The sequence below is a fragment of the Lolium perenne genome, chromosome 7, assembly GCF_019359855.2.
Source record: "Lolium perenne isolate Kyuss_39 chromosome 7, Kyuss_2.0, whole genome shotgun sequence".
Taxonomy (NCBI): Eukaryota; Viridiplantae; Streptophyta; class Magnoliopsida; order Poales; family Poaceae; genus Lolium; species Lolium perenne.
This window is the reverse complement of record NC_067250.2, coordinates 150,847,720-150,991,898: the sequence shown is the minus strand read 5'-3', so window position 1 is coordinate 150,991,898 and position 144,179 is coordinate 150,847,720. Positions and strand designations below refer to the sequence as shown.

The 144,179-nt window shown below is 44.4% G+C and overlaps 1 protein-coding gene and 1 pseudogene across 5 annotated transcripts; one reads left to right on the top strand and one right to left on the bottom strand.

Annotated features, from left to right (window-relative positions):
* The first annotated feature begins 16,224 nt into the window (after positions 1-16,224).
* LOC127300898 (uncharacterized) lies at positions 16,225-20,200 on the top strand. 5 transcript variants are annotated; one of them, XR_007851636.2, is made up of 3 exons: positions 16,232-17,138; positions 18,181-18,304; positions 19,349-19,856. XR_007851636.2 is itself a non-coding variant. In XM_051331094.2 (3 exons), exons 1-3 carry the CDS (start codon positions 16,875-16,877, stop codon positions 19,870-19,872), a joined length of 435 nt encoding a protein of 144 aa, XP_051187054.1. In that variant the 5' UTR covers positions 16,238-16,874; the 3' UTR covers positions 19,873-20,200. The 5 variants fall into 5 exon arrangements, 2 of the variants coding, with proteins under 2 accessions (XP_051187054.1, XP_051187055.1); XR_011748944.1 differs by having other exon boundaries at positions 16,235-17,138; positions 19,344-19,856; XM_051331094.2 differs by lacking the exon at positions 18,181-18,304 and adding an exon at positions 19,867-20,200 and having other exon boundaries at positions 16,238-17,138; positions 19,349-19,513.
* A 50,146-nt stretch (positions 20,201-70,346) lies between these two features.
* LOC139833735 (uncharacterized) lies at positions 70,347-113,740 on the bottom strand (annotated as a pseudogene).
* Between the last annotated feature and the right edge of the window lie 30,439 nt (positions 113,741-144,179).

The following is a 144,179-nucleotide window of genomic DNA, read 5'->3' as shown; positions in this document are numbered from 1 at the left end:
TAAGTGGATCACCCAAGGTTTATCGAACTCAGGGAGGAAGAGGTCAAAGATATCCCTCTCAAGCAACCCTGCAATCACGATACAAGAAGTCTCTTGTGTCCCCAACACACCTAATACACTTGTCAGATGTATAGGTGCACTAGTTCGGTGAAGAGATAGTGAAATACAAGTGGTATGAATGAATATGAGCAGTAGTAACGGCGCCAGAAAATAGCTTGTCGGCGTGCAGTTGATGGTGGTAATATTGCAGGAAGTAAAGATGAAGTAGAACAGTAAATAAGTGATGATTGCAGTATTTGGAAACAAGGCCTAGGGATCATACTTTCACTAGTGGACACTCTCAACATTGATCACATAATAAAACCACTCTACACTCTCTTGTTGGATGATGAACACCATTAATTGTGTAGGGCTACAAGAGCACCTCAATGCCGGAGTTAACAAGCTCCACAACATTCGATGTTCATATTTAAATAACCTTAGAGTGCATGATAGACCAACGCAATTATACCAAGTACTAACATAGCATGCACACTGTCACCAACAGACTATGAAAGGAGGAATAGATCACATCAACACTATCATAGTAATAGTTAACTTCATAATCTACAAGAGATCACAATCATAAACTACGCCAAGTACTACATGATGCACACACTGTCACCATTACATCATGGAGGAGGAATAGAGTACTTTAATAACATCACTAGAGTAGCACATAGATTAATAGTGATACAAAACTCATATGAATCTCAATCATGTAAGGCAGCTCATGAGATCATTGTATTGAAGTACATAGGAGAGAGATTAACCACATAGCTACCGGTACAGCCCTTAGCCTCGATGGAGAACTACTCCCTCCTCATGGGAGACAGCAGCGGTGATGAAGATGGCGGTGGTGTCGATGGAGATGCCTTCCGGGGGCACTTCCCCATCCCGGCGGCGTGCCGGAACAGAGACTTTTGTCCCCCAGATCTTGGCTTCGCGATGGCGGCGGCTCTGGAAGGTTTCTCGTACCGTGGCTTATTCCTCCGAAGTTTTTAGGTCAGGAGGCTTAAATAGGCAGAGAGGCGGAGTCGGAGGGCTGACGAGGCGGCCAGATAACAGGGGGCGGCCCCCCTAGGCCGCGCCGCCCACACGTGTGGGGCCCACAGGGCTCCCCTCTGATGCCTCTCCGGTGTTCTGGAAGCTTCGTGGAATTATAAGATGCTGGGCGTTGATTTCGTCCAATTCCGTGAATATTTCCTTACTAGGATTTCTGAAACCAAAGACAGCAGAAAACAGGAACTGGCACTTCGGCATCTCGTCAATAGGTTAGTTCCGAAAATGCATAAAAACGATATAAAGTGTGAACAAAACATGTAGGTATTGTCATAAAACAAGCATGGAACATAAGAAATTATCGATACGTTGGAGACGTATCAAAAAGCTAAAACAGAAGCTAAGATCTCATGAAAGTTTGCAGCCAAGTCTTGAAAGGGTTATCCCATTTTTTCTTCATTCTGAAAGAAAGTAAGTTGATCTCTTGTTTGAACACTAACTTCCAGGCTTGAAAAGTTGGTGTTTGTCCTTCAAAGATTTTCCTGTTTCTGATTATCCAAATGGACCATGAAGCAATCATAATAATCTCCACTGCAAACGGTAGATTTAGCTTTTCCTTGACATCATATAAAGCTTCCATGATTGATTGCTGGTTTGATATTTGGGGACAGAGAAAAGACCAGCATTGCTGTGCAAATGGGCAGCTCCAGAAAAGATGAGCTAATGTTTCTTCTTGGTTACATTGTAATGTTGCACAATTATAGGCTTGTAATTGACACTTTTTCCTTCGAAGAAGATTCCTTGTGTTTAGCCTATCATGTAAAAGCAGCCAGAAAAAGAATTTGTGTTTTGGCTGACAGGAGGATTCCCATAACCAAGTGAAAAGCTTAGGAGCGTGTTGAGTTCCAATCAAAACTTTGTAGGCTTTCCCAGTAGAAAATTTGTTTGAACCCCAAATGTAACTCCATGAGTCAGGTTGAAATATATTGAACTGTGTAGAATCACATAGAACTTCTAACTGCTCAAACTCAGCAAATGCTTGTTGAGAAAGAGGGAAATGAAACATGTCTTGAAGGAATTCCATTTGCAACACTTTGCTTACAGAGATATCAGTTTTCTTAGCAAATGAAAGAAGATGAGGAAATTTCTGGTGAAGGCAATAATCTCCCCACAAATCTTTCCAGAATAATGCAGTTTTCCCATTGCCCAAATTACATCTTGCCATGGCTTTATAAGTATCAATGAGCTTCAAATGTGATTTCCACCAGAAAGATCCTTCAATTTTAATCCCTGGTGGTCTGTCTTCATCATAGTAAGTGTCTCTTATGAGGTTTACCCAAGGAATGTCAAGATTATTGAAAATTTTATCCAAATTCTTGAGTAGCAAAGTTTTATTTTGAATCTCCAAGTTAAGGATTCCCAAACCACCTTGCTCTTTTGGTCTGCATATTTTTTCCAAGAGACAAGTGCATTTCCTTTTGCCTGCACATCAGTATTTTTCTTCATCCAAAGACAATGCCTCATATATTTAATAACCTGATCCTTGATTGTAACTGGTACATCCAGGCAGCACATGAAGAAGATTGGGAGGGAAGCAAGAACTGATTTCACCATTTGTAATTTTCCCCCATAATTTAGGAAGTCTGCAATTCCACCAAGCCTTGTTTGTACTCTTTGAACCATGGGAAGGAAAAATTCCAGGGAAGGTTTTGTGATGCCAAGAGGAAGCCCCAAGTATGTGAAAGGGAGTGATCCAACTTTGCAATTTAAAGTGGCAGCAAAGTGTGCCAACCTATCTGTACTCATATTGATTGGCATCATATTTGATTTCTGATAGTTTACTTTGAGACCAGTGGAAGCAGCAAAGGAGTGAAGGAGAGCTTTAAGGCAAAGTAATTGATTTGCATCTGCTTTCATAACAAGGAGGGTATCATCTGCATATTGTATCACTGGAAAATCTGGGCATGATGCACAAGGAATGGGCTTTGAAAGGAGGTTCATATCCATAGCTTTGTTCAAAACAGTTTGTAAGAAGTCTGCTGCTAACACAAAGATCAGAGGTGATAAAGGATCTCCTTGTCTCACTCCTCTTTTACAGTAAAATTTCTTTCCAGGAACACCATTCAACATGACTGCAGATGTCCCAGGACTGAGAATCATAGATATCCATTGTAACCATTTCTCACCAAAGCCTTTTGCTTTAAGGATGTGGAGAATTGTGGAGTGTTCTGCATATTGTAGTTCATCACAAAGTTCTTGTAACTAGGTGCCAGTGATTGAAGGACACGATTAATTCCCAGTCTGTTAGGAATCACTATTCCCAAGTCACTGACTTTCTTCGCATGCCCAGTCATGATGAGCATGTGCTCACTAACGGAGCTGCCCTCTTCCATCATGCAACTGAAGAAGTGTTTCGATGCTTCATAGCATTCCACGGCCGCATGAGTTTCAAAGATAGCTTTCAGCTCATTGACCAACTCATGAGGATCGTGGTGCTCAAAACGGTTTTGAAGATCGGCTTCCAGACTGCATAGGATGGCACACTGAACTTGAGAGTACCGAGTTTTCCGAGTCTCGTAAACATTCTTTACTTCATCGGTTTCAGTTTCTGCAGGAGGGTCACCTAGCGGTGCTTCGAGCACATATTGCAGGTTTCCACCAGCGAGGAAAATCCTCACATGACGGAACCAGTCGGTGAAGTTGCTACCATTGTTCTTAAGCTTTTCTTTCAATAGGAACTAGTTAAAATTGATTGATGGGGACGCCATAATCTACAACATATATTTGCAATAGTTTAGACTAAGTTTATGACAAATTGAGTTCAAATTTTAATTCAACAAAATTAAAAATCTAGGTGAACTCCCACTCAAAACAATATCCCTCGAATTGTCTTAGTGATCACACGAACCAAATCCACCACACCAAGTCCGATCATCACGAGACAAGATGTAACTTCAATGGCGGACACTCAAAGTGTGGATCATATCAATCATATGATTCATGCTCTACCTTTCGGTATCCCGTGTTCCGAGACCATGTCTGTACATGCTAGGCTCGTCAAGGCAACCTTAGTATCCGCGTGTGCAAACTGGCTTGCACCCGTTGTATGCACATGTTGAATCTATCACACCCGATCATCACGTGATGCTTCGAAATGACAAGTCTTGGCAACGGTGCTACTAAGGATGAACACTTTATTATCTTTATATTTTAGTGAGAGGGATCATCTTATAATGCTACCGTCGCGATCTAAGCAAAATAAGATGCATAAAAGGATTAACATCACATGCAATTCATATGTGATATGATATGGCCCCTTTGTCTTTGCGCCTTTGATCTTCATCTCCAAAGCACGGACATGATCTCCATCATCAACGGGCATGATCTCCATCATCGTCGGTGTAGCGTCAAGGTCAATGGTGCCGTCTTCATGATTGTTCTCCCATGTAGTAACTATTACAACTTCTTTGAAATACTACTCAACATGAAATTTAAAGACAACCATAAGGCTCCTGCCGGTTGCCACAATACAATAATGATCATCTCATACATATTCATCATCACATTATGGCCATATCACATCACCAAACCCTGCAAAAACAAGTTAGACGTCTCTAATTTGGTTTGCATATTTTACGTAGTTTAGGGTTTTCGAGTAAGATCTAATCTACCTACGAACATGAACCACAACGGTGATACTAGTGTTGTCAATAGAAGAGTAAATTGAATCTTCACTATAGTAGGAGAGACAGACACCCGCAAAGCCCCTTATGCAATACAAGTTGCATGTCGAGCGTGGAGCAAATCTCATGAACGCAGTCATGTAAAGTTAGCCCGAGCCGCTTCATCCCACTATGCCACAAAGATGCAAAGTACTCAAACTAAAGACAACAAAGCATAAACGCCCACAAAACAATTGTGTTCTACTCGTGCAACCAATCTATGCATAGACACGGCTCTGATACACTTGTAGGGATTCGTAGCATAGAAAACAAAAAAAATTCCTATCGCGAGAACACAATCCAAGCCAAGATGCAATCTAGAAGATGGTAGCAACGAGGGGATGAACGAGACTAACCCTTGAAGATTTCCAAAGCCCACGAGATTAGATCTCGTTGTTGCAGAAGATGATCACTTGCCGCTTTCAAAAGCGCGTAGAAGATCTTGACGGTGCCACAATCGGGCAGCACTTCCGTACTCGGTCACACGTTCGGTGTTGATGAAGACGACGTCCTTCTCCCCATTCCAGCGGGCAGCGGAAGTAGTAGATCCTCCTTGGAATCCCGGCAGCACGACGGCGTGGTGGCGGTGTCGATGGAGATCTCTGGCGGAGCTTCGCTAAGCGTATGCGGGAGAGGTGGTGGAGGAGGGGTGGCTAGGGTTTGGGAGAGGGGGCGCCGACCACTATAGGGGTGCGGCCAACTAGGGCTTGGTGTGGCCGGCCCCCTCCCCTTGTCCCTCTTTTTATAGGTGGAACCCCCAAGAGTTGGTCTACAAGTCTTCGAATAAGACCCCAAACCAAAACCTTCCATGTGTAGGGAAACCTACCCAAGGTGGGATTCCCACTCAAGGTGGGATTCCCACCTTTCCTTGGAGGGGGTGGCCGGCCACCTTGGTGGAGTCCACCTGGGACTCCACCCCCTTAGGGTTGGCCGGCCAAGCTTGGTGGAGTCCCTCCGGGACTCCGCCTTCCATAGTGATTTCTTCCGAACTTTTCTAGAACCTTCTAGAACCTTCCATAAATGCACCGGATCATTTTCAAACTTATAAAATGACTTCCTATGTATGAATCTTATTCTCCGGACCATTCCGGAACTCCTCGTGATGTCCTGGATCCTATCCGAGGCTCCGAAGAAAACTTCAAACTCCCTTCTATATTCCATATCTACTTAAACGACATCAAACCTTAAGTGTGTCACCCTACGGTTCGCGAACTATGCGGACATGGTTGAGACCTCTCTCCGACCAATAACCAATAGCGGGATCTGGAGATCCATAATGGCTCCCACATATTCAACGATGACTTAGTGATCGAATGAACCATTTACATACGATACCGATTCCCTTTGTCACGCGATATTTTACTTGTCCGAGGTTTGATCATCGGTATCTCTATACCTTGTTCAACCTCGTCTCCTGACAAGTACTCTTTACTCATACCATGGTATGTGGTCTCTTATGAACCATTCATATGCTTGCAAGCTAATTAGACGACATTCCACCGAGAGGGCCCAGAGTATATCTATCCATCATCGGGATGGACAAATCCCACTGTTGATCCATATGCCTCAACTCATACTTTCCGGATACTTAATCCCACCTTTATAACCACCCATTTACGCAGTGGCGTTTGATGTAATCAAAGTACCCTTCCGGTATAAGTGATTTACATGATCTCATGGTCGAAAGGACTAGGTAACTATGTATCGAAAGCTTATAGCAAATAACTTAATGACGTGATCTTATGCTACGCTTAATTGGGTGTGTCCATTACATCATTCATATAATGACATAACCTTGTTATTAATAACATCCAATGTTCATGATCATGAAACTATGATCATCTATTAATCAACAAGCTATTTATACAAGAGGCTTACTAGGGACTCCTTGTTGTTTACATAACACACATGTATCAATGTTTCGGTTAATACAATTATAGCAGGGTATATAAACATTTATCATAAACACAAAGATATATAATAACTACTTTATTATTGCCTCTTGGGCATATCTCCAACAAGTTGGGCCCTCACAAACTCATGGATTCGAGGAGCATCCCGAAACTTGTTCACCAGATCAGGAAGATTCTTCGGTGGGGAGTTGCGAGGAAACATGGTGTTGTAAACCAGGGCCAGCGTCTTGGTGTAGAAATCAAGAAAATCACGGACCTGACTGGCGTGGTCTTGGAATCTGACGATTTGTCGGGTACGATCAGGCGTAGCCCAAAAATTTAATCCATGTTCCGGAGCAAGTTTGATGAGGACATTTTACCTAGCATCGACCCGTTGATCTTTAGCGGCAGCATCCAGAAAAGAACCTATTCAGCGGAAGTTTCAGTGAGAAATGGGAAGTAAGGAAAATAAGATAGACAAGGTCAAAGTCACAAAGCACACCTGCCATATCTAGGCTAGCATCAATCATCAATTGAAGCATGTAATCTTCCCGCGAAGTAGCTTTTGCAGCTTCAGTAACCGCGGCTTCCTTTAATGCTAGGGCTTCCTAAGCCTATTGAAGAGCAAATTTTTCCTTCTCGGAAGATTTTCGAGATTGCTCCATTATCACGAGAGCCTGTTTTTTCATCGACTAAAGCTGCTGTCGAAGTTCGTTCAAATCTTCAATCTGATTAGCGTTCGAGGAACCTTCAATAAACTTGTCAACGAAGTTTTCCTCAAATAGGAAGTGGCCGGTAAAGCATCCGAAGAACGAGGCACCACGGCATAGTTGTCAAAAACCAACTGGAGAGAAAATTTCGACATCAATCACTTTTGGCAAAATAGCTTTCCATTAATTCATTGAGATATTTACATGTGCATTACATGAACTGGTCCCTAGTGAACCAATGGCAAGCTGCCGCAAGACGGTACTAAGGCGGCAGCATCAAAAGAAGCACAAAATGAAAAATAAAGACAAGATGGTCTACTTGACCTCCGGCTTCGAAGAACTGGGGGAAGGAGCTGGCTTGTATCCGAGGAAGGAGATGATTTTCTTAGAGTGGGGTTTAGCAGCCCTAATCAAGGATTGCCACCTCTCTGTCTTCATCTTCTTCACTTCACCAACTTTCGTCAAGTCGACGCTTTGTTGGCTTTCGGCGACCAAAGCTATGGTGCCTTCAACGCCAATCTTCAGGTTTTCTTGCCGAAGGTTTAGCCCAAGGTCTTCTTCGGGAAGGAAGTGCTTGATAAGAGCAGCGAAGGTATTGGGTTGTTCCTTCTTCGGGAAGAAAAATGGGAAAAGATGCGAAAATGCCGTCTTAGCATCAGAGATGTCGCGGCGCACTTCATACCCATGAATTTCAAGGAGAGAAAGAGCGTCGAGAAGATGGTCATCTTCGGGTTTATCCAGTTCAAAATCCTGGCTCATTTTCCCTGCTGAAACAAATTTCAGATTACCAACAGGAATACGGAATAAAAGTGTCGGAAGCAACTCGAACAAAACAATTAGCGGACTTACTAACAAAGCGCCGGTTTTGTGACTCCAAACGGGCGATGATATCTTGCTCACGAGCAGTTTGCTGGGTTGGTTGTGTTGTCGCTTAAGGCAGTCTCAGCGTCATGGAGCCTTTTTCGAAGACTCTCGACAGAGGCAGCGTCAAGTTCAGCCTTTTCGCGAGCTTTTTCGCTTTGCTCCAGCTTGAGGGCAAGGTCATCGGCATGTTTATTGGCTTTGGCGAGAGCCTCTAGCAAGGAAAAGAATGACAATGTTACAACAAAACAGCAAAGGGACAATTTACTCGATAGGAGGGGACAAGAGGAATACCTTTCAAATTGTCGACAGAGTCGCGGTACCCAATGAATTGAGTACCAAGGCGGATGAATTGACCCATCAGGGGCTGATCAAAAAAGGAAGTTCCGTGAAAAGATTCAGATGGAAAAACCATTCAGAAGAAAACACAAAATAGTTCTAAAGATACTTACGTCATCTAAAGGAACAGTGGCCGAACTACCGGTCAAGAGAGTCGTTTCTTTGCCAAGTTCAACCCTCGCCCTCTTCGGTGAAGGGGCGCGGGGGCTAGTGGCTGGAGTCGACATCTCCAGATTTTGCTGAGGAGGAGAGGTTTCCTCCACCGCACAACGAGTTCCCGAAAGAACCAATGTTTGCGACGTGCTCGTGGGAGCAGTCACATTAACAATTGGCTCTTCTTCATCGCCACTGCGTACCAAGAATAAGTATGAGAATACTCAAAAAAGCAATATACTGAATAAAAAAGACGACAGAGACTTACGAGCTAACGAGGGCGTCGTTGTAAGGGTTGAAGGCTTCCTCTTCTTCGGGGGAAGTTTCTTCGACAGGAGATTCGCCGGCTTTGGAGGTGCCGGAGTCTGCAACTTCACCCATTTTTCTTTTATTCTGCGGGGAAGCAGCAGAAGGAAGAGAGTGTACAGACTCGGAAGCTTCGGAATTAGCATCTCTTTCAGAGGAAGCTGCGGATCTGTGAGAACCCGCAATTTCGCTCTCAGGGCGAGAAGTACCCTGGGTGTCGTCGGTAACGACGGTCCGTTCCTCGACTTCCCCACCTTCAGGAACGGGAGGTAGAGAGGATATAACTTGATGCTTCTGCACAAGGAAAAGATATGTCGACGACAAGTTATACCAATGAATTTAGCAACACAGTAGCCGACAAAAGTTAAAATTGGGAGAACAAAGATAGCTTACCTTGGGGAGGGCGTTGGTGCCGCTATACGGCTCCACGCGACACGAGGATGGAATGGTGTCCTTCTTGCTCAGCGACAAAATTTTCTGAACAAGCTTCTCCAGGTCTTTTACCGACAGATCCTTGGAGAAGCGGTCCACGTCCTTGTCGCCAGCATACATCCAGAGAGGGTTCTTGCGAGCCCGCAGAGGCTGCACCCTAACCCTGAGGAAATACGCAGTAATCTGAATACCCGACAGCTCTTTGCCGCGGGTATTCTGGAGTTCGTGGATGCGTTTCATCCGCGCCCCTATCGCCGTTTTCTCTTCATCGGTAGCTTCAGCATCCCACGATCGATGCCGGAAGATCTTCTCGCTACCATCAAAAGGAGCGACATTGTACTCTTGCGATTCAATGTGCTCTTCGCGGATATAAAGCCATCTTTTGCACCACCCTTGAATAGAGTCAGGGAATTTGACATCGAAATATTCGACATCTGGGCAGACGCAGATAACAACACCACCTACATTATAGGCGGTGGTGTGGGAGTTGTTGCAGCGGACAAGGAATATGCGTTTCCACAGGCCCCAATTGGGATGGGTCCCGAGAAAGCATTCGCAGAGGGTGATGAAGATAGAGATGTGGAGGATGGAATTGGGGGTGAGATGATGCAGCTGCAGCCCGTAGACAAAGACTAATCCACGAAGAAATTCGTGGATCGGAGTAGCTAAACCACGAATGAGGTGGTCAACGAAGGTTACCCGGTATCCAATGCGTGGCGTGGGGAAGCTCTCCTCGCCGGGGAAGATCGGCGTCTTCTCCTGCTTCATGAATCCGAGCTTCTTGAGCAGGTTCACATCCTGGTTGGAGATCCTGTATCTCTCCCACTCGGACAACTGAAGATCTTCTGTCGCCATGGGGGAGGTGTGCTTGGTGAGCCTCGACCGTGGCGGCATTCAGTGGGACTGATTGCAATGAGGAAGCAGGCACAGGTGCGGGAGCGTTTTGTGGCAATGGGGGATTTTGGAGAGAGACAGAGCAAAGGTGCATCGCAGCAAAGGGGAGAACAGAGGAAGAAGAAGGTCCTTTATAGAAAACCTGCGAATCGACGCGCCGTTGGATGCAACAGTAATAGGCTTGATGCTTTACACGTGGTTTAGGGGGTAAAAACGTATTTTTACTATGATGGAACTGGACAGGCGCTACAGCGCGTGTGCCAGGAAAATCGGAGGACGTGTGTCCCCCATTTGCGTAATGTGTCAAAACGCTGCACATTTTGGGTCCACAGGTCAGTGAAAGGACAGAACTCGCGTTTTCCCGATACAGGGGTCATGGCTATCGTCAGCACTGATGTCACTTTAACAAACGAAAATCTCAGCTGCGGTGTTATGAAGATTGGTGACAATGAAGAAGTAATGGTAATTTCGAGAGCTTTTGATCAAATACAAGTTTTTGTTCAAAAGCTCGGGGGCTACTTTTTAAAGAGTTTTATCAAGAGTATCGACATGGAAATTTCGGGCAGCACAATAAATAAAAAATGAGAGCCTATGATCAAGTACAAGAATTTGTTCATATGCTCGGGGGCTACTCCCATCGGGAGCGCTGGTCGCGCACCCTAAACCCTCGGGGGCTACTCCCATCGGGAACGCTGTTCGCGTGCCCGATGAAATTATAAAAAGCGTGATGAGCATATTTCGAGTCATACAAATAACTCTTCATATACTCCCATCGGGAGGACAAGATAAAAATATACAAGTCATCCGATGACTCGAATAAATGTGCTATTCCAACAGCCGAAAAAGCACTCAACAATATATTCTCAGAGTGCCTCAGTCGCAAATTAATCTCTGAATGCCGTAATACTTTGCGAAGGTAAGTCCCCGGGATCCGTCCTGTGCTGCATGGCACCGCCTCTGACGGCGCTTTGCTACTTTTTCCGTGTCAGCAGATGCGAAGAAAAATCCTAACGGACGCGTTAGGTACCTGATAAAACATGACTGGAATTCGACATCTGGTAAGACCTTAAGCGGCGCATGTCGAATTGCATCAGTATCCTGGGATCATGTCCAGGAACGTGATCTTGAAGTAGGTTTTGGTGGATTGCCACAAGAGCAGTTAACTAGTACCTGATCCGTCAGATGAACTAGCCCCAATTACCGTTATCCCTGTACAATATATGATTGATTTATTAAAAAATATGTTAACTCGAAGAAGTTGTATTGTAATTGTAAAGTTGGAGATTCTCCCTGATTCTCTGATTCAAGCAAAATCTCGGGGGCTACTGACATAGGCATCCCCAATGGGCCTGCCGAAGAAGGTACCCGGGGTTTACTGAAGGCCCACGAGTCGACGATTATGGAGTTCGGAAGCCCAATTAGTTATCGAGAAGGAAAGATAGATTTGTATTAGGAAATAGAGAGATTTGTAATTTTACGGGTTGAACTCAAAGAGTCTCCCGGAATTTGTAAACTTGTGTATCACGAAACCCTCGGCTCCGCCTCCTATATAAGGGGGAGTCGAGGGATGAAGAAGGGATCGATTTCATTGTCAACACAACCCTAGTTTTCTAGTAGTCGAGTACTTTTCCGGCTGAAACCCTCGAGATCTACTTGCCCTCTACTTCCAACTAAACCCTAGTCTACAATCTGTAGGCATTGACAAGTTAATCCCTTGTCACCATATGCAAGCCCAAGGAGTTTGGCGGTCTAGGAGTAAAGGACATGAGATTGCAGGGCCTAGCGCTGCGGGTGCGATGGCTTTGGTTGAGGCGCACGGACATGACGAGGCCGTGGCAAGGCTTGCCGAGGCTCAAGGACCCAGAGGCAAAGGGAGTTTTCCAGAGCCTGGCACTCTTTACAGTGGGTGATGGACGGTCGACTTTCTTCTGGAAGGATAGATGGATCAATGGATATACGGTGGAGGAGGTGGCACCGGGGGTAGTTGCGAGGGTCCCAACAAGGAGGAAAACTGAGCGCCTAGTGGGAGAGGCACTGCCTGAGGACGGATGGATAGATGACATAGCTGGAGAGATGACAAAGGAGATATGGATAGAATGCTTGATGTTTTGGGAGGTTGTCATTGCCTATTCGACGGTACCTCAGAGGAGGAATCCTCACGAGGGGGAGAAGAAGTAGGGGCCATCGGGCGGAGAGTCCTCGGGACGTTGGTACACGATTTACCCAGCTTCGAAACACATGCACGATGATAGGGCCTACTGCTGCTTGTCTGGAATTATCTGGGCGCTTTCTCATTGTTACAATGAGTTGTGGTTGTGCCTCCAGGGCTCCCAGGATCCGGCTTATAAAGACGCCCGGATCTAGGGTTACATGGAGAGTCCTAGCCGGAATACAAGATGCCTAACTACGGAATATTACATTGCCGTGCACGTCAAGGATCCACCTTTCCTTATGCGCCGTATTGGATCCGGATACTTCATGGGCCTTCACAGATCCAACTATCTTCATAGGGCGGTTAAGATCCGGCTCCTGTTACCTGGGTTGGACTTCATCCATCTTGATCTACTGCAACTGGGCCGCCCGATGGGCCATATGCCACCATCACCGTCTATGGGCCACCCGGGCTTGCCGAATCTAGGCCACGCTATTGATACACCCATAAAGTATACCCACAACAGTAGCCCCCAAAGTTCTCCGAGATTCATCATTCCTCCGACTTCATTCAACCGGATCCGAAGAGAATCTTGAAGAGCTTCCTAAACTTCCTTGTTTCCGACTTCATTCAACCGGAAATTATTTATTCTTTCGAAATGGTAACTTAGCAGATTTTTCGCGCTCCTTCCTCTTTTCCCGCGCTAAATTTTTGGAGATGCGAATCTTCAGCCGGAAATTTCGGTGATGCGCAGTTAGGTTACCATTGCATCGATTTCACCGCTTTCACCTAAGACACGTGGCGGTCATCCAACGGTGCGACCATTCCGTTCCCACCGTTGGATCCGGCTCACGAATCTCCGCGCAGAGTCTATAAATACCCCTCACGTTCGGTAAGTTTCATTCTTTTACTGCATTCACCACTTCATCTCCAACCTCGCGCCAACGCCGCCCGATGGATCTCATCTCCGGCGAACTTTCTCCCCGGGAAACTTCATCCGCCACTGCTCCAAGGCCGTTCTCGACCCGAGCTACGCACGGTTGATCGGGAAACTTCGTCCGCCGCTGATTCATGGTCAGCCCGAGCTCTGCGCGCCAAGTCCGACGACCTCGCTGGCGCCACGGGGAACCGCCAGCGGTCCGACGCATTTTGGACATCCCAATGTTTTGTGTTCATGCTTTTTCTTTTCCTTTTGTTGAAGAACTCTCCAACTTCTAAGTTGTACTTATTAACGAATCTTTGAAAGAGCAAGTTCAAACGCGAAAACAAGTTGTACTGATTATAAACTAATTCTCGAATCGAACAAATTCAAACATATTTAACGTACAAACTAGAGAACAAATTTGAAAACAAAGAAATTATAAACTAATATTTTGCCTTTTTGTTAGAAGGCCCTGCCTCATCGTCCTCACGGACGTGCCTCTTGCTTGTCACCTCCTCCTCGAAAGAGGAACTGCCGGACGACGCGTTCGTGGAGCTTGATGAGGTCCAGTCGGACGACTGGTCACTGGCGTCTTCATCGTCGTTGGTGAACGGACGACGACGCTCAGCCTGCGCCCTCACCCGGGCCCTTGCGTCCTTCCTTGCCGCCGCCTCCAGCGCCTCCAGCCGTGCGAACTTGGCGTCGGAGTCCTCCTCCTCCTTCTGGCCGTCGCTGCCAAAGGCCCCTCCGTCCTCGTCGACCTCCCTCGGCAGGGAGCCAGGGTCGTTGGGCGTCGGAGGCGTTTCCCACCAATGCCACCATCCCAGCGGCTTGCCCTCGCTCTGCGAGTCCGATGGCAAGGACAAGTTGCTCATCGTGGCTGGCTAGCCGGTGTTGGAGAAGAAGAAGAAAAAGATTGGCAGGAGGTTTGACGTGAATTACAACAGGTGCAAGGGGTTATATTCAGCGGGGATTATGGCGGCGCGTATAACGAAGAGGCCTGAGCTTGCTCTTCCGCGGCGGTTCGGTGCTCCATTCCGGCGGTTGGAGGGTTGATCGGCGCTCTGGCGGTTGACATCGGCGCGCTTGTTGTGCTCTAATTCGAGGCCGATCGAGCCAGGGTCGCTGCCTGGCGCATATTTGCGCCGCGTTTGCGTCGTTGCGGACGTCCCGGATACGATGTGTCGCCCCGCTGGAGCAGGGTGCAGGCGCATTTCTGGTCCGCTTGCTTCGCCTAGTTGGAGATGCCAGGGTTGGGGGCGCTCCTGGTTGCTTTGCATGTCCCTTTCGAGGGCCCCGCCGATAGGGAAAAATGTGGTTTTGTGCGCGCTGTCGCCGCCATCTGCCCATCTGGGACTGTTTCGACGGCTTCGGTCTTTCTTCCCTGCTGCAAATCCTAAGGGCATCTCCAGCTGGGCGACGCAAATGGATGCCCGGCCCGAAAATGCGTCTAGTACCACCTCCAGCGGGGCGACACATAGTGACCGGGCCGTCCGCGGCGACGCAAACGTGGCCCAAATATGCGCCAGGTTTGCGTCTCCGCGGATGCTGCGCGGACGCTGCGGTGTCCGCCCGGCCCTCGCATGGGCCCGCCTGGCAGGAGAACAGCCGCTTCGTCTTCCGCGGTATTACGTAGGGGCGGCACGCTGCAGCCTTTTTAGGGCCGCTTTAATGGCGCGCCTCGGCTTCCACGAGCGTGCGCAGCTAGTCGGCGTCGTAGTGGCAGGACATTGAAGGCGATATGGATTCCGAGCCTCTTAAAGGGACGCTGCTGGCGCCCATTTCCCCGACCACACCATTGCCAGAGCCAATACAATCCACCCCACCGACGCCATGGGGAAGAAATGCTGGCCCTTCCGCAAGACCAAGAACGACCACGAGGCTAGCAGCTCGCGGTCCGGCAAGAAGCCACGGATCGGGCGGTACGTCCGCATCGACTTCGCGCGCCGCCTTTCGGAGGAAAACCGGCCGGTGCCATGGCCGGACGCAAACCTGTCTGGAGGAGGCTGGTACCTCAACTCCAGGCGCGTGCCGGTACCCCCAGTGCCGCGCGAGGGCCGAGAGCGCCGGGACGAGGTGCGCCGCCGCCGAGCCATCTTGCCGCTAGATCTCCTTGGAGATCCGGCGTACGCGCTGAACTCCTACAACTGGATCTTCTTCGGAACGTGGGAGTTCGACGAGCGTCGCCGTGCTGGCTACCTCGGGGATGTTGAGTACTTCGAACCCGAGATCGCCTCTGAAGAAGAGGAGAACGACCAGGAGGACACGGACGATGACGCGGACGAGGACGAGGACGAGCAGGTGGAGCGCGCAGAGTACGACCACGACGACGGCGGGCCGGAGTGGAATCCGGAGACCCAGCCGCCGGACATTACCGAGGAGGATGCCATTGCCATGGCACTGGCCAACTGCGAGCGTGACGAGCTCAACGAGCTCGCTTTGTGGGACGGGCTCGCAATCCAGCTCCGCGAGTCCGCGCTGCTGCAGGGTAGGCCGGCGACTCCTCCGGCCACGCCGACGCGTTCCAGTGAACGCGCTCCGGCTGCTGCTCCGGACTGGGATTCCTGGCCATTTTCACCACACAAACGATGGCCTGGCCGTAGTTGCCGCAACCTGCCCTACCTCCTCCACCGCCGGCGTACCAGCTTCCATGACCTCGTCAACGACGACGACCAGTAGGTAGTACCTAGGTTTTTATGGACTTTTTATATTTTTTATTTATGTAAACTATGATTTTATGAATGGAAAAAAAAATTATACGTCGTTCCGATGGAACCACCCGCCGCAAACAGACGATGATTTCCACTATTTTGACCCACTCCCGAAATGCGTCGCGGCCGTTGGAGATGCCCTAACCAGCTCACCTCAGCACCACCGCCACCCGTCGCCGCCGATCTCCTCCGTACCGTGGCGGCGCTGAAGGCCATCTGGGTGCGCCAGGCCGAGGAAGCAAAGCTCAAGTCCGAGGCCGACACCACCGCCGCCAAGGCCACCTTCCGCGTCCTCTCCGTGTCCGCCCACACCGACCAGCCGCCCAAGGACCCCGAGCCCTCCTCCCCTGCCCAGCCCGCCTCCTTCCCCGCCCTTTGCGCTGCCTCCTCCAACTCCGACTCAGACATACGACGACGACCGTCCCCGCACCCCGCACCCCGCTGGGTCCCTTCGACCCTGTCAAGTCCTCGGCCGCCAGCTCGGGAATCGCCGGTGGCTCCGCGGCGAGCCGGCCACCTTCACCGTCGTCGGTAAAGACCTCGATGGGCGCCGGGTCACCTACGGTGGCGCGCGCGTGTCCGCCTCTACCCCGCGTATAACGGGGTAACTCCGACCTCGAGGGCGTCGTCAGGGTCCGAGGGACAACGCCGACAGCACCTACTCCGTGAGCTACGTGGTCCCCAGGCGCGGCAACTACATAGTCTACGTCGACCTCGACGGTGCGCCCCTGCGCCCATCATGGGCAGCCCCTTCCCAGTCTTCTTTAGCGCTGCCTCCACCACCACGACCTCCTCCGCCTCTGCGTACCCCAACATGGTCACCGAGACCATGCCCAGCATGCCCAATTACACAGATTTCTTAACCTCGGGCGCCTTCCCCAGCCTGCTCGGCCTCGTCCCCAGCTCCTCCACTGGCGCGTCCGGTGAGGTCATCCTGCTTGGCGTCGGCCCCTTGCTTGGGGAGATTTGTCGGGAGCACATCAGCGGCAAATGCAGGCTCCAGGTAATTCATGCCACATTTTAATGAATTCACAGCATTCACCTAATATGCCCTTGCTGTATTGAACTGGGACCAAGAATTGGCTGATGGTCATGTGTTTATCCCCACTGTGCCAAATCAATAATCTAGACATGTTTGGTTGCAAGACTTTCAATGTTGTTCCTATAATAATTTAAGGTGCTTAATTTACATTCAATTCCTCATCCTGCCAGTCATGTTTGGTTACAAGATTTTAACACCCTTTTGTAATAAAACTTAAAGTGAAGAGTGGTTGTAATCAATTTCATGTTTTAGGAACAGAAGGTGAAGAGATTTCATCTACTGGTCTCAGCATCGAACCAATCTCAGTCCTTAAATCATTTTCTAATTTTGATGAAGGCAAACTTGTTGAACTTGTTGAGATGTGTATGCCCATGACTTCTCCATATATGAGATTTCTTTTGTTGTTAGAAACCAACTTGAGATAGTCGTTGATGATGTGAGACATAATTTAGACTGTGAGTTATCATGACCTTCGTAATCTTGTGAAGAGTGTTCAGACTGATACACTCATAATTTTTCTTTGGTGTATCACCTCATTGAGTTGGCAGAGATGTCACCAGTTGCAGATCACTTGAGAGCGTTAGCAATGGATCTGAAAATCTATGTTCACCTTTGCTATAGTACCAAAATTTCTGCTACAGTATTATTCTTTTTCTTTCCGTTAGTTCTCTTAGGTCAAGATTTGTTTTGGTATTGCTAGATTCACATAAGTTTAGTTCTTTCAGTTAGTAATTACATTATACAATTGTACCTTTAACAATTATTATGGGGTATTATGTACTTCAGAGCCCTAATTTAGATTGCTGGTATAGAATCTTACATTTAGTCTACTAAATTTAAACATTGTTAAACAATTGTCATCTGATTTTTTTTCCTTAAGAAGGTTGCTTGATGGATGCGGGATTTGTAACAATAGCTTCAACATAGTAAATATAACATTAGCAGTTTGTTTCATACCAAACTTGATCAAGCCAAAGTTCATTCACGTAACTGTTCATTGTAGGTCTGCATCCTCCTTTCCTGATTTTGCTACTCAAAATGAGGAAATCAAAGAAATTGCAAAGCACTATAATGCAGATGTTGGCTTCAGGATATTCCATGAACGTGTTTTACTCCCTGACACTCACGTGAGACAAAGTTATTTACTCTCCGCATTGGTGTGTTCCAAATACAAAACAGTTAAGCTAGACATTGACCTCACCATCTTCACCAGACAACCAAAATAAAAATGATATCCAATCAGACAGTGAAGATTATATGGCTGATTTTTTGCTTTGTGCATGCTAGGTGGTGAACTATTATTTGTGCCTGAAGAGAGTGTATTTTTCTTGTTAACAGATACTCATTTGTATTTCTCATAATAAATAGATCTTTCAAATTTCCTATCAGTAAAGAAATGAATATGGCTGTCATATGTCCATTTGAGCACTTGCCACCAAGTGTCAGTACGTTGCTAAAGGCAATTCGGTACTGTCTAAGAAAATAATATTCAGTGTTGACTAGTTTAGCCGAATAGGGCAGTAGGTTCCGAAGTTCGGTGAACATCAGAGTCCTATACATGTTGGTTTTAATGAAACTAACTATGAGAGATTGCCCTCTATAATTGGTTGCCTTGATTTGTCCAAGCAATAATAGTAGTACTAATGATAACAAATCCATGTACATGTCAAATCATGGGCCATGTGCATGAAGCTAAGTAACCATAGGTAGAACACCAGGTTACAGAAATCAAAGTCAACTAATAGAAACAACTGGGGCAACAATATATGATAAATTGCTGCGTCTGTGCTGCCACTCATTCTAGAAGTACTGTGTGTTATGTTCACACACAACAAGACCCTATAGCGCTTTAAAAAAAAAACACAAGATCCTATAGCTAGGAAGTGCTATTAAAAAATGCAGAGAATGGTTTAGCCTTCTGGAGTCGGTTCATGTGTTTGTACTATCTTCGCTCACACCAAAGCAAATGATTACATAGGTATTTGGTCAAATTGTCCACCAACAATCAGCAGTATATGTATGCATATCTGAATCATTAAGGACAATATGGTCTGTAAGACTTGTCATCATAATTTTCTTGCAGATTAATTTACCATCTACTTTTCTCTGTTTTATTGAGAAGTCTATAATTTTTTTATTGAAATATGCTTCCTTTATATTATCAAGCATAGCCTGCACGAGGTGGTGTAGGCTGCCGCCGCAATCGCGTTACACAGCCCCGTGGTCTCCGGCACCTGTGGTCAACCTCCTCAAGAAGAGACCATGCTCCCAGTGGTGGCTGCGATTTCAATTCCCCAATTATGTACGTCGCTACTGGTTCAGGAGGTGCTATTCAGGTACGGGTAAACAAATTAGGATTCTGCTTTTTCATGTATCTTGGATCCAGCTGAGGACACAGAAGATGATTTTCCCATTTAATGTTTGTCTTTGTTACCTTAATAAGTTACAATTGACCCAGGTCCTGTAATGGCAGCTAACAAAAAAATTAGATTTAGACCGTAGCATATGCAGCAAGGTGTGCATGTTTTGACCCTTGTTCTGTTTACAATCAACGTTTGTAGATTTGACCAATATGATTATATGAACTATGGTGGTCAGGTGGTGTCTAGCGATTTTTTTATTTTATTTTTGGACAAGTGGCAAGTAATGTTTTATCAAATATGTACACTAATATGATGATCATCAGTAGAGGTGACCATAATCGTAAGAGGCAGCGACGCAAAAGTGACTTCACAGTCGAGAGGTAGGAAGAGCAGGAAAAGGGTGGCAGGAGCATGTTCGTGTGTGGATTAACTTCCCCTCATCAAACTATTTCTTCCTCCCCAAATTTCTTATTGAAGTTAAATGTGTTGTTGGGAGCATAGTTCATGTTGTGGCAACAATAGATAATATAATAGCTGGTCATATTGTGTTATTGAAGCAACCAAAGTTCTCTGTGGTGATTATAAGGACTATAGGTACTTGAGTTGTTCTATCTTATTGTCGATAAATTATTTCTGGGTGTGGTAAAGCTTAAGCAATCATGATTTGTCTCGCAGTGGATGTAATGACGGTAGTGCTATTTTGTACTGGGATGTTACATTTCATGTCATTTTTTCAGAACCCTAGGTCAACATAGATATAAGAAAGCAGAACATTATTAATCACATTTCCAGTTTACGTGCACATATGAATAAGAGAATCAAACTTAGTTATTTTCTCTAGAGCATACAATATTTTGCATGCTCTAGAGAACTGAGGAAATCATCTACAGTACTACACTACATTCTCGCAAACGGTTAAATAAAATGCGTGTACTATGCATAGCAACGAGCATCCTCTAGAATCAAATATGTTGTCGCATACTAAATTTCGATATTCTTGAGCGAAAATTTCCCTGTACTGCATCCAAGGCCAAAACGGAGCAAGCCAGAAATGAAACAATGTACTTACAGGCAAAAGAACAATCATGCCACAAAAATTAAACGATGGTATCAGTGGACAGGGCGGCAGGATGCGCTCGGTCCATCTAGTTTTAGAGATCTCTAATAGATCTCAAATTGTTCGATAGGTAAGTGTCAAGCTTGGGCCTATCAATCTGGTATTAGAGCCTCGCAAATTTTAGCGGACTTGGGGCATTTTGGATCCGGAGCTGAGCGTGGTTGGGTTCTTTTGTAAAACCCATCGCTTTTGCTCTTGATTCCGATGACGGTGTCCAGCTAATCGGAGGCGGCTTGGCGGTGGAGCCGGGGAGGCACCATTCGGCTGCAGATAAAGGTTTAGGAGTGTCTCATGAAGAGAATTTCTTCAATTTTAAATCTCACCTTGCATCTAGATATGTGCAACAACCAGAGGCGAGGAGGCGTGGGCCTAGTGGCGTTGGTAATAGGATCATGAGGGCATATCTAGCGGGGCGATGCAAACGGTTGCTCTGCATCCATTTTGACCGCGCAATCGAACAATTCGTATGGAACCAGGTTCAGCGGCCCGACGCAGAGTGAGGGGGACCGTCCGCGAAGACGCAAACGCGGCGTATATTTGCGTCTTGGATGAGTCTCGGCGGATGTTGCGCGGTTGCGGTACGTGACCGCTCGCTTCTCCCACGGGCTCGCGTGACAGTGACCTAGAGGCCTATTTTGAGCGCAGCGTTTCCGCGGCCGTCGCTTCGGCTGTCATCGTTTCCGCGTCTGCGCAGCAACCTTCGCTGCACGCGCACTGGTGGGCGGCGGCTTGACTTCTGCGTCACCGTCAATGGCATCGTACCCCGCGCGCACCCTACCTTTAAAAGGCGACCAGCGTCGCCCCTGCCATTGCCCACACCACCGACACCTCCGCTCCCACCCGCACCACCGCGCGCCGCCGTATCCCCATGGTGAAGAAGAAACACGACTCCGAGGTGTCCGACAGCAGCATCAAGAAGGACACGCGGCCGAACAGGGTGCCGCTGCCCGTCGAGGCCATGCGTCGTCATGTGGAGCTTCGGGAGCCAACTCCCCTCATGCTCTTCTTGTTCGATAATCCATCTATCTGATAAATTGTCAAAATATTTAAGATGAGGAAGCACAGTGCAAGCGAAACGATCTTGCCTAACCATATACTTATACTTATAAAAGTCCTTATACCACACTTTAACAAGAATATCCTTTCTAACCAACATTATAGAATCTAACAAGTTGGACTCTAAAATTTTAGTTCCAATGTTATTAAATCCCCATTCTTCTTTAATATGCTCATAGACCATAGTGGCAACAACACCAGCATAGAGTGGCTTAGATTCATTGTGAATAACATCATAAGACAAAGTTCTAGCAAGAATTACACCCAAGTTAAATTTATGATATATTCCTTCCTAGCACATCTGAACAAATAGACAACATGACATGTGCAAGCAGTTGCATTCTTCCTAGCTAGGAATCCCCTAACTAGGAAAAAAGCAAAGTACCTCAACCCTGGATGTTGAATATGAGAGAGTTTACTTCCACGGATATCATTAGGAAAATCCACACTAACGCTTCTCCAAAATGTCCGGAGTTTTTCATCAGAATCACTAGGGATTTCTTCCCAACTCCCAACATTTGGGACATTAATATCTTTGCAAAATTCATCAAGGGACATAACAAACGTATTTTGCTTCATGAAAAATTTAACATCAAATTTGCCAGGGATGATTTTACCTCTCTTACCTACCCTTTTGGTGTGCAAACTTGAATGAAGCGAGAAACTCGTGAGTTATCTCTACATACGTCTTGTAGGGACGACATGCAAATCCATCCAGCCTTGTATGCTCTAGGAAGAAGGAAAATCTTCCCCTATATGCATCTCCTTGAGCATCCTTGGATCTTGCCACCTAGTGGCATGCACATCCAGAGCTTCCGCTCAATAGATCAAATCATCTTCAAGTTGATGCTCATCATCCATATTGAGGGCCACTCTAACATTCCTTCTTGATCTTAGGCTACTAAATATCCCTTTACCCTTCTCCATGAGAGTATTAACCTAAAACACTTTAATCAATAACCACTAAAAAATTAGATGTAGCAAGTTATATATGCTCAAGAATACTCATAGAGGCTCTACCAAGCAAAACTACCCATTATTTCACCCTAAAACTTGCAAATCTAGGGATTTCTCAAGCATAATATGTGACACCAAAAATAGCATCCTCCCCAAAATATAAAGCATCATATCAAAAACAAATTGGATGGGTGGAGGAGTCACATACCGAAGAGTAATTCCTCCAAAGGAATTTGCAAATGGCTACCCAAATTGATAGATCGAAGATGGAGCAGCAATGGGGCGGATAATTTTTTTCCGAAAAAATACCTGGTCAGGTTTTGAGTCGAGGTGAAGGACATGAACCTTTGCCCCTCACCTAACTCCCTATGTGGGGCCAAAGAGGATAGGTGGTGTGCCTAAAGAAGGTGGGCACGCCACCCCTGCTCTTTTCTCCATTGTTTGTTGTTTTGCCTCGTCCTTTTGCCAGGTGAATCATCTGTGCAGAAAAATAACCTGTGTATTTTTTGGTGATCTTTGAAGAACATTTAATGTGTAATTTTTTAAAAAACTAAAAAACCTGTGTCTTCTGGCTCCGTGTGTCTTCGGGTGAAATATGGATTTTGCGATATTTTCCGGGAACTTTACTGAAAGTTCGATTTCTCCAAAAAAACGAGACGCAAGAGCAATTCTGCTGAAAACATCGTTAGTTCGCGTTAGTTGTATTCCACACAAGATAGAGTGCAAACAACAACAAAAGAGTTCGGGAAAGTAAATACGTTTTGGACGTATCACTTCTTTCATGTCTTCATTAGATAATTTATGCATACCTCTTCCATACGTAATATCTTCTTCAATATGCCAATCATCGTAGTTCTGCCTGATGGTATCTAGTAATTTCTTAGCTTCTTCCACAGTCCCGTCCCTGAAAATATTATCTACAATGTTGTCTAAATAAGATCTAGATCCTTTAGTTAGCCCATTATAAAATATATCAAGTAATTGGTTATCCTTTAAACCGAGGGTTGGACACTTCCTCTCGAGGGCACTAAATCTCCCCAAGCTTGAGGAATGCCTTCTTCTTTACCTTGAGCTAAGTGAATAATTTCTTCAACCATAGCATGTATTTTAATAGCAGGGAAATATTTATTACAAAAAAATAGATGCATGCTTCCTTATTAATAATAGACTTAGGTGCTAAAGAATTATACCAAGCTTTTGCTTCTCCTTCCAAAGAGAAAGGAAATAATTTCAAGAAGTAATAGCACTTTTGGATCTTAGTACTACCAAACACATTTGCTAGCTCAGAGAGATTTATTAAGTGTTCCCAAGGAAGTTCATCTTCTCTACCATTAAATTTAATAGCTTCAGTTCTCTCTATTTTCTCAGGCTCAACATTAAATTCATAGTTTTTACCTTTAATGTATATCACAGGTGCTTCAGTTTTTCTAGCATCAGGAAATAAATCATCTAAGCAAGAACTTAAACTAGCTTCAAATTTATCCAAAGCATCTAGCTCAGCATTTATAAAAGCTTCAGCAAAGATGCCATCTTCTTTATCATTTGATATTTTAGGAATCGAAGATTTATCATTTTCATTACAAAGTTTATCATCTTGAAATTCAGATTCCATATGTTCATCAGACATAGACTTAGATAAATCAGGCGTACCCTCTTTATCCTTGTCAACATCCAACAAATCTTTTTTATTACTAGTTTACATAATTGAAAGGACGAGATGTCGCCTAGAGGGGGGTGAATAGGCATTTAAAAACTCTTACGGATTTGGCTTGTAAGTATGCGGAATTAAACTATGTTTATTCTACAAGCACAAATCCTATATATGCTAGGCTCACCTAAGTGCAACAAGAACTAGAGCTAAGCAAGATAGGCACAAGATATATGTAGCACAAGTGATAGCAAGATATATGTGTACTTCAAGCACGATGGCTATCACAAGGAAAGTAATCTCGGGTATAGAAATAACCGAGGCATGAGGAGACGAAGATGTATTCCCTTGTTCCCTTCCTTTGCAAGAAGGTACGTCACGTTTGGAGGGGTGGAGGTCCCACGAAGGATTCCCCAACGCCACGAAGGCTCACCCTATTCTCCGAGCAAAATCCACGAAGGATGATGGCCCTTTCCTTATGGTTAGTTTTTCCTCCACTCCGGAGATGGCAAGATCCACAGCCACTTCACAAGCTCCACGAAGGAGAAGCCTGGACCTCTTAAGAATCTTCCTTGAAGAGATCACCGGAGCACCAACCGCCAAGCCAGCTAGGAGGTCTCCCTCCAAGAGGAACAAGCTCACGGTCTCTCACTCGAACTAATCGTGGTGGAGAACTCAACACTATGCAATGATGCAAAGCAAGAACACTAGAGGTGTTCAAATCCTTCACACTCAAATCCCACCAGAGCAACAGATGCTAGGATGAGATTAGAAAGGAAGAACAAAGAGGAAGTCAACAAATGACTCCAAGATCTAGATCCAAAGGGTTCCCCTCACTTAGAGGAGAAATGGATTGGTGGGGATTGTAGATCTAGATCTCCTCTCTTAGATCCCTCGAGAATGAGCAAGAATCATGAGGGGATCAAGAGATAGGGAAAGTTCTTCAAAGACAACAATGGAGGGGAGAGAGTGGAAGAACTTATCCAGCCCAAGGTGGAAGAAGGCCTATTTATAGTCTAGGTAGAAATATAACCGTTGGGTGAGATTCAGCTCAGCACAGTCGAGGAGGCCGGTCAACCGGGCCTGGGGTCGGGCCGTCCGGTCTAGGTGCCGGTCAGACCGGGCTAGGGACCGGGCCTTCCGGTCCAAACCGGAGCTGGGACCGGGCCTTGACCGGGGCATGCTTTGTCGTGCAGTAATAGCCTCCTGATGTCACCAGCGCAGGAGCCGGTTGGCGCCGAGCCATCCGGTCCACAGCCCGGTCGGACCGGGTGCATGACCGGACTAGGCCGGTCTAGACCGGGCCTGTGACTGGGCCATGACCGGGACCCTTCTGTGTCTTAGAGAACATGGCCCCGGCTGGCACCAGTCCAGGGGCCGGTTGGAACCGGGCCATCCGGTGGGACGGCCGGTCACGCCGGGCGAGAAACCGGGCTAGCAGGAAAACATGGTATGCAAAAACCGTGATAACTTTTGTGTCCGGACTCCGATTGACATGAAACCAATTTTGTTGGAAAGATAACAACGAATAGAACCCCAACAAAACTCGAAAACGCAATAGAAGAAACGGTGAAGACGTCCAAACTCTAAAACGCAATAGAAGATGCATGCGGATTCCGTTTTCGATGAACTTAGGCTTGTTGTAAAGCTAGCAGCAAGCTCAAGAACCTCTCACAGAGAAACACTAAGAAGCAATAGGGATATGCAAAGTATGCAAAGGATTGAGCTCCCTAAGAAGATGTGATCAAGTTACCCAACTGAAAGCCCCTCTTGATAGTGCGGATATCTATCCTATAATCTGGTCTCCCATCAACCACCTTGAGACCGGTAAAAGGAAAACCTATCAAGGCCATACCTTTGCCTTACGCATCCCGCTTGATCTTGATGATAACTCTTCAAGCTCCACTCAAGCCGGAATGCCTCACTTGATCATTGTTGCTTTGTGAAGACTCACAAATGCTCCCCCATACACTATGATGGGGAAGCTCCATTGATGCACATCTTCACATGTACATTATCACCAAATGGACGGCAAGCCTCAAGCATATGATCCTCTCGAGATGCTCAACTTGAACTTGCCCAACTCAACCTTGATGACGATCACCACTTGCTGTCATCCTCTCATGGGCTATATGAGATCTCACTTTTGATGCATGCCCATGGAAAGATACCTAACCCACATAGAAAACACAAGAGCACATATATGATGGGTTAGTTCATGAAGCATAATGACAATGCTTACCATACCACGTGACTTCACGTGCCACATTCGCCATGCTTCATGTGTTGACCAAACTTGAATCTATTCTTCACTCTTTGTATTGGTCAACCTTGTATCTTCTCATGCTCTATCATACTATCTTGAGGTGTATAAAGAATTCTTCATTTGTTTGCATGCTCTAAATCTTAGTCAACCATAGCTCAACTTATGAGACTATCATGACACCGACTTAGAGCCATAACTTGAATTCTTCACTTTTAATCAAGCTCTCAAGATATTGATCATTCATTGCTTATCACATAAGTTAGAGCATGACTAATATTGAGTTCCACATAAGAACTCTATCTTCATTTCTTCTTCTTGATCATATCACATATATATCTTCAAATCGATGATCTTGATGCCAATACACAAGGTATATCTTTATCTTCATGGCATCCATACTTGAATCCAACACATGGAATACAAGTACTACCTATGGAATATTCCTTCATATAGACTCAATGAAAACATTAGTCCATAGGGGTTGTCATTAATTACCAAAACCACATATAGGGGCAATATACCCTTACAATAATAGATAATGGTGAACTAGTTTGAACAATAGCTTTATTTTTAGTAGCATGAGTAGTAGCAGCTTGAGGTGAAAAATGTGGTCTAGAACTCAAATCCGTACCTTTCCTTGTAGTGGAGGGCCTAAGATCCTTCTTAGCAGGTTCCTTATTCTTTCCCATCATGAGAAACAAATAAGTGCATCAAGTAAATGATAACAAGTTGTCTTACCAATAAAGCTACGGTCCTCGGCAAAGGCGCCAGAAAATGTCTTGATACCCACAAGTATAGGGGATCGCTGAAATCTTCGATGGGAAGTATTACCCATATTTATAGTTCAACTCAAGGGCAACACAAGAATACCAATAAGACTTTAGAAATTGAGATCTCACTCTCAACTACACTTGTGTTTCAATAGACTCACAAAGCAAGTGGTGATTTATAGCAGTTGATTCAAGAAGTAAAAGCAAACAATAAATAAAAAGAGCAGATTTCCAGTTTTCACCAGAAGTAGTAGTATGGAACTTGCAGTGGCTAAAAGCGTAGGCATCGGGCAGCAATGGAGTAATATATTGATGATTTAAAGTTCAGAGATGGTAAACCTAGAGGGGGGTGAATAGGTTTCTACAGATTTTAATTCTTTCTTTGCAATATTAGGCTTTGCGGAATATAAAGATGAGCCTAATGCAAACTAGGTGCAACAACCTATATGAGGATACAAGTAACTCAAGCACGAAGGCTCTCACAGGCAGTTATATCACAAGTAAGGAGTTTGGTTAGAGATAACCGATAGCACACGGAGACGAGGATGTATTCCCGTGTTTCCTTCCTTTGCAAGAAGGTATGTCACGGTTGGAGGGGTGGAGGTCCCATGAAGGATTCCCCACGCCACGAAGGCTCACCCTATTCTCCGGAGCCTATCCCATGAAGGAATAGCTCACTCACTTGCGGTAGACTTTGAGGTAGCCTCCAAACCTTCACAATCTTGTCAGGAGCAAATCCACAGCCCGGATGCTTCTGGACCACTCTTGCCCACCTAGGGTTTCCAAGGAACCCTAGAGAGCAAGCTTCTTGATGAATACAAGGGGGAATGAGATTTGGCTTGATAGAACAGTAGATCGGGTCCTCCTCTAACGTTTCCCCGGAGGGATTTGAGTTTGGGTGGAGGAGGAGGGAGATCTGAGGCTTTTGGTGTTTCTTACAATGGAGTATGAGAGAGAGAGCTCAAGAACAGCTTGTAGTGTAGTGCACACCCCTTCAGAGGTAGAAGACGGGGTATTTATAGTGTCACTTGAATTTTGGCCGTTGCTCACTTGCCACATCAGCATTTGCCCGAGAAACCCGGTCAGCCGGGTGAGGGACCGGACCGGCAGGCGCACAGCCCGGTCTAACCGGGCCATAGACCGGACCGGTCGGTCAAACCGGGTCGTGGACTGGACGGGCTATCAAGGCTTACTGGAATCGCCCCGGCTGGCACCGACCTGGGGTCTGGTTGGAAACCCGGGCGCCCGGTCTACCACCCGGTCGATCGGGCCACAGACCGGCTCGGCCGGTTCGAAACCGGGCAGGCAACCGGGCCAGCTTCTGAAGCCACTGGACATCATCTGGTTGGAACCGGTCCAGGGGCCGATCGGCACCGGGGTGGCCGGTGCCAGGGCCGGTCTGACCGGGCCACAGACCGACCAAGGCTGAAAGCACCCTTGTTGATTTTTCATCGAAGTGGGGGGTCTCCCATTGCCTTCTTGTTCCATTGATACACCATTATACCTTTTTGGCTAATACCTGGAGATTATCTTGTAGATATGTATTAGACCAAATACTCTAGCACGGTGTCATAGTTACCAAAATAATGGATAAGGGTAAAATACCCTTACAATCTCCCCCTTTTTGGTATACGATGACAAACCGAGCTAGAGTCACATATAGATATTATGATAAGCCTAAAACCTTGATTCCATATAAGATATTGAGACGGCTCCCCCATAATGTGTGCACTTGAATAATTTGCGTTTGAATGCAAAGTGCACCATTTGTGAAATATGAGAAGCACCCCCAATATCTTTAGGAAACAAGCATGGTATGGACATGTGCATATCAAGATATATAAGCATAACACATAAACATCCCAATCATAGAGATTAAGCATAAAAGTACATGACCATGAATGAATTAGTTAAAGTAGCAAATGGTTCTTAGAATGAAAGGCAAATAGCAAATAAATGAGCACAAACCAAATAAGAAGCAAATGAAATGTCAAGCATGACTTGTGCAACCAAGGGACCCCGTGATCCTAGACTCTACTCTCTTCTCCCCCTTTGGCATCGGAACACCAAAAAGGCGAAGAAAAAAGTAGGAATTCTAGCGCTCCCGTCAATAGAACTCGGTCCCGGCGGGTGGAGAACCATCATCACTAGCATAATCATCATCATCTTCATCGTCCTCATCATCATCCTCGTTGCCATCATCTTCATCATCATCATCATATCTAGTGTCAGGATCCTGAGCAAACCAAGGAGGAAGACCACCAAGAGAGTACATGGAGGGATCAAAGTTCTGGAGCATCTCATCGGTAATGGGAGGCATCTCCCAATTAGGTGCATCAGTGCATGCACCGGCTCCATATCGGGGCCAAGAGGAGGAACATGAGCGTTTCTGGCAGCCATGAAGTCATTTTGACGCCTTCTGGTTTCCTGGTTCAAGGCAAGGCTTTGATGTGCACCATTATTGGTATTTTTGCACATCTGCCATAAGCTGGTGAAGAACCGTGAGGCACCACGCTTGGGGCGCCTAGAGTATATGGAGCTAGCAAGGTCATGCTTTTCCTTGGACCGGCGCTCAGAAGGCATCAAAGCAGGGATTTCCGGTTTATCTCCTTGGGAAGGCATCTTGAAGGCTTCCATCTTGACCCGCTGATCTTGCCTATTGTGAGGAGATGGCACAACCTTATGGCTTGATAAGAGCTGATGTGCAATGTGAGAGGAAAAACGAGAGGGAGAGAGAACGGAAGAGAGATTTACCCGAAGACATGGTCCCCTTTGCACAAGGAAACAAAGAGAACACTTGGGTAGGGCTTGAGGGCCAAATCCCCAAGATCTCCAAATATGGCTTGATAAGAGCCAAATCCCTTGGTGGAGATGCTTGAGTGATCCCGATCTATGCTTGGGTGAAGTTTGAGGGGAATCTAGTGGTAGGATGGCCTTAGGATGAGGTAGGAGTGGTGGAGGCGGCGGCCATGGAGTTTTTGGAGGTGGGGATGAATGAGGAAGAAGACCCCCAAGGGGTAACCTCCTCCTCACTTAAGCAGCCGCACGACCGGTTTGCCGCCCGGTCGACCGGGCCAGGCGCCGGGTGTCCCGGCGCAGAGGCCGGTCCAACCGGGCCAGAGACCGGCCAGCACGTTTTGACGTGTTTTTCCTCATTTTGCCCCTATTCTTTGTGCAATTGTGTGTGAATGCTCAAATGATGACATGTACATATAGATAGATAGATGTATGATGAGATGAGCATAGACATGGGGTAGGAAACACAAGGTTTTCTAGGCATAACCATTGGAGTGAAAATCCAAACCAAGATGCAAATAGCAACAATGGGCATGATTCGAAATATATATCAAGAATCATGAATCATTTTTAAGTGATTTTTTTGCAATAAGATCATTTAGCCTTATATAGTCAATTCAATTTGAAATTGAGGCTTAATGAGGGGCGGGGAATTACTCCCCCTATGTTAAAGTGCAAATGTCATGAGACCTCGAAGAGACTTGCTTGGGTCCATATAATGACATTGGGTCTATTTGTGTTGCACACATAGGTATGCATCATACCAAGATATGGTAAGATGACTATCCCCATATGTGTTGTGCCTCTAAGCTAGATAGCAAGATAAATGCAAGAATATAGTGCAATAAGTTATTCAGTCTAAGTTTTTAGGATCAAGAATACCAAGTTCTCCTCTCAAGTTAACAAACCGGGCTTCATCCAAAGGCTTAGTGAAAATATCCGCCAATTGGTATGTTGTCCCCACATGAGTGAGATCAATGTCCCTATTGGCAACATGGTCACATAGGAAGTGATGGCGAATGCCAATGTGTTTGGTGCGACAATGTTGAACCGGGTTATTGGCGATCTTTATTGCACTTTCATTGTCACATAGAAGAGGCACCGTACTAATAGACACACCATAGTCTTTCAAGGTTTGCTTAATCCATAACAATTGAGTGCAACAAGATGCCGCGGATATATATTCGGCTTCGGCGGTGGATAAAGCGGTGGAGTTTTGTTTCTTGGATGACCAACTCACCAATGACCGGACAATAAATTGTCAAGCCCCGGAGGTAGACTTCCGGTCAACCTTATCACCGGCCCAATCGGAATCCGAATAGCCAATGAGTTCAAAGGTTGACCCCTTTGGATACCATAGCCCGAGAATAGGAGTGAGAACAAGGTATCTTAGAATCCGTTTGACCGCCATTAAATGGCTCTCCTTAGGAGCAGATTGAAAACGAGCACACATCCCTACACTTAGCATGATATCCGGCCTAGAGGCACAAAGGTAGAGCAAGGATCCTATCATGGAGCGGTATACCTTTGTATCAACATCCTTCTCACCATCACATGAGCCAAGTTGCCCCTTTACGGGCATGGGTGTCTTCATTGGGCTTGCATTGGTCATGTTGAACTTATTGAGCATGTCCTTCACATACTTTTCTTGAGAGATGAAGGTGCCTTTTGCAAGTTGCCTCACTTGGAAGCCTAGAAAGAACTTCAACTCTCCCATCATGGACATCTCAAATTTCCTAGTCATCAATAGCTCAAAAGCTTTGTTATGATTGGGGTTAGTTCCACGAAATATAATATCATCAACATATATTTGACATATAAATAAGCCACCCCCTTTAACCCGTTTGGTGAAAAGGGTGGAATCGACCGTACCCATGCAAAACCCATCATGTAGTAAGAAATCCCTAAGGAACTCATACCAAGCACGTGAAGCTTGCTTGAGACCGTAGAGTGCCTTATGGAGCAAATACACGTGGTTGGGTCGGCGTGGGTCTTCGAAACCGGGGGTTGAGCCACATATGCAGTTTCTTTTAGGGGACCATTCAAAAAAGCACTTTTCACATCCATTTGATATAGCTTGAAATTGTGGAAAGATGCAAATGCAAGCAAAAGGAGAATAGCTTCAAGACGGGCTACCGGTGCAAAGGTATCCTCAAAATCCATACCTTCTATTTGGGCAAACCCTTGCGCCACTAACCTTGCTTTGTTTCATATGACAATGACATTCTCATCTTGCTTGTTCTTGAATACCCATTTGGTCCCAATAACATTGATGTGATGATCCTTGGGTCTCTCAACTAGAGACCATATTTCATTACGAGTGAAACACTCCAATTCTTCTTGCATGGCAATTACCCAATCCGGATCAACCAAGACTTCATGTACCTTGAGTGGTTCAAAAGTAGACACAAAAGCATGGTGTTGACAATAAGTGATAAGTAATGCATGATGTCTACGAGTTACCACTCCTTTTGAGATGCTACCAAGGACTTGATCTACTTTCATGTCACTTGCCCTTGTAGCGGCCTTGATCTTCCGAATGGTTCCTTCATGATCAATGAACTCATCTCTTGCTAGTACTTGATCATGAGGGGTCACTTGACCTTGATCATGAGTTGAGGATGTCTCTTGATCATCATCATGATCTTGCTCAGTGGAATGAGGACTTTCTTCTTCTTCTTCGGAATGTGGCTCATCTTGAGTGGAGGATGGTTCTTGAGTTGCACTTGATGGTTCGGCTTGAGTTGAGCTAGGCTCCACTTGAGCCGTGCTTGATACTTCTACTTCATCACTTCGATCATCAGTATGAACTTCTGTGGGCCGGATGTGTCCAATGCCCATAAGCTTGATGGCATTAGAAGGATCATCATCACCTGCAACACATGGAACGACTTGCTACACTTGGGAGCCATTATCCTCCAAGAACACTGATACGTCCAAAACGTATCTACTTTCCCGAACACTTTTGCTATTGTTTTGCCTCTAATTTGTGTATTTTGGATACAACTAACACGGACTAACGCTGTTTTCAGCAGAATTGCTCTGGTGTCTTGTTTTTGTGCAGAAATTCAACTTTCGGGAAAATCCTCGAAATTTATACCAAAGGGCCTATTTTACCAGAAGAATCACGGAGCCAGAAGGGCAGGCCTGGGGGAGGCCCAGGGCCCCCAGACGCTAGGCCGGCGCGGCCTGGAGGGGGGCGCGCCGCCCTAGCGTGTGGCCCCCTCGGCTGCCCTCTGACGCTCTCCTCTGGACTACTTAAAGGTTTCGATCTAAAAACGCGAGGCAGGAAGTCGAAGTCGCCAGAAACCCTCCAGAACGCCGCCACATCGCGAAACTCCGTCTCGGGACCAGAAACTCCGTTCTGGCACTCCGCCGGGACGGGGAATTGGAGGAGATCATCGCCATCATCACCACCTACGCCTCTCCATCGACTAGCAATGTTTCCCCCATCCATGTGTGAGTAATTCCCCCGCTGTAGGCTGAAGGGGATGGTAGGGATTGGATGAGATTGGTCATGTAATAGCATAAGATTGTTAGGGCATAGTGCCTAGTGTCCGTAATTGGTACTTTGATGATATTGTTGCAACTTGTTATGCTTAATGCTTGTCACTAGGGCCCGAGTGCCATGATCTCAGATCTGAACATGTTATTGTTTCATGATGATATGCATTGTTTTATGATCTTACCTGCAAGTTGTATACACATGTCGATGTCCGGAACCCGAGGCCCCAAAGTGACAGAAATTGGGACAACCGGAGGGGAAGGCGGTGATGTGAGGATCACATGTGTTCACAGAATGTTAATGCTTTGCTCCGGTACTTTATTAAAAGGAGTACCTTAATATCCAGTAGATTCCCTAGAGGCCCGGCTGCCACCGGCTGGTAGGACAAAAGATGTTGTGCAAGTTTCTCATTGCGAGCACGTACGACTATATACGGAACACATGCCTATGGATTGCTTAGTACTTGGACACCGTTTTATTATTATCTGCAAATACCCTGCTTTGATTGTTACATGAGTTTCTCTCATCCATGCAACGCCCATCATCCATCCCTGTGCCTACAGTATTTTAATCCTGTTGTTTACTATAATCACTACTGCTGTCTCTGTCACACTACTGCTGTTATTTCACTATCGCCATCGCTATAAAACTGTTACATTATCGATAAACTCTTGCGAGCAAGTCTGTTTCCAGGTGCAGCTGAATTGACAACTCCGCTGTTAAGGCTTTCAAGTATTCTTTGTCTCCCCTTGTTTCGAATCAATAAATTGGGTTTTACTTCCCGCGAAGACCGTTGCGATCCCCTATACTTGTGGGTCATCAAGACTATTTTCTGGCGCCGTTGCCGGGGAGCATAGCTTTATTTGGAAGTTCACTTGGATTGATATTGTTCGCTGCAAATTCTCCATCATGGGTAAATCTCGCGATTCTAAAGTCGCCATATTACCATCCACTACAAGAAAAGGTACAACTCTGAGTACCTCTGCTGCTCTTGATTCACCATCTGTGATAAGTCAACTTGTTTCACCACCGCAAGCTTCACTTGCTGGTACTTCTGCTGAATCTGAAAATTCTCATAATATTGATGATGTTTCTGATGTGCTTGATGATAGTGGTTCATTGGGATCTTTTCTAGATGCTACAATTGCTAGGTCTAGACAAATTGAAAATGCTGAAACTCCTAATGAAAATGCTGCTACACCTATTAATTCACCTGAGTCTGTTGATTATTCTAGCAATGATCCTGATGAGGATTATGTGGAGCTTAATGATGATTTTATTGACAAATGCAATGCTATTACTGATGCAAGAAAAATTAAAAAGTTTCTCGCACAACATACTGTTAGATATAAGCTGTCTCCTGATCCTAAATTTGCCACATCTCCTATAAGCATTAAGGATAAAGATTATGATTTTTCTCTTGATCTATCTCATATATCTATTGTTGAGAAAACACCCTTTTGTGGTACTGAAAAAGAAAGTGCTGTAGAACATATGAATGAACTTTCTTCTATGAGTAGCTTGTTTTCTGATGATGTCAAGATGCATACTTATTTTGTTGCTAAATTTTTTCCTTTCTCATTAAAGGACGATGCTAAAACTTGGTATAATAGTTTGCCTCCTGGTTCTATTAATAGTCCAGGTGATTTGCTTGATGTTTTCTTTCGGAAATACTTTCCTGCTAGTGCTCAACATGCTGCTTTACAGAAAATCTATAGCTTTGACCAGGAAGATGGAGAGAAATTGCCTGAAGCTTGGGCAAGATTTTGCTCTCTTATCAGAGCTCGGCCTGGACATGATTTGGAAAAGCATGATTTACTTGATATATTCTATAGTGGACTAACCGTTGAGTCTGGAGCATATTTGGATAGTTGTGCTGGTTGTGTTTTCAGGAAAAGAACTCCAGACGAAGCTGAAGAATTATTGGCTAAAATAGGCCGGAATCATGATGATTGGACTATACCTGAACCAACTCCGACGCCAATATTGAAGAAGAGGGGTTTAATTAAATTAAATGATGAAGATATGAGGGAAGCCAAGAAGTCTCTTAAGGAGAAAGGTATTAAATCCGAAGATGTGAAGAATTTACCCCCCATAGAAGATATATGTGAGATAATTCCCCCTTCATCCATGATCGAGGTAAACTCTCTTCAACGCTTTACTAGGGAAGATATTCCGTATTCGAAACCTCCTGCTCAATGCTTAGATGAGTTTGATAATTATATTGTTAAGCAAGAAAATTTTAATATGAGAGTAGAGAATCATCTAATGGAAAATTCTCAAGCTATTAGCAATTTGCATGATATTGTGGAGAGAACCTCCAATGATGTTAAGATGCTTGTTAAACATTTTCAAATGGTTCAAACTCAAATTGATTAACTCACTAAAGTGCAAAATGACTTGTTAAAAATAATTCTAAAGAGAAACATGCTTATGAAGTAACAACTAGAGGCGGTGTTTCTACTCAGGATCCTCTATATCCTGAAGGGCATCCCAAAAGAGTTGAACAAGATTCTCAACGAATTGAACCTAGTGCTCCTTCTAAGAAAAAGAAGAAGAAACATAAAAATGTTGTAGAATCCTCTAAACCTGTTAATGATCCTAATAGTATTTCTATTTCTGATGCTGAAACTGAAAGTGGTAATGAACATGATAATGATAATGATAAGAATGACGCTTCTGATAAAGAAGAGGTTGAAGATGAACCTGAAAAACATGCTAAAAATAAAAAGTATACTAGAGAAGATTTTATTGCTAAGAAACATGGTAATGAAAGAGAACCTTGGGTACAAAAGCAAATGCCTTTTCCTGCTAAGAAACTGAAATTAAAGGAAGAAGAACAGTATAATAAATTTTGCGATTGGATGAAACCTTTATTCTTGTAAATCCCTTTGACTGATGTTATTAAATTGCCTCCTTATTCAAAGTATATGAAAGATATTGTTACTAACAAAAGGAAAATTCCTAATGAGGAGATTTCCACTATGCTTGCTAATTACTCTTTCAATGGCAAAGTTCCAAAGAAGTTGGGCGACCCAGGTATACCTACTATTCCTTGTTCTATTAAGAATAACTATGTTAGAACTGCTCTATGTGATTTGGGAGCGGGTGTGAGTGTTATGCCTTTTTCTCTTTACAAGAGACTTTATTTAGATAAGTTGATACCTACTGATATATCTTTGCAAATGGCTGATAAATCTACTGTTATTCCTGTTGGTATATGTGAGGATGTTCCTGTTCAAGTTACTAATAACTGCTTGATATTAACTGATTTTGTTGTGTTGGAAATGCCTGAAGATGATAATATGTCTTCTTGGGAGACCTTTTCTTCACACCGCAGGGGCTGTTATTGATTGCAATAAAGGAAATGTTACTTTCAATGTTGATTACAAGGAGCATACCGTTTATTTTCCCAAGAGGATCGATAAAGTATGTGGAGTTAATACAATTTCTAATGTGAGAACTATCAAAATTGGAGCTATTGATTGTCCTATATATGAGCCTAAAGAAGGATATCAAAATCTTATGATTGGATCCATATCAATACAATTTAAGGTAACATGATTCATTTGAGGTTTATTTCTTCTTATGCCATGTAAAATTTATTTGGTGGCAAGACTTGATCAACCTTGTTAACAAATACTTTTTATATGCATAGAGGAGGTAAACAACATTTCTTTCTTCCTCCACTTGTTCTACTTGTTGTAGCACTTTTTTTTTGCAAAGTTCTTTTGTCAATTAGAGATTTCAAAATCTTTTCCTGCCCAGTAATAATAAATTTAATACCCAGAAATGTGCATTTTTCAAAGTTTTCAAAAATTCACAAAAATTATACCGTTGGTCCTATTTTTCGAAGACGCACCTGGGAGCACCTGGGGATGACTAGTGGGGCACCCCAGGGTGGCACCCCACAGGCCAGCGCGGCCAGCAAGGGGGCGCGCCACCCTATTGTGTGGGGCCCTCCTTGCCTCACTTATTCATCTCTTCCTCCCACTCTCTTCTCTCTCCCGAAAAAACCAGCACCAGCTTTCTCTCACTCGCGTTTCTGCTCAAGAGCTCAAGATTTCTCGATCTCTTTGCTCAGCCCAGATTTCTGTCTGAAATTTGGCACATTTGCTCTCCGGTATGTGACTCCTCCGATTATCCAAGTAGAATTTTGTTTGGTTGAGTATATCTTGAATATTTTGCTGCTGTAGGTAACATGTTTAGTGAGCTTGCATGCTTGTTCTAAGTTGTAGAAACTAGTTTTGATGCATGATTAGTACTCTAGAATGTTCCTATGGTAGTTTCCCTCAATTATATGTCACCAAATCGAATTTTATAATGTTTGTTGAAAAAATTCAGAAAAGGAAGATGTATAATTACAACTTTGGAGAAGTGTTTGAGAGAGAGACGACAAGCATGGGAAGGCCCTCTAGGACCGCCACCCGATTCAGGTGATCCTATAATGAGGACGTCATCGCGCCAAGCTTCGAACCCGAAGAGGACAATGGAGTCCCTAATGCTTCATCTTTCCCATGTTATGACTTTTTGAGTAATGCAGGGTTGCTGAATGATTTCTTGACCCTCGTTGATAAGGCGGGCTTAACCGCTTATATGGGAGATGAAAGGGAGCAATACCTCATGCTCACTAAAATCTTTGTTGAGAGCTTCAAGTTCAACAACAAGCACTATCATCCGACAGTTGCATTCAAGATCTATGGTAATCCTGTTACTATGAAATTGGAAGAATTTTGTGTTGCATTGGATATTGCCCCTGCAGGTACAGCGAAGAGGATTGAGGACAACCCCAGGGCTTTGCTTGAGCTCTATCGAGAGATCACCAATGATGATTGCCGCACCATTCAGCGTGGCAAGATAAGAAACATCCAACTCCCCGCCATTAAGTATTTTGCTTATTACCTTGCTACTAGCATTCTTGGTAGGGAGAACACTAGCAATATTTCTAGCTAACATCTTGCTTTCTTAATTGCTGCACTCACTGGAGAGACACCTTATCATCTTGGTTCTCTTATTGCTCGCCGCTTGTCTAACAGGGGGGCTATTTTTGGAGGAATTATTGCATCACGCATTTTAGCACATCTAGAACTTCCTCTTGATCCTACTGATGTGCAATTAACTCCTATAAGGCTTGATATTGCTGCTATGAAGAGCCATCAATTTGTTACAGCTGACTCTAGTTCAGATAATATGGTCTATAGAATGTTGTTTGCTGACGGGGATGAGAGGGAAATCCCTTTGCCACAGCCAGATTTGTTCAGTGTTGACAGGAAACCATGGTCGCGCTCTAAGGAGGAGGTGGATGAGAAAATGAAGTTACAGGGCTTCCACCAGCAGCATGACTCCGAGGACGCCGAGCCATCCTACGACTACACCGTCACGTATCCGGGTGCTTCTTCCAGCACATACCCGGAATATGATCCATCTTCGTCGTACTACGGAGGTGCTACTTCATGGGCACCATGGGGTTGAACTCCACTTAGGCCAAAAGCCTAAGCTTGGGGGGAGGTATACCGGCATCACTCATTGTTTGCATATTATGATTGCTGGATACTTGTACATACTTGTTTAGCATCTTTAAGTGGTTTTCTAATAAGAGGGAGATGATATTTGGGGAAGTGCTGCCTAAAAACAGATTCTGGACTGTTACCAAAAAAATTCTCAAAAACAGCCAGAACGTTATTTTGAGAAGCCAATTTTTGTGAATATTTCCCAGGTTTTTATCTAACTTTCATTAGTTGAACACTTTTTGAGCTGAGCAGCGGAAGAATTTCTTAAAAATCAATTACTGTACTGCTGTCAAGTTTGACGAATTCCTGCTGCTTTGTGTTTATGTGACTTTTCTAGTTTTCATTTTCTTGTTTTTGTTTTGTTTCTGTCCTAAAACACAAAAAGACCAAAAATATTTCTGTTGTTTCTCTTCACCATTTGTTTATTTTGTTTTCTTGCATTCATTTTGTTTTATTTGCTATCATTGGTTTGCTATAAGAAAATCCAAAAAGATTTTGCTTTGTTTGCTTGTTTCCTTTTGTTCTTGTTTCCAATTCGAAAACACCAAAAATATTTTCTGTTCTTCTTTGGTTTTGTAAAGTTCATTTTGAGTTCAATGGTCTTCGGTGGCTGGAGCGTGGTTTTCATTTCATATTATTCAAGCTACACAAGTGAAAGGCAATAATGACGATCTACGACAATTCGACTGTGGTGAGAGGCTGGTATGAACTCTATTTGTTTTCATTTTTGTACATATACTTTTCCATGTGAGCATGCTTAGTTGGTTCATGTGAGGTATATGTCATTTAAGAAAGTCTAGTAGTTCATGATCTCTCATGTTTAGCTCCAATTTATTAATATGAGTAGCATGTCATGGATGTTTGCTTGCATTGTTTTATTCATAAATAGGTATGACATTGTGGTATCCTCCTCTGAATAATTCATTTGAATCGACTTGGCACATGCTCATGCATGCATATGACTGAACAAAAGTCAATTAAGACTCGATGATTTACTTTGCTTCAGAGTTCTTGTATCACTTTTATGCCTCCGTTAATTTATTTTGCCGCAAGCATGATTATGACAGTGACTGCTCTCTTGATTTGTCGCTCCCCAGTCTATTGCTAGCCTTCACTTGTACTGAGCGGGAACGCTGCTCATGCTTCCAAATCCCTGAAAACCAAGTTGTTCCAAAGTGTCCACCATAAATACCTATGCATGGCATTTCAAACCATTCCAAGTAAATTCTCATGCGCTACCTTTAAACCTTCAAAATGCTTCTCAATTTGTGTTAATGTTTAATAGCTCATGAGGAAGTATGTGGTGTTTATCTTTCAACCTTGTCATTTACTTTTGACGGACTTTCATAATAAGAGCTGGCAACGGGGTGCCCAGCCCAACTAATAACTTCATTAATAATTCTCTTCACATGTTTTGCTCTGATTCATCAGTAAGCAACTTAATTTTGCAAATAGACACTCCTCCATGGTATGAGATTGATGGAAGGCACCCGAGGATTCGGTTAGCCATGGCTTGTGTAAGCAAAGGTTGGGGGGAGTGTCACCCATAATAAAACTAAAGTACGTGTGTAAACAAAAGAGAAGAGGGATGATCTACCTTGTTGGTAGAAATAACGTCCTTCATGGGAGCCGCTCTTGGAAGTCTGGTTGGCGAGGTAGTTGGTGTACTGATGACCCACAAGTATAGGGGGTGTATCGTAGTATTTTCGATAAGTAAGAATGTCGATCCCAACGAGGAGCAGAAGGTGTTGACAAGCAGTTTCGATGAAGGATTCACTGTAAATGCTCACAGACAAGTATTCAGGGGGTTTTGATGTAGCAGATGAATAAAGTACGAGTAAGTAAAGTGCGAGAGTAACAATTGCAGCGAGTGGCCCAATCCTTTTTAGCACAAAGGACAAGCCGGTTTGTTTACTTATAATGACCAAACGTTCTCGAGGACACACGGGATTTTAGTCTAGTGCTTTCGCTACATACGGCTAATTAATCTTCATTGTTTTGATAAGTGTTGTGTGGGTGAACCTATGCTAACGTACCGCCCTTCCTAGGACTAATACATACTTGTGATTATACCCCTTGCAAGCATCCGCAACTACAAGAAAGTAATTAAGATAAATCTAACCACAGCCTTAAACTCTGAGATCCTGCTATCCCTCCTGCATCGATATACCAATGGGGGTTCAGGTTTCTGTCACTCCGGCAACCCCGCAATTGGCAAACGAGTACAAGATGCATTCCCCTAGTCCCATAAAGGTGAAGTGTCGTGTAGTCGACGTTCACACGACACCATTAGAAGAATAACACCACAACTTAAATATCATAACATTGAATATTACTCAACCATACTTCACTACTAGCATTTAGACTTCACCCATGTCCTCAAGAACTAAACGAACTACTCACAAGACATCTTATGGAACATGATCAGAGGTGATATGATGATGAATAACAATCTGAACATAAACCTTGGTCCAACGGTTTCACTCAATAGCATCAATAACAAGTAGAAATCAACACCGGGAGAGTTCCCCTATCAAACAATCAAGATCAAACCCAAATTGTTACAGCGGTGACGATGTGCAGCGGTGGAGACGGCGGTGATGATGATGGAGATGATGATGATGGTGATGGAGATGATGTCCAGCTCGATGGCGGTGACGATGGCGTCGATTTCCCCCTCCGGGAGGGAATTTCCCCGGCGGATCTCAGCATGCTGGAGAGCTCTTTTCTCTCTGGTGTTCTCCGGCCCGCAGAGGAGGCTGTGACTCTTCGCGACTTACCCCCTGGAGCTTAGGTTTTCGGGACGAAGAAATACGTGAAGGAGAGGAGGCCAGAGGGGGCTGTGGGCCCCTCCCCACAAGGCGGCGCGGCCAGGGCAGGGCCCGCGCCGGCCTGTGAGGGGGGGCTATGGTGGCCCTCCTCGGCTCCCCCTTCTGGCTCTCGTCATCTTCTGGAAAAATAGGATTTTTCATATAACTTTCGTCAATTGTTGATCTTCCGAAATATTGCATTCTGACGGCGCTTTTTCCAGCAGAATCCTGACTCCGGTGCGCGATCCTCCAATAGTCATGAAACATGCAAAATAGATGAAATAACATAAGTATCATCTCCAAATATGAAATATATCAATGAATAACAGCAAATTATGATATAAAATAGTGATGCAAATTGGACGTATCAACCCCCCCAAGCTTAGACTTTGCTTGTCCCCAAGCGAAACTGAACTCGGTAAACAGGACCACATGTTTATGGAGTGAAGAGTCGATAAATAAAATACGGACAAGAAGCATCATATTCATTCACACAAGACATTCTAGTAAACAACTTCCTCATATAATTCAACTTGAAACAAGTATAAGGTAATCACAAATAAAGGTGCATAAGAAATCATAGTTGGTGATGGCAAACTTCGTTCTTGGTCAAAGAACAGTTAACAGGTTATACTTATCTATCGAGCAGCGCTCTTATGTTAAAGTTTATATGGCACAACTTGCATACTCAATCATAATAATCTCCTCATAATCATTGATAACTTTCAAAGCTATATTCATTCAGATAAAACTTATACTAAACAGGGAAGAGTAAAAGACATGATGAGGTAAATCACAATATAATGGTTTGATCACAACAACTCAAATGCTTGCTTAAGATGGAGGGAAATAGGTTTACTGACTCAACATAAAGTAAAAGATAGGCCCTTCGCAGAGGGAAGCAGGGATTAAATCATGTGCTAGAGCTTTTTCAGTTTTGAAATCATATAAAGAGAATAAAAGTAACATTTTTAGAGGTGTTTGTTGTTGTCAACGACTGGTAGCGGGCACTCTAACCCCCTTGCCAGACAAACTCTCGAAGAGCGGCTCCCATTAAGTTTTATTTTGGGTTGGCACTCCTTCCAACCTTGCTTTCACAAACCATGGCTAACCGAATCCTCGGGTGCCTGCCAACAATCTCATACCATGAAGGAGTGCCCTTTTATTTTAGTTTTATTATGATGACACTCCTCCCCACCTTTGCTTTCTCAAGCCATGGCTAACCGAATCCTTCGGGTGCCGTCCAACAATCACATACCATGGAGGAGTGTCTATTTAGGTTAATTAATTTGGGACTGGGAATCCCATTGCCAGCTCTTTTTGCAAAATTATTGGATAAGCGGATGAAGCCACTAGTCCATTGATGAAAGTTGCCCAACAAGATTGAAAGATAAAACACCACATACTTCCTCATGAGCTATAAAACATTGACACAAATAAGAGATAATAAATTTTGAATTATTTAAAGGTAGCACACGAAGTATTTACTTGGAATGGCAGGAAATACCATGTAGTAGGTAGTTATGGTGGACACAAATGGCATAGGTTTGGGTTGAGGTTTGGATGCACGAGAAGTATTCCCTCTCAGTATAGGTCTTTGGCTAGCAAGGTTAATTAGCAAGCATAAGAGTCGAGGGAAACAAACAAATATACATGTGATAGAAGCAATCATGCATCTTCCTTGTAAGCACAAACAATTTTAACTTCAGAATAATAAGCTATGAGCTAACAAGAAAGGAAGACAATGAAACAACTACATGTATTTCTCTTTTCTACTTAAACCTCAAAGTGTTGTTGCTATTGACCAATGCTAAGTTTGCCAAAACCAAATAGATTTATTCAATGCTCCCAAAGTAATACCAATACTAATAACAAGATCAATCATATAATAAGAATTGCAAACTAAAATAAGATGTGCAATATGTAAATGATAAGACTTCTCATTAATATTCCATAACGATAACTCACACCAAGGGATACATAGACAACCAACTAAAGGAGAGATACTTCCACACTGCAACCCATCTTATATGATAACTTCCCTACTCATGATATGACACTACTTGATAGTAAAAAGTAAAAGGTAGTGATGATGTGATACCGCGGCACTCCCCCAAGCTTGGAACAAACCAAGGGGATGCCAATACCGATGATGAATTACTCCTTCGGTGATGGTGGTGATGAATTCTCGACAAGCTTCTCAACAAGCTCCTGAAGCTCATCAATCTTGTACATGAGGTTGCGGATCATCTCCGAATTGTGCTCGACGCGATTAAGAAGTATGTCCGACGGTGAGTCCCAATTCTTGGAGTTATTTCCCCACCCTTCAGCTTCAGGCTTCATCCTTCCTGCAGTGTTAGAACGATCTATATCCCAATTGCTAGGCAATGCTGCCTTGGGAGTCTTTTCAATTTGACTATTGTAAATTAGATTGCGGAAGGGGTGGTGAATGCCTGAAGAAGATGTCTTTGGAGCTAGGTAATGACGCGGAACCCTTCCTCCGGTGCGAATTCTTGCGCTCTTGTTTGCACTAAAGGGGTTATCCACCACTTTGATGCTTGCGATGGTAGCACGCAGGTATGCGCGCGAGTCTTCCTCCACTTCTTCCTCATCTTCTTCCTTGACGCTTTCGTCCACCTCTTTCCACTCGGGATCTTGAATATCTTCATCCGAAAGCCCCTTGCCCTTGTTCTTCGAGACCATGGTGCTTCTAGATTGAGAACAGATCCTGGCAGAAACAGCTCGAAACAAAACACGTCGAGAAAACGATATACGGACCTCCAGGGGTCCGGGGGATTATATAGCAGGAATTTGTATGTCATAAGGAAAGTACCAGATCAAACCAGAGTCGGAAAGAGGCGATGAGGCGGCCAGCTCATAGGGCGGCGCGGCCTGGCTGGGGCCCGCGCCGGCCTATGAGGGCACGCCCTCGTGCGTCTCCTCCACTCCGTTTCGATCTCGTAATTTTTCATATTTTCCAAAAATACCAAAAACATTGTTCGGAAAGTAAATTGCGAACTTTTTATTACCAGTACTGTTACCTATTCAAAGTCGAATTCTGGCGGACTGTCAATTTGACCTTTAATGAAAGCTTCCGGTGGTTCCACTCGAATAACATCAACATCTACATTATAAGAATCACCTGAGATGTAATGCTTGAGTCTTTGTCCATTCACCACTTGTGTGGCATTGCCTTGGAGAGAGCTAATTTTAATTGCTCCTGAACGATACACCTCCTCAACAACATATGGTCCTTCCCATTTCGAGAGTAATTTCCCTACAAAGAATCTGAGATGAGACCGATACAATAGGACTTTATCCCCAATATTAAACTCTCTTTTGATAATCCTTCTATCATGCCATTTTTTAACTTTCTCTTTAAAGAGTTTAGCATTTTCATAAGCTTCACTTCTCCATTCATCTAGAGAACTCAATTGTAGCAACCTCTTCTTACCGGCTAGTTTCGGATCTTTATTTAGTTCTCTAACAGCCCAATAAGCTTTGTGCTCTAGTTCTAAAGGTAAATGACAAGCTTTTCCATAAACCATTTTATAAGGTGACATTCCCATGGGATTTTTATAAGCAGTTCTATAAGCCCATAGTGCTTCCTTCAATTTACTAGCCCAATTCTTTCTAGTTTTATTAACAGTCTTTTGCAAGATAGATTTAATTTCTCTATTTGATAGTTCTACTTGCCCACTAGTTTGAGGATGATAAGCGGAAGCAATTCTATGATTAATACCATATTTAGCAAGAGTTTTTCTAAAACCACCATGAATAAAATGAGAACCTCCATCAGTCATAATATATCTAGGAACTCCAAATCTAGGAAAAATAATATCTAAAAGCATTCTTAAAGAGGTCTCACCATCAGCACTTTTTGTAGGTATGGCTTCCACCCATTTAGTAACATAATCAACAACAACAAGTATATGAGTGTTACCTTCTGAAGAGGGAAAAGGTCCCATGAAGTCAAATCCCCAACAATCGAACGGTTCAATAACAAGAGTATAATTCATAGGCATTTCATTGCGTCTGGAGATATTACCAACCCTTTGGCATTCATCACAAGATAAGATAAACTTCCTTGCATCTTTGAAGAGAGTTGGCCAATAAAAACCTGATTGTAGAACCTTTTGCGCGGTTCTTTCTCCAGCGTGATGTCCTCCATAAGCACTACCATGACATTTACTCAATATCTCTTGCTGTTCATATTCGGGAACACATCTTCGCAGAATACCATCCACTCCTTCTTTATATAAGTGTGGGTCATCCCAGAAATAATGCCTCAAGTCATAAAAGAATTTCCTCCTTTGCTGAGCTGAAAAGGTTGGAGGCAAGTACTTGGAAACAATAAAGTTAGCATAATCAGCATACCAAGGACTGTCTCGCGAGCTCACCTTTATTACAGCCAATTGTTCATTTGGAAAACTATCATTAATAGGAACAGGATCATAAGCAATATTTTCCAATCTAGACAAATTATCAGCAACAGGATTATCAGCACCTTTCCTATCTACAATATGTAAATCAAATTCTTGCAACAGAAGTACCCATCTAATAAGCCTTGGCTTAGCATCTTTCTTTTGCATTAGGTATCTGATTGCAGCATGATCAGTATGTATAGTAACATTTGAATCAACAATATAAGATCTAAACTTATCACAAGCAAAGACTACAGCTAACAATTCTTTTTCAGTAGTAGCATAATTTCTTTGAGCAGCATCAAGGGTTTTACTAGCATAATGAATAACATTCAATTTTTTATTTACTCGCTGTCCAAGAACAGCGCCTACAGCAAAATCACTAGCATGACACATAATTTCAAATGGTAAGTTCCAATCAGGAGGTTCAACTATAGGAGCAGTTGTTAAGGCTTTCTTTAGAGTTTCAAAAGCTTCCTTACAATCATCATCAAAAACAAAAGGTACATCTTTTTGAAGAAGATTAGTAAGAGGCTTTGAAATCTTGGAGAAGTCTTTAATAAACCTCCTATAAAACCCAGCATGACCAAGAATACTACGAATACCTTTAATATCCCTAGGATAGGGCATCTTCTCAATTGCTTCAACTTTAGCTCTATCAACTTCAATACCTCTCTCGGAAATTTTATGTCCCAATACAATTCCTTCATTAACCATAAAGTGGCATTTCTCCCAATTAAGAACAAGGTTGGTTTCTTCACATCTCTGCAAAACTTTATCAAGGTTCCGCAAGCAATTATCAAAAGAATTCCCATAGACAGAAAAATCATCCATGAATACCTCTACAATACTCTCGCAAAAGCCATGAAAAATAGCAGACATGCATCTTTGAAAAGTAGCAGGGGCATTACATAAACCAAAAGGCATACGTCTATAAGCAAGTTCCATAGGGACAAGTGAAAGTGGTTTTCTCTTGATCCTTAGTTTTAACAGCAATTTGTGAAAACCCAGAATAACCATCAAGAAAGCAAAAATGAGTATTTTTGGATAACCTTTCTAACATTTGATCAATAAAAGGCAAAGGGTAATGATCTTTCTTAGTAACTTTATTAACTTTTCGATAATCAATGCACATTCTATACCCTACAACGACTCTTTGAGGTATGAGCTCATCATTATCATTAGGCACAACAGTCATTCCTCCTTTCTTAGGAACACAATGCACATGACTAACCCATCTACTATCAGCAATAGGATATATAATACCAGCTTCAAGAAGTCTTAATACCTCATTTCTTACCACATCCTTCATCTTAGGAATTAGACGACGTTGAGGTTCAACAACAGGCTTCGCATCATCTTCCATATTAATGGCATGTTGGCAAATAGAGGGAGAAATCCCCTTCAAGTCATCAAGAGTGTAGCCAACAGCACCTCGGTGTTTCTTCAATATTTCCAATAACCTTTCTTCTTCAAACTCTGAAAGCTTAGAACTAATAATAACAGGATATATTTTATTATCATCAATATGAGCATATTTAAGATTATCAGGCAATGGTTTTAAATCAAAGACAGGATCTTCCTTTGGTGGTGGTGTTGTACCCAGATCTTCTACCGGTAAATCATGCTTAAGAATAGGTTGACGAAGGAAAATTTCATCAAGCTCATCTCTTTCTTCCCTAAAAACTTCACTCTCACTATTCTCCAAATGTTGCTGCAAAGGATTATTAGGAGCAAGAGCAATAGATGCACACTGTTCAACTCTAAAATCATTATTAGGCAAATCGGCTTTATAAGGAGTTTTGGCAAATTTAGAGAAGTTAAACTCATAAGATTCACCAGCAAATTTAGTCAAAATTTTCTCTTTCTTGCAATCTATAATAGCTCCGCATGTATTTAGAAAGGGTCTACCAAAAATGATAGGAAATATTTACTAGCAGCAGAACCAAGTACCAAAAAGTCAGCAGGATATTTAATCTTACCGCATAGAACTTCCACATCTCGAACAATACCAATTGGAGAAATAGTTTCTCTATTAGCCAGCCGAATAACCACATCAATATCTTCAAGTTCACAAGAACCAATTTCGTGCATAATCTCCGTGTAAAGCTCATAAGGAATAGCACTAATACTTGCACCAATATCACATAAACCATAATAACAATGATCTCCAATTCTAACAGATAGCATAGGAACACTAGCTTCCTTAGACTTATTAGGATGTGAAACAATATTAGAAGCATCTTCACAGAAAATAATATGACCATCCTCCACATTTTTAGTCACAAGATCTTTAATTATTGCAACAGCAGGTTCAACTTTTATTTGTTCTTCATGTTCTATAGGTTTCTTTTCACTTTTATGAACCGCACTATTTATAACAGAGTACTCCTTCATTTTAGCAGGGAAAGGAGTTTTTTCAATATAAGCTTCAGGAATAACATGATCAATAGTTTCAACTACAACACATTTATTTATAGATGAATCAATTTTATCTTTATATGGTTCATGATACTTATCAAAGTTCTTCTTAGGCAATTCATAATGAGAGGCAAAAGCTTTATAATGATTTGCAGCAACTTGATAATCAAGACCATAAGTAGCACTCATATTACGAAATTTATCAGTATCCATAAAAGCTTCAATGCATTTGTAATCATAATTTATACCTGATTCTCTATCTTTGTCGTTCTCCCATCCTTCAGTATTTTCCTGGATCCGATTAAGAAGGTCCCTTTTAAACTCTTCTTTGTTGCGCGTAAATGATCCAGAACAAGAAGTATCCAGCAAGGTCTTGTCTTGAAAAGAAAGTCTTGCATAAAAATTATCAATAATAACATTACTAGGAAGCTCATGAATGGGGCATTTGAGCATTAAAGACTTCTATCTCCCCCACGCTTGGGCAATACTCTCTCCATCATGAGGCCAAAAATTATATATGCGGTTCCGATCTTTGTGAATTTCACTTGGAGGATAAAACTTAGAATAAAACCGGGGCATAATATCATTCCATTCAAGAGAATCCCCATTATCCAGTAATTTATACCAATGCGCCGCTTTACCAGACAGCGATATAGAGAATAGTTTCTTCCTCACTTCATCCATAGCAATACCTGCACACTTGAATAAACTGCATAATTCATGTAAGAACAGTAAATGATCTCCAGGGTGGACAGTTCCATCCCCTGTATAACGGTTATCCACTACACGTTCAATAATTTTCATAGGTATTTTGTATGGTATTTCTTCCTCAACTGGCGCCTCACCCACTACCTTTGCAGTAGTAGTAGATTTTCCAAATAAAAACTCAAGAGAAGATCTCTCCATAATGAATTATGGCAGCAGGCAGAAATAAAATCAGCACAAACAGTAGAAATTTCCCTTACCAATTCCACTTACCAATAGCGCTTCACTCCTCGGCAACGGCGCCAGAAAAAAGTCTTGATGACCCACAAGTATAGGGGGTGTACCGTAGTATTTTCGATAAGTAAGAATGTCGATCCCAACGAGGAGCAGAAGGTGTTGACAAGCAGTTTCGATGAAGGATTCACTGTAAATGCTCACAGACAAGTATTCAGGGGGTTTTGATGTAGCAGATGAATAAAGTACGAGTAAGTAAAGTGCGAGAGTAACAATTTCAGCGAGTGGCCCAATCCTTTTTAGCATAAAGGACAAGCCGGTTTGTTTACTTATAATGACCAAACGTTCTCGAGGACACACGGGATTTTAGTCTAGTGCTTTCGCTACATACAGCTAATTAATCTTCATTGTTTTGATAAGTGTTGTGTGGGTGAACCTATGCTAATGTACCGCCCTTCCTAGGACTAATACATACTTGTGATTATACCCCTTGCAAGCATCTGCAACTACAAGAAAGTAATTAAGATAAATCTAACCACAACCTTAAACTCTGAGATCCTGCTATCCCTCCTGCAATGATATACCAACGGGGGTTCAGGTTTCTATCACTCCGGCAACCCCGCAATTGGCAAACGAGTACAAGATGCATTCCCCTAGGCCCATAAAGGTGAAGTGTCGTGTAGTCGACGTTCACACGACACCACTAGAAGAATAACCCCACAACTTAAATATCATAACATTGAATATTACTCAACCATACTTCTCTACTAGCATTTAGACTTCACCCATGTCCTCAAGAACTAAACGAACTACTCACAAGACATCTTATGGAACATGATCAGAGGTGATATGATGATGAATAACAATCTGAACATAAACCTTGGTCCAACGGTTTCACTCAATAGCATCAATAACAAGTAGAAATCAACACCGGGAGAGTTTCCCCTATCAAACAATCAAGATCAAACCCAAATTGTTACAGCGGTGACGATGTGCAGCGGTGGAGACGGCGGTGATGATGATGGAGATGATGATGATGGTGATGGAGATGATGTACAGCTCGATGGCGGTGACGATGGCGTCGATTTCCCCCTCCGGGAGGGAATTTCCACGGCGGATCTCAGCCTGCCGGAGAGCTCTTTTCTCTCTGGTGTTCTCCGCCCCGCAGAGGCGGCTGTGACTCTTTGCGACTTACCCCCTGGAGCTTAGGTTTTCGGGACGAAGAAATACGCAAAGGAGAGGAGGCCAAAGGGGGCTGTGGGCCCCCTCCCCACAAGGCGGCGCGGCCAAGGCAGGGCCCACGCCGGCCTGTCAGGGGGGCCCATGGTGGCCCTCCTCGGCTCCCCCTTCTGGCTCTCGTCATCTTCTGGAAAAATAGGATTTTTCATATAACTTTCGTCAATTGTTGATCTTCCGAAATATTGCATTCTGACGGCGCTTTTTCCAGCAGAATCCTGACTCCGGTGCGCGATCCTCCAATAGTCATGAAACATGCAAAATAGATGAAATAACATAAGTATCATCTCCAAATATGAAATATATCAATGAATAACAGCAAATTATGATATAAAATAGTGATGCAAATTGGACGTATCATGTACCCATTACCATTCATTGACAACAACAAACACCTCTCAAAGTAATTTTACTCCTGCTTTAAAAATGAAAGCTCTAGCGCATGTTAATCCCTGCTTCCCTCTGCGAAGGGTCAATCTTTTACTTTCATGTTGTGTCACCATCTTTTCTTTGAGCACTTTCTTGAGAGCACAACTGTCATTCTTAGTATAATATGCTTGTCCCAAAATATGATTGACTATGGTATAACTTTGATGCTTTTATCTTTGACAATCTCTATTTCTAGTCTTTCTATGAACCTCAGAGGTGCCTAGGCATTTATGTTTTGCTGTTCAAATTCGGGCAAGCGAGATACCACTTTATCATACCCTTTTATGAACATTGCAATCCTGCTTATGGACATGATTCATGATGCTTATTATTAATTTGTTGGTACCTTTCCATGATTGACATAGCTATTAGATGACCTTATTTGCATGTATCTTATTATGAATTGCCTAAGTACTAGCCCATATCATGAGAATATTTACATCATATGAGCAAATGTGTTCGTGAAAGTTCTTTTATCGCACTCAGTTGTTAACTGAATTGCTTGAGGACAAGCAATAAGCTAAGCTTGGGGGGAGTTGATACGTCCAAAACGTATCTACTTTCCCGAACACTTTTGCTATTGGTTTGCCTCTAATTTGTGTATTTTGGATACAACTAACACGGACTAATGCTGTTTTCATCAGAATTGCTCTGGTGTCTTGTTTTTGTGCAGAAATTCAACTTTCGGGAAAATCCTTGGAATTTATACCAAAGGGCCTATTTTACCAGAAGAATCACGGAGCCAGAAGGGCAGGCCTGGGGGAGGCCCAGGGCCCCCAGACGCTAGGCCGGCGTGGCCTGGAGGGGGGGCGCGCCGCCCTAGCGTGTGGCCCCCTCGGCTGCCCTCTGACGCCCTCCTCTGGACTACTTAAAGGTTTCGATCTAAAAACGCGAGGCAGGAAGTCGAAGTCGCCAGAAACCCTCCAGAACGCCGCCACATCGCGAAACTCCGTCTCGGGACCAGAAACTCCGTTCTGGCACTCCGCCGGGATGGGGAATTGGAGGAGATCATCGCCATCATCACCACCGACGCCTCTCCATCGATCAGCAATGTTTCCCCCATCCATGTGTGAGTAATTCCCCCGCTGTAGGCTAAATGGGATGGTAGGGATTGGATGAGATTGGTCATGTAATAGCATAAGATTGTTAGGGCATAGTGCCTAGTGTCCGTAATTGGTACTTTGATGATATTGTTGCAACTTGTTATGCTTAATGCTTGTCACTAGGGCCCGAGTGCCATGATCTCAGATCTGAACATGTTATTGTTTCATGATGATATGCATTGTTTTATGATCTTACCTGCAAGTTGTATACACATGTCGCTGTCCGGAACCCGAGGCCCCAAAGTGACAGAAATTGGGACAACCGGAGGGGAAGGCGGTGATGTGAGGATCACATGTGTTCACAGAATGTTAATGCTTTGCTCCGGTACTTTATTAAAAGGAGTACCTTAATATCCAGTAGATTCCCTAGAGGCCCGGCTGCCACCGGCTGGTAGGACAAAAGATGTTGTGCAAGTTTCTCATTGCGAGCACGTACGACTATATACGGAACACATGCCTATGGATTGCTTAGCACCTGGACATCGTTTTATTATTATCTGCAAATGCCCTGCTTTGATTGTTACATGAGTTTCTCTCATCCATGCAACGCCCGTCATCCATCCCTGTGCCTACAGTATTTTAATCCTGATGTTTACTATAATCACTACTGCTGTCTCTGTCACACTGCTGCTGTTATTTCACTACTGCTACTGCTATAAAATTGTTACTACTGATAAACTCTTGCGAGCAAGTCTGTTTCCAGGTGCAGCTGAATTGACAACTCCGCTGTTAAGGCTTTCAAGTATTCTTTGTCTCCCCTTGTGTCGAATCAATAAATTGGGTTTTACTTCCCGCGAAGACTGTTGCGATCCCCTATACTTGTGGGTCATCAAACACCACGTCACAAGATACTTCAATAGCCCCAGTGGACTTGTTGTAGTATCTATAGGCGTGGGAGTTCTCCGCATATCCAACAAATGTGCCCTCAATGGTTCTAGTTTCAAATTTACCGAGCTTCCCTTTATTGTTCTTAACAAGACATTTGCATCCAAAGACACGAATGTACATGACATTAGGCTTGTTACCTGTGAGAAACTCGTATCGAGTTTTGTTGTGGAGGGGGCAGAGGAAGAGCCGGTTGGAGTAGTGGATAGCAGTGGAGATGGCTTCTCCCCAAAAGTTGTGGGGTGAGTTGAATTCACTCAACATGGTTCTTGCCATCTCAATAATAGTCCGATTCTTCCTTTCAACAACACCATTTTGTTGAGGGGTGTATGGAGCTGAAAACTCATGCTTGATGCCCTCATCATCAACAAACTCTTGCATGGTGTAGTTCTTGAACTCAGTGCCATTGTCGGTCCTAATCAGCTTGATCTCGGATTCATACATACGTTGAGCCTTCTTGGCGAAGATGATGAACTCTCTATAGGTCTCGTCCTTGGACTTGGAGAAAGACCCAAGAGTATCTTGAGTAATCATCAACAATGACAAGTCCATACTTGCTCCCACCAAGAGTATCATAATGTGATGGTCCAAAGAGATCCAAATGAAGGAGCTCCAAGGGCCTAGATGTGGTGACGATACTCTTGATAGGATGTTTCTTCTTGAGTTGCTTTCCGGCTACACATGCACTGCAAGCACGGTCTTTCTCAAAAGAAATGCCGGTTAGTCCCACAATGTGCTCACCCTTTAGGAGTTATTTGAGATTTCTCATGTTAACATGACCAAGGAGGCGATGCCTGATAACCCACAAGTATAGGGGATCGCAACAGTCTTCGAGGGAAGTAAAACCCAAATTTATTGATTCGACACAAGGGGAGGTAAAGAATACTTATAAGCCTTAACAACTGAGTTGTCAATTCAGCTGCACCTGGAAAAGCACTAGTAACAGGGGTGATGTGAAAGCTGCAGTAATATGAGAGGAATAGTAATAGTAACACAAAGAAAGCGATAAAGAATACTGCAGGCAATGGCACCAGAAAATAGTTGATACTACTTCCAATGTCATGTAGGAACGAGTATATGATGATGAAAGATGGACTGGGGTTGCAAGCTATCTACACTAGTGGTAACTCTCCAATAACAAGTGACAAGTGTTGGGTGAACAAATTACAGTTGGGCAATTGATAGGATTGAAATAGCATTAAGACAGAACATCAAGATTATTAATCATGTAGGCATGTTTTCCATATATAGTCATACGTGCTCGCAATGAGAAACTTGTATAACATCTTTTGTCCTACCAGCCGGTGGCAGCCGGGCCTCAAGGGAATCTACTGGCAATTAAGGTACTCCTTTTAATAGAGCACCGGAGCAAAGCATTAACACTTGGTGAAAACTTGTGATCCTCATATCACAGCCTTCCCCTCCGGTTGTCCCAATTTCTGTCACTTTGGGACCTCGGGTTCCGGACAGCAATATGTGCAAACAACTTGTAGATACAATCTAAGCAATAAGTATAGAGCTTAAATCTAAGATCATGCCACTCGTGCACTAGTGACAAGCATTAAACACAACAAGATTGCAGCAACAATAACTTCACAAACTTTATAGATAGACTAATCATAATGTATCATCCATCGGATCCCAACAAACACAACACCGATTACATCAGATGAATCTCAATCATGTAAGGCAGCTCATGAGATCATTGTATTGAAGTACATGGGAGAGAGAGTACCAACTAGCTACAGCTAGAACCCGTAGTCCATGGGGGAACTACTCACGGAGCATGATGGAGGCGGTGGTGTCGATGGAGATGGCTTCCGGGGGCACTTCCCCGTCCCGGCAGGGTGCCGGAACAGAGATTCTGTCTCCCGAATTGGAGTTTCGCGATGGTGGCGGTGCCCCTGGAGTCTTTCTGGAGTTTCGTCAATTCGTATCGGGGTTTTAGGTCGTGAGGGATCTTATAGGCGAAGAGGCGGCGCAAGGAGGCGCCTGGGGGGCCCACCCCATACGGCGGCGCGCCCCCCCTCCAGGCCGCGCCGGCCTATGGTCTGGGGGGCCCAGGCCTCCCCTCTGACTCTCCTTCGGTGTCTTGGTCCGTCTCGGTGAATTATGATGTTTGGTCTTCGTTTCGTCGAATTCCGAGAATATTGCCCGAACAGCCTTTCTGGAACCAAAAACAGCAGAAAACAGGAACTGGCACTTCGGCATCTTGTTAATAGGTTAGTTCCGGAAAATGCATGAAATCATTATAAAGTGTGAGCAAAACATGTAGGTATTGTCATAAAACTAGCATGGAACATCAGAAATTATAGATACGTTGGAGACGTATCAACATCCCCAAGCTTAGTTCCTGCTCGCCCTTGAGTAGGTAAACGATAAAAAGAATAATTTCTGTAGTGACATGCTACTTACATAATCTTGATCATACTATTGTAAAGCATATGAGATGAATGAAGTGACTCAAGGCAACGATCTATATTTGCTAACAAATAGATAACATATAGCAAAACTTTTCATGAATAGTACTTTCAAGACAAGCATCAATAAGTCTTGCATAAGAGTTAACCCATAAAGCAATATATTCAAAGTAAAGGCATCGAAGCAACACAAAGGAAGATTTAAGTTTCAGCAGTTGCTTTCAACTTTCAACATGCATATCTCATGGATAATTGTGAACACAAAGTAATATGATGGGTGCAAATAAGAAAATATGTAAGAATCAATGCATAGTTGACACAAGTGTTTGCTTCTAAGATGGAAGGAAGTAGGTAAACTGACTCAACATAAAGTAAAAGAAAGGCCCTTCGCAGAGGGAAGCAGGGATTAAATCATGTGCTAGAGCTTTTTAAGTTTCGAAATCATATAGAGAGCATAAAAGTAAAGTTTTGAGAGGTGTTTGTTGTTGTCAACGAATGGTAGTGGGTGATGTTGGCGCGCAGTTAACGTGCCCGTTGGGAACCCCAAAAGGAAGGTGTGATGCGTACAGCGGCAAGTTTTCCCTCAGTAAGAAACCAAGGTTTATTGAACCAGTAGGAGCCAAGAAGCACGTTGAAGGTTGATGGCGGCGGAGTGTAGTGCGGCGCAACACCAGGGATTCCGGCGCCAACGTGGAACCTGCACAACACAACCAAGATACTTTGTCCCAACGTAACAGTGAGGTTGTCAATCTTACCGGCTTGCTGTAACAAAGGATTAGATGTATAGTGTGGATGATGATGTTTGAAGAGAACAGTAGAACGAGTATTGCAGTAGATTGTATTCGATGTAAAAGAATGGACCGGGGTCCACAGTTCACTAGAGGTGTCTCTCCCATAAGAATAAGCATGTTGGGTGAACAAATTACAGTTGGGCAATTGACAAATAAAGAGGGCATGACCATGCACATACATGTTATGATGAGTAGTGTGAGATTTAATTGGGCATTACGACAAAGTACATAGACCGCTATCCAGCATGCATCTATGCCTAAAAAGTCCACCTTCAGGTTATCATCCGAACCCCCACCAGTATTAAGTTGCAAACAACAAAAAATTGCATTAAGTATGGTGTGTAATGTAATCAACAAATATATCCTTAGACATAGCATTGATGTTTTATCCCTAGTGGCAACAGCACATCCACAACCTTAGAACTTTCTGTCACTGTCCCAGATTTAGTGTAGGCATGAACCCACTATCGAGCATAAATACTCCCTCTTGGAGTTACAAGCAAAAACTTGGCCAGAGCCTCTACTAGCAACGGAGAGCATGCAAGATCATAAACAACACATAGATGATAGATTGATAATCAACATAACATAGCATTCACTATTCATCGGATCCCAACAAACGCAACATGTAGCATTACAGATAGATGATCTTGATCATGTTAGGCAGCTCACAAGATCCAACAATGATAGCACAATTAGGAGAAGACGACCATCTAGCTACTGCTATGGACCCATAGTCCAGGGGTGAACTACTCACACATCACTCCGGAGGTGGATAACTAGAGAGAGAGGGAGAGAGAGAGGGAGAGAGAGAGGGAGGCTTGACACGCGTACAGCACGCGACCGTTGGGAACCCCAAGTGGAAGGTGTGATGTGTACAGCAGTAAGTTTCCCTCAGTTAGAAACCAAGGTTTATCGAACCAGTAGGAGTCAAGAAGCACGTTGAAGGTTGATGGCGGCGAGATGTAGTGCGGCGCAACACCAGGGATTCCGGCGCCAACGTGGAACCTGCACAACACAAACCAAGTACTTTGCCCCAACGAAACAGTGAGGTTGTCAATCTCACCGGCTTGCTGTAACAAAGGATTAGATGTATAGTGTGGATGATGATTGATTGAAGAAAACAGTAGAACAAGTATTGCAGTAGATTGTATTTCAATATAGAGAATTGGACCGGGGTCCACAGTTCACTAGAGGTGTCTCTCCCATAAGATAAATGGCATGTTGGGTGAACAAATTACAGTTGGGCAATTGACAAATAAAGAGGGCATGACCATGCACATACATATTATGATGAGTATAGTGAGATTTAATTGGGCATTACGACAAAGTACATAGACCGCTATCCAGCATGCATCTATGCCTAAAAAGTCCACCTTCAGGTTATCATCCGAACCCCCTCCAGTATTAAGTTGCTAACAACAGACAATTGCATTAAGTATTGCGCGTAATGTAATCAATAACTACATCCTCGGACATAGCATCAATGTTTTATCCCTAGTGGCAACAGCACATCCATAACCTTAGAGATTTCTGTCACTTCCCCAGATTCACGGAGGCATGAACCCACTATCGAGCATAAATACCCCCTCTTGGAGTTACTAGCAAAAACTTGGCCAGAGCCTCTACTAATAACGGAGAGCATGCAAGATCATAAACAACACATAGACATGAATTGATAATCAACATAACATAGTATTCTCTATTCATCGGATCCCAACAAACACAACATATAGAATTACAGATAGATGATCTTGATCATGTTCGGTAGCTCACAAGACCCGACAATTAAGCACAATGAGGAGAAGACAACCATCTAGCTACTGCTATGGACCCATAGTCCAGGGGTAGACTACTCACACATCACTCTGGAGGCAACCATGGCGGCGTAGAGTCCTCCGGGAGATGATTCCCCTCTCCGGCAGGGTGCCGGAGGCGATCTCCTGAATCCCCCGAGATGGGATTGGCGGCGGCGGCGTCTCTGGAAGGTTTTCCGTATCGTGGCTCTCGGTACTGGGGGTTTCGCGACGAAGGCTATTTGTAGGCGGAAGGGTAGGTCAGGGGGCGTCACGAGGGGCCCAGGAGATAGGTCGGCGCGGCCAAGGGTGGGGCCGCGCCACCTACCCTCCTGGCCACCTCGTGGCCCCACTTCGTTGACTCTTCGGTCTTCTGGAAGCTTCGTGGCAAAATAGGACCCTGGGCGTTGATTTCGTCCAATTCCGAGAATATTTCCTTACTAGGATTTCTGAAACCAAAAATAGCGTAAACAAAGAATCGGCACTTCGGCATCTTGTTAATAGGTTAGTTCCAGAAAATGCACGAATATGATATAAAGTGTGCATAAAACATGTAGATATCATCAATAATGTGGCATGGAACATAAGAAATTATCGATACGTCGGAGACGTATCAGCATCCCCAAGCTTAGTTTCTGCTCGTCCCGAGCAGGTAAACGATAAACAAAGATAATTTCTGGAGTGACATGCCGTCATAACCTTGATCATACTATTGTAAGCATATGAGCTGAGATCAAATCATTCAAAGCAAGTATCTATATTGATATAAGAGATGATAATGCAAGAGTTAAACAAGCTAGAAGTTTTCATGAACTATGGCTTTAAAGACATGCAACCGTACAAAGTTCATTAAAGATGTATTAAGTATTCAGCATAGAAGTTCTATCCTTCATTCCAAGCATAAAGTAAATTTTCACATCATAAGAAGGATTCAGTCAAGTAAACATAAACATGAACGTCATGAATCAACTGTTTCGAAATCTACTCAACCGGCGAGCGCAAGCATTTGGTATTAGCACCAGGATGTTATGGTATAAAGAACGTTAATGGGGGTTTGGAAGGCCAAATGGAAGAAAGGCTTGCAAATCTGTAAATGACCATTAGACAAGAGGAAGCCTTATGATCGATGCTATGCAAGGAGTAGTGATTGCCATGCAACGGATGCACATAGAGCTATATGTGTATGAAAGCTCTCCAATGGAACTAGTGGGGGTGAATCCAACTTGGTTGCTCACGAAGACCTAGAGCACTTTTGAGGAGGCTCATCATTGGAATATACAACCCAAGTTCTATAGTGTAAATTCCCCACATAGTTATACTAGTAAAACATGAAAACTCTCTCATATGAATGTAGGTGCTAAACATGAGCACAAATGATGACTATGAATAATGCGGGTGCTAAAACATGAGCACAAGTGTGGATAAAAGATAGTAATGCTGCCCCTTTTTCTTTATTCTCTTCTTTTTCCTTTTTTCTTTTTTTTCTTTCTTTTCATTTTTTTTCTTTCTTCTTTTTTTTTCTTTTTGATGGCCTCCACGGCTCTTTTCATTTTTAGGGGCAACATCCTAATATGACAACACACTTTTTGGTACAAATAAGTCATAACGAATGAAACATGATGTATGAAAATGTATGCCTCTGCCAGTGTAGCAGGATGTGCAATGATCTAGCGTAACATGGGTAAACCACACATCAGCTGTATATGATCATGCAAAGCAATATATAAATAATAAATGACAACATGGCATGTAATGTAAAAATGGATGTTGCATGGCAATATATCTCGGAACAGCTATGGAAATGCTGTGGTAGGTAGGTATGGTGGCTGTTTTGAGGAGATGTATGGGCTTATGTGTAGGAGAACAAGAGAAAGTTCTCCCACGGGTTTGGATGTACTGGCGAAGTATGCACAATTCTCAACGTGAGCAAAAGGCAATGCACAGTACCGAAGAGGCTAGCAAATTTGGATGGTGGAAGTGCCAAAAACCGTAGCTTAACATTAGTCAAAAAGAACTCACAAGCTTATTGCAAACAACTAGCAGGTTCATCATTAAGAGCATGATTAAAATTTACTCCAAGGAGGGCCGTTCACGGTGGCACAAGTACCCCGCTAGCTCCCTCGACCTTCAGCACAACTTAGTTATTACGATGAACTCTCAGACATGGAAAGCTATCAAGTCCAACTACGCCTTCAACTATTTAAATAGAGTTTGTAGTACGGCACAAGCTTAAAGACAACAATCCACTACTAATTTTAACTTATTTATCCAGCAAGCCTTACCATCTAAATACCTCAAAACATTTGAAAATAATCAAGTTATCAAAGCTCAATGTTCTACAAGTATTTTATTATACACTACCACATGCAACATTTCCCGTTTCCAACCATACAACAATTTAACGAAGAAGAAACTTTGCCATGAATATTATGAGTAGAGCCTAAGGACATACTTGTCCATATGCTACAGCGGAGCGTGTCTCTCTCCCACACAAAGAATGCTAGGATCCATTTTATTCAAACAAAACAAAAACAAAAAAAAACCGACGCTCCAAGCAAAGCACATAAGATGTGATGGAATAAAAATATAGTTTCAGGGGAGGAACCTGATAATGTTGTCGATGAAGAAGGGGATGCCTTGGGCATCCCCAAACTTAGACGCTTGAGTCTTCTTGATATATGCAGGGGTGAACCACCGGGGCATCCCCAAGCTTAGAGCTTTCACTCTCCTTGATCATGTTGTATCATCTCCCTCTCTTGATCCTTGAAAACTTCCTCCACACCAAACTCAAAACAACTCATTAGAGGGTTAGTGCACAATCAAAATATACATGTTCAGAGGTGAAATAATCATTCTTAACACTTCTGGACATTGCACAAAGCTACTGAAAGTCAATGGAATCGAAATATCCATCAAACATAACAAAACAGGCAATGCGAAATAAAAGGCAGAATCTGTCAAAACAGAACAGTTTGTAATGACGAATTTTATTGAGGCACCAGACTTGCTCAAATGAAAATGCTAAAATTGAATGAAATTTGCGTACATATCTGAGGATCACTCACGTAAATTGGCATAATTTTATGAGTTACCTACAGAGAATTTTGCCCAGATTCGTGACAGCAAAGAAATCTGTTTCTGCGCAGTAATCCAAATCTAGTATGAACCTTGCTATCAACGACTTTACTTGGCACAATAAAACACTAAACTAAGATAAGGAGAGGTTGCTACAGTAGTAATCAACTTCCAAGACACAAATATAAAACAAAGTACTGTAGTAAAGAACATGGGTTGTCTCCCATAAGCGCTTTTCTTTAACGCCTTTCAGCTAGGCGCAGACAGTGTATATCAAGTATTATCGAAGGATGGTGCATCTACAGCGGGGTTTGGAGTTTTCTCAACCATGCATAGTATATTGGATACATAAGGTTTAGCGTCTCCCTTTTCATTAGTCTTGGGCTTGCTACTCTCATCAAACAGATTTTCAGGAACAAGCCAAGCATAGTTATTTTCTAGTGCATCATTCATCGCTAGGAGCTTGCATGGTATTGGTGCTTTGATCTCCCCACCATCATTAATATTATTAGTGTACCTTATTCTCTCCATGTCCATTTTTTCAAGGAGACTAACAAAATTGTTATAAGAACCAAGCATATTATATTTAGCAAAGACCTTTCTAGCCTCTCTTGCTATACCACCAAATTCTCTAAGAAGGGTTTCTAAAACAAAATCTTTCTTTTCCCCTTCTTCCATATCACCGAGTGTAAGAAACATGTGTTGGATTATAGGATTGAGATTAACAAATTTAGTTTCCATCATACGAACTAACGCAGCAGCGGCAATTTCATAAGTAGGAGCAAGGTCTACCAAGTGTCTATCTTCAAAATCATCAACGGTACTAACATGGTTGAAAAATTCTTCTATATTATTTCTCCCAATTATAGACCCGCGCCCTACCGGCATGTTTTTTACGATAAAATTAAAAGGAAACATAATGAAATAAGTAAAGTAAATGCGAGTAACTAATTTTTTTGTGTTTTTGATATAGCAAACAAGATAGCAAATAAAGTAAAACTAGCAACTAATTTTTTTGTGTTTTGATTTAGTGCAGCAAACAAAGTAGTAAATAAAACTAAGCAAGACAAAAACAAAGTAAAGAGATTGCGATGTGGAGACTCCCCTTGCAGCGTGTCTTGATCTCCCCGGCAACGGCGCCAGAAATTTACTTGCTAGCGTGTAGTTGACGTGGGAGTTAGAGATCTTTATGGTGTAACTTTTCTTCAGATCCCCGGCAACGGCGCCAGAAATTTAGCTTGACACGCGTACAGCACGCGACCGTTGGGAACCCCAAGTGAAAGGTGTGATGCGTACAACAGTAAGTTTCCCTCAGTTAGAAACCAAGGTTTATCGAACCAGTAGGAGTCAAGAAGCACGTTGAAGGTTGATGGTGGCGAGATGTAGTGTGGCGCAACACCAGGGATTCCGGCGCCAACGTGGAACCTGCACAACACAAACCAAGTACTTTGCCCCAACGAAACAGTGAGGTTGTCAATCTCACCGGCTTGCTGTAACAAAGGATTAGATGTATAGTGTGGATGATGATTGATTGCAGAAAACAGTAGAACAAGTATTGCAGTAGATTGTATTTCAGTATAGAGAATTGGACCGGGGTCCACAGTTCACTAGAGGTGTCTCTCCCATAAGATAAATAGCATGTTGGGTGAACAAATTACAGTTGGGCAATTGACAAATAAAGAGGGCATGACCATGCACATACATATTATGATGAGTATAGTGAGATTTAATTGGGCATTACGACAAAGTACATAGACCGCTATCCAGCATGCATCTATGCCTAAAAAGTCCACCTTCAGGTTATCATCCGAACCCCCTCCAGTATTAAGTTGCTAACAACAGACAATTGCATTAAGTATTGCGCGTAATGTAATCAATAACTACATCCTCGGACATAGCATCAATGTTTTATCCCTAGTGGCAACAGCACATCCATAACCTTAGAGATTTCTGTCACTTCCCCAGATTCACGAAGGCATGAACCCACTATCGAGCATAAATACCCCCTCTTGGAGTTACTAGCAAAAACTTGGCCAGAGCCTCTACTAATAACGGAGAGCATGCAAGATCATAAACAACACATAGACATGAATTGATAATCAACATAACATAGTATTCTCTATTCATCGGATCCCAACAAACACAACATATAGAATTACAGATAGATGATCTTGATCATGTTCGGCAGCTCACAAGACCCGACAATTAAGCACAATGAGGAGAAGACAACCATCTAGCTACTGCTATGGACCCATAGTCCAGGGGTAGACTACTCACACATCACTCCGGAGGCGACCATGGCGGCGTAGAGTCCTCCGGGAGATGATTCCCCTCTCCGGCAGGGTGCCGGAGGTGATCTCCTGAATCCCCCGAGATGGGATTGGCGGCGGCGGCGTCTCTGGAAGGTTTTCCGTATCGTGGCTCTCGGTACTGGGGGTTTCGCGACGAAGGCTATTTGTAGGCGGAAGGGTAGGTCAGGGGGCGTCACGAGGGGCCCAGGAGATAGGTCGGCGCGGCCAAGGGTGGGGCCGCGCCGCCTACCCTCCTGGCCACCTCGTGGCCCCACTTCGTTGACTCTTCGGTCTTCTGGAAGCTTCGTGGCAAAATAGGACCCTGGGCGTTGATTTCGTCCAATTCCGAGAATATTTCCTTACTAGGATTTCTGAAACCAAAAACAGCAGAAAACAGTAACTGGCACTTCGGCATCTTGTTAATAGGTTAGTTCCAGAAAATGCATGAATATGACATAAAGTGTGCATAAAACATGTAGACATCATCAATAATGTGGCATGGAACATAAGAAATTATCGATACGTCGGAGACGTATCAAGGCTTGATGCGTCTTCTCTTGACAAAGAAGATGGCTAGGAGTTTGCCTACCTTGAATGGATCGTAGCGAACAAGAGGGGGGGTGAATGGGCGCTACGTCAAGTTTTAGCCTTTTTCAATTTTTAGTGCAACAGAAGGTAAATGTGATAGCTTTAGCAATAGCGGTGTTCCTACAATGATCCTAGGACAAGTGCAACAAGCAAAGGAATCAACAAGATAGTGAGAGTAAGGAGCGAGACAACCGGAGGGCGCGGAGACGAGGCGAGGTATGTTTCGCGCAGTTCCTCCCACAATAGGGAGTACGTCTGCGTTGAGGAGGTGCTAGCCTCACACAAGAGGCTAGAAGGCCACACCACGAAGGAAGGCCTCACCTTCTTCCTCGAGAGAGCTCCATGAAGGTGCTCCCCCTTCTCCACTAAGGCACCAGTCGAGGCGGTGATTCCTTCACAAGGTTGGGGCGAGCTCCACACCACAAGGAGGCTCCCAATGACCTATGGGGCTAGTACATCACCAAGCTAGCCTCCATAGGTCCACTTCTTCAATATTCCACAATAGGAACTTGTTATCACCAGAATTTAACCGGATCAGAGGTGGGCCGTGATTAAGATGGGCTTGGAGAATATGCACGGAAAATATGCATGAATCGGCCTTGTATAAGAGTTTGGGCTAAATTGCCCGTGTATCTGTAAATATAGTAGGATACGTGTCGGTTAGGATTAAAGGAGTTTAGCTCGTGCACGGTTGGGATTATTCCCACGTTAGCAAGTCTACGGACTATAAATATGTATCTAGGGTTCTTGAGAAAGAGGGAAATCACGTTCACAACAAATCAATCTAGGCGCATCGCCACCCCTTATTTCGAGGGTTTCTTCCGGGTAAGCACCATGCTGCCTAGATCGCATCTCGCGATCTAGGCAGTATCAAGTTTATTCGTTGTTCATGTGTTGCTCGTGCTGAAGCCTTTTTGATGGCGAGCAACGTAGTTATCATAGATATGTTAGGGTTAGCATCAGTACTTTCTTGATGTATTTGCTTAGCCATGCTACCTCTAGCTATCTAGCCACCCTCGTACCGATCTGAGGTGCGAGGGTGGCACCTTGCTTAGTCATTGTTCAGTAGATCCGATCTGTTACGATTGCTCCTTGTTCTTCAAGGATTAGTTTGATATCTACATAGTTTAGGCCTTGCAAACGGGTTGAAGGATCCAGTAGTACGTAGGGTGTAGTTTGCGGGCCCTAGAGAAGATGTTCCGGGAATCAACTCCATGTTGGTTTTTAGGCCTTATCTAAGGCTGGTTTACTATTATCTTGCGTGGCTGCCAGGCTCAATTACGTGTAGGACGTTCCGGTTATGTGGTGAAAACCCTAGATCGTTTAGCTTAATATTGATCAAGCAGGATCACCATGTTATCGTAGACCTCATACGAATCATGGGTGGATCGGCTCCTAGAGCCGATTCACAGGACAACCTGAGAGCCGATCGAGGCTCGTATTTAATGTTTACGTGTATGCCATGCAGGAAACTAAGCGAAGCAATCCATCACCTTCCTGACCAGGTATAGGTCAGGTGGCACGCCCTTGCACCAGCATCGGACGTGCGTGCCGGAGCTTTGTGGGCCGTCGCTCGAGGGACCAGGGCCAGCCGCAGTTCTGGGAGCCTCCCGGCTCTACGTGTTGCCCGTCGCTACTCGCCGGTGGGTTTTGGTGGCCAACACATTCTGGCACGCCTGGTGGGACTGTCTTCAACATCAACTGCATCATCATCCGCATCAGAGATGGCGGAAGATCCAGTCACGTACGAGGATCTGACGGAGGAGCTCAAGAAAAAGTATGACGATGTCAAAGCTCTCTTCGAAGCCGAACTCATCGGCTCTTTCCAGAGAACCCGCTCACACGGCATCAGGTGGAAAGGGTTCTCACCTGAACGCGCGCTCGATGGAGTGGACCTGTCTACTCCTTCAGAAGAACGCACCAGGTCTCTGCGTCAGGAGGTGAATCACATGGTAGCTCATTCGCTACACCGCCATTCTGAGAGCCTGGTGAACGCTTTGGAGCGTGTCGCGCTTCGCGTGGTCCAGGAAATCATGAAACATCAGTACTCTCCATCAGGACCTGCTCTAGGGACTCACCAAGGAGAGATACCACTCCAGACCGGACCACCACTGCCATTCGCGCTGGCAGCACCAGAAGTGCCGAATTCACCGGCATACGTTGTCTACAAGATCGGTGGCGATCCTAGTGATTACCAGTTCTTGTACGAAGCGCCTAAGGAGATCCCGCACGGATACATGTGCGCATATGTGCCAGACTGCAGTAGCTGGGCACGCACAAACCAGACTACAACAGCAGGGACTTCTGGAACAGCAGGAGGGGCTTCTGGACCTGACCTTGAGAAGCAGGCGTGGCTAGCTAAGTATGCCACTCCAACGAATCTTCAAAGCTCGACTCCTGCAGCTAGCTCAGATCTTGAGAAGCAGGCGTGGCTAGCTAAGTATGCCACTCCAGCGAATCTTCAAAGCTCGACTCCTGCAGCTAGCACCGTGGATCAGATCAGTGCAATCTTAAGAGACCAGTTCGGCATGGTGCCGAAAAGGAGGACAATCGGCTATTTCAAGCTGTACCCCAACGAGTACGATTTGATCCCACTACCACCCAAATATCGGCTCCCTGAATTCTCCAAGTTTAGCGGGTCAGAAGGCTCCAGTTCAATCGAGCATGTGAGCCGATATTTGGCGCAGTTGGGCACGATCTCAGCATCGGACCCATTACGTGTGAGGTTCTTCGCACAGTCCCTCACAGGATCGGCTTTCGGGTGGTACACCTCGCTGCCACCAGATTCAATCCGGACTTGGAAGCAGATGGAAGAGCAGTTCCACATGCAGTATCACTCAGAGGCTTCCGAGGCTGGCATTGCCGATCTAGCACAAGTACGGCAGAAGCGCGGAGAAACAGTGTCAGAATACATCCAACGCTTCAGGACCATCAGGAACCAATGCTATTCGGCTCGCTTGACTGAAAAGGAAGCAGTCGAGCTGGCGGTGGTGGGTCTCGCATCGCCGATCAAGGATATGGCTTCCCAAGCAGAGTACGCTTCACTGGCGCATATGGTTCAGAAACTATCATTATATGAACAGCGCCACCCAGAGTTGTACCAGGACAAGTTCAAGCGCGCAGTAGTCCTGGTTGAGACAGAGGAAGGTGAAGACTCTGCTGGAGATCAGGAGGTAGCGGTGGCTGAATGGGCTCGGGGGGCAAGCCCCGTGTCCTGCAAGTGGGTTAAGCCACAAGGTCCTCCAAGAGGGTTTGACTTCGACGTAAGCAAAGCCGAGCAGATTTTTGACCTCTTACTTAAGGAGAAGCAGCTGAAGTTACCCGAAGGCCATAAAATCCCTACGGCGCAAGAGCTGAACGGAAAGCCATATTGCAAGTGGCATAACACGTTCACCCATACCACCAACGACTGCAGGGTGTGGCGTCAGCAGATCCAAATGGCGATAGAACAAGGGCGTCTAATTTTCAGCCAGTACGCCATGAAAGTCGACACGCACCCCTTTCCCGCCGTTAACATGGTGGAGTGCACTTACCCCGGGAGGTGCCAGCCAGGTTTCTCGTTCAGTATTAACATGGTCGGGCCTGTGCACCACCCTGGTAAGGACAGAGACGAGGGCAGCCGCTCTCGTGACAAGGACAAGGAGGAGGCCGTTCCGCGCGACCGGCCCCGACACGATGGCAAGCGCTACATCACAGAGGGAGAAGTGAAGAATGTGCGATATCAGCGACCTCTCTCTGATCATCTCCTCAACAAATATGAGCGTCAGTACGACCAACGCCGGCGATACAACGACGACGACGAAAGAGATCGTCGGGCTAGCAGGGACGCCAGGAAATATCGTCAGCATGATCGGGACGATGAAAGATATGAGCGCCATGCCAAGGAAAATTCAAGAGAGCAGGATGACGTGGACAGGCACTGGGATTGTCCCTTCTTCAAACACTGCTGGGATTCAGGAATGAGCCGATTGCCCACAATCGGCAACTGCCCAGAATGTAGGCAGAAGAAGAAGGGCACAGGAGACGTGTCAGTGTTCAAGCGTCTAGGACCTCTCCCATCTCGGAACAAGCAAGCTGAGTCCTCTCGGGTGGAAGATCTCGAAGAATTTGAAGACGAAGAAGAAGAAGAAGAAGATAAATACCACCGTCCAAGGTGGTGCCCTGATGGACTCAGCCACTCCCAAAAACGTAGGGTTCAGCGACTACGTTGCTTGGAGGAAGCTGAAAGGTTATACCTGCATACGTTGAGGAAAGCGCGGCCTGATCTAGCCGCGAAAATTCAGCGAACTCTGGACGAGGAGGGTCGACCACAGAAGAAGGAGTGGCGCCCCAAACAAAAGAAAGCCGATGATGAGACATCGGCTGGCACCAACATGGTGTTCATTCTTCCGGCGGAGTTTTGTGCTCCTAGAACCGAAGAGACACCTGTGGCACAACTTGACTGCGGCCCAAGGCCGGTTATCTTTGAGAAGCCACGAGAAAGAAGTTACAGACACCTGAAGGCCCTGTACTTACGAGGTTATATCAATGGGCAGCCGGTCAACAAGATGCTGGTCGACACCGGAGCGGCAGTCAACATCATGCCATACTCCATGCTACGTCGTCTGGGACGCTCTAGCTCGGATCTGATCAAGACCAATGTCACATTAAGCGATTTCAACGGCCAAGCATCAGAAGCACAAGGTGTTCTGAACGTGGATCTGACCGTAGGAAGGAAGACCATCCCTACGACATTCTTCATTGTCGATAGCAAGAGCACCTACGCTGTCCTGCTAGGAAAAGATTGGATTCACGCCAACTGCTGCATTCCATCCACGATGCATCAATGCTTAATACAGTGGGATGGAGATGAAGTAGAGGTCGTCCACGCCGATGACTCAGCCGAGATCTCAACGGCTGGCATGAACATTTGGGAGGCGGCAGGCCAAGAGCCACTCTCCGGAGTCACTTTGGACGACTGTGAGCGCATTGACATGACAAAAAACGGGGTAAGGCTGGTCTTATCCACCGGCCTGACTGTGTAACAAGAGCAAAGACTATGGACGTACGTGGCAAGGCCGATCCATGCGATCGGCCCCAAAAAATAAAAGGTGATGATCTTGTCTCAAGCATGTCACGTAGTCGTAGTAAAGCACGAACAAGATGTAAACCTTCATTGAGCAACGCAACCAAAGTGGGGGCCGATTCCAGCAATCGGCCCATATTATCCTCGCCATACGTTTTGCCTGTGTTGAGCATCGATCTAACAGGGGACGGAAAGCTAGGGTATGGGTTTACATCGGCTGATGAGCTAGAAAAAGTCGACATTGGTCCTGACGGAGCCGATGTTCAGGTACAGTTCTGTGGATGACTACAGAGCCGATATCTGCAGTTACCTGACAGATTCGGCTCGGGGGGGGCACCTAAACGGATAAACATGTGCGATACATGGACAATGAAATGTGGGGGCCGATACCATACAAAAAATCGGCCAGTAAAAAAAAGAGACAACAGTATACAAGTACAGCCGATGCACAGACATCGACTTCAGAATAAAAAGCCGATGCATAGCCATCGACTCTAGAGTATTTATCAGTTTACACACAAAGGCTCTACTGAAGGAACACGTCGAGGGCGTGAAGGGCGTCAGCACGGATACGATCCACCTCGGCGATCTCAGCCTCGTCGTCCTCATCTTTGCCCGTCACCAGCTGACTGTTCAGAGCACGTATTTCAGCCAGATCAGTCTTCAGATCAGCTGTGAGGCCTTTTGCTTCCTCTTGAGAGAGGGCAATAAGAGCTTCCTTGTCTTGGATAAGCTGCTTGGTCACCCTGACCCTCTCTTCAAGGTTCTCCAGTTCTTTACGCAGGGTCTCGAGTTCGGCACTGCTGGCAGAGGTGTCAGTTCTGGCGTCCAAGGCAGCCTTTTTCTCGTTGAGCCGTTGACACTTGTCTGCAATATCGGCTCTCAACGGCAGTTGGGCATGGCGGAGGTTAATTCTCTGACGAGCCGACTGCACCCTTGACCTGAAGACCAACAAGGTCACAGCTGGCCAAAGTTTCACCTGCAGTGTCACCGGGAGATGAGGCTGAATGTCTTCGAGAATCCCCGTTACCTCCTCAGGGTTTTCAACCAAGGTCTCAACTGAGGAGGAGAGCAAAGCCTTGAGGCGCTGGAGTTGGCCATGGGTCATGCTAGGTCTTGGCTCTTCACCTGCCCTGGAAGTAGCTGGTTCAATGGACTCAGGGTCGAACGTCAGCAAGCTTGAGAGATCACAACCCTGACAGACGAACAAGGACAACATTAGTATACAACAAAGAAAAGGGTAGAGCCAAGGGAATGGAGCATACCTCTCCTAAGACAGGAGGGACAGCCGATGTTGTGGTAATCGGCTTTGCTGTGGACTTGGCTAGGTTGGCCACCTTGTCGGCCACGATCGTTGAAGTTGCTAGATCCAGGGTGGCGGATGGCATCACCATCTCTTCAACGTCCCCACTAAAGGTGTCATCAGTCTACAAGGGAAATGGTTAGCCGATCCGAGTAGCGATGGGATAATGTGGAATATTAACCAAGGGAGGTGATTACATTCGAAACCTCCTGGCTTGGTGAAGAAGCTCATGGTTCTTTGCGAGCCCTCTTGACGCATCGACTCTTCATACGTAGCCCTGTTCTGATCGGAGCTTGAGAAGCAGCAGGTTCGGGAGCTGACCTTTTCTTGGAGGCCGACAATGGCAAGTCCATCTGGCTCTGTGTGGTGGTTCTCCCAGAATCACCTGAGCTCGAATCCCTTCGACTGGACTGTGTCTCCTCGCTGGGGTTCTCCTCGGTGGAGGTCTGTAAAAGAAATACAAGCATGTTGCAAAAGCCTAGAAGGACAGATGAAATTAGTCAAGACATAGATCAGCTTACGTGCAGGATTTCTTGAGCAGGAGTAGGGGCCTGGCGCTTCAATGTCTTCCTAGCAGCTACTTTCCTCACTGCTTTCCTCGCCTGGATTGAGGCTCGGGGGGCAGCTGGCCCCGATGATGCTCTACTCTTGGAAGCCGATTTCAGAGAAATCGGCTGACCCTGCATCATAACCTTCTTCAGGGGTGGCGAGCTCTGGCAGAAGAGAACCACCGGAGCTGGTGGAAGGAATTTGAAGGGGGAGCCATCGGATTGCGTGGGTTCTGGGCCATCTTGCTGCTGCAAGGAAATAGAACCAGGTTACAGACAATCATCGTGAGCCATTGCAAGAAATTTATAAGTAATGGTACCTGGTCTGCAGGAACAGCGTATTCAGCATCAAGTTGCTTCAGCAACGGTCCTAGAGCTCTTCTGAAGGCGTGGGTCTTCCACATGGACCACCAAGTCTCAAAACCATCGGTAGTGGTGGTGAAACGAAGGTTGTGAGGAATTGGAATGGCCAGAGCGTCAAAGAAGGAATAGCACCTCTGGCCAGTGAGGATGTCAGGCAGTTCAGCTCTGCTTTCTGTCAGGTGGTGAAGAAAGAAGTGTGGGGACACTTGCCCGAGACCAAACTGCCGGCCCACTACCACCGGCTGGTAAGACTCATAACCAGGCTTGATGATCCTGTTTGAGGTACTCATGCCAACTGGAAGAAAGCAAGGGCGGATCATGATAGAGTACAAGTGCCGAGTGCTGGGGTCATCGGCAAAGCTGTCCAACCTGAAGGAAACTGGGTTCTCAAAATTTTCAGATTCAGTGTAAGGAAAGAACAGAGGATTGTCCAAGCCTTGGAAGAAAGTTTTGAACCACTCTGATGCTTCCTTAGGGATCAGCCTGCTGCCTGGGAGGCTATACAGAACTTGGCCGTAGCTGGTGCATCGGATCTGCTTCCCACTAGCATTTGGGAAGGTGCAGGTGGCCAAAGTTGGAAAGCTGGGGATCTGGTTTTGGAAGTACAGCTGAGCCCATAGCTGAATAAACCACCAGGGGCCTCCTGTTTTAACTGTTTTTTGGGAGAACAGTTTGACAGACATCAGTTGAAGAGATCGGTAGACCTCTCCAAGGAATAATTTGCCGATGCCAAGCTGAGTGCCTTTGGCGAGTTCATAGGCCAAGGAGAGGTAATTCTTGGTTGGGGCGAGTGAAGGGCCACGGAATATGAAGTGCTCCAACCAGAAGTTCAGGAAGGCCGTGTGTTCTTTCTCTGTCACAGGGCCTTTGGTTTTCATGTAACGCCTGAGGTAGGCACCCCAGCTTGTACACTCTGTTTTGGAGGAGAGAGTGAAAGGAACCTTTGGCAGCATAAAAGCAGAAGGGCATGGGGATGCAATGTCTAGGCCTGTGATCATGGCCACGTCTAACAGAGTTGGTGTCATGGGGCCGTGGCCAAACATGAAGCAATTCAGTGCGTCAGACCAGAAGTAGCCGATGGTTTTCAGAATATTCTCATTCTTCTCAAGAGGAGACAATGATAATGACAAGGCATCGGCTATCCCTATAGTTTCCCAGGTGGCATAATGAGTTTTAGACACTCGACTGTACCATGCTACCCAACCCTCAGGAGGATTAGGCCAGGCTCGCAGGCAGTCGGCCCAGGAAGTCAGATATAAATTCTTGTTCACGAAGGGGATTCTGTTGGCCTCGCATGAGATTAAGCAAGCGGGACTCTCGGAAGAGCGAGGGCCAAGACACATAGAATTTGGGAGAGAAGGGTGCGGCAGCAGGATGTCTGAAACCTAAAATTAATAACGAAATAGGATATTAATTCAGGTGTCTGCTGTTAATCCTAACATTTACTCGGATGGCGAGGGGCGGTTAAGGATTACCTTCAGACCGGAGACCGTGGCGTTGGTGTTGGATGATTCCGCCATTGGATGCGCTGTGGAGTTGGAATGGCGCGGTTGAGATCTGAGATTCGTGTGGCCGTGAGTTGGATCTGCTCGGGCGGCGATTTGGGGATCTGAGTTTGCTTTCTCAGACGGAGGTCGCAGGTTACCGTTTGAAGGGGCAACTGGGTTGGCCTTACTCGCATTTATGGTAAAGGCCGATGCGATGCCATCGGCTCTTTTGGGGATTGTCTGACTTTGACTATCGGCAAAATTAATTGAAAGCACTTCTTCATTAATAAGAGGGGTTTTTTACAATGAAGAGCCGATTGCTCAAGAAAGGAAGAACAAAAGAAAAGCCGATTGCTCAAGAACTACTAATCCAATACTACTAATCCTCGCTGGCCTCGTCGTCGGCGTCGTAACTGCCGTCGGCGCTGCTTCCGGAGAACTCCTCGTCGCTGCTGCCCCAGCCCTCAGCCGGGGCTTCTTCTTCCTCGTCATCATCATCGTCGTCGCTTTCCGACCAAGCTCGGAAGCGTTTTTCCGGTGGGTATCTGGCGGAGGAGGAGTCATCCTCCTCCTCTTCCTCCTCTTCTTCCTCGTCCTCCTCCTCGTCAAAGGAGGTAAAGCTCACCCAGGAGTGGAGGTCGTCCTCGCTCTCGCCCTCCAGTTCCCCTTCGACAAGGAACCGGAGGTCCACTTCCCCGTCAGTCATTGACAGGTCGTCGTCCGACCCGATGGCGGCTGGGGGAAGGTCGTTGCTGGAGAAGGAGGACTGAAAAGAGAGGCCCGATGAGGAGGAGGAAGAGGAAGACATTGCTACAGGAAAAGAGGGTTTTTTTGGTGCCGATGGCTAGAACAGAGCGAGGGGATGAAGAGATGAACTGTTCGGCGCAGTTAAATAAAGAGGATATAGTGGAAATTTAATGCCGTAGCAGTTTTCGAGGAGGCGATGCCAAAGCACTATCAAATCTTGCAGAGAAGTCGAGAAGGCAAGACATCATGATGAAGGATACTGCGACAGTTCTGCTCTGCCACGACATGACCCGACGAGGAAAAACAGAGTGGTTTTGGAATTATCATTGCCAAAACCAGGGGGCATGTGTTATCACCAGAATTTAACCGGATCAGAGGTGGGCCATGATTAAGATGGGCTTGGAGAATATGCACAGAAAATATGCATGAATCGGCCTTGTATAAGAGTTTGGGCTAAATTGCCCGTGTATCTGTAAATATAGTAGGATACGTGTCGGTTAGGATTAAAGGAGTTTAGCTCGTGCACGGTTGGGATTATTCCCACGTTAGCAAGTCTACGGACTATAAATATGTATCTAGGGTTATTGAGAAAGAGGGAAATCACGTTCACAACAAATCAATCTAGGCGCATCGCCACCCCTTATTTCGAGGGTTTCTTCCGGGTAAGCACCATGCTGCCTAGATCGCATCTCGCAATCTAGGCAGTATCAAGTTTATTCAATGTTCATGCGTTGCTAGTGCTGAAGCCTTTTTGATGGCGAGCAACGTAGTTATCATAGATATGTTAGGGTTAGCATCAGTACTTTCTTGATGTATTTGCTTAGCCATGCTACCTCTAGCTATCTAGCCACCCTCGTACCGATCTGAGGTGCGAGGGTGGCACCTTGCTTAGTCATTGTTCAGTAGATCCGATCTGTTACGATTACTCCTTGTTCTTCAAGGATTCGTTTGATATCTACATAGTTAGGCCTTGCAAACGGGTTGAAGGATCCAGTAGTACGTAGGGTGTAGTTTGCGGGCCCTAGAGAAGATGTTCCGGGAATCAACTCCATGTTGGTTTTTAGGCCTTATCTAGGGCTGGTTTACTATCATCTTGCGTGGCTGCCAGGCTCAATTACGTGTAGGACGTTCCGGTTATGTGGTGAAAACCCTAGATCGTCGTAGATCGTTTTAGCTTAATATTGATCAAGCAGGATCACCATGTTATCGTAGACCTCATACGAATCATGGGTGGATCGGCTCCTTGAGCCGATTCACAGGACAACCTGAGAGCCGATCGAGGCTCGTATTTAATGTTTACGTGTATGCCATGCAGGAAATTAAGCGAAGCAATCCATCACCTTCCTGACCAGGTATAGGTCAGGTGGCACGCCCTTGCACCAGCATCGGACGTGCGTGCCGCAGCTTTGCGGGCCGTCGCTCGAGGGACCAGGGCCAGCCACAGTTCTGGGAGCCTCCCGGCTCTACGTGTTGCCCGTCGCTACTCGCCGGTGGGTTTTGGTGGCCAACAGAACTCTAGCACCAAGATCCACTAAGGACTACCACGAATTGGTTGAATTTCTCTCGGTATAACGATAGATCGGGGTCTCCTCCACCACTCCTCAAAGTATGAGCAAGATTGGTTGGATGGTTGGGGAGATCCCCTCAGTTTGAGCTCAGCAACAATGGAGGAGAGAGAGAAGAGCTAACAACGAGTTGGGGAAGATGGGGCCTTATTATAGGTCCCCTCAAATCCAACCGTTATGTGCTGTTTTGGCCTAAGCGGTACTACCGCTTTGTGAAAGCGGTACTACCGCTCTGAGTTCGAAATCCACACAGTACTTTTCCACGTGGACACAGAGCGGTACTACCGCTCGCGGTACCGCCCGAGGTACCGCAGTAGGGTCCAGACCTTACTGGACTCAAAGTGGTACCGGAGCGACCATGGCGGTGTAGAGTCCTCCGGGAGATGATTCCCCTCTCCGGCAGGGTGCCGGAGGCGATCTCCTGAATCCCCCGAGATGGGATTGGCGGCGGCGGCGTCTCTGGAAGGTTTTCCGTATCGTGGCTCTCGGTACTGGAACTATTATCGACGAAGGCTTAAGTAGGCGGAAGGGTAGGTTTAGGGGCGACGCGAGGGACCCACACGCTAGGGCCACGCGGGCCCCTCCTGGGCCACGCCACCCTACTGTGGCGTCGCCTCGTCGCCCCACTTCGTATCCCTTTCGGTGTTCTGGAAGCTTCGTGGAAAAATAAGATCCTGGGCGTTGATTTCGTCCAATTCCGAGAATATTTCCTTACTAGGATTTCTGAAACCAAAAACAGCAGAAAACAGCAACTGGCTCTTCGGCATCTTGTTAATAGGTTAGTGCCGGAAAATGCATAAATATGACATAAAGTATGTATAAAACAAGTAGGTATCATCAATAAAATAGCATTGAACATAAGAAATTATCGATACGTTGGAGACGTATCAGCATCCCCAAGCTTAGTTCCTACTCGTCCCGAGTAGGTAAACGATAACAAAGATAATTTCTGAAGTGACATGCCATCATAATCTTGATCAATACTATTGTAAGCACATGTAATGAATGCAGCGATCCAAAGCAATGGTAAAGACAATGAGTAAACAACTGAATCATATAGCAAAGACTTTTCATGAATAGTACTTTCAAGACAAGCATCAATAAGTCTTGCATAAGAGTTAACTCATAAAGCAATAAATTCAAAGTAAAGGCATTGAAGCAACACAAAGGAAGATTAAGTTTCAGCGGTTGCTTTCAACTTGTAACATATATATCTCATGGATAGTTGTCAACATAAAGTAATATGATGAATGCAAATATGCAAGTATGTAAGAATCAATGCACAGTTAACACAAGTGTTTGCTTCTTGAGATGGAAGGAAATAGGTAAACTGACTCAACATAAAAGTAGAAGAATGGCCCTTCAAAGAGGGAAGCATCGATTGCTATATTTGTGCTAGAGCTTTTATTTTGAAAACAAGAAACAATTTTGTCAACGGTAGTAATAAAGCATATGTGTTATGTAAATTATATCCTACAAGTTGCAAGCCTCGTGCATAGTATACCAATAGTGCCCGCACCTTGTCCTAATTAGCTCGGATTACCTGGATTATCACCGCAATACATATGTTTTAACCAAGTATCACAAAGGGGTACCTCTATGCCGCATGTACAAAGGTCTAAGGAGAAAGCTCGCATTGGATTTCTCGCTTTTGATTATTCTCAACTTAGACATCCATACCGGGACAACATAGACAACAGATAATGGACTCCTCTTTAATGCTTACGCATTCAACAACAAATAATATTCTCATAAGAGATTGAGGATTGTTGTCCAAAACTGAAACTTCCACCATGGATCATGGCTTTAGTTAGCGGCCCAATGTTCTTCTCTAACAATATGCATGCTCAAACCATTCAACTCATGGTAAATGGCCCTTACTTCAGACAAGACGAACATGCATAGCAACTCACATGATATTCAACAAAGGGTAGTTGATGGCGTCCCCAGGAACATGGTTATCGCACAACAAGCAACTTAATAAGAAATAAAATACATAAGTAAATATTCAATACCACAATAGTTTTTAGGCTATTTGTCCCATGAGCTATATATTGCAAAGATAAAGGATAGAAATTTAAAGGTAGCACTCAAGCAATTTACTTTGGAATGGTGGAGAAATACCATGTAGTAGGTAGGTATGGTGGACACAAATGGCATAGTTATTGGCTCAAGGATTTGGATGCACGAGAAGTAATCCCTCTCAATACAAGGCTTAGGCTAGCAAGGTTATTTGAAGCAAACACAAGTATGAACCGGTACAGCAAAACTCACATAAAAACATATTGCAAGCATTATAAGACTCTACACTGTCATCCTTGTTGCTCAAACCCTTACTAGAAAATATCAAGATTTTAGAGAGACCAATCATGCAAACCAAATTTCAACAAGCTCTATGTATTTCTTCACTAATAGGTGCAAGGTATATGATGCAAGAGCTTAAACATGATCTATAACAATTGCCAAGTATCAAATTATTCAAGACATTCTACCAATTACCACATGTAGCATTTCCCGTTTCCAACCATATAACAATTAACGAAGCAGTTTAACCTTCGCCATGAACATTATGAGTAAAGCCAAGGACATATTTGTCCATACGCAACAGCGGAGCGTGTCTCTCTCCCACACAATGAATGCTAGGATCCAACTTTATTCAAACAAAACAAAACAAAAACAAACAGACGCTCCAAGCAAAGTACATAAGATGTGATGGAATAAAAATATAGTTTCACTAGAGGAACCTGATAATGTTGTCGATGAAGAAGGGGATGCCTTGGGCATCCCCAAGCTTAGATGCTTGAGTCTTCTTGAAATATGCAAGGATGAACCACCGGGGCATCCCCAAGCTTAGAGCTTTCACTCTCCTTGATCATATTGTATCATCCTCCTCTCTTGATCCTTGAAAACTTCCTCCACAACAACAACAACAAAAACAACCAAGCCTTTCAGTCCCAAACAAGTTGGGGTAGGCTAGAGTTGAAACCCATAGGATCTCGAAGCCAATTCATGGTTCCGGAACGTGGATAGCTAACTTCCACGCACCCCTATCCATGGCTAAATCTTTATCGATATTCCAAACCTTCAGGTCTCTCTTAACGGACTCCTCCCATGTCAACTTTGGTCTACCACGACCCCTCTTAACATTCTCATCACGCTTTATCCGTCCGCTATGCACTGGCGCTTCCGGAGGCCTCCGTTGGATATGTCCAAACCATCTGAGACGATGTTGGACCAACTTCTCTTCAATCGGTGCTACCCCAACTCTCTCCCGTATATCGTCGTTCCGTACCCGATCCTTTCTTGTGTGGCCACATATCCATCTCAACATGCGCATCTCTGCTACACTTAACTGTTGGATATGTCGTCTCTTCGTTGGCCAACACTCAGCGCCATACAACATCGCAGGTCGGATAGCTGTCCTATAAAACCTGCCTTTTAGCTTTTGTGGCACTCTCTTGTCACAGAGTACGCCAGAAGCTTGGCGCCACTTCATCCAACCAGCCTTGATTCAGTGGCCCACATCTTCATCGATATCACCATCCTTCTGCAACATGGACCCCAAATATCGAAAAGTGTCTCTCTCCGGTACCACCTGCCCATCAAGGCTAACCTCTCCCTCCTCGTGCCTAGTAGAACTGAAACTGCACCTCATGTATTCAGTTTTAGTTCTACTAAGCCTAAAACCTTTCGATTCGAGAGTTCGCCTCCACAACTCTAACTTTCTATTAACCCTCGCTCGGCTATCATCGACTAGCACCACATCATCCGCAAAGAGCATACACCATGGGATGTCTCCTTGTATATCCCTTGTGACCTCATCCATCACCAAATCAAAAAGATAAGGGCTCAAAGCTGACCCTTGGTGTAGCCCTATTCTAATTGGAAAGTCATCAGTGTCTCCATCGCTTGTTCGAACACTTGTCACAACATTATCATACATATCCTTGATGAGGGTAATGTACTTGTTATCGCCAGATTTTAACCAAGTCAGGAGGTGGGCCGCGATTGAGATGAGCTTAGAGGATATGCACGTAAAATATTTCTGAATCGGCCTTTTATGAGAGTTTGGGCTAGATTGCCCGTGTATCTGTACATTATGATAGATTTAGAATTAAGAGATAGAGTTTAGTTCGTACGGAGTTAGGTTTATTCCAAAAGTAGAAAGTCCACGGACTATAAATATGTACCTAGGGTTATTGAGAAAGGAGGACGATCACGTTCACAACAAACCAATCTAGGCGCATCGCCACCCCTTGTTTCGAGGGTTTCTTCCGGGTAAGCGCCATGCTGCCCAGATCGCATCTAGCGATCTGAGCAGCATCTTGTTTATTCGTTGTTTGTGTTGCTCGTACTGAAGCCTTGTTGATGGCGAGTAACACCATTATCATGGATATGTTAGGGCTAGCATCGATACTTTTCTAGTATATTTGCTTAGTTATGCCGCCCCTGGATATCTAGCTGCCCTTGCACCTATCTTAGGTGTAAGGGCAGCATCTTGCTTAGTCTTTATTTAGTAGATTCGATCTGTTATGGTTGTTCCTTGTTCTTCAAGGATTAGTTTGATATCCACATGGTTAGGCCTTGCAAACGGGTTGAATGATCCAGTAGTGCGTAAGGTACGGTTTGCTGATCCTAGAGGAGATGTTCCGGGAATCAACTCTATGTTGGTTTTTAGGCCTTTGCTAGGGCTGGTTTTCTGTTATCTTTCGTATCTGCCAGGCTCAACTACGTGTAGGATGTTCCGGTTATGTGGTGAAGACCCTAGATCGTCGTAGATCGTGTTAACTTAGTATTGATCAAGCAGGACCACCATGTTATCGTAGATCCAATACGAATCATGGGTGGATCAGCTCCTTGAGCCGATTCACAGGATAACCTGAGAGCCGATCGAGGCTCGAATTTAATGTTTACGTGTCTGCCATGCAGGAAATTAATCGAAGCAATCCATCACCTTCCTGACCAGGTATAGGTCAGGTGGCACGCCCTCGCACCAGCTAGGACGTGTGCCGGAGTTTTGCGGGCCGTTGCCCGAGGGACCAGGGCCCACCAGCAGTTCTGGGAGCCTCCCGGCTCTTCGTGTTGCTCGTCGCTGCTCGCCGGTGGGTTTTGGCAGGCAACAGATTCTGGCACGCCCGGCGGGACATTCTACATCAACTGCGTCAACATCTACAGCAACTGCGTCAGCATCTGCAGCTGAGATGGCGGAAGCACCAATCACCTACGAAACGCTGCCTGAGGATCACAAGAAGAAGTATGACGAGCTTAAAGCTCCATTCGAAGCCGATCTCATCGGCTCTTTCGAGAGGACCCGTACACATGGCATTAGGTGGAAAGGGTTCTCACCCGAAGGCGCTCTCGATGAAGTAGATCTATCTCTCCCTTCGGAGGAACGCACCAGAGCTCTGCGCCAGGAAGTTAATTACATGGTAGCTCATTCGCTACACCGTCATTCTGAGAGCCTGGTGAACGCTTTCGAGCGCGTTGCGGTTCGCGTGGTTCAGGAAATCATGAAGCATCAGTACTCTCCGTCAGGACCTGCCCTAGGGACTCACCAGGGAGAAATACCGTTCCAGACTAGACCGCAGCTGCCATTCTCGCTTGCAGCTCTAGAGCCGCCGGGTTCACCGGCATACGTCGTCTACAAGATTGGAGGCGATCCTGGTGATTACCAGTTCCTGCATGAACCGCCTAAAGAAATCCCGCATGGATACATGTGCACGTACGTGCCGGACTGCAATAACTTGGCACGCACGAACCAGATTGCAGCAGGAGGGATTTCTGGAGTGGACGCCGATAAACAGGCGTGGCTAGCTAAATATGCCACCGCAGCGAGTCATGAAAGCTCAGCCCCTGCAGCTCATACAGTGGATCAAATCAGTACAATCTTGAGAGACCAGTTCGGCATAGTGCCAAAGAGGAGAACAATTGGCTAGTACCCCAACGAATATGATTTGATTCCACTGCCACCCAAGTATCGGCTCCCTGAGTTCTCAAAGTTCAATGGATCAGAAGGATCTAGTTCAATTGAGCATGTGAGCCGATATTTGGCAATGTTGGGCCTGATTTCAGCATCAGACCCGTTACGTGTGAGGTTTTTTGCGCAGTCTCTCACGGGACCAGCTTTTGGGTGGTACACCTCATTGCCACCAGATTCAGTTCGGACGTGGAAGCAGCTGGAAGAGCAGTTTCATATTCACTCAGAAGCTACCGAGGGTGGCATTGCCGATTGTCAACACCTGGATTTTTAAGTCCGAATGCCTATTATGTCATACATCGCAATCCCAGGAATATTGTTGTTGCGAGGCATAATAGTTAAGTATCACAGTCATCATTCATTACAAACCATAATGTCTTACAACTTGGAATCACATCATCCATATTACACGAATAGTTGATCTATTGATCAACGAACAAACACAAGTTCATAGCGGAAGCGTAAGATACAAGGACTCTCTAGTCCACAGGCCAACGCTTGACGTCGGAAGACTCCTAGTTGTCGTAGGCGTCCTGCTGGTCATCTCCTTGTTCATCTTCATACTCTGGCCATTTGAATAGCCAGGGACAAAGCCGTGAGTACTTCAAGTACTCGCAAACTAATACTAATGTAAGTGCTAGACAAATCTAGTCATGTTTGCTAAGCTCTAGTTTATTTGCAAAAAGCCAGTTTTAGTTCACAAGTATTTGAGAAAAGCTTATTCAAGTGCTAACTAACTCAAGTGGGAACATTAGTGTCATTCCCACCATTCAAGTGGTGATTTCAATTCAATTCACCACAAGTCATTTCACCATCGTCTTTCAAAATCATTTTCAAAGATATGACATCGGAAGCTGTATGGCCTTTCCAACCGTCCGTAACCGTGGACGCGGCTTTTCGAATAGGTTTACACTCTGCAGAGGTTGCACACTTGTGCCACAACATTTGATTTCATCCATCGGGATTACCCCGAATCATCGTAACACAGTACGCGGATCATCAACCATAACCTTTCACTTACAAATCTTAGTATGAGCACCTCTCCCCATGAGCTTGGCCTCCCAGTGAAGACCAACTGTCAACCTGGAATCGCACAGGCTTGGCCGTACAATTCACCTCAATTCACATCTTTTCTCAACAACGGAGGCAGCCTCAAGCATAACCCCTATGATGTGTGTTCAGAGGGAACCCATACTAAGATGCATAAACTTCCAGTTAAGCCCTACCCATAATCAGGTATTGTGGGGGTACTCAATATTGGAAAGGTATCGCATTCAAACCAATATCATGTTTGTCCAAAAATCACCATCTTCTCTTTGTCATATTCACCTTCAAAAATCATTCAATGGAATGCTTCATCATTCCAAGGTTTCAAATTCATTTCAAGTCACATTGTTCCCATCTAGAGTAGTCAAGTTTTATTCATTAGCACTAGCTCTAAATCATGAGGGGTGCTATCTTGCTTTGCTTGAGTAAGACTAACTTTACTACTCTAGTAAACTTCCTTACTTTGACCAAAGTTAACTATAAAAGCAACTTCTTGAGAAAACAAGTAAAAACTTGTAATGTATAAACTTGGGATAGGCTTATGTAAGAAAAGATAAGATTCATGGTGCCTTGCCCCAAAGGGCTTTGCACTTTGCAAGAATATTAGCTTGCCTTGGTAGTTCTCAAAATTCTCCTCCTCCTCCTCCTGGTAGCAACCTTCTTCTTCCGTGTACTCTCCGATGCTAGCGTCTAAATTTGAATACGAGTATAATTACTCACTAATTCAATGGCTATTCCATACATCTCATATAATCACACAAACTATTCTATATGCACACAAATAATCTAATTAGGGTGCATGGGTTGTGTTGCTTGAGGAGAATTTACTTCTTTTTATTTAATATGTAAATGATAGTTTCCATAGGGTTCTTGAGAAATAATTTCCTCTCATTGAAATCTTCTTAAGATTTAATTTCTCAAACAATCATATATGAACTTATATTGACCTAATTCAAACATTCATCATTATCATTTGAGAAAATGATTTAAATGAGGTAGACCACCTCATACCATTTAATAATGCTATATATGATTTAAATCTCCAAGTAATTCATATAAGTGAGTTTGGCCAGGGGTCCAAACATCACATGAATTCATTTGAGACAAGGTTTAAATGAAGTATAATACTTCATATTATTTACTTAATAGTTTTGGACAATATCAACTACATAAACTAGCCATATTGTCCATTAATTAAACTAGGGCATGATCATGCAAAGTGACCACACCATTTTCTTGCATAAACAATTAGTGTAAGTCCAATGTGAGCAATTGGAGTTGGAATTAACTTAATATCTATTTTGGTTGATTTTTAATAATTATTTGAATAGGGAAAAGTCCCTGACTTCTTCTTTTTATCAGATTAATTTTACAACAAAACTTGACATGGGACCAGTGGCATTCTGTAGATCTTTTTACTAGCTTTCCAACAATATAAAATTCATTGAATTTGGTTAAGCCAATTTAAATCTATGGATTTTCAAAGTTTGGGCAGTATTGAAATTATTTGGATTTGATTAAATGAAATTTGAATTACAGGGCCGGCGGGAAAATGAAACTGGGCTGATTTGAATTGAAACGGCCCAGTCCAGCCCAGCCACGGTCCACAGACGCGCGGCGTGCTGACAGGGTGGGGTCCGCGCGTCAGCGACTCGTCGCTACCGAATCGGTACGTTTTAAACAGAGGCGTTGGATTAGAAGCTCATCCAACGGTCGAGGTTCATCGTCTTCTCCGACGAGAACCCGACGTGCTGGCGGCGAGGGTAGGGGGTCGGAGAGCTCACCGTGGCTCCAGCTAGGGTAGGCAATGTGCGTGGGGACGTGGTGGACGATGGTGAAGCATCTGGTACCGGCGGCAACTCCTGGAACGGCTCCAATCGACGGCGGCGACCTCCGGGTACTGGCGGCTCCGATCTCCAAATTGGAGCAGCTCCGGCGACAATCGAGTGAGTGGTGGGGTGGTGGAGAGGCAGTGAAGGGTGGTGAGTGCGGTGGTGTGCTTGGATTGCTCAGGGGAGTGCTCTATTTATAGAGACGCGAGGGTGCTGCGGGGCAGTGAAGAAGTCGACCATGGCGCGGCGGTTCTGGCGAGCTAGCGAGCTAGGCAAGGGTGCGGCGCTGTTCTGCGGTTCCTGGCGAAGCGTTTGGCGGCGACAGCACGGTCGGGCGGTGGTTGGTTTGGTCGCGTTGCTTCCGTGTTGAGCGCGTCTGCGGCGGGTCAGGGTTTCCTTCTCCGGCGACGGCGGGCACGGGTTGGCTTGGCGCGCATGTCTGGCGCGTCCGCGGTGGCACGGTGGTGCTCAACCTGCTCGCAGGGGGTCCAGGGCTTGCGTGAGTGCGTGGGACGGCGCGTGTCCAGAGCTTGCCCACGTGCGACGCGAGCGGCATCCAGGGGCGACCAGTGCACACGATCTCCGGCGACTCCACGGCGGCTACGGCGAGCTGGTGAGTGCTAGGCGGGGTAGAGAGGCTTGGTGGCGATGCTGGACACCAGGGCCAGGTTGGGGAAGGAAGGAGGAGAGGGGGAGGTCGTCGGGTTGGCGACATGGCCGGCATGGCCATGTCCTAACCTTGCTCCTCCTCTCCCTAGGGTTGCTATGCCTCATTGATGGTTAAAGGGGACCAGGGGACCATTTAGACTAGGTTTGATGTAGATTAGATGAGGTAGATCACTATTGCAAATAGTGTCAAATAGTTACATAGATGCTATTTGTGAATTTTGTTTAAATTTGATTCAATTCAAATGGTTGCAAGTTTTGAATTGTGAGTATTTCATTTAGTTAGAAATGACCAGAGGTGATGGAGTGTGGTGGTGGAATTGTTAAATTCCAAGTTTTGCAAATTTGGCTAAGTGTGAGATTGTTGCACTTAATAAAAAGTTGCAACTTTGGTTGAGCATAGCTAATGATCAAGAAAGAATTTGGCATGGTGATCTTTACAAAAAGTGCTCACCTTGATGTTGTCTTGGATGTGGTGCAAAGATTTAGCAAGGTTTTGTTTGAGAAATTTGAATTGCAAGGGCTCAAAGTGGTGATCAGACTATAATTGGCAGATTTGGCCATTATCATATGTGAGCAAGTTTTGTATTTGAAATCCATTTGATTTGTGATTCTTTGATTCCAAAAGTTGTAATAAGTGTTTAGTAACATTATTCAACTAATGGTGAAGACCAAATTGGTCTAGGGTCAAAATTTATAAAAATGCCATAGGGCATATGTGAGGGTTTTAGGGTTTTTCATTTATTTGATTTTCTTCCTCTTTTGGATTTATTTGGTTGGTGATCTTCTCATGATCACATTAGGGTTTTAGGGTTTAGCTTATACACATAATAACAATCATCGTGGCATATCAATCAAATGCACAAGTCCTATGCATGGCACTATATGCAATTTAAAAAGTTTTTGTTGGTTTGAAATTTTGCTCTCTGGAATTCTTCTAACTTTCTTTTATTGAAATTTGGGATGTTACAAACCCTTCCCCCTTACAAAAGATCTCGTTCCGAGATCGAAAAGAAAGTTAGGTAATAAAGAGATCTGGGTACTCCTTCTTCATGAAGTCTTTGCGTTCCCAGGTGGCTTCATCCTCGGTATGATTGCTCCATTGTATCTTCAGAAACTTGATGCTTCGGGTGCGGGTGGTTTGGTAAGCTTCCTCCAGGATGCGAATCGGCACTTCGCGGTAAGTTAGGTCCTTATTGATATCCACCGATCGGTGATCGATGTTCTTGAACACTTCGGTCTTCTCAGGGACTTCAAGGCACTTCCGGAGGAGTGAGATATGAAACACGTCGTGTACAACCGACATTTCTTCAGGTAGCTCCAGTTGATAAGATACTTCGCCTCGCGGCTCAGAACTTTGAAGGGTCCGACATATCGGGGTGCGAGCTTTCCTTTCAGTTGAAACCTCTGCATTCCTTTCAAGGGGGATACCTTGAGATAGACGAAGTCTTCAATCTCGAAGGTCATCTCCCGACGTCTCTTGTCGGCGTAGCTCTTCTGTCTTGATTGCGTCGTCTTGAGATACTCGTGAATCTTGTGCACTTTCTCTTCGGCTTCACGAAGAACATCTGGGCCAAAAACTTGGCTTTCTCCGACTTCCGACCAGTTCAGGGGGGTACGGCATTTCCTTCCGTACAAGGCTTCAAAGGGGGCCATCTGCAGGCTAGCTTGGTAGCTGTTGTTGTAAGAGAATTCTGTGTAAGGTAGGCAGTCTTCCCACTTGGATCCATATTCCAGTACACATGCTCTCAGCATGTCCTCCAGTATCTGGTTGACTCTCTCAGTCTGTCCGTCGGTCTGAGGGTGATAGGCGGTGCTGAAATTCAGACGGGTGCCTAGTCCTTCATGCACTTTCTGTCAGAATCTTGAGGTGAACTGTGATCCTCTATCTGACACTATCGACTTCGGGGTTTCGTGCAGGGCGACTATTATGGAGATGTACAATTCAGCTAACTTTGGGCCTTGGTATGTGGTCTTGACGGCGATGAAATGGGCGACTTTGGTCTACCCATATTGAATCATTGCCTTTGCTAGATTTGGGCAGTCCGGTGATAAAGTCCATTCCTACGGAGTCCCACTTCCATTCTGGAATCTGTAGTGGTTGTAGTAGTCCGGCGGGTCATTGATGTTCTGCCTTGACTCTCTGACAGATGTCACACTTGGCGATGTAGCTGCCGATTTCTCTCTTCATTCCATGCCACCAGAATTTCTCCTTCAAGTCTTGGTACATCTTGGTACCTCCGGGGTGGATTGAATAAAGGGTGTCATGGGCTTCTTGCAGAATGACTTGCTTCAAGTCTGAGTCCGATGGTACGCAGAGACGTTCTTTGTACCAAAGAACTCCAGCTTCATCTATGGTGAATCCAGGGGCTTTTCCTGCGGCTATCTGTTTCTTGATTCCGTCAATGCTAGCGTTGTCCTTCTGGGCTTCCTTGATTTGGCTAACCAAGGTGGGTTGCAGTTCTATGCTGGCTAGGAATCCTTCACTAACAAGTTCAAGTCTGAACTGTTCAAACTCTTGATGCAAGCTGGGCTGTTCGGTTGCGAGCATGGAGTTCAACTGATACTGACGATCTACTCAAAGCATCCGCTACCACATTGGCCTTGCCGGGGTGGTAGTGAATCTCCATGTCGTAATCCTTGATCAATTCGATCCATCGGCGTTGTCTCATGTTCAGCTCCTTCTGGGTGAATATGTATTTCAGGCTCTTGTGGTCGGCGTAGATCTCGCATCGATTACCCATGAGGTAATGACGCCAAACTTTCAAAGCTAAGACCACGGCGGCAAGCTCGAGGTCATGGGTTGGGTAGTTCTGTTCATGTTGCTTTAGTTGTCTTGAAAGGTAGGATACAACTTTGCCTTCTTGCATAAGCACACATCCAAGACCAGTCTTGGAGGCGTCCCAATATACGTCAAAAGGGCTTGGCGATGTCTGGCATGATCAAGATTGGGGCTGTTGTCAGTCTACTCTTGAGCTGTTGAAAGCTCTCTTCACATTTATCGGCCCACTCAAACTTCATGTCCTTCTTCAACAGTTGGGTCATTGGTCGAGCGATGCTCGAAAAGCCTTCTACAAATCTGCGGTAATATCCGGCTAATCCAAGAAAAGCGCGGACCTCGGTTTGGGTGGTTGGGGCTTGCCATTCCATAACAGTTTTGATCTTGGCGGGATCTACGGCAATTCCTCCTGCAGACAAGATGTGTCCCAGGAATCCAACTTCTTCCAACCAAAACTCACACTTGCTGAACTTGGCATACAACTGGTGATGCCTAAGGGTTTCTAGGACAGTCTCCAAATGTTGTTCATGTTCCTCTTCGGACTTGGAGTACACAAGGATGTCATCGATGAAGACAACGACAAACTTGTCCAAAAAGTTCATGAAGATCTTATTCATGAGATTCATGAAATAGGCGGGGGCATTGGTCAGTCCAAACGACATGACGTTGTACTCATACAACCCATATCTGGTGGTGAAGGCAGTTTTTGGGATGTCGGTGGCTCGGATTTTCAGCTGATGATATCCAGTTCTAAGATCTATCTTGGAGAAAACTCTGGCTCTGGTGAGTTGATCAAACAAGTCCTCTATCTTGGGTAAGGGGTTTTTATTTTTGATGGTGACATCGTTAAGCTTATGATAGTCCGTACATAAACGATTTGCCCCATCCTTCTTGTCCACAAACAAAACTGGTGATCTCCAGGGGGATGCACTAGGTCTAATCAGACCCTTGGCCAACATATCATCTATCTATTTCTTCAGCTCCACCAGCTCGGTGGCGTTCATGTTGTAGGCTCTCTGGGCTATAGGTCCAGTTCCAGGGATTAACTCGATGATGAACTCGATATCCCGATCCGGGGGCATACCGGGTAGATCATCCGGAAACACATCAGGGTAGCGACAAACGACCCTGATTTGATCCAGAGTTGGCTTGGATACACTTTGGTTGCAGGTGAATTTTCTGGGTAGTTTTTCAGAGACGTGCTCTACTACAATACCGGTGCTGCTAGTCATGGTTATGGCTTTCTTGGCACAGTCTATCAATCCATTGTGCTTGGACATCCAGTCCATTCCTAGTACGACTTCCAAACCTTTGGTTCCCAGAATGATTAGATTGGCATAGAAATCTACATCATGGATTTTGATAGGTACATTTTTGCAAAATTTTCTGGCTTTGGTGGTTGATCCGGGAATTTGAACTATCATAACATGCTTCAAACTGAGGGGTTGAATTTTACTTGTTGATGCAAAGTCTTCCGTGACAAAAGAATGAGATGCTCCGGAATCAAACAACACTCTGGCAGGGATGTGGTTGATAGAAAACATACCCAGTACAACATCTGGTGCTTCCTGGGCTTCTTCGGCGTTCATGTGGTAGAGGCGGCCGTTGCGGTTATTGGGGTTGTTGGGGGCGAACTTCTTGCCGGTGGAGACACGGCGTTGCTGCTGAGCAGGTGCTGCGGTGTTGCCGGCGAGCTTGGCGAGTCGCTTGGGACACTCGTTAGAGTAGTGCCCCACTACACCACACTCATAACAAGTGATGGTGGCCTTGTCCTTGGTCGCAATGGGGACGGCGTTGCTTCCGGTTCTGGGAGCGGTGTTGGTGTTGTTGTTGTTGTTGTTGGGGGCTCTGGGCGGAGCGCGGTTGTAGTTGTTGTTGTTGTAGTTGTAGTTGTTGTTGTAGCCTCCTGGCTTGGAGTTTCCTCCACTCCGGTTCTGATAACCGGGGCGCGAGTTCTGCGTCGGGGGTTTGTTGTTGTTTCTTGGAGTGAAACCTCCACTTGAGCTAGGGCGATACTTCTGAGTATGGCTAGACCCACTTTGATTCGCCATGCGGTGCTTGCGGTTCTCATTGGCTTGGTTCAGCTTGCCCTCCATCTGGATGGCGGAGTCAACGAGGGCTTCAAGGTCGGCGAAGGGGATGTTGACGAGGACAGTCTGCATCTCATCATGCAGTCCGTTCAGGAATCTCTCCTTCCTCTTCTCAACAGTGTCGGTCTCATCAGGGGCGTACCTCGACAGTGTAAGAAACTTGTCGCGGTATTCTACCACCGTCATGCGACCTTGTTTTAGTTCACGGAACTCATCCCTCATCTTTTTGATAAGACCCGGGGGTACATGGTACTTGCTGAACTTTAGCTTGAAATCCTCCCAAGTCATGAACTGACCTCCGTTCATGACACGGGTGCTTGTCCACCAAGCGCGGGCTGGTCCAGCGAGATAGTGGGTTGCAAACAAGACCTTATCGTTGGCTTCCACTCCGGCTACTTCCAAGTTGTTCTCCATAGTCTGGAGCCAGTCGTCAGCATCGAGGGGTTCCTCTGTCTTGCTAAACACCGGAGGGTTGGTGTTCTGGAAGTTCTTGAGCTTGGATCCGGGGTGGTCATGATTTCCATGGCCTTGGTTGGCAATATTCTGCAAGGCTGTGATGTTGGCTTGGCGTTCGGCTCTTTCTGTCTCCCTGTCGGCAAGCAGGGTTTGCAGCAGTTGCATCATTGCGTCGTTGGTGCGATTGGGAGGGGCCATCTGAAGATAGAATAGATCATGAGATAAGAGGGAACATTTCTATGGTTGATTTTGGGTAAGTTTGAAAACATTTGAAACTTGTAATCTTTTCATGACAAACATAACATTCATTCATTCAACACATAGTACAAGCTAACACACTCATACTCCAATGGTTTTAAGAACCATTCGCATGCTACGATACAAAGGACGGGATACAACTCACACCTACATAAGTGAAACTAGTGCAACTACTCCTCATCCTCGACATCTATCGGGACGTAGTTGTCAGGTCCTGCCTCCAGGAACTCGTAGTCCTCCTCCTTAGTGAACTCGTCCTCCTCAAAGTCGTCGTCGTCGCTCAGGAAGGCTCCTCCTCCCTGAAGGTCAATACCTCCGTCGTCATCCTCCATCTCTCTGAGCTGGTCTTCCTGGGCCTTGACAGTGGCCTCAAGTGACGCGATCTTGGTGCGAAGGCGCACAATCGTAGCATCCTTCTTAGCACGCTGCTGGTGAAGGCTCTTGCGGTCGTTGTTGAGTAGCTTGATCGCCTCACCCTGCTCGATGATGTGAGCATGGGTCTGGTTCGCGTAAGCGCGAGTGGCGTCGAGGTCCTTCTGAGTCTGGTAGAGCATGAAGTCCAGGTGCTCAGCATGGTGCCTCAACTCCGGGTGCGGCTGCAGCTCCATGGGCACTCCCATGGCATCACACCTCACGAGATGCGCGAAGCGTGAAGCGAGGATGCGGACCACGTTCTGTCCACAAAGGCGCGCAAGTGCCTCCTGAAGGCCACGTGCGAGTCCGTCGAGCCAGTTGCTCTCGCGAAAGGAGAAGAGGATCCTCTCCGAGGTGGGAGGCTCCATCTTGCCCCTCAAGTCTGCAGTGATCACCCACTGCATCTCTCCTCCGGGCGTGTCGTCCAACTGAATCCCGTGGAACTCGGGGTGTGGGCGCCCAAGGAAGTCAGAGACGGCGTTGAGGTCGTGCTCGAAGATCAAGCTCCCTCCGTTCCCAAGCTGGTAAAACTTGGTGTTGATGGGTTCATTCGGCTCCATCTGAAAGAGAATTGGATGAGTAAGTTAGAGAGTGTAGAGTGTGGCAAAATTTTAAGTAGATTCAAATAAGATAGAACATGATTCATCAAATTTTGGCAAAGTCTCAAAGATAAGAGTGTAAGTAAATTTTCATAAATATTTCTTCATTTGATTTTCAAAGTTAAGTTTTTCAGAACGCCCATTCTAACTAAGGTCTTCTAAGGTCAAACAATGGCTCTGATACCAACTTGTCAACACCCGGATTTTTAAGTCCGAATGCCTATTATGTCATACATCGCAATCCCAGGAATATTGTTGTTGCGAGGCATAATAGTTAAGTATCACAGTCATCATTCATTACAAACCATAATGTCTTACAACTTGGAATCACATCATCCATATTACACGAATAGTTGATCTATTGATCAACGAACAAACACAAGTTCATAGCGGAAGCGTAAGATACAAGGACTCTCTAGTCCACAGGCCAACGGTTGACGTCGGAAGACTCCTAGTTGTCGTAGGCGTCCTGTTGGTCATCTCCTTGTTCATCTTCATACTCTGGCCATTTGAATAGCCAGGGACAAAGCCGTGAGTACTTCAAGTACTCGCAAACTAATACTAATGTAAGTGCTAGACAAATCTAGTCATGTTTGCTAAGCTCTAGTTTATTTGCATAAAGCCAGTTTTAGTTCACAAGTATTTGAGAAAAGCTTATTCAAGTGCTAACTAACTCAAGTGGGAACATTAGTGTCATTCCCACCATTCAAGTGGTGATTTCAATTCAATTCACCACAAGTCATTTCACCATCATCTTTCAACATCATTTTCAAAGATATGACATCGGAAGCTGTATGGCCTTTCCAACCATCCGTAACCGTGGACGCGGCTATTCGAATAGGTTTACACTCTGCAGAGGTTGCACACTTGTGCCACAACATTTGATTTCATCCGTCGGGATTACCCCGAATCATCGTAACACAGTACGCGGATCATCAACCATAACCTTTCACTTACAAATCCTAGTATGAGCACCTCTCCCCATGAGCTTGGCCTCCCAGTGAAGACCAACTGTCAACCTGGGAACTGCACGGGGCTTGGCCATACAATTCAACTCAATTCACATCTTTTCTCAACAACGGAGGCAGCCTCAAGCATAACCCCTATGAGGTGTGTTCAGAGGGAACCCATACTAAGATGCATAAACTTCCAGTTAAGCCCTACCCATAATCAGGTATTGTGGGGGTACTCAATATTGGAAAGGTATCGCATTCAAACCAATATCATGTTTGTCCAAAAATCACCATCTTCTCTTTGTCATATTCACCTTCAAAAATCATTCAATGGAATGCTTCATCATTCCAAGGTTTCAAATTCATTTCAAGTCACATTGTTCCCATCTAGAGTAGTCAAGTTTTATTCATTAGCACTAGCTCTAAATCATGAGGGGTGCTATCTTGCTTTGCTTGAGTAAGACTAACTTTACTACTCTAGTAAACTTCCTTACTTTGACCAAAGTTAACTATAAAAGCAACTTCTTGAGAAAACAAGTAAAAACCTGTAATGTATAAACTTGGGATAGGCTTATGTAAGAAAAGATAAGATTCATGGTGCCTTGCCCCAAAGGGCTTTGCACTTTGCAAGAATATTAGCTTGCCTTGGTAGTTCTCAAAATTCTCCACCTCCTCCTCCTGGTAGCAACCTTCTTCTTCCGTGTACTCTCCGGTGCTAGCGTCTAAATTTGAATACGAGTATAATTACTCACTAATTCAATGGCTATTCCATACATCTCATATAATCACACAAACTATTGTATGCACACAAATAATCTAATTAGGGTGCATGGGTTGTGTTGCTTGAGGAGAATTTACTTCTTTTTATTTAATATGTAAATGATAGTTTCCATAGGGTTCTTGAGAAATAATTTCCTCTCATTGAAATCTTCTTAAGATTTAATTTCTCAAACAATCATATATGAACTTATATTGACCTAAGTCAAACATTCATCATTATCATTTGAGAAAATGATTTAAATGAGGTAGACCACCTCATACCATTTAATAATGCTATATATGATTTAAATCTCCAAGTAATTCATATAAGTGAGTTTAGCCAGGGGTCCAAACATCACATGAATTCATTTGAGACAAGGTTTAAATGAAGTATAATACTTCATATTATTTACTTAATAGTTTTGGACAATATCAACTACATAAACTAGCCATATTGTCCATTAATTAAACTAGGGCATGATCATGCAAAGTGACCACACCATTTTCTTGCATAAACAATTAGTGTAAGTCCAATGTGAGCTATTGGAGTTGGAATTAACTTAATATCTATTTTGGTTGATTTTTAATAATTATTTGAATAGGGAAAAGTCCCTGCCTTCTTCTTTTTATCAGATTAATTCTACAACAAAACTTGACATGGGACCAGTGGCATTCTGTAGATCTTTTTACTCGCTTTCCAACAATATAAAATCATTGAATTTGGTTAAGCCAATTTAAATCTATGGATTTTCAAAGTTTGGGCAGTATTGAAATTATTTGGATTTGATTAAATGAAATTTGAATTACAGGGCCGGCGGGAAAATGAAACTGGGCTGATTTGAATTAAAACGGCCCAGTCCAGCCCAGCCACGGTCCACAGACGCGCGGCATGCTGACAGGGTGGGGTTCGCGCGTCAGCGACTCATCGCTACCGAATCGGTACGTTTTAAACAGAGGCGTTGGATTAGAAGCTCATCCAACGGTCGAGGTTCATCGTCTTCTCCGACGAGAACCCGACGTGCTGGCGGCGAGGGTAGGGGGTCGGAGAGCTCACCGTGGCTCCAGCTAGGGTAGGCAGTGTGCGTGGGGACGTGGTGGACGACGGCGAAGCGTCTGGTACCGGCGCAACTCCTGGAACGGCTCCAATCGACGGCGGCGACCTCCGGGTACTGGCGGCTCCGATCTCCAAATTGGAGCAGCTCCGGCGACAATCGAGTGAGTGGTGGGGTGGTGGAGAGGCAGTGAAGGGTGGTGAGTGCGGTGGTGTGCTTGGATTGCTCAGGGGAGTGCTCTATTTATAGAGACGCGAGGGTGCTGCGGGGCAGTGAAGAAGTCGACCATGGCGCGGCGGTTCTGGCGAGCTAGCGAGCTAGGCAAGGGCGCGGCGCTGTTCTGCGGTTCCTGGCGAAGCGTTTGGCGGCGACAGCGCGGTCGGGCGGTGGTTGGTTTGGTTGCGGTTCTTCCATGTTGAGCGCGTCTGCGGCGGGTTAGGGTTTCCTTCTCCGGCGACGGCGGGCACGGGTTGGCTTGGCGCGCGTGTCTGGCGCGTCCGCGGTGGCACGGTGGTGCTCAACCTGCTCGCAGGGGGTCCAGGGCTTGCGTGAGTGCGTGGGACGGCGCGTGTCCAGAGCTTGCCCACGTGCGACGCGAGCGGCATCCAGGGGCGACCAGTGCACGCGATCTCCGGCGACTCCACGGTGGCTACGGCGAGCTGGTGAGTGCTAGGCGGGATAGAGAGGCTTGGTGGCGATGCTGGACACCAGGGCCAGGTTGGGGAAGGAAGGAGGAGAGGGGGAGGTCGTCGGGTTGGCGACATGGCCAGCATGGCCATGTCCTAGCCTTGCTCCTCCTCTCCCTAGGGTTGCTATGCCTCATTGATGGTTAAAGGGGACCAGGGGACCATTTAGACTAGGTTTGATGTAGATTAGATGAGGTAGATCACTATTGCAAATAGTGTCAAATAGTTACATAGATGCTATTTGTGAATTTTGTTTAAATTTGATTCAATTCAAATGTTTGCAAGTTTTGAATTGTGAGTATTTCATTTAGTTAGAAATGACCAGAGGTGATGGAGTGTGGTGGTGGAATTGTTAGATTCCAAGTTTTGCAAATTTGGCTAAGTGTGAGATTGTTGCACTTAATAAAAAGTTGCAACTTTGGTTGAGCATAGCTAATGATCAAGAAAGAATTTGGCATGGTGATCTTTACAAAAAGTGCTCACCTTGATGTTGTCTTGGATGTGGTGCAAAGAGTTAGCAAGGTTTTGTTTGAGAAATTTGAATTGCAAGGGCTCAAAGTGGTGATCAGACTATAATTGGCACATTTGGCCATTATCATATGTGAGCAAGTTTTGTATTTGAAATCCATTTGATTTGTGATTCTTTGATTCCAAAAGTTGTAATAAGTGTTTAGTAACATTATTCAACTAATGGTGAAGACCAAATTGGTCTAGGGTCAAAATTTATAAAAATGCCATAGGGCATATGTGAGGGTTTTAGGGTTTTTCATTTATTTGATTTTCTTCCTCTTTTGGATTTATTTGGTTGGTGATCTTCTCATGATCACATTAGGGTTTTAGGGTTTAGCTTATACACATAATAACAATCATCATGGCATATCAATCAAATGCACAAGTCCTATGCATGGCACTATATGCAATTTAAAAAGTTTTTGTTGGTTTGAAATTTTGCTCTCTGGAATTCTTCTAACTTTCTTTTATTGAAATTTGGGATGTTACACCGATCTGGCGTAGGTGCGGCAGAGGCGTGGAGAAACAGTGTCAGAATACATTCAACGTTTCAGGACTGTCAAGAACCGATGTTATTCGGCTCGTTTGAATGATAAAGAAGCAGTTGAACTGGCAGTGCTGGGCCTCGCAGCGCCGATCAAGGATCTGGCTTTCCAAGCGGAATACAACTCACTGGCGCACATGACCCAGAAATTAACATTGTATGAGCAGCGTCACCCAGAGTTGTACCAAGACAAGTTCAAACGCCCGATAAGCCTGGTCGAGACAGAAGAAGTTGAGGACTCTGCAGAAGACCAGGAAGTAGCCGTAGCTGAATGGGCTCGGGGGGCAAATCCCGTGTCCTGCAAATGGGTGAAACAACAAGGTCCTGCAAAAGGGTTTGACTTTGATGTAAGCAAAGCTGAGCAGATATTCGATTTAGTGCTTAAGGAGAAACAGCTGAAGTTACCCGATGGCCATAAAATCCCTACGGTGCAAGAGATGAACGGAAGACCATACTGCAAGTGGCATCACTCGTTCACCCATATCACCAATGACTGCAAAGAGTTGCGTCGGCAAATCCAATTGGCGGTAGAACAAGGCCGTCTAATCTTTGGACAGTTTGCCATGAAAGTGGACACGCAACCGTTTCCTGGCGTCAACATGGTGGAACTCAGTCACTCCACGAGGCGTCAGCCAGATTTCTCGTTCGATATTAACATGGCAGGGCCTGTATACCACCCTGGCAGGGATAAAGAAGAGAGTAGTCGTTCTCGTGGCAAGGAAAAGGAGGAGGCCGGCCCACGCGACCGGCCCCGATATGATGACAGACAGTACGTCACCGAGGAACAAGTGAGAAACGTGCGGTATCAACGACCGCTCTCCGAGCATCTCCTCAACAAATATGAGCGCCAGTACGACCGACGCCGGCGGTACGACATGGATGACGGAAGATATCGTCGGTCTGACGTAGACAACAGAAAACATCGTCGGTATGATAGAGACGACGAAGGATATGAGCGCCGCGCTAAGGGAAAGTCGAGAGAGCAGGAAGACATGGACAGACACTAGGATTGTCCTTTCTTTAAGCACTGCTGGGATTCAGGCTTGAATCGATTGCCTACAATCGACAACAGCCCAGAGTGTAGATAGAAGAAGGAGGACACAGGTGATGTGTCAGTGTTCAAACGTCTAGGGCCTCTCCCATCGCAGAGCAGGCGAGCTGAGTCTTCTAGGGTGGAAGATCTCGAGGATTCAGAAGATGAAGAAGAAGAAGAAGAAGAAGAAGAAGAAGAAGAAGAAGAAGAAGAAGAAGAAGAAGAAGAAGAAGAAGAAGAAGAAGAAGAAGAAGAAGAAGATAGATAGATAGATACCACCGTCCAAGGTGGTGCCCTGATGGACTCAGTCACTCCCAAAAGCGTAGGGTGCAACGGCTACGTAGCTTGGAAGAAGCCGAGAGGCAATACCTGCACACGTTGAGGAAAGCGTGGCCCGATTTAGCCGTGAAAATTCAGCAAACTTTGGACGTAGAGAGTCGTCCACAGAAGAAAGAATGGCGCCCCAAACAAGTGAAAGCCGATGAGAAGGCATCGGCTGGCACAAATATGGTGTTTATACTTCCGTCGGAGTTTTGTGCTCCAAGAACCGAAGAAGCATCAGTAGCACAGTTCGAATGTGGCCCACGGCCAGTTATCTTTGAAAAGCCACAGGAGAAGAGCTACAAACATTTGAAGGCCCTGTATCTAAGAGGTTACATCAATGGGCAGCCTGTCAGCAAGATGTTGGTTGACACGGGAGCGGCAGTCAATATAATGTCGTACTCCATGCTACGGCGTTTGGGACGCTCTAAAGAAGATCTGATCAAAACCAATGTCACACTAAGCGACTTCAACGGCCAAGCATCAGAAACGCAGGGCGTTCTAAACGTGGATCTAACCATAGGCCGAAAAACCATCCCCACATCGTTCTTCATCGTCGACAGCAAAAGCACCTACGCTGTCCTGCTAGGGAGGGATTGGATTCACGCCAACTGCTGCATTCCATCCACAATGCACCAATGCCTGATACAGTGGGATGGAGATGAAGTGGAGGTCGTTCATGCAGTTGACTCGATTGAGATCTCAATAGCTGGCATGAATATTTGGGACGCGGAAGACCAAGGGACACTCTCTGGAGTCAGTTTGGACGGCTGTGAGCGCATCGAAGCTACAAAAAACGGGGTGAGGCTGGTCTTATCCAACGGCCTGACAGAGTAGCAGGTGCAAAGTCAACCGACGTACGTGGCAAGGCCGATCCCTGCGATCGGCCCCAAAAAATAAAAAGCAATGATCTTACCTCAAGCATGTCACGTAGTTATAGTAGGGAGATTCCCTCCCGTAGTAGAGCACAAATAGGGTGTAAACCTTCATTGAGTAATGCAATCAAAAAGGGGGCCGATTCCAGCAATCGGCCCAAATTAGCCTCTCCATACGTTTTGCCTGTGTTCAGCATTGATCTAGCAGGCGACGGAAAGCTAGGGTATGGGTTTACATCGGCTGGTGAGCTAGAAGAGATTGACATTGGTCCTGGGGATAAGCCACGACCAACATTTATCAGCAAAAAAGTTAGATCCGCGTCTGAGGGACCTGATGATAGCTTTGTTGAAAGAATACCCGGATTGTTTTGCTTGGGATTACACAGAGATGCCCGGGTTAGACAGGAGCATCATTGAGCATCGGCTCCCTCTCAAGAAAGGATTTCGGCCATTCCAGCAGCGAGCACGACAGATGAAGGCCGACATTTTAGAAGAAGTCAAGAAAGAGATCGAGAAAATGTTGACCGCCGGGTTCATCAGGCCATGCAGGTATGCTGAGTGGATTTCTAGTATCGTACCTGTGCAGAAAAAGGACGGCCGCTGGCGCGTCGCCATAGACTTTCGGGATCTCAATAGAGCCACGCCAAAAGATGAATATCCCATGCCGGTAGCAGAGACTTTGATCAATGCAGCTGCTGGTCATAAGGTTTTAAGCTTCATGGATGGCAATGCCGGCTACAACCAAATTTTTATGGCTCCGGAAGATATACACAAGATTGCATTCAGAGTGCCAGGTTCGGTCGGCTTGTTTGAATATGTAGTCATGACATTTGGACTGAAAAATGCCGGCGCAACATACCAAAGAGCCATGAATTACACTTTTCATGATCTGATCGGCAAGTTGGTGGAGATATACATCGATGACGTGGTAGTCAAGTCTGTTTCACTAGAAGGACACTTGGAGGACCTACGACGCATCCTGGACCGAACTAGAAAATTCGGACTAAGAATGAATCCAAAGAAGTGTGCTTTTGGTGTAACGGCCGGTCAATTCTTGGGTTTCTTGGTTCATGAACGCGTAATTGAGATCGGCTTGAAAAGTCAGGAGGCAGTGCAAACAATGCAGCCACCTACCACGAAGAAAGAACTCCAGTCTCTCATCGGCAAAATCAACTTCGTCAGAAGGTTCATTTCCAATCTGTCAGGGCGAATCGAGCCGTTCATGGGACTGGTAAAAATTAAATCTGATGAGGAGTTTCGCTGGGGGCAGAGCAACAGCAAGCGTTTGACGAGATTAAAGAGTATCTAACGAAGCCACCTGTGTTGGTTCCGCCCCAGCAAGACAGTGTCACACCCCAACTTTTGCAACCATGTTTAATTGTCCTTAGTGCAAAAATCAGGGGGAACAAAAACATTTTCTAAAAGCCAATTAGATGCTTTGCCTTGATCTATTTGTTATAATGAATTGCTTTGATCTATTGGTAGATGAATTGTCTTGAATTGTTTGTTGAGTTTTGTCTTGAGCTACCTCTAAGAACAACACCTCTAGTGGTTAGACAAACAACTCACCTAATAAAACACATGTGTGGCTTAGGAAAAATTGTTTTCCTCTTTACTACATTAAACCCTTCCACTTATGGCAACATGTTTGTGCCTCCTTAAAATTCATCTTTGTGGTATAACCTAGCTCAAACCATCCTTGATCCAAACTTGGGATCATCTACCCCCCCTTAATACATCCTTCTCTTATACCATAGTCAAAAAACCTGGACAATTCAAAATTTGGCTAAGTCCTAAATCTGTTTTCAGGTTCCATTTTGGAGCCCCTGGATTAAGCTACCCCTTGCCATCTAAGACAGTGCACTTGGTCCTAAACCTACCATATCTTGAGCACTTCCCAACTGTGTCCTTGCCTTGAACCAGACCACTCTTTTACCCACTTATCCTTGTTAATTTTGAGGGCAAGTCAATAATCTGTTTTGGTAGGCTTAAAAGATTCAAACTTTGACAGTTGATCTCTAAGCACCCACAGTTGTTATTGGCGACCTCAATGCATGGATCTCATCTATGCAACACCCTCTACAACTTCCACATCTTGCATGTTCCATTCTACTCTTGCAACTCTTATATTCACTTGATCTTGTACCCTATCCATTGTTGCACCTCCAGATCCCTTTTCCAACCCTTATACCTTGTTTTTCTTTGTTTGGGGTTCTAATATTCAACACCTTGGTGTGGAAATAATATCCACACTAGGAGATCATCACCTACCCTTGAGTTCATACCTTATAAAAATTTACTTTTCTTTCTCCCAAAATCCCTAAAACCCTAATGTTTTCCTCACCAAACTACTTCTAGTTTTATCAAACCTTTTCAAATAATTTTATCAAATAAAATAGGAAATGTGTGTGGCATTTTAGACCACCTTATTTCCACCCAAAAATAATTTATTTATAATTATTCTCTTGTTTTATTTTCTTTTTGACAAAAGTGCATGTTACATATACCATTTCTTGCTTTTCTCTTGCTATTCTTTAAATTTACAAATAACTATCTTGCTTAATAAAGTAAGTACATCTTCTTGAAATCTTATGCACTACCTAGCTTATCTCAACCCTTTTTAGAACAAATTTCTTTCTATTAAGCCATATGCATAAATAGTGATTCAAGTCAAATCCTTAGAGGTTCTAGTTCAAGTGACAATTCTTGGGGATCCAATGTACCTCTCCTACCTTCATACCATCATCACCCCTATCTACTAAGATCTTTCTTACATGGTCATTTACCCATCATTGGTCTTTATGTTCATCCCCATCTCTTTTCAAAAATCTATAAAATTCAACTTTGAAATTCACTTTTGAATTACATCACCACCCACACTACCTCTTGTGAGACCTACTTGATCACTTGCTTCACTTTGGCAAAGGATGAGCCGGCCATACCATGTATTGCATGCATGCATGTGTGTCCTACTCCTTCCTCTCTACACTCTCTAGTTTGGACAAACCACCCATTACCACTAGCCTAAACCTCACCCCCTCTCTTTTCTGGTCGACATGCTTGAGATGGTGGACATCTCTCTTTGTCATTTTGGGCATAGCAAAAGATTGGCAGCCTTGCCATGATTTGGGCATGTATGTGTGCCATGCACTCTCTCCTCCCTCCTCACATGACCGGCCACACCCGTTTGACACAAACCCGTGCACCCCCCCTTGGCCCGACCCCAACCCCTCCAAACCACCCCTGGACCCTTTCCTCTCTCCCTAACCAAGCCCACGCCAACCAGGCCGCTGGCCCAAAGGATGCCAACGTCCTCATAACCTAGCAGAACGTGGGCACGCTCTGGACTCCCTCGTTCGACCCCTGCCCTCTCCCGCTCGACCCTCCCTTCTCCCGCGCTGTCAGCTGATGCCAGCCCTATTGCGTCACCTCCCAGCACCACCCATACGTCACCACGCGCGCGCCCATTGGCCAGCGACACCGCACGCGCGCCCTCCCGTTGGCCACGGTCACCGCCCTCGCACCCCGCCCGCCTATAAAAGCTGTCCAGCCTCTCCCTTCTCCTCACACCCCACTCGACTCCCCTCACCACTCCCTCTCTCCACGCTCTGAGAGGAGCAGCGCCTCCCTGGCCCTGTCTGCCGGAGAGGAACCACAAGCCCGTGGTCACCGTGTGGGTGGCGGACGTACATGGCCGAGCACACGCCCCCGACGCCCTTCTCCTTTCCTCTCTGCCCCACCTCGTTCGCCCTCTTCTCCTCGACCTAAACACCCTCTTCTCGCCGCCCAGGTTCGCCGGTAACCGCCGCCGTGGTCGTCCACCCGGGAGAGGTCTGCGGAGAAGGAACCCTCGGGGCGGAGCTGCTGCGGACAAAGAAGGAGTTGCCGAGCTCGCCTTGGGGCCGCCCCGACGTGCCACCACCCTGCTCCGACCTCTCCGTCGCCCACCAGCCGCCGGTGAGCCCAAGCCGCCTGTCTCTGTTTCCCTGTCCGCCCCGCGTACGCGAGCTCGAGAGGATGGGGACGTCCCTCGTGTGTGCTGCATGGGCCAACGTGGCCTGTGTAGCCATGCAGATGGGCCCCGCCCTGGGCCCCTTCCCTCCCCTTTTTTTTGTCCCTCCACCTGGAAACACTCCTGGGCCGGCCCAATCTCCACATCCGCACGGCCCAGACCATTCCCGCCCATTTCCAGAATTTGAACATTTATGTTTTGTCTCTAAAACCAGTAGCACTAAAATGTGAATAACTCCAGTTTTACAAACTCAAATCGAGTGAAACAAATTGCATTAAATCCGAAATTTTATTACCTTTCCAATGCCACTGGACCCACATTTTTAGGATTTTGTACGATTCTTAAGGTATTAAACATGTTCACTGTTTATTGTTCAGTATTTGTAATTCCTAAAATGGTAGGATTAATATTTTTGGATGAATCCAATTGTGTTGACCTTGTTTTGTTACTGGACATCTAGGAAAAATACTTTTAGTCTCTGTTCAAGAAATTTTGTATCTGTTTGCAAGTATGTGTGTGTCACATGAAATATTGTACCAAAACTTTTGTTTATTTAAAATCTTTGACCAACTCTTTTTATAAAAAAATAGCCAAACTATGTTTTGTTCTTGCAAAACTAAACCGCTGCATCTTAAACTCAGTTCTATTGTTTGCTCAAGTTTTCTAAAGGTGTGGTATTTGGTTTACTCCCTATTTTGGTATAGTGTTATGTGAGCAAATTAAATTAGGAAAATTGATTTCTACTTCTCCAAAGGTGTTTGAAAATAAAATGTGAATGCTTTTGATGTCTAACCAATGCACTTGTATTCTTTGTGGTGTTATATACCAGGGTATAATTAATTTATGCCATGGTGATACCCAAAGAGGCAATTGATAATTGGTGAGGCTCTTATACCCTTATTAGGTGAATAAATTGGTTTTTCTAAAATCAAAACTCTTAGAGTTGTTTTGTAGTATCTATAAGACCTTAGTATGTTAGCCCTTAGTAGAGTGGTTGTCTATTGATTGTTACTTGTTGAATGTTGTTTTGTTGGTACAATGTGTTGATTGTGTTCTTTTTATATTTTCCGGCGATAGATGCGAACAATTCCGGAGAAGAAGAAGAAGTGGAACCGGACGAGGATTTTATTTATTTTGTTGGAATTATTATTTGATGGAGTTGAAGAAGTCTAGGGACAAACAAGTCAACCAAGGCAAGCCATCTTTTGATCTCTTGCTATTTATCCTTCTTGTTGTGCTCATTGCTCCATTATATACTTGGTTCCTTGTATCATGTGTGATTTTTGGTCCTCTACTCTATGCATACTTATTCCCAAGTATGTTGAACCCCTTGTTGATGCTATGCATACTTACTCCCAAGTATGTTGAACACCTTGTTGATGTTACGCATGCTTACCCTAAGCATGTATGCCCCCTTGACCACTTATATTGTCACCTTCTTAGTGGTATGATGATTAACATCTTGACCCTTGTTGAATCATCTTATTTATGATGTCCCTATGCATGCTTATCCTAAGTATGTATGATCCCCTTGACACCTCAATTATCATCTCCTTAGTGGTATGATGGCTAGCATCATGCCCTTGATGTATCTTAGTTCATCCATAAAACTATAGGTTGGGAACCCCCTTGGAAAAATACCTTGTTGAAAAGAATTTTTAATAACCTTGGGTGAGTTGGACTTACCCAAGCGTGTGTTTATGGAAGGAAAGGATCTTGGAAAAGATGGTTGGAAAGAAAATCTTGTTTTCAAAAACTTTGGCGTCTAAGTATTCACCCGTGACAATTAACCCGCGCAACCACATTACCCTGGAGTGGGACGGGGCTTAGCTCGTAGTTTGTTCTTCTTAGCATGGGACACCGCACAACTATACAAGGGTAAGGTTACCCCCGTGTCCGGGTTGTCGTAGGTGGAGACAATAGTATAACGGGAGGCCTTCGGGGCTGACCCGTCCGGAAGACACTATGGGTCTCCTGGCTTGGCGGTGGAGCCACGCTCAAAGTGAGGTGAGCTGCCACGGTGCCGGGGAGGTACATACTCCATAGGGTAGGATCCCGTGCTAAGACGAATAGGCGAAAGGCTATGTCCGAGTTTTTGTCATGGCATAGTTGATATGCGGGGATGATGCCCACATGATGAACTCGCGGATCTTGTGGGGAAAGTGTGCAAACTCTGCAGAGTTAAATCTATTCGAATAGCCGCGTCCGCGGTCATGGACGGTTGGAATGGCTGTTGCTTAGCCTAATGTGTTTTGGTTTTACAAAAGAGATTTGAGCAAATAAAGAAAAGGACTTTGTTTTGGAGTACCGGGATGGTACTGGAAAGTTGTGGTGACCATATGGAGATGGTCGGAAAGGAAACAAAATGGGTTTACCCTTCCTAGTGTTTTATGTTTTAGTCCCTCTTTTGAAGTATCTTCTTCATTAGAGATTTAGAGATGTCTTAGATGAATTCCTAAGTGTCCCCTTCAACCGTGAAGTCGGGATGCTTTCTCCACCAAAGAAGCTACTTCTCTTCTCCATGCTATTTCCACAAGAGAAACTATTTCTCTTATTCATGCTATTTCCACAAGAGAAATTAGCTCTTCGCTCTTGTCATATAGATTAGCACTTGTTATCTTGCACTCTTGCAAAGTACCTTCTTGATGGTTTGCGAGTACAATTCCAAATGTACTCACGGCTTTGTCCCTGGCTATTTACTTGGCCAGACTTGGAGGAATTCGACAGATGAAGAAGGAGTTGACGATGTCTATGCGAGCTAGGAACGTCTTCCCAGTCAGTTGCATGTAGGGTTATGGCAGATGACTTGGGTTCTACGCTGATTGAAGTGATTCCGCGACTCTGACGATTAGATTAGGCCCTTTGAGGCTATTATGTAAAGTTTGGTCATGTGACCTTATTGTAATTTTCTTATTCCATTTTGTAAAGGATGATGTAATTTGATATCAGTTCGGTTATGTGTTCACGGCGCACTGATCATGGGATCGTGAACTGTATACATAACAGGGTATTCCGGACAGTTAGTCTGGGGTCCCACAGACAGACTATTCTATATTTACTTGTCAGTAGCTGACACTTCCATCGCCTCAGTGGTGGTGCAAGTTTATGATGGTCTAGAGAGAGTCGCTTTCTACCTCAGCAGAAGGATGTCGGATGCAGAGACGAGGTACCCTGAGATTGAGAAGTTGTGCCTCTGCCTATTTTTTACCTGCACCAAGCTTCGTCACGTCTTGCTGTCAGCAGAAATTGTCATCATATGCAAGTCAGACGTCGTCAAACATATGCTGTCGGCTCCCGTGCTGAAAGGCTGACTCGGTAAGTGGATGTTTGCATTATCGGAGTTTGATCTCCGGTATCACCCTGCGAAGGCAGTCAAGGGACAAGCGTTGGCCGATCTTATTGCTGAACAGATTAACACTGATATAGCAGCACTGTCGGTACGTGCATGGGCCATGTTTTTCGATGGATCGGTTTGTGACGACGGTTGCGGCATCGGCATTCTACTCGTGTCGCCCCGGGGGGCAATATATTCCTTCTCCATCAGGCTATCTACCCCTTGCACCAACAATGTCGCTGAGTATGAAGCAATACGCAAGGGAATGGAGTTGCTGTTGGAAGCCGGGGCAGAAGCAGTGGAACTTTTTGGAGACTCAAAATTGGGGATTTCCCAACTCACGGAGGAATACAAGTGTGAGAGCGAGTCGCTCTTCCCATTATGGATGCAATGCCGTGAGTTGATGGCACAATTTAGGTACATAAACTTCAATTGGATCCCGAGGTCGCAAAATACCGAGGCAAACGATCTCGCACAGATGGCGTCAGGCTACAAGGACGTAGCAGAAGGAGCCGATGTTCAGGTACAGTTCCTGGAACCGGATGACTGGAGAGCCGATATCTTCAATTACTTGAAAGATCCGGCTCGGGGGGCACCTAAACGGATAAGATACAAGGCCATGAAATATGTCCTTATAGGAGATGACATGTTCTACAGGACTTTGGAAGGGTTACTTCTCAAATGCCTGGGACCAGCCGAGTCGAATCGGCTCTTACATGAGGTACACGAAGGCGCCTGTGGAACTCATCAATCGGCTCATAAGATGAAATGGCTGATCAGGCGATCGGGGTTTTATTGGCCTACTATGCTTGAGGATTGTTTTAAGTACTATAAAGGGTGTCAAGCGTGTCAGAGGTTTGGGAAAATTCAGATGGTACCCGCATCAGCAATGAACCCCATCATCAAGCCTTGGCCATTTCGAGGTTGGGGCATGGATATGATTGGCAAAATCAATCCTCCATCGAGCAAAGGCCATGAGTGGATTTTGGCCATTACAGATTACTTCACTAAATGGGTGGAGGCCGTCCCTATGAAGTCAGTGGCGTCGAAAGATGTTATCAATTTCGTGAAAGAACATTTCATTCATAGATTCGGGATTCCCCAGACTATCACGACCGATGGAGGTTCGGTCTTTATTTCTAATGAGTTTAGAAAGTTCTGCGACGACATGGGAATTAAGTTGATCCGATCGTCTCCATACTATGCTCAAGCAAATGGGCAAGCTGAAGCATCCAACCAGAGCCTTATCAAGCTGATTAAGAGGAAAGTCGACGAGCACCCTAGACGTTGGCATGAGGTGTTATCAGAAGCTTTGTGGCCTTATCGCATGTCATGTCATGGAGCAATAAAAACCTCGCCATACCATCTGGTCTATGGACAAGAAGCCGTGTTACCCTGGGAAATCACGGCTGGGTCGAGACGTATTACGTTTCAGAATGATTTAACAACTGAAGAATATGCAGCCCTGATGAGTGATAGCATTGAGGATCTAACGGAACTCAGACTTTGGTCGCTGGAGAATATTAAAGAGAACAAAGCCAAGGTAGCTCGCGCGTATAATAAGAAGGTGAGACCTAAGGATTTCCACGTTGGCGATCTAGTATGGGAAGTTGTATTGCCATTAGGGACTAAGGATAATATGTATGGTAAATGGTCTCCTAATTGGCATGGGCCATACAGAGTCGACCAAGTTTTGAAGGGTAATGCATACATGCTCGAGGAGCTGAGCGGCGTGAAATTCCCAGTAGCTGTCAATGGTCAGCATCTCAAGAAATATTTCCCAAGTATGTGGGATGACGGACAGTGAAATATGGGGGCCGATGCATGAAATCGGCCAGTAAAATACACATACAAAGCACAGCCGATGCACAGACATCGACTTTAGAAAAATACACAAAGCAACAGGACGCAAAGTACAGCCGATGCACAGACATCGACTTCAGACTAAAAAGCCGATGCACAGCCATCGACTCTAGAGGTACAAGCTGTTACATACATAGGCTCTACTGAAGGAATGCCTCGAAGGCACTGAGGGCATCAGCACGGACACGATCCACCTCGGCGATCTCGGCCTCATCATCGTCCTTGCCCGTCACCAGCTGTTTGTTCAGGGCACGTATTTCGGCCAGATCAGTCTTCAGTTCAGCTTTGAGGCCTTCTGCTTCCTCTTGGGAGCGGGAAATAAGAGCTTCCTTATCTTGGATAAGTTGTTTGGTTACCCGGACCCTCTCTTCAAGATCCTCCAGTTCCTTGCGCAAGGTCTCAAGTTCGGCGCTGCTGACAGAGGTGTCAGTTTTAGCGTCCAAGGCTGCCTTTTTCTCATTGAGCCGCTGACATTTGTCTGCAATATCGGCTTTCAGCGGGAGTTGGGCGTGGCGAAGTTCGATTCTCTGACGAGCCAGCTTCACCCTTGACCTATAGGCAGACAGAGTCACAACCGGCTAGAGTTTCACCTGCAACGTTACCGGGAGATGAGGCTGGATTTCTTCAAGAATGCTCTTCACTTCCTCGGGGTCTTCGACCAACGTCTCGATCGAGGAGGAAAGTAGGGCTTTGAGACGCTGGAATTGGCCAAGGATAGCACTGGGTCCTGGTTCATCGCATGCCGTAGAAGGAGCTGGTTCGATGGATTCAGGGTCGAACGTTAGCAAGCCTGAGAGGTCACAACCCTGACAAACAACAAGAACAGCGTCAGTATGCAGCAAAAGAGAAGGGTAGAGCCAAGGGAAAGGAGTGTACCTCTCCTAAGACCAGGGGGACAGCCGATGATGAGGTGATCGGCTCTTGCGTTTCTGCTTGGGGCTTGGCCAAGTTGGCAACCTTGCCAACGACACCTTTAGAAGTTGCTACATCCAGGTCTGTGGAAGGCATCAGTACTTCTTCAACTTCCCCACTAGAAGTGTCATTGGTCTGCAAAGGAAGTGGTTAGCCGATGCGAGCAGCAATGGGTTAGCATGAAATATGAGCCGAGGAGAGTGTGAGAGTAGTTACATTTGAAGCCTCTTGGTTTGATGAAGGGGCTTGCGGTTCGTTTCGAGCTCTTTTGATACATCCGCTCTTTGTGCGTAGACCGCCCTGCCTCACTTTGGTTGGAGCTTGGGGGCAGCAGGTTCAGGAACTGACCTTTTCTTGGAAGCCGATGATGACAAATCTGGCTGGCTCTGCGTGGTGGTTTTCTCAGAATTGCCCGGGCTCGAATCCCTTCGACTGGACTGTGTAATCCCTTCGACTGGACTGTGTCTCCTCGCTGGAGTTGTCTTCGGTGGAGGCCTATAAGAGAAGAGTTAGTAAGCCCCAGCATATTTACAGAAGCCCATAAGGGTAGATAAATCAGTCAAGGCATGGATCAGCTTACGTGCAGACTTTCTTGAGTTGGGGTAGGGTTTTGGCGCTTCAAGGTCTTCCTGGCAGCTACTTTCCTCACTGCTGTTCTTGCTTTGGTTGAGGCTCGGGGGGCAGCTGGCCCGGAAGACACTTTGCTCTTGGAAGCCGATTTTGGTGAAATCGGCTGGCTCTGCATCACAACCTTTTTCAAGGGTGGTGAGCTTTTGCAGAAGAGGACCACCGGAGCTGGTGGGAGGAATTTGAAGGGGGAGCCGTCATCATGTACAGGTTCTGGACCATCTTGTTGCTGCAAGGAGACAGAGCAAGGTTATAAAAATCATTGTAAGCCACTGCAAGAAAATTTGTGAGTGGTGGTACCTGTTCTGCAGGGATGTCATATTCAGCATCAAGTTGTTTCAGCAACGGTCCCAGAGCTCTCCTGAAGGCATGGGTCTTCCACATTGGCCACCAGCTCTCAAAACCATCAGTTGATGAGGTGAAAGAGAGGTTGTGAGGGACTGGGATGGCTAGAGCATCAAAGAAGGAATAACACCTCTGACCGGTGAGGACATCGAGCAAATCAGCTCTGCTTTCTGTCAGGTGGTGGAGGAAGAAGTGTGGAGACACCTGCCCAAGACCAAACTGCCGGGCTGCTACGACCGGCTGATAACACTCATAACCAGGTTTGATGATCCTGTTTGAGGTGCTCATGCCAACTGGAAGGAAGCAAGGACGGAGCATGATGGAATACAAGTGCCGGGTGCTGGGGTCATCGGCAAAGCTGTCTAGCCTGAAGGAGACTGGATTTTCAAAATTTCCAGATTCAGTGTAAGGAAAGAACAGAGGATTGTCCAGGCCTTGGAAGAAAATTCTGAACCACTCTGATGCTTCCTTAGGGATCAGTTTACTACCTGGAAGGCTATATAAAGCTTGGCCGTAGCTAGTGCATCGGATTTGCTTCCCATTGGTATCTGGAAAGGTGCAGGTGGCCAAAGGTGGGAAGTTTGGGATGTGGTTCTAGAAGTACAGCTGAGCCCATAGCTGAATAAACCACCAGGGACCTCCTGTTTTGACTGTCTTTTGGGAAAACAAATTGACAGACATCAGTTGGAGATATCGATAGACTTCTCCAAGGAACAGTTTGCCGATGCCAAGTTGGGTGCCTCTAGCAAGTTCATAGGCCAAGGAAAGATAATTCTTGGTTGGGGAAAGTGAAGGGCCACAAAATATGAAGTGTTCCAGCCAGAAATTTAGGAAGGCCGTGTGTTCTTTCTCTGTTACAGGGCCTTTGTTTTTCATGTGGCGTCTAAGGTAGGCACCCCAGTTTGTGCACTCTGTTTTGGAGGAGAGTTTGAAAGGATACTGTGGCGGTTCTGCTCTGCCACGACGTGACCCGACGAAGAAAAAACAGAGTGGTTTTGGAATTATTGTTGCCAAAACCAGGGGGGCATGTGTTATCGCCAGATTTTAACCAAGTCAGGAGGTGGGCCGCGATTGAGATGAGCTTAGAGGATATGCACGTAAAATATTTCTGAATCGGCCTTTTATGAGAGTTTGGGCTAGATTGCCCGTGTATCTGTACATTATGGTAGATTTAGAATTAAGAGATAGAGTTTAGTTCGTACGGAGTTAGGTTTATTCCAAAAGTAGAAAGTCCACGGACTATAAATATGTACCTAGGGTTATTGAGAAAGGAGGATGATCACGTTCACAACAAACCAATCTAGGCGCATCGCCACCCCTTGTTTCGAGGGTTTCTTCCGGGTAAGCGCCATGCTGCCCAGATCGCATCTAGCGATCTGAGCAGCATCTTGTTTATTCGTTGTTTGTGTTGCTCGTACTGAAGCCTTGTTGATGGCGAGTAACACCATTATCATGGATATGTTAGGGCTAGCATCGATACTTTTCTAGTATATTTGCTTAGTTATGCCGCCCCTGGATATCTAGCTGCCCTTGCACCTATCTTAGGTGTAAGGGCAGCATCTTGCTTAGTCTTTATTTAGTAGATTCGATCTGTTATGGTTGTTCCTTGTTCTTCAAGGATTAGTTTGATATCCACATGGTTAGGCCTTGCAAACGGGTTGAATGATCCAGTAGTGCGTAAGGTACGGTTTGCTGATCCTAGAGGAGATGTTCCGAGAATCAACTCTATGTTGGTTTTTAGGCCTTTGCTAGGGCTGGTTTTCTGTTATCTTTCGTATCTGCCAGGCTCAACTACGTGTAGGATGTTCCGGTTATGTGGTGAAGACCCTAGATCGTCGTAGATCGTGTTAACTTAGTATTGATCAAGCAGGACCACCATGTTATCGTAGATCCAATACGAATCATGGGTGGATCGGCTCCTTGAGCCGATTCACAGGATAACCTGAGAGCCGATCGAGGCTCGAATTTAATGTTTACGTGTCTGCCATGCAGGAAATTAATCGAAGCAATCCATCACCTTCCTGACCAGGTATAGGTCAGGTGGCATGCCCTCGCACCAGCTAGGACGTGTGCCGGAGTTTTGCGGGCCGTTGCCCGAGGGACCAGGGCCCACCAGCAGTTCTGGGAGCCTCCCGGCTCTTCGTGTTGCTCGTCGCTGCTCGCCGGTGGGTTTTGGCAGGCAACAGTACTTTATTGGGACTTTGTGTTTCTCCAAGGCCCACCACATGACATTCCGAGGTATCTTATCATAGGCCTTCTCCAAATCAATGAACACCATATGAAGGTCCTTCTTTTGCTCCCTGTATCTCTCCATTAGTTGTCGTACCAGGAAGATGGCTTCCATGGTAGACCTCCCAAGCATGAAACCAAATTGGTTTTTGGTCACGCTTGTCAACCTTCTTAAGCGGTGCTCAATGACTCTCTCCCATAGCTTCATAGTATGGCTCATCAGCTTGATTCCACGGTAATTAGTACAACTTTGAACATCCCCCTTGTTCTTGAAGATTGGTACTAAAATACTCCGCCTCCATTCTTCGGGCATCTTGTTTGACCGAAAAATGAGGTTGAAAAGCTTAGTTAGCCATACAATCGCTACGTCTCCAAGGCCTCTCCACGCCTCGATGGGGATACCATCAGGACCCATCGCCTTGCCGCCTTTCATCCTCCTTAACGCCTCCTTAACCTTAGACTCCTGGATACGTAGCACAAAGCACATGCTGGTATCATCAAAGGAGTCGTCTAGCTCAATGGTAGAGCTCTCAGCCTCTCCATTGTAAATGTTGTCAAAGTACTCCTGCCATCTACGCTTGATCGCCTCATCCTTCACAAGAAGCTGATCATCTCCGTCCTTGATGCATTTGACTTTGTTGACATCCCTCGTCTTCCTCTCCCTAAACTTGGCCATCTTATAGATGTCCCTTTCGCCTTCCTTCGTGTTTAAACGTTGGTAGAGGTCCTCATACGCCCGACCCCTTGCTTCACTCACCGCCCGCTTTGCAGCCTTCTTCGCCACTTGTACTTCTCCATGTTAGCTGCACTCCTGTCCAGATATAGGCATCTGAAACAGTCCTTTTTCTCCCTAATAATCTTCTGGACCTCATCATTCCACCACCAGGTATCCTTAGCTTCCCTTCTACTTCCCTTAGTCACCCCAAACTCCTCTACAACGACCTTCCGCAAGCAGGTCGCCATACTCGTCCACATCATGTTTGCATCGCCTCCTTCCTCCCAAGGGCCCTCCTTAATAACCCTCTCCCTGAAAGCCTGGGATGCCTCACCCTTGAGCTTCCACCACTTTGTTCTAGCGACTTTGGCGCGCTTACCCCACTGGACACGGATCCTAAAGCGAAAGTCAGCAACCACCAGCTTATGTTGAGGGACAACACTCTCTCCAGGTATCACCTTACAATCAATGCAAGCGCGTCTGTCCTCTCTTCTAGAGAGGACAAAATCAATCTGGCTAGAGTGTAGACCGCTACTGAACGTCACTAGATGGGATTCTCTCTTCCTAAAGAGGGTGTTAGCTACGACCATGTCATAGGCTAGAGCGAAGCTCAGGACATCTTCTCCTTCTTGGTTCCTGACGCCATAGCCAAAGCCCCCATGCACCCTTTCAAAACCTGTGTTAGATGTACCCACATGGCCATTGAGGTCTCCTCCTATGAAGAGCTTCTCACCAATAGGTACCCTCCTAACCAAGTCCTCCAGGCCTTCCCAAAACTCCCTCTTGGTGCTCTCATTGTGGCCTACTTGTGGGGCATACGCGCTGATAACATTGAGGACTAAGTCCCCAACAACCAGCTTGACAAGGATCATCCGGTCCCCTTGCCTCTTGACGTCCACAACTCCATCCCTGAGGCTCTTATTGACCAAGATGCCTACTCCATTTTTGTTTGAAGTTGTCCCCGTGTACCACAACTTGAAACCGGTATCCTCCACCTCCTTCGCCTTCTGTCCCTTCCACTTGGGCTCTTGGACACATAGGACATCAACACGCCTCCTCCGCTGTATCAACTAACTCCCGTAACTTACCCGTCAGGGACCCTACGTTCCAGCTACCTAAGCGTATCCTCCTAGGCTCGGCTAACTTCCTTACCCTCCGCACGCGTCGAGTCAAATGCGGAGATCCTTGCTCATTTTTCACTACACCGGGGCGTCGGTGCAGCGCGCCACTAAGGATGCGGCGACCCGACCCTTGCTCACTTATCACCGTATCCAGATCAAGATACGGCGCGCCACCAAGGGGGTGACGGCCCGGCCCTTGCCCATTTGACACCACACCCGGGTTCCGATGTGGCGCATCGCTAAGAGGGTTACGCCCCAACGAGGTTCCTTTGGGTTTCATCTCCATAAGAGTGGCTGGGTTTTTTACGTTGTCTCGCCTCGCCTATCACAACCCTCCTCCTTTACCCGGGCTTGGGACCGGCTATGTTGAGACAACATAGGCGGAGTTGAAAACTTCCTCCACACCAAACTCAAAACAACTCATTAGAGGGTTACTGCATAATCAAAATTCACATGTTCAGAGGTGACATAATCATTCTTAACACTTATGGACATTGCACAAATCTACTGAAAGTTAATGGAACAAAGAAATCAAGCATAGCAAACCAGGCAATGTGAAATAAAAGGCAGAATCTGTCAAAACAGAACAGTCCGTAAAGACGAATTTCTAAGAGGCACCAGACTTGCTCAAATGAAAATTCTCAAATTGAATGAAAGTTGCGTACATATCTGAGGATCACTCACGTAAATTGGAAGAATTTTCTGAGTTACCTACAGAGAATTCAACCCAGATTCGTGACAGCAAGAAATCTGTTTCTGCGCAGTAATCCAAATCTAGTATGAACCTTACTATCAAAGACTTTACTTGGCACAACAATGCCACAAAATTAAGATAAGGAGAGGTTGCTACAGTAGTAACAACTTCCAAGACTCAAATATAAAACAAAAGTGTTGTAGTAAAATCATGGGTTGTCTCCCATAAGCGCTTTTCTTTAACGCCTTTCAGCTAGGCGCAGAAAGTGTGTATCAAGTATTATCAAGAGACAAAGCATCAACATCATAATTTGTTCTAATGATAGAATCAAAAGGTAACTTCATTCTCTTTCTAGGGAAGTGTTCCATACCTTTCTTGAGAGGAAATTGATATTTAATATTACCTTCCTTCATATCAATAATAGCACCAACAGTTCGAAGAAAAGGTCTTCCCAATATAATGGGACAAGATGCATTGCATTCAATATCCAAGACAACAAAATCGACGGGGACAAGGTTATTGTTAACCGTAATGCAAACATTATCAACCCTCCCCAAAGGTTTCTTTGTAGAATTATCAGCAAGATTAACATCCAAATAACAATTTTTCAATGGTGGCAAGTCAAGCATATTATAGATTTTCCTAGGCATAACGGAAATACATGCACCAAGATCACATAAAGAATTACAATCAAAGTCATTGACCTTCATTTTAATGATGGGCTCCCAACCATCCTCTAGCTTCCTAGGAATAGAAGCTTCTCGATTTAATTTCTCTTCTCTAGCTTTTATGAGAGCATTTGTAATATGTTTCGTAAAGGCCAAATTTATAGCACTAGCATTAGGACTTTTAGCAAGTTTTTGTAAGAACTTTATAACTTCAGAGATGTGACAATCATCAAAATCTAAACCATTATGATCTAAAGCAATGGGATCATTATCCCCAACATTAGAAAAAAATTCAGCAGTTTTATCACAGTTTCAAATAGCTTTAGCAGTTTCAGGAAGTTTTTCACGCTTTGCATTAGAAGTGGAAACTTTGCCAACACCAATTATTTTACCATTAATAGTAGGAGGTGAAGCAACATGTGAAGCATTAGCATTACTAGTGGTGGTAATAGTCCAAACTTTAGCTACATTGTTATCTTTAGCATTTTCTTCTTTCTCCCACCTAGCACGCAATTCGGCCATCAATCTTATATTCTCATTAATTCTAACTTGGATGGCATTTGCTGTAGCAAATGACTTAATATCTTTATTTTAATTAGGCATAACTTTTGATTTCAAAAGATCAACATCAGCAGCAAGACTATCGACTTTAGAAGCAAGTATATCAATTTTCCCAAGCTTTTCTTCAACAGATTTGTTAAAAGCAGTTTGTGTACTAATAAATTCTTTAAGCATGGCTTCAAGTCCAGGGGGTGTATTCCTATTATTGTTGTAAGAATTCCCATAAGAATTACCATAACCGTTACCATTATTATAAGGATATGGCCTATAGTTGTTACTAGAATTGTTCCGATAAGCATTGTTGTTGAAATTATTATTTTTAATGAAGTTCACATCAACATGTTCTTCTTGGGCAACCATGAAGCTAACGGAACATTATTAGGATCAACATTTGTCCTACCATTCACAAGCATAGACATAATAGCATCAATCTTATCACTCAAGGAGGAGGTTTCTTCGACAGAATTTACCTTCTTACCTTGTGGAGCTCTTTCTGTGTGCCATTCAGAGTAATTAATCATCATATTATCAAGAAGCTTTGTTGCGTCGCCTAGAGTGATGGACATAAAGGTACCTCCAGCAGCTGAATCCAATAAGTTCCGCGAAGAAAAATTCAGTCCTGCATAAAAGGTTTGGATGATCATCCAAGTAGTCAGTCCATGGGTAGGGCATATTTTAACCAAAGATTTCATTCTTTCCCATGCTTGGGCAACATGCTCATTATCCAATTGTTTAAAATTCATTATGCTACTTCTCAAAGATATAATTTTAGCAGGAGGATAATATCTACCAATAAAAGCATCCTTGCATTTAGTCCATGAATCAATACTATTCTTAGGCAGAGATAGCAACCAATCTTTAGCTCTTCCTCTTAATGAGAAAGGAAACAATTTTAATTTTATAATGTCACCATCTACATCCTTATACTTTTGCATTTCACATAGTTCAACAAAATTATTGAGATGGGCAGCAGCATCATCAGAACTAACACCAGAAAATTGCTCTCTCATAACAAGATTCAGTAAAGCAGGTTTAATTTCAAAGAATTCTGCTGCAGTAGCAGGTGGAGCAATAGGTGTGCATAAGAAATCATTATTATTTGTGGTTGGGTGATGTCTACTCACGCTTCTTTTCCTGTAGACAGTGTTGGACCTCCAAGAGCAGAGGTTTGTAGAACAGCAGCAAGTTTTCCCTTAAGTGGATGACCCAAGGTTTATCGAACTCAGGGAGGAAGAGGTCAAAGATATCCCTCTCAAGCAACCCTGCGATCACAATACAAGAAGTCTCTTGTGTCCCCAACACACCTAATACACTTGTCAGATGTATAGGTGCACTAGTTCGGCGAAGAGATAGTGAAATACAAGTAGTATGGATGTATATGAGTGACAATAGCAATCTGAATAAAATATGGCAGGGAGCAAACATGCAACAAAACAGTAAACAAACGGAGATTCGATGTGTGGAAACAAGGCCTAGGGATCCTGCTTTCACTAGTGGACACTCTCAATAATGATCACATAATAGAACCACTCTACACTCTCTTGTTGGATGATGAACACCATAATTGTGTAGGGCTACAAGAGCACCTCAATGCCGGAGTTAACAAGCTCCACAACATTCGATATTCATATTTAAATAACCTTAGAGTGCTTGATAGATCAACACAATTATACCGAGTACTAACATAGCATGCACACCATCACCGACAGACTATGAAAGGGGGAATAAATCACATCGATACCATCATAGTAATAGTTAACTTCATAATCTACAAGAGATCACAATCATAGCATATACCAAGTACTTCATGATGCACACACTGTCACAATTACATCATGGAGGAGGAATAGACTACTTTAATAACATCACTAGAGTAGCGCATAGATGATATTCAACTAGATCACATAAAGAGAGAGATGAACCACATAGCTACAGCGGAGCCCTCAGCCCCGGGGGTGAATTACTCCCTCCTCATCATGGAGACAGCGATGGCGGTGAAGATGGCGGTGGAGACGGTGGTGGAGATGACTCCGGGGGCAATTCCCCGTCCCGGCAGGGTGCCGGAATAGAGACTTCTGTCCCCCGAATTGGAGTTTCGCGATGGCGGCGGCTCTGGAAGGTTTTCTCGGGTTTCGTCAATCGGTGTCGATGTTTTAAGTCAGGAGGCTTTAAATAGGCGAAGAGGCGGAGTTGGAGGGGCTGCGGGGCAGCCACACAGTAGGGGGGCGCCCCCCCTAGGCCGCGGCGCCGCCACGTGTGGGGCCCCTAGGGCCCCCTCTGGTCCCCCTTTGACTTTCTGGAAGGTTCCAGGAAAATAAGATGTTGGGCATTGATTTTGTCCGATTCCGAGAATATTTCCTTTGTAGGATTTCTGAAACCAAAAACAGCAGAAAACAGCAACTGGCACTTCGGCATCTCGTCAATAGGTTAGTTCCGGAAAACGCATCAAAACGATATAAAGTGTGAACAAAACATGTAGGTATTGTCATAAAACAAGCATGGAACATTAGAAATTATAGATACGTTGGAGACGTATCAGCATCCCCAAGCTTAGTTCCTACTCGTCCTCGAGTAGGTAAACGATAAAAGAATAATTTCTGAAGTGACATGCTACCAACATAATCTTGATCATACTATTGTAAAGCATATGAGATGAATGCAGCGATTCAAAGCAATGGTAAAGACAATGACTAAACAACTGAATCATATAGCAAAGACTTTTCATGAATAGTACTTTCAAGACAAGCATCAATAAGTCTTGCATAAGAGTTAACTCATAAAGCAATAAATTCATAGTAAAGGCATTGAAGCAACACAAAGGAAGATTAAGTTTCAGCGGTTGCTTTCAACTTGTAACATGTATATCTCATGGATAGTTGTCAACATAAAGTAATATGATGAATGCAAATATGCAAGTATGTGAGAATCAATGCACAGTTAACACAAGTGTTTGCTTCTTGAGATGGAAGGAAGTGGGTAAACTGACTCAACATAAAAGTAGAAGAAAGGCCCTTCGAAGAGGGAAGCATCGATTGCTATATTTGTGCTAGAGCTTTTATTTTGAAAACATAAAGAGAGCATAAAAGTAAAGTTTTGAGAGGTGTTTGTTGTTGTCAATGAATGGTAGTGGGCACTCTAACCCCCTTGCCAGACAAACCTTCAAAGAGCGGCTCCCATGAAACATTTTTATTTTTGGATGGCACTCCTTCCAACCTTGCTTTCACAAACCATGGCTAACCGAATCCTCGGGTGCCTGCCAACAATCTCATACCATGAAGGAGTGCCTTTTTATTTTAGTTTTATTTAGATGACACTCCTCCCCACCTTTGCTTTCTCAAGTCATGGCTAACCGAATCCTCGGGTGCCGTCCAACAATCACATACCATGGAGGAGTGTCTATTTTGTAAAATTATGAAGGTTAATTAATTTGGGACTGGGAATCCCATTGCCAGCTCTTTTTGCAAAATTATTGGATAAGCGGATGAAGCCACTAGTCCATTGGTGAAAGTTGCCCAACAAGATTGAAAGATAAACACCACATACTTCCTCATGAGCTATAAAACATTGACACAAATAAGGGATGATAAATTTTGAATTGTTTAAAGGTAGCACTCAAGCAATTTACTTTGGAATGGCAGAGAAATACCATGAAGTAGGTAGGTATGGTGGACACAAGTGGCATAGTTATTGGCTCAAGGATTTGGATGCACGAGAAGTAATCCCTCTCAATACAAGGCTTAGGCTAGCAAGGTTATTTGAAGCAAACACAAGTATGAACCGGTACAGCAAAACTCACATAAAAACATATTGCAAGCATTATAAGACTCTACACCGTCTTCCTTGTTGTTCAAACCCTTACTAGAAAATATCTAGACCTTAGAGAGACCAATCATGCAAACCAAATTTTAGCAAGCTCTATGTATTTCTTCACTAATAGGTGCAAAGTATATGATGCAAGAGCTTAATCATGAGCTATAACAATTACCAAGTATCACATTATTCAAGATATTATACCAATTACCACATGTAGCATTTTCTGTTTCCAACCATATAACAATTAACGAAGCAGTTTCAACCTCCGCCATGAACATTAAAAGCTACGAACACTAGTGTTCATATGAAAAAGCGGAGCGTGTCTCTCTCCCACACAAGCATGAATTTATTCAAACAAAACAAAAATAAAAACAAACAGACGCTCCAAGTAAAGTACATAAGATGTGATGGAATAAAAATATAGTTTCAATAGAAGAACCTGATAAATTGTTGATGAAGAAGGGGATGCCTTGGGCATCCCCAAGCTTAGACGCTTGAGTCTTCTTGAAATATGCAGGGATGAACCAGTGGGGCATCCCCAAGCTTAGACTTTTCACTCTCCTTGATCATATTGTATCATCCTCCTCTCTTGATCCTTGAAAACTTCCTCCACACCAAACTCAAAACAACTCATTAGAGGGTTAGTGCATAATCAAAATTCACATGTTCAGAGGTGACACAATCATTCTTAACACTTCTGGACATTGCCCAAAGCTACTGGAAGTTAATGGAACAAAGAAATCCATTCAACACAACAAAAGAGGCAATGTGAAATAAAAGGCAGAATCTGTCAAAACAGAACAGTCCGTAAAGACGAATTTTTTAGAGGCACCGGACTTGCTCAGATGAAAATTCTCAAATTGAATGAAAGTTGCGTACATATCTGAGGATCACGCACGTAAATTGGCAGATTTTTCTGAGTTACCTACAGAGAACACTGCCCAAATTCGTGACAGGCAGAAATCTGTTTCTGTGCAGTAATCCAAATCTAGTATCAACCTTGCTATCAAAGACTTTACTTGGCACAACAATGCAAAAAAATTAAGATAAGGAGAGGTTGCTACAGTAGTAACAACTTCCAAGACACAAATATAAAACAAAAGTACTGTAGCAAAATAAACACATGGGTTATCTCCCAAGAAGTGCTTTCTTTATAGCCATTAAGATGGGCTCAGTAATTTTAATGATGCACTCCCAAGAAATAAGAGTTGAAGCAAAAGAGAGCATCAAGAAGCAAATGCAAAACACATTTAAGTCTAACCCACTTCCTATGCAAAGGAATCTTGTACACAAATGCATTCATGAAGAACAAAGTGACAAGCATAGGAAGATAAAACACGAGTAACTTCAAGATTCTCAACATAAAGAGGGGAAACTTAATATTATTAAGATGCATATAACCATGTTTCCCTTTCTCATAATAACTTTCAGTAGCATCATTGATGAAATCCACAATATACCCATCACTTAAAACATTCTTATCATGGTTCATATGCATAGAAGTATCATTAATTTTGGTATAAGAAGAGTTCTTCTCATTAATAGTAATTGGAGCAAGATTATTATCAAGAATTTGAACATGGTAAACAAGTTGCATATTATGGGAATTGTTTTTTGCAATCCAATCATAACTATGACAAGTCTCATAAGGATAGTTATAACCTATATCATAGCATTCTTTATAATAATCATCAAAGGTCGGAGGCATAGTGTCATCATAAGAAATAGAATAGTTATCTTTCACAGTAGGTTAATCCGTGACCATACCATCATTGTTGCAAGAAGGAGATGTATCAAACATGTAATGATCAGTAGCAAAAGGATTTTCAAACACCTCATCCCCAAGCTTAGAGCTTTCTATATCATTATGGGAGGAAGCATGGATAGTACTGATACTATGGCAATTATTAACATCATCATTTTCAGAATTAGTTTCCCAGAGATTTGCAATATCAAAAGTAGTGTGCTCTTTCAAATCATGATCACTAATGTAGGTAAAGGGCATAGGAAGATCATTGTACTCAGATTCATTATCATAATAATCATTAGGAGCAACATACTTACGGTTACCTAGTGTTATCTCATTCACGCGAGGATATGCCGTTACCTCTTTCTCTTTATTCTCCTTCTTCTTCTTCTTCGTTCCCTTCTTCTTCTTCTCGTTCCCTTCTTTAGGAGGAAGAGGCTTGTCCACATAACCTGATTCACTTTCAGAAACAATAGAAGAAACTTGGGAGGATTCCTCCTTTTCATTAATAAGTTCAAAACACACAGCGGTCCTATCATATTTTGGCAAGGTGTCATCTTCTAAAATATTTTGTATGTAAGTATTTGTATGGCTATTATCAATACAATAAGAAAAACACCCATGCAGGACATCATCAATATCAAGATCACTCATATGTAACAAAGAGATTTTTCTTGATAGCTCTTCACACCATAAAAATAAAGTAAGTTCATCATGCTGATTAGGAGTAATTTCATCATCACAATACAAATTTGCATCACTCATGGGGTTCAAATTATCATTGGAGGAGCATTGAAAATTAAAATGACCCACTCTATGGCAAACTTCACAAATAAAAGGATAGAGGGCACAAACTTTTTTACCAAGATCATCTAGAGCCCTAGACCACTTTCTAGTTTTTTCATTAATATGATGGATACAATATTCATCTTCAATTTGATTCATTCCACAAGGTCTATGCATTCCACAAAAATTAACACGCTTATAGTAAATAGCATTCTTAGGAGTTTGAGCATGTTTATTGCAATCATTAACAACAATTTCATCCTTCATGCAAGCTGATGACCCACAAGTATAGGGGATCGCGATAGTCTTCGAGGGAAGTAAAACCCAAATTTATTGATTCGACACAAGGGGAGGTAAAGAATACTTATAAGCCTTAACAACTGAGTTGTCAATTCAGCTGTACCTGGAAAAGCACTAGCAACAGGGGTGATGTGAAAGTAGCAGTAATATGAGAGCAGTAGTAACAGTAACACAGCAGCGGTAATAGCAATATGAGAGTAATGGCACCAGAGAATAGTTGATACTACTTCCAATGACATATAGAACGAGTATATAATGATGAGAGATGGACCGGGGTTCCCAGCGATCTACACTAGTGGTAACTCTCCAATAACAAGTAACAAGTGTTGGGTGAACAAATTACAGTTGGGCAATTGATAGGAATCAAAGCATTAAGCTAGAACATCAAGATTATTAATTATGTAGGCATGTTTTCCATATATAGTCGTACGTGCTCGCAATGAGAAACTTGCACAACATCTTTTGTCCTACCAGCCGGTGGCAGCCGGGCCTCAAGGGAAACTACTGGATATTAAGGTACTCCTTTTAATAGAGTACCGGAGCAAAGCATTAACACTCCGTGAAAACATGTGATCCTCACATCACTACCATCCCCTCCGGTTGTCCCGATTTCTGTCACTTCGGGGCCTTTGGTTCCGGACAGTGACATGTGCATACAACTTGTAGATACAATCTAAGCAATAAGTATAGAGCTCAAATCTAAGATCATGCCACTCGGGCCCTAGTGACACGCATTAAGCATAACAAGATTGCAGCAACAATAACTTCACAAACTTTATAGATAGACTAATCATAATGTATCATCCATCGGATCCCAACAAACACAACACCGATTACATCAGATGAATCTCAATCATGTAAGGCAGCTCATGAGATCATTGTATTGAAGTACATGGAGGAGAGTATACCGACATAGCTACTGCTAGAACCCGTAGTCCATGGGGGAACTACTCACGGAGCATGGCGGAGGCGGTGGCGTTGATGGAGATGGCTTCCGGGGGCACTTCCCCGTCTCGGCAGGGTGCCGGAACAGAGACTTCTGTCCCCCGAATTGAAGTTTCGCGATGGCGGCGGCGCCCCTGGATTCTTTCTGGAGTTTCGTCAATTGGTACGGTGTTTTTAGGTCGAAAGGGATTTTATAGGCGAAGAGGCGGCGCAGGGGGGCACCTGGGGGCGCCTCACCCTAGGCTGGCGCGGGCCCAGGCTTGGCCGCGCCGCCTTAGGGTGTGGTGGCCCTCTGGCCCCTCTCCGACTCTTCTTCGGTGTTCTGGAGCCTTCCGGGAAAAATAGGAGGTTTGGCGTTGATTTCGTCCAATTCCGAGAATATTGCCCGAACAGCCTTTCTGGAACCAAAAACAGCAGAAAACAGGAACTGGCACTGTGGCATCTCGTTAATAGGTTAGTTCCAGAAAATGCATGAAATCATCATAAAGTGCAAGCAAAACATGTAAGTATTGTCATAAAACAAACATGGAACGATAGAAATTATGGATACGTCGGGGACGTATCAGCATCCCCAAGCTTAGTTCCTGCTCGTCCCGAGCAGGTAAACGATAAAAAGAATAATTTCTGTAGTGACATGCTACTTACATAACCTTGATCATACTATTACAAAGCATATGAAATGAATGAAGTGACTCAAGGCAATGATCTATAGTTGCTAACAAATAGATAACATGTAGCAAAACTTTTCATGGAGAGTACTTTCAAGACAAACATCAAAAGTCTTGCACAAGAGTTAACTCATAAAGCAATAAGTTCAAAGTAAAAGCATCGAAGCAACACAAAGGAAGATATAAGTTTCAGCGATTGCTTTCAACTTTCAACATGCATATCTCATGGATAATTGTCAACATAAAGTAATATGATGAATGCAAATATGCAAGTATGTAAGAATCAATGCACAATTAACACAAGTGTTTGCTTCTAAGATGGAAGGAAGTAGGTAAACTGACTCAACATAAAGTAAAAGAATGGCCCTTCGCAGAGGGAAGCATCGATTGCTATATTTGTGCTAGAGCTTTTGTTTTGAAAACATATAGAGAGCATAAAAAGTAAAATTTTGAGAGGTGTATGTTGTTGTCAACGAATGGTAGCGGGAACTCTAACCCCCTTGCCAGACAAACCTTCAAAGAGCGGCTCACATTTTATTTTATTTTTGGGTGGCACTCCTTCCAACCTTTCTTTCACAAACCATGGCTAACCGAATCCTCGGGTGCCTGCCAATCAATCTCATACCATGAAGGAGTGCCTTTTTATTTTAGTTTTATTATGATGACACTCCTCCCCACCTTTGCTTTCTCAAGCCATGGCTAACCGAATCCTTCGGGTGCCGTCCAACAATCACATACCATGGAGGAGTGTCTATTTAGGTTAATTAATTTGGGACTGGGAATCCCATTGCCAGCTCTTTTTGCAAAATTATTGGATAAGCGGATGAAGCCACTAGTCCATTGGTGAAAGTTGCCCAACAAGATTGAAAGATAAACACCACATACTTCCTCATGAGCTATAAAACATTGACACAAATCAGAGGTGATAAATTTTGAATTGTTTATAGGTAGCACTCAAGCAATTTACTTTGGAATGGCAGGAAATACCACATAGTAGGTAGGTATGGTGGACACAAATGGCATAGGTTTTGGCTCAAGTATTTGGATGCATGAGAAGTATTCCCTCTCAGTACAAGGTTTAGGCTAGCAAGGTTATTTGAAGCAAACACAAGTATGAACTAGTTCAGCAAAACTTACATAAACACATATTGCAAGCATTATAATACTCTACATTGTCTTCCTTGTTGCTCAAACACTTTTACCAGAAAATATCTAGACCTTAAGAGAGATCAATTATGCAAACCAATTTTAACAAGCTTTACGGTAGTTCTCCACTAATAGGTTTAAACTACATGCAAAAACTTATGATCTACTTGAGAGCTCAAAACAATTGCCAAGTATCAAATTATCCAAGACATATGAGGCATTTTCCTTTTCCAACCAAATAAAGATAAGTATTGTAGCTTCCAACTTTTATCATTGAACATTAAAAGTAAAACGAAGAACAAGTGTTCATATGAAAAAGCGGAGCGTGTCTCTCTCCCAAACAAGGATTGCTAGGATCCGAATTTATTCAAACACAAACAAAAATAAAAGCACACAGACGCTCCAAGTAAAGCACATATGGTGTGACCGAATAAAAATATAGTTTCAGGGGAGGAACCTGATAAGTTGATGAAGAAGGGGATGCCTTGGGCATCCCCAAGCTTAGACGCTTGAGTCTTCTTGAAATATGCAGGGATGAACCACGGGGGCATCCCCAAGCTTAGACTTTTCACTCTTCTCGATCATATATCATCCTCCTCTCTTGACCCTTGAAAACTTCCTTCACACCAAACTTCTCATAAACTTCATTAGAGGGTTAGTGCATAATCAAAAACTCACATGTTCAGAGGTGACACAATCATTCTTAACACTTCTGGACATTGCCCAAAGCTACTGGAGTTTAATGGAACAAAGAAATCCATCCCACATAGCAAGAGAGGCAATGCGAAATAAAAGGCAGAATCTGTCAAAACAGAACAGTCCGTAAAGACGAATTTTATTGAGGCACCAGACTTGCTCAAATCAGAAAACTCAAAACTAATGAAAGTTGCGTACATATCTGAGGAACACGCACGTAAATTGGCATATTTTTCTGAGTTACCTACAGAGAAAACAGCCCAGATTTGTGACAGATAGAAATCTGTTTCTGCGCAGAAATCCAAATCTAGTATCAACCTTCGATTAGAGGCTTCACTTGGCACAACAAAACACAAAACTAAGATAAGGAGAGGTTGCTACAGTAGTAAACAACTTCCAAGACACAAATATAAAACAAAGTACTGTAGCAAAATAACACATGGGTTATCTCCCAAGAAGTTGCTTTCTTTATAGCCATTAAGATGGGCTCAGCAGTTTTAATGATGCACTCGCAAGAAATAGTATTTGAAGCAAAAGAGAGCATCAAGAAGCAAATCCATAACACATTTAAGCCTAACATGCTTCCTATGCATAGGAATCTTGTACACAAATAAATTCATGAAGAACAAAGTGACAAGCATACGAAGATAAAACAAGTGTAGCTTCAAAATTTTAAGCACATAGAGAGGTGTTTTAGTACCATGCAAATTTCTACAACCATATTTTCCTCTCTCATAATAATTTTCAGTAGCTTCATGAACAAACTCAACAATATAACTATCACATGCAGCATACTTTTCATGATCCACAAACATATAATTTTTATCAAGTTCAAGAATAGTGGATTTAAAACTTTCAAACTTACTTTTATTAATAATATAACGAGGTAGTTGATCAATCTCAAGAGATATGGGACTCATAGAATAAGTCAAGAACTCTCCAATCCCATTTTCATTAGTAGTACAATTAATATTCTCAAGTAACATAGGACCATCATCTAGAGCTTTATCATAAACATTTGCTAAACAAAATTCTTTAGTACCATGCATTTCGACATCAGGCACAAACAAAGCATTATCATAAGATTTATCAAAGTAGCATGGATTATCATAAATAACAGTAGCATAATTATTCTCACAAGTTTTACTCATAGGGAATATTTCAAGAGAATCCACAGGAACATAACATTCAACCTTTTTCGGTAAGCATGGAGGACAATCAAATAGTGTAAGAGATAAAGAGTTACTCTCATTAGAAGGTTGGCATGGGTAGCTAATCCATTCTTCCTCCTTTTGTCCGTCGCTCTCCTCTTCTTTTTCATCCAATGAGCTTTCAGGTTCATCAATTTCCTCCTCTTTTTCATCCAATGAGCTTTCTGTGTTCATCGCTTTCTTCTTCCACCGGTTCCTGCAAATTGTGAGTGCATTCTTGTGCATTAATGTGTCTCTCTTTATAATCAAGGATATAAGGATTCCTACTGTAGCATTCTATGCAAGAATTAAGGATAGTAGAGACATAATCTTTAAGGTCCTTACAAACAACACAAGTTTCATAATTCTCAACCATGAAGGATTCTATCTCGGAGGCTCCCATAAATAAGACAAATTGTTCTACCTCTTCGAACCCATAATGAATATAGCAATTCCGGTTATAGTTCTTAATAAAAAATTCCTCACTAAAGCCACATTGGAATTTAAGATGTTTAGTATCCTGTTGAGAGCAACAGTTTATATCATGGCGTCTAAGCAAGATTCTAGCCATTGTATTCAATTTTTCTATCATAGCACTCATTATTTTACCAGTTCTTGATTCTCTATAATTATTATAACATTCTATAAGCTCCAAGTAGGTTGTAGGTTCTCCCATAACAGCAGTTTTTAATTTTTTGGTTTTTCAAATTTTTATGGATTTTGGGGTATATGAGACAAATAAAACAAGACAAAAATAAACTAAGCAAAAGTAAACTACGCAAAATGATACTAGACAGAAATAAACTAAGCACAAATAAACTAGGAAAAAGTAAACTAAGCAAAACAAAATAAAACAAAATAAAAACAGAGAGAGAGGTAGAGTGTACTCCCCAGGTGAACTTATGAGTAGAGCTATGCCTCCCCGGCAACGGCGCCAGAAAACAGTCTTGATGACCCACAAGTATAGGGGATCGCGATAGTCTTCGAGGGAAGTAAAACCCAAATTTATTGATTCGACACAAGGGGAGGTAAAGAATACTTATAAGCCTTAACAACTGAGTTGTCAATTCAGCTGTACCTGGAAAAGCACTAGCAACAGGGGTGATGTGAAAGTAGCAGTAATATGAGAGCAGTAGTAACAGTAACAGCAGCGGTAATAGCAATATGAGAGTAATGGCACCAGAGAATAGTTGATACTACTTCCAATGACATATAGAACGAGTATATAATGATGAGAGATGGACCGGGGTTCCCAGCGATCTACACTAGTGGTAACTCTCCAATAACAAGTAACAAGTGTTGGGTGAACAAATTACAGTTGGGCAATTGATAGGAATCAAAGCATTAAGCTAGAACATCAAGATTATTAATTATGTAGGCATGTTTTCCATATATAGGCGTACGTGCTCGCAATGAGAAACTTGCACAACATCTTTTGTCCTACCAGCCGGTGGCAGCCGGGCCTCAAGGGAAACTACTGGATATTAAGGTACTCCTTTTAATAGAGTACCGGAGCAAAGCATTAACACTCCGTGAAAACATGTGATCCTCACATCACTACCATCCCCTCCGGTTGTCCCGATTTCTGTCACTTCGGGGCCTTTGGTTCAGGACAGTGACATGTGCATACAACTTGTAGATACAATCTAAGCAATAAGTATAGAGCTCAAATCTAAGATCATGCCACTCGGGCCCTAGTGACAAGCATTAAGCATAACAAGATTGCAGCAACAATAACTTCACAAACTTTATAGATAGACTAATCATAATGTATCATCCATCGGATCCCAACAAACACAACACCGATTACATCAGATGAATCTCAATCATGTAAGGCAGCTCATGAGATCATTGTATTGAAGTACATGGAGGAGAGTATACCGACATAGCTACTGCTAGAACCCGTAGTCCATGGGGGAACTACTCACGGAGCATGGCGGAGGCGGTGGCGTTGATGGAGATGGCTTCCGGGGGCACTTCCCCGTCCCGGCAGGTGCCGTAACGAGACTTCGTCCCCGAATTGGAGTTTCGCGATGGCGGCGGCGCCCCTGGAGTCTTTCTGGAGTTTCGTCAATTGGTACGGTGTTTTTAGGTCGAAAGGGATTTTATAGGCGAAGAGGCGGCGCAGGGGGGCACCTGGGGGCGCCTCACCCTAGGCTGGCGCGGGCCCAGGCTTGGCCGCGCCGCCTTAGGGTGAGGTGGCCCTCTGGCCCCTCTCCGACTCTTCTTCGGTGTTCTGGAGCCTTCCGGGAAAAATAGGAGGTTTGGCGTTGATTTCGTCCAATTCCGAGAATATTGCCCGAACAGCCTTTCTGGAACCAAAAACAGCAGAAAACAGGAACTGGCACTGTGGCATCTCGTTAATAGGTTAGTTCCGGAAAATGCATGAAATCATCATAAAGTGCAAGCAAAACATGTAAGTATTGTCATAAAACAAACATGGAACGACAGAAATTATGGATACGTCGGGGACGTATCACAAGCCTCTTTAAAAGTTTCATGATACTTATCAAAATTCTTTTTAGGCAATTCAAAATGAGAGGCAAAAGCTTTATAAAGATTTGCGGCAACTTGAGAGTCAAGACCATAAGTAGCACTCATATTTCGAAATTTACCAGTATCCATAAAAGTTTCAATGCATTCATAATCATAATTTATACCTGACTCTTTACCTTTGTTGTTCTCCCATCCTTCAGTGTTCTCCTCAATCCGATCAAGAAGATCCCACCTAGCTTCAACCTCCTTGCTTGTGAAAGATCCCTCCGAACAGGCATCTAGATAGTCCTTGTGATGTCCTGAAAGCCTTGCATAAAAATTATTAATAATAACATTACGGGGAAGCTCATGAATGGGACATTTGAGCAGTAGTGACTTCAATCTCCCCCACGCTTGAGAAATACCCTCTCCATCACGAGGATAAAAGTTATAAATGTAATTCCTATCAATATGCACTTCATGAGGAGGATAAAATTTAGAATAAAAGAGAGATACAATTTCCTCCCATCCAAGAGAATGACTATTCTTCAGCAATTTATACCAATGCGCCGCTTTACCAGACAGCAAAATAGAGAATAGTTTCTTCCTCACTTCATCCATAGAGATACCTGCACACTTGAATAACCCGCATAATTCATGCAAAAACAGTAAATGATCCCCAGGATGGACAGTTCCATCCCCTTCATAGCGGTTATCCATAACACGTTCAATAATTTTCATGGGTATCTCGAAAGCAGTACTTGCAGTAGGTGGATTTAAAATATCACAAGCACCATTAAAGTTATCGCATATGGGGGATAAAGTATTATCAGAGCAAATTTTCTCCCCTAAAGATGGGAAGCTAAAAAGATCATAAAAACTAGCTTCCCCAAGCTTAGACTTCTCCATAGCATTAGCAGTGATTGCGTTCATACTAATAACATTGCTACTAGCATGCAAATAAGGCTCCATAGGTTTTTTAATTTTCGAATCACACAATTCATGTCTTAACTTAGGAAATAAATTAAAAAGTTCACAGTTGTTTCCATTATGCCTTACTAGTGTAAAACAAGAAACAAAAAGATGCAATTGCAGGATCTAAAGGAAATAGCTTCAAGCACTTACAACGGCACCAGAAAATAACTTAGTTACCTGGGACCAAAGTGTGAGTGCCTTTTACCTTTCCTCCCCGGCAACGGTGCCAGAAAATAGCTTGATGTCTACTCACGCTTCTTTTCCTGTAGACAGTGTTGGGCCTCCAAGAGCAGAGGTTTGTAGAACAGCAGCAAGTTTTCCCTTAAGTGGATCACCCAAGGTTTATCGAACTCAGGGAGGAAGAGGTCAAAGATATCCCTCTCAAGCAACCCTGCGATCACAATACAAGAAGTCTCTTGTGTCCCCAACACACCTAATACACTTGTCAGATGTATAGGTGCACTAGTTCGGCGAAGAGATAGTGAAATACAAGTAGTATGGATGTATATGAGTGGCAATAGCAATCTGAATAAAATATGGCAGCGAGCAAACATGCAACAAAACAGTAAACAAACGGAGATTCGATGTGTGGAAACAAGGCCTAGGGATCCTACTTTCACTAGTGGACACTCTCAACAATGATCACATAATAGAACCACTCTACACTCTCTTGTTGGATGATGAACACCATAATTGTGTAGGGCTACAAGAGCACCTCAATGCCGGAGTTAACAAGCTCCACAACATTCGATATTCATATTTAAATAACCTTAGAGTGCATGATAGATCAACACAATTATACCGAGTACTAACATAGCATGCACACCGTCACCGACAGACTATGAAAGGGGGAATAAATCACATCGATACCATCATAGTAATAGTTAACTTCATAATCTACAAGAGATCACAATCATAGCATATACCAAGTACTTCATGATGCACACACTGTCACAATTACATCATGGAGGAGGAATAGACTACTTTAATAACATCACTAGAGTAGCGCATAGATGATATTCAACTAGATCACATAAAGAGAGAGATGAACCACATAGCTACAGCGGAGCCCTCAGCCCCGGGGGTGAATTACTCCCTCCTCATCATGGAGACAGCGATGGCGGTGAAGATGGCGGTGGAGACGGCGGTGGAGATGACTCCGGGGGCAATTCCCCGTCCCGGCAGGGTGCCGGAATAGAGACTTCTGTCCCCCGAATTGGAGTTTCGCGATGGCGGCAGCTCTGGAAGGTTTTCTCGGGTTTCGTCAATCGGTGTCGATGTTTTGAGTCAGGAGGCTTTAAATAGGCGAAGAGGCAGAGTCGGAGGGGCTGCGGGGCAGCCACACAGTAGGGGGCGCGCCCCCCCTGGGCCGCGCCGCCGCCACGTGTGGGGCCCGTAGGGCCCTCTCTGGTCCCCCTTTGACTTTCTGGAAGGTTCCGGGAAAAATAAGATGTTGGGCATTGATTTCGTCCGATTCCGAGAATATTTCCTTTGTAGGATTTCTGAAACCAAAAACAGCAGAAAACAGCAACTGGCACTTCGGCATCTCGTCAATAGGTTAGTTCCGGAAAACGCATCAAAACGGTATAAAGTGTGAACAAAACATGTAGGTATTGTCATAAAACAAGCATGGAACATCAGAAATTATAGATACGTTGGAGACGTATCATTGTGAAGTCACACAACTTAGTATTTTCAGGAGTACCCATTTTAGCAATAGTAAATAAAGCAAACTAGATAAAGTAAATGCAAGTAACTAATTTTTTTGTGTTTTTAATATGGAGATTGCAAACAAGACAGTAAATAAAGTAAAGCTAGCAACAAATTTTTTTGTATTTTGTTTTAGTGCAGCAAACAAAGTAGTAAATAAAATAAAGCAAGACAAAAACAAAGTAAAGAGATTGGAAGTGGAGACTCCCCTTGCAGCGTGTCTTGATCTCCCCGGCAATGGCGCCAGAAAAAAATCTTGATGCTGGCGCGCAGTTAACGTGCCCGTTGGGAACCCCAAGAGGAAGGTGTGATGCATACAGCGGCAAGTTTTCCCTCAGTAAGAAACCAAGGTTTATCGAACCAGTAGGAGCCAAGAAGCACGTTGAAGGTTGATGGCGGCGGAGTGTAGTGCGGCGCAACACCAGGGATTCCGGCGCCAACGTGGAACCTGCACAACACAACCAAGATACTTTGTCCCAACGTAACAGTGAGGCTGTCAATCTCACCGGCTTGCTGTAACAAAGTATTAGATGTATAGTGTGGATGATGATGTTTGCAAAGAACAGTAGAACGAGTATTGCAGTAGATTGTATTCGATGTAAAAGAATGGACCGGGGTCCACAGTTCACTAGAGGTGTCTCTCCCATAAGAATAAGCATGTTGGGTGAACAAATTACAGTTGGGCAATTGACAAATAAAGAGGGCATGACCATGCACATACATGTTATGATGAGTAGTGTGAGATTTAATTGGGCATTACGACAAAGTACATAGACCGCTATCCAGCATGCATCTATGCCTAAAAAGTCCACCTTCAGGTTATCATCCGAACCCCCTCCAGTATTAAGTTGCAAACAACAGACAATTGCATTAAGTATGGTGCGTAATGTAATCAACAAATATATCCTTAGACATAGCATTTATGTTTTATCCCTAGTGGCAATAGCACATCCACAACCTTAGAACTTTCTGTCACTGTCCCAGATTTTATGGAGGCATGAACCCACTATCGAGCATAAATACTCCCTCTTGGAGTTACAAGCAAAAACTTGGCCAGAGCCTCTACTAGCAACGGAGAGCATGCAAGATCATAAACAACACATAGATGATAGATTGATAATCAACATAACATAGCATTCACTATTCATCGGATCCCAACAAACGCAACATGTAGCATTACAGATAGATGATCTTGATCATGTTAGGCAGCTCACAAGATCCAACAATGATAGCACAATTAGGAGAAGACGACCATATAGCTACTGCTATGGACCCATAGTCCAGGGGTGAACTACTCACACATCACTCCGGAGGCGACCATGGCGGTGTAGAGTCCTCCGGGAGATGATTCCCCTCTCCGGCTGGGTGCCGGAGGCGATCTCCTGAATCCCCCGAGATGGGATTGGCGGCGGCGGCGTCTCTAGAAGGTTTTCCGTATCGTGGCTCTCGTTACTGGAACTATTATCGACGAAGGCTTAAGTAGGCGGAAGGGTAGGTTTAGGGGCGACGTGAGGGACCCACACGCTAGGGCCGCGCGGGCCCCTCCTGGGCCGCGCCGCCCTACTGTGGCGTCGCCTCGTCGCCCCACTTCGTATCCCTTTCGGTGTTCTGGAAGCTTCGTGGAAAAATAAGATCTTGGGCGTTGATTTCGTCCAATTCCGAGAATATTTCCTTACTAGGATTTCTAAAACCAAAAACAGCAGAAAACAGCAACTGGCTCTTCAGCATCTTGTTAATAGGTTAGTGCCGGAAAATGCATAAATATGACATAAAGTATGTATAAAACATGTAGGTATCATCAATAAAGTAGCATGGAACATAAGAAATTATCGATACGTTGGAGACGTATCAGTGGGCACTCTAACCCCCTCATCAAACAGACTTTCAAAGAGCGGCTCCCATGAAGGACGTTATCTCTACCAGCAAGGTAGATCATCCCTCTTCTCTTTTGTTTACAGATGTACTTTAGTTTTTTATTTATTTATGGATGACACTCCTCCCAACCTTTTCTTTCACAAGCCATGGCTAACCGAATCCTCGGGTGCCTTCCAACAATCTCATGCCATGAAGGAGTGTCTATTTGCAAAATTAAGTTGCTTACTGATGAATCAGGGCAAAACATGTGAAGAGAATTATTAATGAAAGTTAATTAATTGGGGGCTGGGAACCCCGCTGCCAGCTCTTTTTGCAAAATTATTGGATAAGCGGATGAAGCCACTAGTCCATTGGTGAAAGTCTGCCCAACAAGATTGAAAGATAAAACACCACATACTTCCTCATGAGCTATAAAACATTGACACAAATAAGAGATGATAACTTTTGAATTGTTTAAAGGTAGCACATGAAGTATTTACTTGGAATGGCAGAAAAATACCACATAGTAGGTAGTTATGGTGGACACACATGGCATAGGTTTTGGCTCAAGGTTTTGGATGCACGAGAAGCATTTCCTCTCAGTACAAGGCTTTGGCTAGCAAGGTTGTTTGAAGCAAACACAAGTATGAACCGGTACAGAAAAACTTACATAAGAACATATTGCAAGCATTGTAAGACTCTAAATTGTCTTCCTTGTTGCTCAAACACTTTTACCAGAAAATATCTAGACCTTAGAGAGACCAATCATGCAAACCAATTTCAACAAGCTCTACGGTAGTTCTCCACTAATAGGTTTAAACTACATGGTGCAAGAGCTTAATCATGATCTACTTCAGAGCTCAAAACAATTGCCAAGTATCAAATTATCCAAGACAATATGAGGCATTTTCTGTTTCCAACCAAATAACAATAAATGCAACAGCTTCCAACTTTTGTCATGAACATGAAAGATGAAGAACACAAGTGTTCCTATGAAAAAGAGGATCGTGTCTCTCTCCAACACAAGGATTGCTAGGATCCGAATTTATTCAAACATAAACAAAAATAAAAACACACAGACGCTCCAAGTAAAGCACATAAGATGTGACCGAATAAAAATATAGTTTCAATAGAAGTGACCTGATAAGTTGTTGATGAAGAAGGGGATGCCTTGGGCATCCCCAAGCTTATATGCTTGAGTCTTCTTGAAATATGCAGGGATGAACCATGGGGGCATCCCCAAGCTTAGATTTTTCACTCTTCTTGATCATATATCATCCTCCTCTCTTGACCCTTGAAAACTTCCTTCACACCAAACTTCTCATAAACTTCATTATAGGGGTTAGTACTGAAAACACTTTAATCCACTTTAGTCCTGTAGTGACACATTGCAAGAACTCAATAAAACATTAGCTACAGCTCTCCAAGTCTAGAAAGCCTTGCTTAAAGTCCACAAGAGACAATGCAAAAAACAGAGACATAATCTGTCAAAACAGAACAGTCAGTAAAGACGAATTTTTAAGAGGTACTTCCATTGCTCAAATCAGAAAACTCAAAACTAATTAAAGTTGCGTACATATCTGAGGAACACGCACGTAAATTGGCAGATTTTTCTGAGTTTCCTACCGAGAGCCCTGCTCAAATTCGTGACAGATAGAAATCTGTTTCTGCGCAGAAATCCAAATCTAGTATCAACTTTCTATTAGAGACTTTACTTGGCACAATATTGCCATAAAATAAAGATAAGGAGAGGTTGCTACAGTAGTAACAACTTCCAAGACACAAAAAAACAGTAGCAAAATAAAGACATGGGTTATCTCCCAAGAAGTGCTTTCTTTATAGCCATTAAGATGGGCTCGGCAATTTTAATGATGCTCACATAAGGAATAAGAGTTGAAGCAAAAGAGAGCATCAAAAAGCAAGTTCAAAACACATTTAAGTCTAACCCACTTCCTATGCATAGGAATCTTGTACACAAATAAATTCATGAAGAACAAAGTGACAAGCATTGGAAGATAAAACAAGAGTAACTTCAAAAGTTTCAGCATATAGATCTGAGAGGTGTTTTAGTACCATGCAAATTTCTACAACCATATTTTCCTCTCTCATAATAATTTTCAGTAGCTTCATGAATAAACTCAACAATATAACTATCACATAGAGCATGTTTTTCATGATCCACAAACACATAATTTTTTATCAAGCTCAAAAATAGTGGGATTAAAACTTTCAAACCCACTTTTATCAATAATATAACAAGATGATTGATCAATCTCAAGAGATATGGGACTCCTAGATAAAGTCAAGACCTCTCCAATCCCATTTTCATTAGTAGTACAATTAATATTATCAAGTAACATAGGACCATCATCTAGAGCTTTATCATAAACATTTGCCAAGCAAAACTCTTTAGTACCATGCATTTCGACATCAGGCACAAACAAAGCATTATCATAAGATTTATCAAAATAGCATGGATTATCATAGATAACAGTAGCATAATTATTCTCACAAGTTTTACTCATAGGTACTATTTCAAGAGAATCCACGGGAACATAACATTCATCCACCTTTGGTAAGCATGTAGGACAATCAAATAGTGTAAGAGATAAAGAGTTACTCTCATTAGAAGGTTGGCATGGGTAGCTAATCCATTCTTCCTCCTTTTGTTCATCACTCTCCTCTTCTTTTTCATCCAATGAGCTTTCAGGGTCATCAATTTCTTCTTCCACAGGTTCCTGCAAATTGTGAGTGCATTCTTGTGCATTAATGAGTCTCTATTTATAATCAATGATATAAGGATTATCGCTGTAACTTTCTATGCAAAAATTAAGGATAGAAGAGACATAATCTTTAAGGTCCTTACAAACAACACAAGTTTCATAATTTTTAACCATGAAGGATTCGATCTCAGAGGCTCCCATAAATAAGACAAATTGTTCTACCTCTTCGAACCCAAGATGAATATAGTTATTCCAATTGTAGTTCATAATTAAAACTTCTTCACTAAAGCCACATTGGAATTTAAGATGTTTAGTATCCTGTTGAGAGCAACAGTTTATATCATGGCGTTTAAGCAAGATTTTAGCAATTGTATTCAATTTTTCTATCACAGCACTCATGACTTTACCCGTTCTTGATTCTCTATAATTATTATATATTTCAATAAGCTCCAACATGGTTATGCGTTCTTCCATAACAACAGTTTTTAATTTTTCGTTTTTTCAAATTTTTATGGATTTTTGGGTATATAAGAAAAATAAAACAAGACAAAAACAAACTAGACAAAAGTAAACTAAGAAAAATAATACTAGACAGAAATAAACTAAGCACAAACAAACTAGACAAAAGTAAACTAAGCAAAACAAAACAAAACAAAATAAAAACAGAGAGAGAGGTAGAGTGTACTCTCCAGGTGAACTTATGAGTAGAGCTATGCCTCCCCGGCAACGGCGCTATAAAATAGTCTTGATAACCCACAAGTATAGGGGAACGCAACAGTCTTCGAGGGAAGTAAAACCCAAATTTATTGATTCGACACAAGGGGAGGTAAAGAATACTTATAAGCCTTAGCAACTGAGTTGTCAATTCAGCTGCACCTGTAAAAGCACTAGTAACAGGCGTGATGTGAAAGCAGCGGTAATATGAGAGCAATAGTAATAGTAACACAGCAGCAGTAACAGTTACACAGAGGCAATGGCACCAGAAAATAGTTGATACTACTTCCAATGTCATGTAGGAACGAGTATATGATGATGAAAGATGGACCGGGGTTCCAAGCTATCTACACTAGTGGTAACTCTCCAATAACAAGTGACAAGTGTTGGGTGAACAAATTACAGTTGGGCAATTGATAGGATTGAAATAGCATTAAGATAGAACATCTTTTATCCTACCAGTCGGTGGCAGCCGGGCCTCAAAGGAATCTACTGGCAATTAAGGTACTCCTTTTAATAGAGCACCGGAGCAAAGCATTAACACTTGGTGAAAACATGTGATCCTCATATCACAGCCTTCCCCTCCGGTTGTCCCAATTTATGCCACTTTGGGGCCTCGGGTTCCGGACATCAATATGTGCAAACAACTTGTAGATACAATCTAAGAAATAAGTATAGAGCTTAAATCTAAGATCATGCCACTCGTGCACTAGTGACAAGCATTAAACACAACAAGATTGCAGCAACAATAACTTCACAAACTTTATAGATAGACTAATCATAATGTATCATCCATCGGATCCCAACAAACACAACACCGATTACATCAGATGAATCTCAATCATGTAAGGCAGCTCATGAGATCATTGTATTGAAGTACATGGGAGAGAGAGTACCAACTAGCTACAACTAGAACCCGTAGTCCATGGGGGAACTACTCACGGAGCATGATGGAGGCGGTGGTGTCGATGGAGATGGCTTCCGGGGGCACTTCCCCGTCCCGGCAGGGTGCTGGAACAGAGAATTCTGTCCCCCGAATTGGAGTTTCGCGATGGTGGCGGCGCCCCTGGAGTATTTCTGGAGTTTCGTCAATTCGTATCGGGGTTTTAGGTCGCGAGGGATCTTATAGGCGAAGAGCCGGCGCAAGGAGGCACCTGGGGGGCCCACCCCATAGGGTGGTGCGCCCCCCCCCCTCCAGGCCACGCCGGCCTATGGTCTGGGGGCCCCAGACCTCCCCTCTGACTCTCCTTCGGTGTCCTGGTCCTTCTCGGTGAATTATGATGTTTGGTCTTCGTTTCGTCGAATTCCGAGAATATTGCCCGAACAGCCTTTCTGGAACCAAAAATAGCAGAAAACAGGAACTGGCACTTCGGCATCTTGTTAATAGGTTAGTTCCGGAAAATGCATGAAATCATTATAAAGTGTGAGCAAAACATGTAGGTATTGTCATAAAACTAGCATGGAACATCAGAAATTATAGATACGTTGGAGACGTATCAATGCCACAACCAACCCTCGTCATGTTTGGCTGCCATTAGACATGTGGAGGAAGAGGGGCTCTCTTTCGAGAGGTCAACCACATAAAGGTTGTTCTCCACATATCCAACGAGGACCAATTTGAGATTGTCACTCCTAAAGAATTTCACACAATAATTAGTAAAATAAGAATTGTAACCGGCATCCGCAAGATGATATATAGAAAGCAAATTGTAGCCAAGGGATTCAACAAGCATGACCGTCTCAAGGCACAAGTGATTAGAGATTGCCACCTTGCCATACCCAAGTACCTTTCCCTTTGAATTGTCACCAAAGGTGATGCTTGACTTTTTGTTTATATCTTCAATGAATTGGTCAAGCACACCTCTTCCTCTGGTCATATGATTGGTGCATCCACTATCAAAGACACATTTTGGACCATCGGAGGAATACCCCTACAAAATTAAGTAGAGGATTTAGGAACCCATTGATTAATGGGTTCCTTTGCAATGGCAACAATATCTTTTGGTACCCAAATTGAGTACCCTCTATAAGCATAGCTACTACGAGGGCCAACATAGTTAGCATAAACATCACCATAATAATCAATAAATAAAGCATTGTGATTGTTTGGCCCCGTGCGGTCACCACTAGTGGCTTTGCCCTTTGAGGCTTTGCCATCATTAGTGACCTTCTTGTTCTTTTCTTGAGCGGGCTTCTCCTTCTTGTAGTTCTTCTTCTTGTGGGACTTGGGAACATATCCAAGTCCAAAATTTTGATTGTTTGACCTTTTCTTACTCAAGAGGTCATCCAATCCCATCTTGTTCTTGGCGGTGGTGCACTTTGCAAGTTCCTTTGTTAACCTAACATTTTCCTCAAGAATAGATGCTTGTTCACAAGAAGATTCATTAGGATGATAGTTGTGACCATATTTGGTCACCAAGGATTCAAGATATGCATTGGTCTCAACATGCAAAGAGAGTTCCTCTTGTAAACGAACATGTTCCTCAATAAGCTTAGCATGCTCACTGGTAAAGGAGGTGGAGGAACTAGCAATCTTTTCTACAACAATGGGATCCTTCATTGATCCAAGAGCTTTCTTGTAGGTTTCTTGAAGTAGGTCATGGTTCTCTCCAAGTTTCTTGAGCTCATCCTTGACAAGCTTGTTAGCCCTTTCAAGGTGGTCAAGGTCCCTTGTGAGAGAAGCATGAGCAACTTCAAGCTCCTTCTTTGAAGCATCGAGCTCTTGGGCCAATGATTGAGCCCTTTCAATAGTTTCTAGGTCCTTAACTTTATCAAGTTCATAATTCAATTTGTTGCTTAAGGCCTTGAGATATGCACCTTTCGGTTTTTAGCTCTTGTCTTAGGAGATCGAATCTCCGTTCTTTTTCATTCAAATGATATTCTAATTCCTCAATGGACTCATCCCTTTCTTTGAGGGAGTCCATCAAGAAATCAAACTTGACAAGAGCATTACCACGAAGGGTGCATCTTACTTTGTAAAGTTCCTTAAGCATAGCTAACTCTTCTTGATTTTCAGTTTCATCATCAAGAACACTAGATAAGGAAGGTGGAGACTCCATTACCTTGGTCTCTCTTGCCATTAGACAAGAGCCAATGATTGTAGAGGAGGGAGAGTCATCGGATTCATCATCTTGAGTTGTTCTTGCCATGAACGAAGAACCAACATCGTTCTCCGTGGAGTAATCCTTGGAGTAGTCATATGTGAGAGTGACCCGGGCTTGGAGAAAACCAAACCGGCCACTCCGGCCTCCTTCTCCTCATCTTCTTCTTCTTCCTCATCGGACAAGTACTCGGCCCCAACAAAGGCTCTACCCTTGTTCTTCTTGTATCAATTGTTGATTGGGTTTGGCTTCAATCTTGGCTTGACCCCTTTGATGAACTTTAGCTTGTCTACCCTTTTCTCATAAGGGCACTCATTTGCAAAGTGGCTATCTTCATCACAGTTGTAGCAGGTTCTCTTCTTCTTATCATTGAGGAGCATTGGAAACTTTGCCTTGTACTTCTTGGCAAAGAAAGCAAAGTCGGTAGCAATGTCACTAGTTGAAGTCATCTCCTCATCTTCTTTAAATTCATAGACTTCCTCTCTTTGATAGTCAGCTCTAGCTTTCAGGGCAAGGTTGCGTGAGGTTTCATGGTTGTGTGAGGCTTCATCAATACGGTTCATTGCCATGAGCCTTTTTCCTGACTTGGCCATGTTTTCATTGGCCGCCACATAGGAGACAAGATCATCGGAGTTGAGATCGGCACTCTTGGTAATGATTTGCAAGTTGAGTGCAAGGTTGGTGTCTTCTTGCTTGACTGCAATCATGGCAATGACCTTGGACTTTATGAATGCTTCATTCATCTCAAAGCCGTCATTGTACTTCTCAACTCAAGGACCCTTGACCTTCACTCTAAGAGCACCAAGTCTTGCATAGGCATCAGCCACGGATTCTCCTTCTCTAATCATGAACATAGTGGCCTCTTGCTTTGCAGACTCGTAAAGAGCTGATTGGATCAAATCGGTTCCCTCTTGGAGTACTACGATTCGATCCCACAACTCTTTAGCGGAGTCAATGCCATTGACTTGATCAAGGAGCTTGCGGTTGATGCCACTCCTAATCTTGTCACGTGCGGAGGCATTAAGTTGACGGTTGTAGAACTCGGTGGAGGTCAACCGAGCGGGATCTTGTGGATTCCGGTATCCATCAACAATGATCTCCCATAGCTCCACACTGCAGCTGCGAATATGAGATTCCATAGAAGATTTCCAAAAAGGAAAGTGAGAGCATCTCCAGTCGCGTCCCCCAAATGAGGTTTGGGGGACGGCGGACAAGAAATGGGGAAAAAACTGTCCAGTCGCGTTCCCCAAAGTTAATTAGCGCCTCATTTTGTGTCCGGCATCCCCGGTAGAGACTCTATGCATAGAGTCTCTACCGGGGACGCCGGACACAAAAACAGCGTCCACATGCATGCATGCAGCCCCTAGTCCCCACATGCTAGTCTCTTTCCCCACACTTTCTCTCACCTACTTTTCCCACATGGGGTGGTCCCCTCTATTAAAATGCATGCATACGAACGCTGTTTGAGGGACGCGGCTAGGAAGGGCCTCTTTTTTGTACAGATTTTTGGTCTCTTTTTGTCCGGCGCGGTCCCAAACATGCCCCAAATCATTTGTGCCGGATGCTTTTTGAGGGACGCGACTGGAGATGCTCTGAGTTCCATCAAAATGGGGAACGTTCCCACTATGGTTTATATAAGGCATGAGTGAAGTGTTTTTTGGATAGTCATGATTGACTTGGTGGAAACCTTCCGGAGGAACCGAAGCTCCACTAGAGGTCCCACTAGAGGTCAAGTTCTTAAGCATGGCACTCATCTGTGCCATTTGACTTTGTACTTCATCCTCCTTTTTCCTTTTCTCGACATCATATGCCAAGAATCTGGATTTCATTTCTTTAACCGAAAGGTTAGAGTCATCATCCAGACCCTCGAATAGTTTATCCATCTCACTCTTAAGGCTGTGAAGCCCTTAATAAGAGTCCAGGCTCTGATACCAATTGAAAGTTCAGAGATGGTAAACCTAGAGGGGGGTGAATAGGTTTCTACAGATTTTAATTCTTTCTTTGCAATATTAGGCTTTACGGAATATAAAGATGAGCCTAATGCAAAGTAGGTGCAACAACCTATATGAGGATACAAATAACTCAAGCACAAAGGCTCTCACAGGCAGTTATATCACAAGTAAGGAGTTCGGTTAGAGATAACCGATAGCACGCGGAGACGAGGATGTATTCCTGTGTTCCCTTCCTTTGCAAGAAGGTACGTCACATTTGGAGGGGTGGAGGTCCCACGAAGGATTCCCCCACCACGAAGGCCCACCCTATTCTCCGGAGCCTATCCCACGAAGGAATAGCTCACTCGTGGTAGACTTTGAGGTAGCCTCCAAACCTTTACAATCTCGTCAGGAGCGAATCCACAGCCCGGATGCTTCCGGACCACTCTTGCCGACCTAGGGTTTCCAAGGAACCCTAGAGAGCAAGCTTCTTGATGAATACAAGGGGGGTGAGATTTGGCTTGGTAGAACAGTAGATCGGGTCCTCCTCTACCGTTTCCCCGGAGGGATTTGAGTTTGGGTGGAGGAGGAGGGAGATCTGAGGCTTTTGGTGTTTCTTACAATGGAGTATGAGAGATAGAGAGAGCTCAAGAACAGCTTGTAGTGTAGTGCACACCCCTTCAGAGGTAGAAGAAGGGGTATTTATAGTGTCACTTGAATTCTGGCCGTTGCTCACTTGCCACATCAGCATTTGCCCGAGAAACCTGGTAAGCCGGGTGAGGGACCAGACCGGCCAGCGCACAACCCGGTCTGACCGGGCCACAGACCGGACTGGTCGGTCCAAACCGGGTCGTGGACCGGATGGGCTCTCGAGGCTTACTGGAATCGCCCCAGCTGGCACCGGCCTGGAGTTCGGTTGGAAACCGAGGCGCCCGGTCTACCACCCGGTCGACCAGGCCGCAGACCGGCTCGGCCGGTTCGAAACCGGGCAGGCAACCGGGCCAGCTTCTGAAGTCACTGGACATCATCCGGCTGGCACCGGTCCAGGGGCCGGTCGGCACCGGGCTGGCCGGTGCCAGGGCCGGTCTGACCGGGCCACAGACCGGCCAGGGCTGAAAGCACCCTTATTGGTTTTTCATCGAAGTGGGGGGGGGTCTCCAATTGCCTTCTTGTTCCATTGATACACCATTATACCTCTTTGGCTAGGGATTTCTATTTTCGTGCCCCTGGCTCCTTAGTTGTGCTCAGTTTTCCCCAGCCCCTTAGTTTTTCCTCAGTTTTCCCCAAAACCTTGTCTGAAGCCCGCAGAAGGAGCTCGGACGGAAGGAATCCCGTTAGTTGACGTTGGTTGGTGCTGGCAAGTGGGGCCGCTGTTGGTGCCCCGCAGTGGACACGTCTTCACTTATCCAGATCATCGTGGGACCCACAACTTGTCCACGTTAAGTGCGCCAGACCCACAGCTTACCCAGGTGACCGTTGCATAATGGGAGCCCGAGCCAGCCCCGCGCTCGTGCCCGTGCCATTGCCTCCCCTTTCTTTCCCCGCGCCCCATTGTTCTTCTTCTCTGCCAGCGGCAGCCCTTCTCCGGTAGGCGGGTGATGTCTAGTTTCTCTTCGACCTCCCGTTCTTCATGGCCGCAGTATGGACCCGTGCCTTTGACAAGATGCCCTGACTGCCCACGCTAGGAGCCTCTGAAGCGGTCGATCTGTAAGACGGACGAGAACGGCAACCGTGGACGTGAGTTCCTTGCATGCGAGAGCTTGCCATATAGAGAGGGGGATAAGGTTAGATCTCGCTCCAATTTCTCTGTTTTCTCTCAATTTTCTTGCTATTCCCTCGAATTTGGGATTTAGGGTTCCCGTTGTTGTTTTCAGATCCTGAAGAAATGCAGGCATTTCGAGTGGATCGATGTGTACGTTCAGAGGCTTCAATTGCAGGAATCAATTGGCGCTATTGGGGAGCGCAATTTGGGAGGGGGGACTTGCTGTAGAGAATGCGGCAGAGAGAGGAGCCGTTCCGATT

Coding starts and splice junctions, on each gene's coding strand:
- LOC127300898 (XM_051331094.2), top strand. CDS start 16,875: ATGGGCAGCCCCTTCCCAGTCTTCTTTAGCGCTGCCTCCACCACCACG. Junction 17,139..19,348: donor GCGGCAAATGCAGGCTCCAG/GTAATTCATGCC, acceptor TATCAAGCATAG/CCTGCACGAGGTGGTGTAGG.